Below are 144,179 nucleotides of genomic sequence, written 5' to 3' on the forward strand. Positions count from 1 at the left end.
TGAAATTCATATTTTCTGCCTTCCTAGTTTTTACAGATATGTGATTTGACTAAATATATCAAAAAATTGAGACAAACTAGACTATTTTCTTCATTGATCTGTCTCTAGAACTTCCAGTAGTATTTATGTGAGAATGAAGGCCTTACTGTTTTAAAAAGTAAACAAAATACCTTTATGCCCCATCGTCCTTTTACTCCTTGTTTTTGTGTGGTGTAGGCTTGTTAGCTCAGTAATTTTTTTCATTTCCCTTTCTTAGATGTTTATATGTTCTCAGAGTTTAATCTTTTTATGTAGCCAAAGGTAAGTATCCTGAAGATCTTCATGGATATTGACGAGCATTTTCTATTTATGGTTATGGATTTAAACAAAACTTTAAAGAAATCTTATTCTACAGTAATGCTAACAATATGAGTAATTTTGTTTCATGAGGAATCTGCTTCTCTACAGCTGTGTTGTCCTACACATTGGTCAAGATATGGAGTCTTTAGGAATCCAGATCTGGAGTTCCAGGAGTTCCAGACAGGAACAAAACAACACAAGGTTTTTATAACAAGCTGATGGTGTCCTGGGGTGACTTTATGATGCCTGTATACCCAATTGTCTGCTCTATTTATGCTGGATATTGAGTTCTGCACCTTTCAGACTGGTTCTGAGAGCAAAGTGGGGAGAGAAGTGTGCAGTTTGTTTTCAGAAGCTGCACTCACTGCACCGCAAGCTGCTCCTGGACTGTGCTGTCTGAAGCATGGACAGACAGCAGGACAGAGCTCTCCTCTGCTTTTAGTTAGTTTTTAGCTAGCTGAGGCAGAGAAATTCCCTGGACTGTGGTTTTTCTTTTTCTTGGATCTGTTCAAACCTGCTCTGGACTGAAAACCCAGACAAACACGAGGAGCTCAAACCTGGGGTCCACCGTGGCCAGGACACAGCATTTTCCAGTGCTGGAGGGACTGGAATCCCAGTCAAGAGACTGGGAGCCAATCAAAACCAATCAAGAGATTGAGCGAGCCGAGCTACACCACATGAAAAGGAATTTCTGGATTTGCCATCTCTTTAGAACTGCAAGAGGTTTTATTGTTCAATATTATTTTTATACTATTTTTCTATGTTTGTGAATACTTTGCTTGCTAAATAAACAGGTTTTTCCACTTTTCTCCAAGGAAATATTTTCCCGAACCTGCTGGGGGAGAGGCCACTTGAATTTTCTTTCAGGAGGGACCCCATTTGGAGGTTTCTTCCCAAACTTGTCCTAAACCATGAAAATATGATATGGAATAAGATCAGTATATGAGCTGCTGTGTTGGTAGACAAGGTAAGAGTTACAGAGTTTTATAATAGGACCTTGTGGTTGTTTGTGGGCTGGTGTCATAAACAGGGAAATATTGACTCACTGGGTCTTCAAGGTAATGCTTCTAAGCATCTCATTGAGGAAGAGTTTAAGTCTATACGTGAAAAAAAAGGTCTGTAAAACTGGAAAAAAACTGCTAGACTATATGTGAGCACTTTAAATAGCAAGAAAACTTCTTTCTGAGATTTGTGAAATTCATGATGAAAAGTGGTGGCATGGAGTGGAAAGGTGGAAAGTGGAAGAAAGGTGGAAATAATTATATGTAAATAGAAGTACGTCCTTAAAGTAATCAGTTAAACCAGATGACACAGCCAGGGCATGGAAAACCATTTTTTGTCACATATGCCCTATGAAACAGCAAAATTAAGGTGAAGAAAAATTTAAGTTAGCCTGTTATTCAGCTAGACAGTGTCAGGGTTAGGAAGTGTATGGCACAGAAGGAAAGTTGAACAAAGAGGAAAGTGACTTGCAATCAGCTGTAGCTTGAGGAACTGTCACCTCCAGATGGCTGCACCTTATGGCCAATATAAGTCCTCTCAGGCAAGTGTCCAACACCAAGGGATGGCCAAAGCCCTTCAGGAACGCACAAGAACAGTTTTTAAGACCTTAACTCATGGCTGCAGTGCCATCTCACACAAGTTGAATGTCATAACATCCAAAGATAAATTATCATCAGAGGGGTTAAAAACTGTTATGAATTATCAGTATGCTGAAGGAAAAATCCAGAAATTCAGTGTTCTCTATGAGAAGAATTAACTGGAAACCACGTAACTATTCTTTTCTCCAGGTGACTGTCAGTTTCCAATTAGAGAGGAAGAAGTTTTCATGCAAAAATATTTTGTTATCTCCCTAACTAGAAAAAATTAACTTTACATAGTCTACAACTACTGTTGTAAGTAGTGTGAAATGCTAATTTACTGAGAACTTCTAATAGAAAGAGATAATCTCCCCTGAGACTTCTGGAACAGAGATTAAAAAGAGCAACTGAAGCACACAATCTCAAAGCTGAAAATAGATGAAATAAAAAGAGCACCACTGCTTAACTCTGGTGCAAAAGAAAAGATTGAAAAGTCTAGGATATCATCAGGGAGCTAACATTCTTTTAAGAGCCAGGAGCAAGTGTTGAAGGTGTTAAGAAGGTTGGCAGGACTATGCCTTCATCAGCCCATGTACAGACACATCACATCCCGAAAAAGAGAATGGCATAGGGCTGGGCAGGGATCTGTGGCCACCACAGCTGCACCACTGAAGAGGATGGTCCAGGCACATCCAGGAAGCCAAGTCAGCAGGTCAAAGTGGCCAGGGTCTGCTGGGCTGTCATGCAGCTTTCACCATGGCAGAGATGACCTTGAAAGCAGGCTTCTAAACACTTGTGGCAGAGGGGGACAGCATTTGAGACATTGATTTTAATAGTTCCAGGCCATGAAGATGTGGTTACCCTCAGTATAAATAACAGTCTTCTGTTAACTAATGTTTAAGGAGAAGGCTCAAGAAAAAAGAACTGGTACAGTTACAAAATGGAAAACCATTGGCATTTAATGAAGATGGTAGAGTTATTTATCTCTCAATAACTTTGCATGTGCTACACATGGAACTTAATTTACTTGTAAGATTTGTTGTCTGATAAACCTCTCTTCCATTTTCAATTGTTGCTCCCACAATCAGAAAACAGGATGGGCACGGTACCAACTCAAGTCACTCATGAATGAAAATCTGAATTGGGCATGGCATGGGACCACGATTCTGTAGAACCTGTCAAATGATGTGGCAAAGAAAATAGAACAGGCTAAACTTTGTCTTTCATTTATTAGCCAGGATAAAACTAACCCAAAACCTGCTTATGCAAAACTGACATTTTTGTGGGATTGTGATCTATCCACAATGGTTTATACCACATCAGGACAGTGCACTTCATGGCTTCAACTTCTTCTGGTCCAGCACTGGGACTTCAAGAGCTAAAGGCACTGTGTTCCAAGGATTGTAGTGTAAATACCTTTGTTATACGTGGATTCAATGTCACCAGAATCTCATCTAGATCATCTCACTCCAACCTAATGTTCACAGACTAATTTTATCCCACCTTCAAAGAGAAAATGTATTGACTCTTGTGCAAATGGGAAACGTATTTGGAAAATAGGTGGAATTTTGGTTTCATGCAGTTATAAAGTAGATGGCCACTAGTTCACTAGTATGAATTTGTTTTTAAAGAATGCATTGCTTTCATTCTTTATTTTTATTTTAAAATGTTCTCTGAATTATATAAGATTACAAAGCTCTTTGGAACCCTTAATCTAGAAGGATTATGCAGGATGATTTCCTGTGACCCATAAACCAAATATAACCTTACAATGATGACTGAATCTCAGTGTGAAAAATACCTTGTATTTGAGCTACTTTTACACATTTTATACAAGCTGCAAAAAATGTAACATGACACCTTTCAGATGGGAGTGGAAAGCTGTGCTCATAATCTAAGTAGTCTTCAAGCACAGCAGAGGCTCAGGCCCAGAAAAGACCTGTTAATTTTCATATGCCTGAAGGTAGTGAGCAGGAAATATCCTGCAGTACTAAGTTCATCTGTGCTGGCATTTGTATCTCTGTGGTGGTTCATTGTCCCCTCACTTTCCAAGCAATGTGATCTGAGAAACTCTTTTTAGGCCTTGGCCTTGAAAACAGCGCCTGGGCTCAGCTCTTTCTTTCCAAGCTTATCAAAAACACTGTCTATTCCCAGGAATTGCTAACAAGCTCCTATTTCCTTATGATGAGCCTTGGAAAATATTCCTCTGGCCTGAATGGTATTACATTCCTGTTCTTACACTTTCAAAGAAAGTGCCAATTGAAACTATTGCTGCAATGAAATGTGACTAAAGCCCACTCTCGTGTGGCCCTATAAACAGTGGCCCAGAATGGAGCCCTTTGAGCTCCTGGATCACAGTGAGCCTCAGCCAGCCATCTCCCTGGGGGTGGGACACCTCTTAGAGCCAGAAAACCCTCAGGTTTGCTGCACCTGGAGGATCACTGAAACTTGACATGTCCTGGGCCTCACTCCTCGAGGCTGGATCCCTCTGTTGAGAGATGGAAAAGTATCCGAAGTGAGAATTTCACTGATCTCTGAGGGGAATTTTTCGCAGGTTATCATGCTTGCACTGCCTAATGCTGTCTGCACACATGCCCTTGTGCATATGCTACAGCAAATATGAGAGAAATACTGCTTTCTTAGATGCTAAAGTACCTTGGATATTGAAGTAAGTTAGACCTATAATTAAAGTTAAGTTGTAGTTATAACCTTACTTAAAAGCTGCAACATGTTGTTCTTTTTCTAAATTGTTAAACATAAGTTATAAGCTAAAGTGTTGCTAAATGTCCTCCTGTTAAGTTGCTACGTTCGACACTGAAGTATAACTTAGGTTAAATGCTGTTAAGTGTTATTCCTCTGTTAGGTTGTTAAGGTTAAGCTATAAATTAAGTTCAAGTTATAAACTGTGTATCAGTTAAGCATTTTTCCTATGTTAAATTGCAAGGCTTAAGATATAAGTTAAGTTAAAGTACTGTTAAGTTGGAACGTTATTAAGCTTTTAAGCCTTTTTATCCTTACTTGCCCTGTTTTTTGACACACCCACACCCACTGACCCATCCCCTTAGATATTTCTCATTTCATTTCTGTTTGATTGCCTGGATATTGTTGGTTTTGTTGTTACTTTCCCTTGTGCCTTAGCTGTCCTGTAAGTAGTACAGTGAATCTTGCCAACGATCTTGTCATGCTTTGCCACTTAAATATAACATCTGACTTTTGCTCATACCCTTACTGATGATTTTTTAAGCTATCTCAAACACTCCCGTTTATAACAACATCTAAGCCTAACTTTGCATGTATGCAGTCTAGTATGGGAAAAGACAAATGTTTGGATATCAAGTCACCTCAGTTTTAACATCTGGGAGGCCTATAAGCAATTCTAAGCAATTTTTCAGCACAGACTAGAAACTGAACTGGGAAAAGATCAGCGCCAGTCTCTGCAAAGAGTGAATCTGTACCAGACAGTGCAGATCAGGAAACTGTTTATATAGAGGTGTATGATAAGGACCTAAGCATGGGCTTGTTTCCTGTTAAATTGATGAAACTCAGCGTAGGGCTTGCTTTTACCTGTCTCCTAGGGGATTTGGTTCTTAAAAGGAAATAGTAGTTTCTGATAGAAATAGCAATAGTAAATTATAATCACAAAGGAAAAGAGTAGCAAGTATGCAAAAAAAAAAACCCAGAAACTATATATGTAAGTATGGAAAAAAGTGCATCTGAGTTGTTTTATTTTTTGTTTTATTTTTTCCTTTGTTATTTTTTCTGTTTTGTTTTTGGTTGTTTTTTGTTTGTTTTTTTTTTTTTTTTTTCTGCTGGGGAAGGTGATTGATTGTGGCAGATTTCAAAGTTAAAGGGTATATGTTCAAAGAAAAATATATATCTTTATCTTATTTGCATGTAGAAATCCTTTCCCTACAAGCTTACAGGTGTCTAACTCTTTTTGGTGTGTATTTCCACAGGTATTCTATGTCTGACCAGAAAAACAGGCTCTCAGTGGTCCTGAGACTCTACATAATCCATGAAATCTGTAGAAAGTTATTGAAAAATGCCCCAGTAATTTGCTCTCTGCAACCACATTCTACATGCAGCACTTGAAGAAAAAACAAAACCAAAACCAAACAAAAATACACAAACAACATCAAAACAACAATAAAAGAAATCCCTGGCTCTTATCTGTCTCCTTTTTTTAAAAGCATAGGTTGAGGGAGGAAAAAGTCTTTCTTAAATGCTTGTTTTCTTCTGGCTTTTCATGCTATATTCAACTTTACTTTATCTGCATGTTGAACAAACTTTATCAGTAGTTTTAATTCTAGATGTTATTTGTCTTGCCTTTTTTTGGGACTAATTAAAGCGAGGAAAGGTAATGCTTTGATGCAGTAGAGGGATAATATTTGATTTAGTTCTGTAGCCACTCAATTAGCCTTAGATTGCAATAAAGATTCTCAGAATGAGTTTGAGTAGACTAACAAATGTGCTCAGCAATATTAAAAATCATGATAATTTTCTAGTTGCTGTCTTGGCCTTTTGGGGGATTTGTTTTATGAATCTTATCTTGTATTTCAGAATTTCTATGAGGTTGAAATATCAAAAAATCCCCATGACTACTTGGAAACACATTTGAGAAGCTAATTTTTTAACTATGATGGCTTGTGCTAGGAGCAATGCCAAAGTCACTTGCTCTGTAATCACTGTGATGCTTTAAAAACACCTGCAGAGTAACTCTTGCTTATCAAAGAACAATTAATAACTAGAAGGCAGTCATGGTCAGTACAGCATTTGGAAGAGCTGATGAAAAATTGGAGGAAAGGTAGATTCAGTTCATTTTTGCAGTACTGTGGTGGGGCTTTCTAGAGCAATTTGCCGAGAAGGCAGGTCAGTTGGGGCAGAGTATGAAGGTAGATGAGATGGTTTCGTTAAAGGAAAATGGATATGGTGGTATGGGAAGGGATACAGAAACTATCAAACTAAGGACAGCTTTTAATAGCAGTGGATAAAGTGCAGTAGTGACAGACCTCAGACTCCAGTGCTGCTGACAGCTGGATTCCTGTCTATATACATCAGATTTTGAAAACAGAATCTTGTCCAAAAGGTGAAAAATTCAAAATATATGACAGAATCAGATTGCAACATGTGCACTATTAAACTAGTATAACCCTAACCACTGTTTTTTTTCTGGAATGCAAGTGTGAGTGGCATGTAGACAACTCACTGTTTATACATAAAGACCTGCATTGTTTGAAAATTTAGCATTGCATGGCAAGAATTTCTGTTTCTGATGGAAATTAGAGTAAAATAGAAGGTTTAATTTGAAAGATGAGATAGCTCAGAGTAGCTGCATTTATATGCCAGTAACTTGCAGGAAAATTGTGTATTATAAAATACAGTGCCACATTTTTAATAAGCAAGAAACCGAAATGTTTCCTATGGAAAGTTTTTTGCTACATAGTTTACATGCTAAAATGATACATGGCAACTTTCTTAAGAAACTCCCACAAGTTGGTGATGTGATCTTATGAATTTGTAAAGATTTTTTAGAGATTGTTTAAACAAATAATTCCCAGTATCTTAATGCAGCTGTTGGGTGAAAGAAGAGAAATGAGGGTTTTCTATTCCTCCTATTCAGCAAAAAATTATTTCTTCATATCACAACTAACGGGCAAAGGATCTGTGTCCCAGAAAATATTTGATTTTTTTCTTTTGCTATATGAAAGTGAACAGCAAAGCAGAAAATGTCTGATCTAAATCAACAGCACTTGGAAAGTGCTCCAGATTAGCCTAACCCTCCTTCCTAGACAAACTTCAGAAGCTGAAGAAATGAAAGTCCCCAAACTGGAACTTAATTCACTTGAACTATTGCAAGCATTTCTCTGAGAGTGTTTTCAGAGATTTCTGACATGTTCTGAAAACAGAACAGAAATTCCAATAATTTGATGCCTAGGGGCTGCAGTGCAGCAGAGCTAAACAAATATGTAAGGAGTACCCCTTCCTTGAAGCAGATATAATTTATTAATTATCCTCCAATATGTCCTGGTTTCTACTTTTTTAACACCCCTGGGATCCCACGCAGACTTCACGGGATGATTGGCATGCAGTTTTACAGGGTGAGTGAGAAGATATATATGCTCTTCATGGATTTCCCCACCTGCCACTCCCACTCAAACATGAACAAATTCTGAAGGAATCCATCAGGCTTTCCTGATTTCTGCCCCTGGTACACTGTCTTAGCCTTGTGAAAGAAAATAGGCAAGGAAGGCAGGAGAGCAGCTGCTCAGGACACCCTGGGTAGGGCATCCCTGAAATAAAGCAGAAAAACAATTGCAGAAGGGGTAGATTTATACATCCTCCAGATAAGTTTGTGATACTAATCACCTCTGATGCACCTCTGGTTCAAAAGTTGTTTCATTTTTAAGACAATCTTTGTCACTGACCAGTCACTGACAAAGGCAGTCAGAGGGAACTGTGTATCTGCAGGATGGCTCAAGCAGTGAGCAGGGAGCAACACCCTGAGCTTTAATGGATCTCCTGAGCCAAGGGGTAAGTGGTGCTCCAGGAGTCATCACACAGCTCTTTCTCACAACAAAAGTGTTAACACAGGGAACTTCACCCCAGCATGCACTGTGGCAGAGCCAGCCAGAGACACAGGCAATTAAGAAGCAGTGGAAGATTGCAGTGCTCCCCCCCCCACAGGGCCCTGGCATACTACAGCATTTAAAAAAACCCTTGGTCTCAGTTAATTTTTAAATTTATATAGCTACAGGCTCATAGTTTCATGGGTTCTCTTTTATAATCATCTTTCCACTAACTGGATTATGGATTATGGACCAGGAAAACATATTGCAAATAGCAATGTATCAACCAGACTATCAAAGTTGAATTCTTTCAAAAGTTCAGTTACAAGTAAGCAGAACAAACATGTGCTATGAAATCACATTGTCAACAGAACATACAACTGCAGAAAGTATTAGAAATGGAAAATTCTTAACCTTGTCTTGGCTGACTGCCTTGATCCCAGTATAATATGCCACCAGTGGAGATCTGGGATACCCTGTCCCCATTCCTCTTGAGTCTGTTCTCTAGTTCCAAAAATGAATGTGGCAGCCACACAGTCTTCCTCTGAAACCTTCCCTTTCATACCTCCTTCTGGCACTACTTATTCTAGCAAACCAAACAACAGAAAGGGATGAAACAGAGCAGCTGCAGTGATGGGGGTGGAGGCTTTATGGGTGTATGTGAAAGAGGCAACACTTTCCCTTGGCCCTAGTGCTGTATATCATATTAACTCAGTTTGGTACCATGTGAGTTTGAGACATCCACATTGGCAGAAAAGTGCAATATTGTGAGAACTGAGTGTGAAATGCTGTGAATTGTTGGGGTGAGACATCTTGTAAATGGAGAAAACACCTCTTAAATTATACTCAAAGGATCTTGACAGTTCCAAAGGGTGAACTCCCATCTTTCCATTTCCTCTCTCCTCCCCTCTCTTTTCAACCTTGTGTAGTACCAAAATGACCAAGAAAGTAGAAAGCTCAGAGTTTAGAAGCATACTACACTCAATCCTCTGAGTTTGTAGGGATGAACTCAGATTTGACTTGAACTAGCAAAAAAAAAAAAAAAATCCCTCTTTTCCTTTACAAATGTGCTACCTATATTATTTGATTGTGATTTTTTTTTAGCTTTGGGTTCTGTGGTGAAACAAGTCTGGATTCTGACAGACCTGTCTAAGTGACATCTTCCCATAAATCCACCCAGGAGCAGATGCAGCTCTCATGTTGGTGACCCTGCCCTTGTCCTGTCATGTCTTGTGACAAATGACAGGTGCAAGGCTGCCAGCATGGGCGCAGACAGCAGGCCAACCTCTGAGGAGTTCTGCAGGTCTAGTTGGTTGCTCTCCTTCTGGATGGAGGGACAAAGAGGCTGGGGAGCTTTTGAGAGATGCAGAAAGAGAGCTATGCAACCTCAAAGTGTTACAGTGCCATCCACTGCAATCACGAGCTGCAGTTTTAGTTATAAGCTGGAAAAGTGTAAAGGATTAGTGCTAGAGTCATGGAGGCTGTGCAGGCCTACAGCAGTTTGTTCATATTCCTTTAAATGCTATCCTCTTGAATACACCAAATTGCCAATTTACCCTACCCAAACACAGCTAAACCCACTTTTACAGATTTGTAAACCCACCATTTTACAGATTTTTACATAAAATTTGTGCAGCCCTTTTATGCTCACATGATATTTTTTTTGCTGTGCAAAAATTTGTTGTTTGGGCTACAGATGGCTTTATTTTTCTGTATATATATTTTTTTTTTTTAAATAGGTTATGCAGCTACACTTGCTCTAGATGCGCCAGTAGTTACAGAAGAGAGAAGTTGTGTCAGATATGCTAGCCACTGTTCAGAATGCAACAGCTGCTCTTGGGTGGCTCTTCCTGAGAGCTGGGGGAATCGTATCTCGGAAGATGTCTTATTAAGGAGTTCTGACTTCCTTTTCTCATTTCTCCAGTTTAGATTTTCAACACTCTTTTATAGAAACGAACTTCTTGCCAGTACTACAAAGCCAATATTATGGTCTGTGAGTAAAATTATTAATCACATATCTGAAAACTTCTGAAAAGTAATGTGTGCTGTGATTCTGTGTGAATCTTTTGTGACAGCAACCAGAAAAAAAAAAAAAAAAAAAAAAAAAGAAAAGCTCAGAATCTGGCAATCCTTTTGCCATGTTAATAGTTGCCTGTTTTCAACTCATTGAGGAAAAGCAACATTTGGGGAATTTCTTGACTTTGTTCCCTGTAGCAGAGAGAATGGAATACAAGGTGGTTTAACTTTCATTGTAAGCAATACTAGATTTTTAAAAATAGATCAAGTGTTGTCTCCCTGATAGTTACTGAGTTAGCTGTTTCAGTCCCTTACCAGTGAGAGGGATGCTATCAGTGCTTGAAAGTCTGGTGGGTTAGCAAGAAATCAAGAGATAAATGAGGTCTCTGACCCAGAAAGTTTTAAAAATTCCTCTGACCATTGTATCAAGAGAATCTGCTCTTGAGCTTGGAAAAAGCTCTCTGTGAGGAGCTGGCAGTTTAAAGACACTGAAGCTGAACTCCTCAGGCACAGCTGCTCATTACAGGCTATTTTGTTTCACTGTCTTGCCTCCAACACAGTTCAAGTTTCATGGTGATTTCAACAAGCCCTTACAAACAGCTGCTGCATTTTAACAGAAGACTCCTGCTTTCTTATACTGCTGAGCTTTCCCTCAGAGCAACTGACAGAATGGCTAATTAAAAAAAACCAACACAACATGGTGTTTCATCGTTTCATTTTCAGAACATGAATTTGGGACCAGTCTAAGATAATTGAACTTCCTCTTATGACACTGGGATTGACAGTATTTATAGAAATCTAATTTAAGTTTTCCCTTCCCCAAATGGATATGCTGTTAATGCTATGTTTAAAGAAGTACTTGAATCTCCCACCAGGCTTAGTTTTCTAGTCCAGAAGACTGTTGTAAGCGGTTTACAGGAAGCTATTGGAAGACAACCTTGTGCTCTCAATAATAAGTTTGCTCATGTTCAACTGCTCATGGAATTTCAGTCTATTGGCAGAAATTAATGTGTGCTGCAGGACTGTGGATTTGTGAAGCTAAAAGTTATTTTTAGGTGCTTCTTGAGGCTATGCTCTGAGTAGCAGGGAAAGTTCTTGAACTTTATGATTATGAACATCCCCTCACTATTCATGTCCACCTCCACCCTCCCCAAATTTCATTAAAAAAGAGTTAGGCTTCCTGGGTATAGGTGTTTTCTGATTCTATGTTTGTGTTCTCAATCCTTTCATTGTGCACAACACAAACCCTGCCTGTAGGTAAAAGAAAAGATAAAACAATACTTGATCAACAGGATTTCCTATCATAGATTGAAGACAGTTCAGAATATGGTCACATTATCTGCATTTTGTTAATGAGCCTCTTCATCTCCCTTCTCTTTTCAACAGCTCTCTTCCTTCCAGCTGTGACCATACTTTCAGAAAAATAAGTCATGTTGACATTTGATGACCTCAGTCATAAAACAGGAGATTTTCATGGACTCATCACAAACCTATAAAAGACCTTCTAGATGGTAAAACAAAATAATTCCAGATTGTTCAGCATTTTGTGTGCAAAAAGACATAATTTTATTTAAGAAATTAAATCTTTTCCACTCCACACTTTTCTGACCGAAAGTAGCAGTCATGCTGTTTTATTCAATTTTCTTGAGTGCTTCCACATTTACAAAGGAGAGTGAAATGGCTGCTATCAATGGTTTAATGATAGCCAGCAAAATCTCAATACTGTAGAAAATTTCCACTAACTGTCCAGCCAGATGGTCCTTAATTGTACTTATGTGGCTTTTGAGGGAAAGGATGCTGAGAGCTGAAGCCAAAACAAAACTTACAGGTTTTGTCTAAGCTTCATGATGTGGCCAAAGGTAAAGGATCAAGATATATTACTCACTCCTGTGGTCTGCTATTTAGTTGGTTTCTTTGTTGTTGGTGTGAAGGCTTCAGCTTAGATCAGTAGTTCAGGCAGTTCTCCCGTGTGGAAGCCATTATGTTCACTACTTAGTAATAATAGTTATATAATAGTAGTACTGTTATGTACTACTAGTGTTCATTAGGTAATCCCAGCACCAGAATCACTAACAGGGGTGTCTACTGAAATCCCACATCTATAGAGAACTGCTGCATCTACCTGTGAAGATGCAGATCATTCCAGAAACACTGCTATCATCCCAGACAACAAAATCCAGATACATACTTCATTTGTCCCTCCCACACACCCAGTTATTGCTGGGCACGTGTTTGTAAGGGGCACACAGTATTCCTGCAGGCTGCTGAACACTGTCTTTATGACAACAATAAGTCTAAACCAAAGCCCTTACTTGCATCAGCCTCCGATCAGATCTTTAAAGCAACAAGATAAAATTGCATGGGGCTGAGACTGTATTTCTGCTTTGTGCTAAGGAAGAATAGACTCAGTATGTGTTTCCTACTCCAGCTGCCTGCTGCAAAGCTGTGAAAGGCTTATCACTTCACAAGGATCCTCCACTATTTAGTGGTACTGGGAAAAAAAAAGGTCTAGTTTATGCCAGAAGACAGTTCCCAAGGAACTCCCTGCCAGTGCAGCCAGAAATGAGTTTTTATTCCAGTACCATCATGGCAAGAAATATAATAGCTCAAAAAGTTTAGACTGACTTATTTGTTTAGGAAGATAGAATAGCATTCAGTTATAAGTATATATTTTAAAATATGTAATCTTTGCTCCTGCATAAGAAATACAATATTTCTGACCCATAGTTTTTGAAGTGCAATTTCAGAATTGTAGTGCTATGATGAATCTCCTTTGGTTTCACTCTCCTCCTTTTCCCTACCTCCTCCTTCTCCAGAGCCTCATGTCTGAAAGCACTCAGTTACCTTTTTCTTCATAATCTCATGTAGGACTCACAGAGAAAAAGGAAGATCTCCTTAAAAATTGTGGTCTATATCTCTTCTGAGGCAAAGAGTTTAGGAACTGAAAACACAATGTTGTTAATTTTAAATAGGATTCAGTTAAATTTAAAAGAAGTTTTTGGTTGAATTCACACAATTTTGAAAGAAATAAGTCTGGGATACCATATTCTATACTGGTGTCAGGCGCTGAAAACTCAGCACAAGCTGAGTGTTTCCAAAGCTTTGTGATACTGGCTAAAGCTGCCTGTGGCACCAATATACCAGGGGCTAGGAGGCCACAAGAGAAACAAGCACAGTTGTTCCATGTTTTGTTTGCCATCACTGGATCTTTACACTAATTCTTGGTTGTAGTCAGCCTTGCATCTTGCTCTCCAGCTGCCCAAGTTATGCTTCATATGAGAAGTAGAGGACTGCTATTTACAAGGGAAACTGCAGTTGATATTTATTTTGCAGCATGATACTTGAATTTTCTTTGCAACAGGATACTTGACATTCTTACTTAGTATGTCCTTAATATGGACTACATATTTTCCTTTTAGCATTAACACATTTCAAAAACAGAACAATTCTGCAACACAAATGGATTTGATTATACCATCTTGACTTTGAATCACATTTGAGAGAAACTCCATTTCACTATCAGAGAATGCAATCATTATAGGAGAACTATTTATTTTCATGTCTAATTTTACCTTATCACTAAGGTCTGATTTTTTCCTTTTATTTTCTCTTACTCCTCAGTCAAGTGTTTATCTTCAAGATTCATTGAAATGACTAAAAGGATTGCTGATCTTTCCTCTTCTTGCAACTAATCTTGGGAGCAGACAGAAGAAAACTGCCATTTCAGGAGATCATGCAAAAGGATGTCTGTGTTTCTTATCAGTTTTAGTACTAAGCAACCCTGCCTCTTGCAGCGCTGGATGTTCTGGATTTGTTTTGGAGAAAAAAATAACAACAAGCCACTATCCACCCTATCTCTTCTAATTTTCTTTACTACATCTCTATGAAATGAGATGCATACAGTGCCGCAAGTAAAATGCCACATATTTAAGAGATTGGAGACTCAGGATCTGCAAAAACAGTAGCAGATTATGCAATTACAGTCCAGTTTTAGTTTTTTGGAGGGTGCAGCCAACTATGTTGAAGTTGAAGCTGATCAAATTGGACAACGGTATTTTTGTTTGCACTACTGGCAGCAATTTCACCTGTTCACAAAATGCAGATAATAATTAGTTTAAACAGACAGTATGTTCGGAATTCAGGAAGGTGTGCTGTTGTTTAGATATGAAAAGCAGTTTACAAATACTACAATATGCAAAGTATCAGGAAATTTGATAAAAGCTAATGCCTTCTCCAAGCTGTAAAACTAAGCTGGTTATTTCTGTACTATATCTGGAGTCTTTTAAGGCAAACATAAGGAACTCAGTACTTCTCAAACTTACACCAAGAAATGTGTGACCACAGAACTGTGTACAAAGACTAACACTAAGTCCTGCTAACAGCATTAAAACTTTAAAATTGATTTACTAGGTTTAGGAAAATCAGGGTGTTCTATATATTTACCAATAATTTGATTTATGTATTGGCATCTCTCTACAATTATTTTTCATACAGCATCATGCAGTCAAATTTATATTTTTTTCAATCCATGCCAAATAAAATATGGACTGGTGTTCAGGTTTAATGAACTGTACTGTTTAGTAAAAGCTCTCGTGGAAAGAAAGTCCTAAAGAGGAAATTTGATAACTGATGTTTAACTAATAAACTAAATATTTAAGATATTTAATAAACTTAAATATTTAATAAACTTAATATTTAAGTTAAACTAATATTTAAGAGTTTTATTTCCAGTGAAGAAATAATGCTAACTGCTTTTTGGGAGAAAAACTTTGGTCTGTTTTAGTTCTTGCACATATGAATGTAATGTACATCCTATGGAATGGAGTACATTTTGTGACTAAAAACTGTGAACTTTGCAAAATAGTAAGTCATGGGCATGACTGACAAGATATGCACAAAAGGTTGAGAATTATTAGTAATATCTGTACACTTTATTTTTTAGTTATGTGTATGTAATAAAATATCTGAATACATTGTTATTGAAGACATGTTGATTGAATATAAGTATCTAGGACTGAATTACTATGGTGTGGGCTTTCTTCTCCTATGAAAGCACAAATTTGGGGTATCTGGTAGAGCGGACAATAGGAGGAAGGACTTAAAATCTTTGACTTCATTGTTGTCAGGCTAAAGACAGCGGCATTATTTATATCCCTTTCATTACTAGCCTTCATGTCTTCTGTGATTCTGTGATCTCTAGGCAGGGTGGGTTGAGGTGTCATACCATACCAGTGAACATATACACACTGAAAAACAGAATGGATAGATAATATCACATTATACGGAGAAGAAATCAAAGCATCGTGGTAAATGTGGGCTGAGAGGAAAAAGCATGATTCTTTATGCGTACATAAACAAATGTTGGTTTGCTTCTGTATTTATGTGTCTAGCTAAAAATTGTACTAATAAAATTAATATACTGACATAGCAATTTTTTTAACTGAAAAAACCCAATCCCCTCAAAAAAACCCCAAAACGAAACAACTCAAAAAACCCAACCTCCCGCTCCCCAAAAAACTAAACCCAAAACCAATCCAAAATGCTCCCCCAAAACCCAAAGCAAACAAACAAAAAATAACAAGAAAGAAAGGCAGGAACTGTCATGACAAAAGCTTTGGTTATGTGAGAGTTGTGCACTTCCTTGTTTATCCTGTATGACCCTGAATGCCAAGGTTATGTGTCAAGGATTTGCAGGCAATGTGTCTGAAAGGTTATGTCTTTTTGAAATATGATATGCAGATTCCACATGTTTAGCAGAGAGCTGCCAAGAGATTGCTGGGAGAAATACTGGTAGAGCAGCAGGTGGCCTATGGGCTTAAGGGTCCATTCTAGATTGAAACCTTGAAATTCCATGATAGTTTCATGTGGCAAACTTGGTGGACAAGTTTCCCCCATGCTTTTAAACTTGTATAGACTGAAATGCATTTGAGTGAGAGTAGGAATTGTCTCACTGTGTTCAGTGACACCCTAAACACAGGACAACCCAAATCTTTTCGAAGACGAATAAACTTTTTTTGCCTTTTTGTCGTTACAGATCATCCACAATACTAGTAATAAAGAAAAGAAAACAGAGAAGAGTGTATTCCACCTACTGATTTCAAGAGCCTGTTGCTTTATTATGCTGCTTTCTGTTTAATTCTCTGGTAGATGTCACATAGCTTGTGGCAGAGTGATCGAGGGTAGCTGCAAAGATGAACATAGTTGTGTAAGCAAATGTGATTTTGTACACCTCTAACAAAATCCAGAGAAGTACTCTTCTGCTACTGAAATGAAGGAAAAGAACTAATAATGTATAAATACCTTACTTTAAGTAAAGCAAAAATACTTTAAGGGGAAAAAAGTAAGTTGTACTTAAATATCAGAAAGCAAAAGCACAGAACTTGATAGGGCATCTGGTGAAATTGCCCATCTTTAATTCTGGCTCCTTATGGGGTTAATCTCCAAAGTGCAGACTGATCCCATTATTTCTGGAATTTTTTTTGTTGTTGTTCATTATTTCTGTTATAGAAGAACTTTTAAAGTAATTATATTTTTGCTTCCTCTTTTAAAAATGCTGTAGGTTTTTTTTTTTAACACCTCACCTTTTCTTTCCCACAAAACCACACTGGGGACAGGAAGAAACCAGGACTAACCTCACGTGAAGGAGGTATTTAACAATGACATTAACTCTCAAACTGTCTAGCACCTGCATCATGGACCTGCTCTCTGTTGAGCTGACTTTCAAAACCCACCAAAAACAGCTTCATGTTTTTTTGGTAATGTTACCAAAGTGTGCCCAGTGTTGCCTGACTGCCAAAGATCCGACTGAATCACAGAGGAAGAAGCGAAGCAACAAACTGCCCAGGGTTCTTCCCAGACAATAAAACAAGAAAGAGGCTGTAGGAAAGAATGTACTTACTACTTTCTACAGGGATCTGAGCCCAGTTTTCCTGCTTTCTCAGGGAGAGCATCCTGTCTCTGAAATAATGAAGTTGATGAATGGGTAGCTATTACAGCATGTACCTGGAAAGGATCATGAGAAGAAATCTACTTGCTGGTGGTTGCTCTAAGTATCTTTATATTTCAATCCTCTGAGGACACAGAGAAAATTAGGCAGCTAAACCTTCCAGAAATGAAAAGTATTTTTTTCCTACGAATGTCATTGCTACCCTGCTTTGGGGTTAATTCAAATGTTCCTCCCCCCTCACCTGCCTGAAAAGGAAATGTCTATTTACAGGTGTGGGTAATGTACATCCATCCCTGATGGGTTAAAAATCAAATATTGGTGAAAAGAGTTGGATTTCCTATAAATTACTTTGGATAAATAACTTCATTGTTGTCAGAGACTTCCATATGAGAGTTATCTAGCAGAAATACCAGGGCTTACAACATAAACAATTTATTTCTATCAAGATTTTCTGACAGTCATCTTTGAAGTAATTTGGAACAAAAATACACATGCAGGGAAAATTCTGGCTCTGTATAAGTGAATTCAACAGAGTCAAGGGAAAATGTTTCTTCATTCACAAAAATCAAATCACCACACTCTTGGCTGGGCTCACTTGTGCAGCTGCTTTGTATCCAGCAGTGTTGCTCAGCCTTTTGCATTTGTCTTGCACTTAGCTGAACTGAGCCAGAACTGTTCAAAAAACTGTGAAACTTGAGAAGTATGAGGTGTGCTACTCTGTAGCTCCTTGCAGGGCAAATTGCATGAGGCACAGGGGGTAGAACTTCATATCCTGAATTCTACATTCACATACCACCAATGAGTTTCTGGCTGTTTCATATACACATAAAAAATATCTCCAAGTATCTTTTTGTTTTGTTTTGTTTTTGGTTTGTTTGTTTGCTTGCTTGCTTGCTGTTGCTTTTGGTGTAGTTATTTTTGAATATTGTATACTACAGCTGCAGATCTTTGAGAAGAAAGCTGATGGGGAAGTAGAGGTTCACATGACTGAAATGCAGGCAACTAAGAGATGCCCTCATACTGCTACCAGACACCAGGCTCTGGTGCACTGTCTGCAGATATGGTCTGTTTCCTCTCCATGGCCAATGTGGGCACAGCCTTCAAGGAAGAACTCAGATGTATCCATAGCTCACTAACAGAGAGGCTGAAGATCAAACCCTCTCTGTCCTATTTTTCCCCTCTCTGAAATCCATTGCAAAAATTTTTGAAAAGCCTACTTGCTTTTTGCCCATCTCTCTTCTGTTTCCCTTCAACTGAAAAGAGTATCTGCAATTCTGGAAATGCATATATTCATGCTGTTGTATTACAGTAATTGCTTCAAATTGAAAATAAGTACAGCTGAATTACTAAATGCATTTTAAAGGCTGGATAAAACAGGGTAGAAAGGCAGGAAATATAACCCTGAATATATAAGTTCTGTAAAAGCAATCTATTTCTTACGTTCAATTTTTGTATTCATTTTTATGCACCCGATAACTAAAGAAACACGACCTAAATTCCTACCACTGTGCTTTCAACAACTGAATAGCTTCTTCTGTGTGTAGATTGCAACTAAAAAGTCTGAAAGGAAGGAAGCTCTTCCATCTGTTCTTCCATTATTTTCCAAAGAAGCTTGGGAAATCATGAATAAGCTTTTTCTCTGCAGACCTGAGTGGGGGTGATGTCCTGAGCTCAGTGGAAGGTGTTGCAGTACGGCTGACCAGGTGAATTCAATGGGCACAGATGTTTTCTGTCATGTCTGTGGAACTGGCTGGGCAGCAGTCACAGCCACAAGTCAGTGCAAGGGTGCTGAGCTCTGCAGCAAAACATGCTTTCAAACATGTTGAAACCACCAGAATTGTGATGTGTTTGATTCACCATAACTAGCCACACTGGCTGAAAGCTCTGTTTCAAAGAAAGCCAGTGAAACTAGGTGGTTTGCTAACACATTTGAGCCTTGGGACTGTTTTCTGAACTTGTGTGGTTAGGAGTCAACCTACAAGTCTTTTTTCTCATAATCATGCAGCACAGGTGAGACTGAACTCCAGCCAACACAGACTGAGCTAACTGACACCTCTTCTTGTGACATTTTTTTCTTCTCTATTTTTAATTTTTTTAAAAATTAGATTTAATGTTTAACTACTGAGAAGCCAGGATTCCAAATCTCATTGCCATACCAGAACACTTTTCTAAGGTTTACTCCCCTTGAATCCTGATAACTGATGCTGGTGGAGTATTGTTGGTTTCTAGGATGAAAACAGGTCATCATTTGAAAGAGTCATGCTGAGTGGCACAGCATCGTCCTTGCCCACAGTGCAGAAGCAGACCCTGTGCTTTCTTCACAGAGGTAGCATAGCCCGTCACAGCAAGTGACATCACGTTTCACATGTGATAAGAAGAACATTTTTCTATTAGACCACTTAAGAAACAGAAGAATGTAGTGAAACAGTGTGGGAGGAAGAATAGATGTTACAGGCTGCTGCCCTATTGAGGGGCCATGGCCACCCTCAGGTGGGGTGTTGCTCTCTCCTCTCTCCAGTAACAGGCACTGGGCCAGTGGCCTCTCAAGTGCCCCAGGGCCACCTCCTTTCAGATCAGTCTGGGCAGTTTCATGCCACGGATGCTGACAGAGGCAACCACATTTCCCAGTGCTCAGCAGCTGCTGTAGGAATAGGCACAGAGCAGAGGGTTATTAGGGCGCCACACTGTTTGAAACTGTCAGTTACGTTAAAGAGTGGTCCCAAGATAGATTTCATGTTCTCCTACATGCATGTCATGTTCATGTAATTAACATTCTAAGTCCTCCATCAGGAAAACTGATCTGCCATATATAATTTTGCGCAGATTTGTGGTACTGAGCACAAACACAGTGATATTTTGTAAATTCCAAACTATTCCTGAGATATATTTTTTTGTTTGATTTTTGCTTGAAACCACTTGAAACCTCATCTCTTGCAATTTATGTAAGCCTATGGAGGCTAGGGGCCTGTCTTTCCAAGGAATAGTCTAGCACAATCTAGAATAATCTTTCAGATAGCAAAGTCTTTCAGATCTTCTCTACATTTCTGTTAGAGTTTGAAGTTCTTTGTTAAAAAAAATCCTGCTTTATTTCTGTGTGATGATCAGCCTTCATATTACTCCCATTTTGAGAACTTCTCCATATAAGGCGATAAGCTGGTATTAAACACATACAGTGTGTCCCTATAATTCACTGTCAGGAGATATAATTGCACAGTCTCTTACATTTCACTGATCCCCATGAACTTCATATCTGGAGTGAGGCTTCAGTTAAACATGTTCTAAGCTCTGAAGCCTTTAGCTGGTCAATTTGTCTACTCGAATGTTTAACTCCGTTATTATTCCTGGTAATGATGATGGTTGGTCATTTATCTGGACTGGAGAAGCTTTTTTGTTCAGAGACCTACTTTGCTGTAATCCACATAGGAGAATATGCATGTCCTCTTTAGACTCAAGATACTTTGAAATTCAGGTTAAAAAGGGAACAGTAGGTCAGAATAGGCATAGTCTTAAAGCAGAAGCTTTTAATCTAACTAAAAGCTTGTAGCTCGCTTCATGTATAATTGAAAACAGTATAGATTCTCCTAAATATTTGAAGATACTAATGGGTTTAAGTGAATCTGAATGAAAGGGCAGTCAGCACAAAGCTTCAGTTCTCCATCTGATTTTGTTGCTGTGTTAGTTTGCAACAGGTTGAAGATTGTGGCTTATGCTTTTCTTTCACTGACACTGTGTTGTATATCCTTCCATGTGCAGAAAAGCTTTGCAATCCTCTGCAGGGGAATCTTCATATAAAAGCCTGAGAATTATGTATCTAATAGATCTTCAGCAATATCACTGTAACAAAGTCTAATATATGGCAGTATGGTGATGCTAATTCTGGTAACTGGGTCCATTTTAGCATGTCTACATACCCTAGCCCAGACCATGCTGCACCTGCTCCAACCATGTGCTGTACTGTCCAGCTGCAAGCAATTCTTGGCAGGGAATCGAGTGTCTACATTGGGCCTGATGCTGTGCTAAGCCATATGTCTTGAGCAGAGTTGCAAAAATTAACACAATCCTCCTCTCCTACTTATTGTGATCATCTTGCACACTGGGCTTCTCTTGAGAGACGGGACTTACTTGGTCAGTGCTGTGCTAACTCCCTCTATAGTGAGAGAAACCTGTTCTTTCTGGAGTGAACAAAATCCTGTGGTTTCTGGACCAAAGCTGATGTGCAGTGAGGCACTTAGGCAAGTCAGAGCAATCCTATGCACACCTGACTGCATCTTCTAAGTGTCTCTTTTTCTTTATTCTCTCAGTCATGGAGAGAGATAAGATTTTACTGATACCCCTTAAAAGGTTCAGAATATAAAGGCTAATATACATTATAGCTTAGTTTTCTTTGAATTTGTGCCAACAGATATAGGACCACATTTGTAAGCCCTAATTGACAGATGGAGGTTAATTTTACTATGCACATACAAGGTTCTGTGTACACCAATTTCCACACACATAAATGGTTGGCTTTGAGTGCATGTAAGCTCCACCTCATAACTGTTCAGATATGGCAGTGCTCTTCCCAGGCTAGGGCTGGCTCAGACCTGGGTAGCTAAGAGCGCCGGCTAAAATTTGTGTCCCTTTCTACCTGAGTGTTTAGATATACTGATGCAGAGGTGGAATTCTGAAAATGACACACAGAAGTGTTTGTTCCTTCATACCTTCCCCTCTATTTCATTGCTTGTCACCCCTTAATAATTATTTTGTCACCCCTTAATATTTATTAATAAAAGAGCAAAAAGACTTTAAGGACTTTGATTTAAAAAAAGAATGGATGTGAACAAGAAATTTGGCAGATGGAGAGAACACACTTATTAAGGTACACAAAAACCTTCTGTGTTAACCTGTCGATAAATGAGTAAGAATTCTTCATAACTAATAGTTACGGAAAAAAAATTCAAACAATTTTAATTTTTAGTATTTGTAAGGGTTACACATTTTATTCTGAATTTTAGACACATTGAACACCTTTTATTCTTTTATGCTTAGATATGCTCTTAATGTGCATATCAATTTGAATGTTTACATATGATATGACATGGAAAGAGTCTTACAATTTGTAAAACAGTATGCTTATCACTTATCTTTGCTCTAATGATGACAGTGATTCCAACTCAGTCTGGGGAGCCGTAGTTTTGAAATAGCTCACAAGGCATGGACCTCCAGAAGGCATTTAGAGCTCCTAAGCTGGATGCCAAACTTTCAGATAGTAAATTGTTCCATATTAGATACATCTTTATGGAGCAGCAGGAGGTAAAGAAAAGCTGAGTTGCACAAGTCTGTCTGGAAAGATGTGCAGGCTTAAAATACATAATGATTTACAGAATCAAGAATTGCAGAGCATTTGCAAGCATAAAACATATGAATGTATTACTCTGATTCTGCAAAAAACCTAAATGTAAGTAAAAAGTACTATTTAAATCAATGCATTTAATTTTAAGCATAGTAAACAGGCCTATTTGTGATCTTACATTTCCGTCCTTCCAAGCAAGTTACCTTTGCTCAGTGTCTTTGAAAAAGCAGACTGGCAACTAGACTCCCAAGAAACACAAATGGAATCAGTGTCTGGAATGTAGCGAAAAGGTTTAATAGCAACTGAAAGCAGAATTTTCCTACTGGTGAAACTAAGGCAAGAGGTGCATGAAGATTTACAATTGTAATATGGTAAATATGGTAAAGACTCCTTGTCATTTGTAAACAATGATTCCAAGAGAAGTCTACATTTAAATATACAGTTTCCACAATCTGTCATAACGATATGTTTTCCTTTTAGTGATCATATATGTTGACAATGATAGAGCTAAAGTTTTGGAACTAAAATGTCATTAGTGGAATTTGTGGTACTACAAAAGTCAGACAAGGGAAGACTAAAAGGAGTTTAGTGTCTGGAGTAAGAAAATCAAACCAAGAGTGCTTTGTGCTCCCCTGAATAAAAGTTTATATCTGTCCTTTTATGTAATATATCCCCATGCAGCACCTTAGTGCTGAAATCAGATAGTACAAGAAAAAATCATATGTGCTGAAAATGCAGATAAAGAATCTGTAGTGAGCTTGAAGGTCAATTAAGATGTAGAACTGGAGTATTACATGGTGACATAATTTTTTTTTTTTTTGCTTTAAAAAGAAAGAAAGGAATCCAAAATAATTTGGCAGGTTGTTACAGAATGATACTGATGGAAATAATCCTGATGCATCTCACCATTGCATAAAGCTGTGGCAATAATATTAAGTTCAGGCTTCTGAGTCCTAGTGAGTAAAAGAAATGGAGAGGTCAAAGACTGACAGCTGCTCTTTCATATCAGAAATAGCCAGCTCAATACTTATAGCTGGATCTTAATTAAAATTGACATATTGACAAGAATTTTCAAAGTGGAGCTACAGTTCTTTAAAAACCCAGTTGTGCAAAAAATGGGTGTTATACGTATATTAAAAAGATGTAAACAATGAAAGAGCTAGTTCAAGCTGACAGGAGAAAAAGGAATGTATTCAAGCTACAGAAAGTGTATTTCACATTCAATGTCAAGAGAAGTATTCTAAACTAAATGCAAAAAAGGAGAAAAAAAGAATTCTTAAACTTGACTATTAAATTCCAATATTATTAATCACTACTGGCCTTATGACCACCCACAATCTCATCTAGTTAAGGACTGCACTAGAAAAGTATTAGGACTTTATAATACCCATCTTTTCCTTTGGAAATGAACTCCATAAAAACAAAAGCAGAACTGCAAATACATTGCATACTGCTTGTTATTTCCAGTCACAAAATACCACAGACTGTAAATAAGGCACGCCAAAGGCATGCAACTGTCCTGCTCCAGGGGGAAAAATACTGCAAAGTCACCATCTTTCTCAAGGATATATAAAGTTGGAGAAATTCTTGACCTTCTAATACGCATGCAATACCTCTGGATGTCACTTATACATTCATCATTTATACATTCGTAACACCAGAAAAGGAAGATCCTTTAATTTGAATAGGCCTAAAGTGTCTGCTGTTTTTCAGATTATGTATTTGGTTTGGGGAATTCTGGTTGCTGGAAAGAACAGTTCTGTCTTGCCCAGAAGGGCTCTGCCCTGACTTCTTGCATTACTCTTTCCTGCCTGTCCTTGCTGACCAGAAGTCACAGTGTTTCATGGAGCAATGTGCATTTCCTTCAACGAGCAAGTTGGTTACCTCTAGGCAGACATAGCATTAGAAACAGTCAGCCATGTCTACTTGTTTAGCTACAGATGTCACCCTTATCTGTAAACTGGGGGAGAGGCAGACTGGACTGGCATATTTCGTAAATAGCAAGTACTAAAAAATGTCTCATAAAGTCAAATAATTTCCTGTTTATAACTAGGAATTGTGAATGCAAGTTGCATGTACTGAACATTTAAACTTACCTAGTTTTGCTACTCCGGAGCATAAACCAGGAGAAATGTCAGCCAAAACCTTTTCACCAGTGCCTACTGGTGACTATGCTTTGTGATTTGTTTGTGGTTTTGGTTTTTTTTTAATTTTCTTTTTTTTTTCTTTTTTTTTTTTTTTTTTCTTTAATAAAGTAGGAGACCTTATTTTTATGCATGAAAATAAAGTACTATAGATACCCTACTGTTGTAACTCCAGTCTACAGCTGGCTTTTTACAGAAGATTTTGGAAATATTGCTAGTGTTTTGCTAAGCTTGACTGCATAGCAGGAACCATGGGGACTGCCCAAACATAACGTATACAGAACATTGTGCTGCCATCATATAACTGTGTATACTGCAAGTCTGTGTGTCAGTCAATCACTCCAGAAACACAAAGAAAGGAGTGGAGAAAGTAGCAACCTAAAACTTTCGAAACCCAAACAGCATTATTAGGAGACTTCTGGGTGAAAGTGGTGCTTTTGATCTGGACAAACTTACCTGGCATTCTTATGAGACTCTGAATAAGTAAACAGGACTTTGCCTGTGCTTTTTGCATGCCAGTAGCTTTACGAATAGTCAGTTTAAAAGATCATTGCCATGGGCATTTCATAAATAATTCTATATACATAAATACATATGTATATATATATCATCTGTGTGTGTTTGTGTGTGTACCAATGCACGTTAAATAAAAGCCCTAACAATATTTTAAAAACCCACAGCTTACTTGAGATTTATTTTCTAGGACATATTTTGAATTAATCACTTCAGAAATCAAAGCTGTCAGTGACCTTTTAAAATGACTATGCATATACAGCACACTGTTAGATTAATATTGGTTTTTTTCCCCCTCCACTGCAAGCAAAGTTTAGACAGCTTTCATACTGAGAAATAATTATTAAGCTTCAATTTAGTTTCTTAAAAGTTCGTAATTAGTTCTTTTGATTGTGATTTTTTTTTGGTTGTTAGGTCAAAATAATCAGGTAACTATGTGCAGAAATTAACGTATTTGTTATATTAGATTATGTATTGTAGTAGTAAAGCTTGTTTGAAGTGCATGAATAAAAAGTGAAATTACAGGAAGAACAATCTAATATAGCAATACTAGGTGCATTCACTGTGCATCTGAGAGGAGGAGGGGGGAAAAAAGAAGAGTTTTCACTCATTTTGGCCTAAAATGTGTTCAGGTTTCCAGGATTCTGATATCAGAACCCAGATAACGCTGGCTAGAACCATAGGGCTTTACAATAAAAGCTAAAATATTGACCATATGATGGCAAAAAGTCTTTATTTTGCGGTTAACTTATTCTCTTCTAGCTACTCTCTGATGAAGTTGGTGGTGCTGTGGAGGATGATCTCCTTCTTCTTGACAAAGATCGTGATCGTTCAGCACTGTAGGCAACATGCTTATCGTAATTTTGTATCTGAGCCTCGAGGAATTCCCTCTGTTGCTGGCTGATTGTCTGGCTAATCAGCCCAGGAAGAGCTTGAATGCTACCAATTAAAGTTTCCAGTTTAGTTTCCAGAGTAACAATTCTCTTCTCAAAATCTTCACTTCGTTCATTTAAGTCAGAAATCATGTCATACATGATGTTTTGAGTCTGAAAGTAGAAGGATTTAAGTAAAGGTTTAGAGAGACCTTACAGGTATTGTAACAAGTACATTACAATTACAGTAGACTAAAATTTCTATTAGATTTCTTGAGCAGAAATGTAATGCCTTTTAGTACCACTTTACACATCAAACTCACAATCAATTAAAGACCAGACTTTATTTGGAAATTTGGGTGCTTTGGAGTGCTCCAGGCTAAGCTTTTTGAACAGTCAGTGTAAGCTACCAGGGAACTGAAGCCTGTACTTATGTAGTCCATCCTTAACTGTTCTTGATTCTGGTTTTAAATATCTTCTTTCTTCTAAGAAAAGCACAAACGTTGTTCTCTAGCTTGCTGCTTAAACTGAGTGGATTTTCTTGAATTGGCAGTAAGAGGAGTTGAGTGGATTGTTTTTCTAAAGCAGTGCAAGGAGTAAAAACTCAACTGCATGCTTTTCTACTTTTGCACTCTCCAATCTATCTGGCCTCTACAAAACACTGTTTAACTACAGCAAATATATAGAATATACTTTAAAATGACACAATGCTCAGTAAAAATGTAATCTGAAATGTGTAATTTCATGGAGACTTGGAATTGGTTAAAAATAATGGCTGAATGTCTGCCTCTTATAAACTGAGGCTTCAGGTTATTTAAACTAGAGTTAAAACTGGATGTAATTCAGTACAAAAACTGCCTGAAATTTATGAACCATCCAAAGGAAAGGAAAATTATTTGAATGACTGCCTGAACTGTAAACCACTTCAGTATCAGGTGTGTTATAAACCATTGCTCTGCCTTCTGTTTCACGATGCTAGCATAAGCCTTGAAAGTGAAGTAGTCTATGCAAAATAGTATATTAAAAGTCCTTATTAGTTGCAGAAGCATTAGACTGAATTGCATTTTCACCTGAAGTTATCAGGTGGTTCTGTGAAGCAAGAGGGGAATGAACAGTGTAGAGTTTAATGTTTGCTTTGATGCACTTGAAATTGAGGAGGATTTTGAGTTAAATGAAGAGGTGTACAAGAAACCCTTAGGAAGAGCCCATTAATGCTTCTACTGTAGCCTCAAATTAAGCTCACAGTACCTGTTAAGTATTATGATCTAATGAGAAATCCAAAATGCTATCAGTCAGATCTCTAGCTTTCTAGTTATTATATATTTATGAAAAATTCTGGCAACAATAAGCAAGCAGCTCATAACTGAATAGCCTCTTTTACCTCAACTCAAATTGTGTAAAGAAGATTTTAAAAGCCTTATGATATACTGGTAAAGTAGGCAGCTATTATTCATTATAAAACTTAAATAAATGCAGCTCTAAATTGACTTGTCCAAAGTTACTGCTGCATAAGACAACAGGACCAGGAAAGCAGAACATCTAACTTCAGTCTAGACGCTATTTACTATGGTCCATCATGGCACAATCACTATCACCACATGGCAAATCTTCTTACTACACAGCACTACACCACTACAGCCCACTCACAGTTCAGCATTTACCATGACCACCGCAGTCACCTCAGGAGCTCTCAGGATCAGCCTCTCAATTGTGAAGTCTTTTTCAAATGTACAGAAAAATAAATAAATATGGCACACTCAAACTTTCATCAGGATGTTTCTTTCAGTAGTTGCTACCACAAAACACAAACGTATTTTCATTTGCTACAAATAACAACCTTGTTAACAATATTTGCACATATAATGCATAACATTCTCACTTAAAAACTCTTGAAACAACAGTAAACGCCTACTAACCTTTGCCAGGTCCACCAAAGTGTTGGCTTGATCATTCAGTTTCCTTTGTTCCATTTTTACACTTCTTAATCTACAAAGTGGAATTTTAAGTCAGATTTTTTTTTTTTTGTATGACATCATACTAGGATTTCTAGAGAGCATGCACAAAACTTACGAGAGCAAATAACTGCATGGACAATGCCTTGACTACTTTGTGTAGAGTCAGAATCAGTCATGTGCCTGCTACAATGAGAAGCATGCTTCTTCAACACCGCAAAAAAGGAAAGAGCAGGGAAATGTGATGTCCTTGAGAATACCATTTGCCATGGTCGAAGTTGAATTCAAAAAGGAAGATAACAATTTATCCAGACTACATGAAAGAAAGCCAAAACATTCCCCAAAGCCTCAGTATCGTGACAAGTAGATATAGGAAGAAACATAGAACAACTGTTTTTTGCCATTATTGTTGTAGTAATCAAGAATCTTCCCATGCCTACATGACTAGATACAGGTATTAGCCCTGTTCTGTCGGAAATGGATTGGGTTAGCAGGTGTTGGAACCTGATGAACATACAGTGATAAGTGAGTTTCTCCTTACTTTAAACAGAACTTCCATCTGTTCAGCAGCTAAATAACCAACATGCTTGCCAATACATTTGGTTTTCTTAGATAATTTGTGTATCTAAATATGATTACATTTTAAATTTACATCATTCTTTTTCAAAGCACTATTTAAACTACAGCATTGAAAAACTATGATAGGAACAGCAAGGGTACATGTTTTTCTTTGACAAATACCCATCTGCATTATTGTTGGTTACGCACATTTTTTGCAAGATATATGACCCTTCTTACATATTCCCTGAGACAAACCCCATGTTTTCCAGATTAACTGCTAGAGGAGTGGTTTGTAGATTTGACTTTCACGAACAGACAATTTCTTCCTGAAGTATGATTAATTTGCTCAAAATCTCGTAACAGATGCATGCTTGGATTTTCAATTACTTTTCTGGCTGTTCTAGAGCAGAAAATGGGGTTTTGATACCAAGGTGTGTGATAAGATACTACTTCAGTCTACCAGTGTGCCAAGGGCCAACCAAAATAACAATTTGGTTAGATAGAATAGAATAGAATATGTCAAATAGAATTAAGTTTGGCAGCATTTTGTGATAGGTGGGCTGCTAGTGCCCATTTCTCAGTGATGGTATTAGAAAGCCAGTTTAAAGAAAACCTTAATGAAGGTATTCCCAAACTAGAAAGTTTCTTTCATCTCTTTAGTTCACAAGCATTTCCTTTCATATCTAGGCTAACAGGTATGAGAAAGAAAGTTGTAGAGAGTGAAATGTCATTTAAAAATATCTTGAAAATTTAAGTGGAAATAACTCTGTTATTTCTGTTATCAGAAATGAACTGATCATATAAAACTGGCATTCCAGGAGCTTGTTACTGAAATGTCATATGGTCTTCTTTCCCTGGAAGCCTCTTTCAGAACACAACATAAACGCAGACGGTAGAAGTAGTGTTTTCAGAGGCTACAAGGCAGAGTTTTTTTAAAGCAAAGAATATGAAGGAGTCTCCGAGGTACAGAATTATATCATCACAGTGTCAGAACAGAATAATTATTCAAAGGAAATTATTTCACTCGAGAATGACAGCCCCAGTGTTTTGGTGACCATTCTCTCAAATAATTTGCAGAACTATGTGCTTTCTGTTTTTTTTTAAGATTCATTGACTCATCTGTTTGACAATCAGTATTTTAAATTTAAAATTCCAGGAAGTTCATTATTATTGTAGCAGTGCAAGTACCATTTGACACCAACATGATAAGCCTTCATGGTAACCAACCCAACACCTACCACAGGCTGTAAGTATGTACAGATATGGCAAGTCTTTAGCTGCAGCAGCCGGATTTAAAGGAAACCAACAGACTTTCATAGTATAATTCATTAAGATAAAATTTGGATTTTATGAACTTCACTTATCACAGAAAAAGATCATGATTCTGGATCACGTTTCCATGGCAGCAATCAGACCACTGAAGTTCACAAATAAAAACTCTATTTTCTGCATGCAGACAGTGGTAAATTCTGCAAGTTTAGAAAGGAACAGCTTATACAACTTACTTCCGAGCTCTATTTTCATTTTGTTGAAAAAAAGACAAAACAAAAGAAAACAAAGTGTAAAATATACTAAAACAACCAAATGGGCACAGTGGGCTCGATTCAGCAGGTAGAAACTCCTAGGGAGTTGCAACTTTTGATCAGTAGCTGCCTCAGAAGGAGTCTAACTCACTTGCATTCATGATAAAGGAATGTGCAATATCTTCAAGCCTTACCATTCATTATTCGCTGTAGATTCTCTTATTTATACAATACACAACATGCTTTATACAATTTCACCTTCATCTTCTCTAGTGTGCATGAGAAACAGAACACCCAGACCAGCTGAACACATTTTAGAGCTGTGGCCATGACTGTTATCATGATCTAGTCTGGTTTATTTTATAAAACTGGCCCTGAAATGCCACTCCTTTTATTTTTGTCTCCAGTGAAATGGTTTGAAGGTGAAGGAGGGGGACCGAACAAAACTAAGACTATGGAAAGGTATCCGTAAGTCACTTGAGAAAAAGGGCAAAGATGCAAAGGGATGAAAAATTAATTTGCATCCATCAATTCAGCTACAGGAAGAAAGAAAAGTCGTAGTGCAATGTTTTCATCCATGGTGCATTCTTCAGTATATTGAAAAAATTATCTTTTGTTTGTTTTCCTGAATACAAATGTTTTTGGACCTGTAGTGCAAAGTGGTAAAAGATAAATGATTAAGATAGCTGTGCAATCTAGCTGACACATATAGAAAAAAATTACTGATGCCACCTTCTTCACCCCACCTGATTAATTAATTTTTAAGGGAGGGGCAGAACACACTTTATATCCTGCGAAGTTCTTCTGAGCTCAAGTGATATAAAAAGCTGGAGATCGAGCCTGCTGTGCTTTTTAGATTCTTTTCTGAACATATGTGCTCATACACACACAGACACACAAACACACACACACACAAAATAAATAGTAAAGTTAAAATGTTAATGTTAACCTTTACAATCAAGGATTCAAGTCCAGCAAGGATGCACATGACATGCCATCCTCTCCCCAGACCCCCTGCCACTCCCCTCCACCTCCCAGTTCTTTAAGCTAAGCAGGACGGCCAAACTGCTATATAAAAATACACCTTTTATATACACATAAAAGCACCTTAACTTCTGTTGTCTTTTTACTCCTCAAAGTGTTTCCACAATGACACAGTAACATTTTATCTTGAAAGTTTGCTAAGTGTAATGCAGTAATCAAGGCTTACACAATATTTCTTACCTTAAGCTTAGCTACCTACTGCTTTAAAACATTGCTATGAGAGAGAGAATGATTGTTAGTCTAAATTTACTAATAGGAAATGAATAAACCCAGCCTTTCCTTCCTGTCTCTCCTGCAAGACACTGCATAGATGCTCTTTTCATCATGGATGCTTCCCTCACATCTCTTCAGTAGTTGTCTCAGGTATGGACCTAAGCCACCAGTTTGAAATTAAACTTAATTTATCTACTTTTTCCCCTGTAACTCATGGGAAGTATCTTCATCGGCTGTACAAATGGCTCCCTCAGGATGGCTGGGGATAACAAATAGAACAGACAAGAAGATCCTGACTGTTCCTCAAAAGAATTCTGGTTTCTGAGGACAAAACTCTGGGGTTTTTCCTCCCATGGCATTCAAGGAATAGTAACCATTGTGCAATTCTGCTCATTTGGATGTGCTTTATGACAAATACATACTGTAAATTTTAGATGAACACTTGCAGTTTGGTAATACCATGGCACAGCCTAATCCTACTACCAGTTTTAGGTCTCAGGCTTGTTTTCAAACCCTCAAGTAAAGGGGAAGAACTCACTTGAATAATGCCAGAGGTGTTCAATGGACTCAACTATTGGCACACACTCCCATTTTCTAGAACAGATGGCAGGGGTCATAGATGACATACCAACATTTGATCTTGTGCACTGAGAATATACAGTGGAAAGAGGCAACTAAATGCTGGTGGGTCATGAAATGATACTTGATGAATATTCTTTTCATTAAACACTACATACATATTGTCTTCTGTCACATCATTCTGATTTTAAAATATTAAAGCATCTAATACAAAGAATTTTTTTTTTTAATTTCCTTCTTCTATTGTAGCTTGCATCTTTCTACCTGGCAGCAAATGCATAAAAACAAAAGACAGTGGCAAAAAACAAAAAAAGTCATAGACAATTCAAGAAGCGTGAGACACTTCTGAAAAATATTGACCAGTTTATATGGCATAAACTGTTAGTGTACCTTTTTATTTTATTGTATACATGTAATACAGTAAAACCTTTGTCTTACTCTGAAAGAAAATCAACCTCCAGATTTTATCTTCTATGAAGGGAAGGGTGGGGGGAGACGAGGGAGGGGGCAGGATGGGACTAAGAGTGACTGAGAGAGAAGGAAACTAACAGAGAAAACACCTTGAGAGGAAAAACAAAGCAAAATAGTACTTACTGATGAATAGCTTGCAAGAATTTGCGTTGATGTTTCCTTACTTTTGCATGGTCAATTTTTTTAACCAGCTTTGTGTTTTTATAAATTAACCATGTTTCCCTGAGTACATTGGCCGCTGCATTTTTCACCTGTTTAATAAAAGAAAAACACCAGGCTGACAAAAGTAGTATTATGTTATGTTTTCACTTTTCTCTTATTAACTATTCCTAAAGTTTTTGAAATGCTGTCTTAACTGTGGGAAGTGGGTACCTCATGAAGCTGCAGCACTGAGGGAAGATATCAACAACTGGATTAAGGGGACTGCAGAGCAGTTTCCTTTTAATATAGAGGTGATGTTTGGATCAAATCTTTCTGCATCCAGAATAATTTTTCCTCTTCAAAAAGTTGGAACTCTTTTGTGTTTATGGCAAAATAAATTACCGTGAAAAAATACTAATGCATTATCTGTATGTTAATTAGGGGAATTCAATAGGACCATAACATTTCTTTCTTTCTTTCTTGTTCTATGGTTAGCACTACTAAGTTCTCTAAGCAATTTAAGTCTTTTAAACTTCCAGAGCTGTTTGAGCACTTTTTCCCTTTAATTTTTCTTTTTTTTTTTTAATAACATTCTCCAAGAAGATGAAAAAAATATGTTGTCAATTAATGTGGGCAGAGTGCTATTTAAAAAACTTTTTTTGAATGAGGCTTTCCATAAAATGTGAAGTTAAGAGTACCTACAGTTCTCTTACTAAACCCTACAAAATTTTCAAGAACGCTTAAAACATACAAATAATTTGAATGCAATGTTGATTAATGGCTGAATGACTAGGTTACTTGGAAAGAAAAATTGTCATAATTATTCATCTTTATTTTCTCTCCCTCCAACTTACATCACGCCAGTAACTGCAGGGTCAGAGCTAAGTAAACGGCTAAGATCGTTGGAGATTGGATTGGCTAAGTGTTGGAGAACCTTGTCCTGTTTTCATTGAAAGCATAACCATGGTTTAGTGACCTCCTCACAATCCCTAAGTAGCATTTCCACAAGGTATGGCTATCTTCAGGCTGTGAGGAAAGCTCCCCAGCATCTGCAGGATTTGTGATTTGATTTGCATCTAGCATTTGTTTGCCTGATTCACTTTTCACGTGCTTTGAGTTTCAGGAGTTTGAAGCTATGAAAGCACCACTTAGATAAAATATTAGGCTAACATTGAGATTTATATGAAGAATGGATGAACAAAATAAACTTCAAGAGGCATAAATAAAGACCAGACTCAAAATCTGGCCAATCTCTGAGGCACATTTTGGGCTCAGCTGTCAGATACCACTAGAAAATTACCTGCGTTAGGAAGGGACAAATTGTTTTCTGTGGTCTAGTATCAACAAGACCTTAACTGGCTACAATAGGAATGTAAATCAACAAGCTCAGAAAGATACCTTGTCAGACACCCTTTGTACCTATATAAGAACTGTCTTCCCACTCATCCTTAGTCTTTCCTCATTGTGACTCCTTAGAGGAGATACAGGCTGTTAGTGGTGAGCAGCACAGAAATGAGAGCCAGCATAGCCAGGGCAGTGTTCTGAGAAACACAGCACATGGGGGGTATGACAGGGCTCTCTGCAGCACAGGACCTGTGGCAGTGCAGTGCTGCATGGAGCTGTGCCAGGGCAGCCAGCCTCCACCTGACCTGGAGCAGAACTACTGTCTCCATCTCGGGCACTGACATCCCTCTGCACCCTCAAGTAAGGAGAAACTCTGCTGAGTTCCCATTGTGATTACAAGGACCTTTGTCTACACATTGGTTCTTTCCAGTAACAAAGACTAAACAAGTTGAGTGGACTGTACAGCTACTACTCATTTTCTTGTTCCCTCAACACTGACCTGTTTGTTTCAGCAAAGGATTTCTATTGCCTTGGTTGCTGCATTTTCTTTTCGTTTAAAATATTTCTACAAATACCAATGATTTCTATTTTGTAAAAAAAATAGTCTCTTCTAAAAATAATATATACAAACATCTTTCAGGGTCCTTCAGTACTGTGTGCCGTTAAATAAACCATTGTGTATGACAAGCAGTTGGAAAGACTGCCTCACTCACAAATCCTGAATATGTTGTTTACTTAAGAATATCTCTCACAGCTTGAAATTTTTTTTTTATCTATCATTTCACCTACTTTAGCTACAAAAAAAAAGTTTTCATAAGCCACACAAGAGCTTTTGGTTTAATACAATAGCCTAGTTTCACAGCACTTAACTGCTGTGAAACTAGACTGTTAACTAATTAACACCAAATACCTTCCAGTTACTAGGACCCTCTATACAATATTCAAATCCTTAAAGTTTGCTGACAACTTGCAGCTGCCCTCAATTTAGAGAAAAACTCAAGGCATTCAATTTCTAATCTTGCAAAATAACACCCATGATAAAGTTCAACAAGGGTACCAAGCAGGACACTACTTAAAAGCAAATGCAGAAATAAATTAATATACAGTATTCCTTTTCAGATGCGAATATAAAGTGTGACTTACTCTTTTAGTTAGCTGGGTGTCCATCATGAAATTATGCACATGTTTTTCAGCTTTGGTAAGTTCTAACTTCCTTGCCACCACAGCTACCACCAGTGCAGTGCACCCAGCACCCTGAAAACAATAAAAGAAACCCCCTAGATGTTACTACTGCATTTTGCTGAGATTTTAGAGAAAGTTTCTCCTTTCCTGTAGAAGTATGGCAGGCATGGGGTGGTTCATCCCAGGTACACAGTGAACATGCTACAGCTATTTCATTTCAGAGTATTATGAAAAGTCATCATTTACAGGCTGGCAAACTGTCAAGGCACAAAAATAATTAGTTAACGGCATCATTTAAATGTTATGCTTATTTTTTTCCTTCAGGGGTTGAAAATTTGAACACATACCATTTATAATGCATAAACAAAGGGGTCTATAAAAACAACTTTTTAAGCCAAGAATGTTAGTTACAGAGTACCCTGTTCGTAAAAATTTTCTCAAGGTTATAGCAACTGCCAAAGAAGAAATAAGTTTGATTAGTATTTAGCACACACACACACACACAAAAAAAAGTTTCTTAGGATTTTCTGTAGGGCCTAAAAATAATAGTAACATTAATATTTATTCACTTTAGTATATTTCCCTATTGTTCTGAGTCTGCCAGTGATTTTTCCTATATTATTTCTGCTTATCTTATTACCATATAAAATAGAACACATACACAGGACCATGCCTTCAAATCTTGGAGGGAGAAAATACCAATTTTCTAATTTGTGCTGTAGATACGTGTGCACATGCATGTATATACATGAACATGCATGTGCACAACAGGCTAATTCCAGAAGGTGCCTGCCTCTTGGGAATGACAGTGCCTTTATCAGCATCACAAATTTACATGTTTCTATAAGGGGCAGGTGAAGCAGTAAGGAGGCTAAAATGAGACAGATAATAAGCAGTGTCAATTATACACATCTAGAGATATAATTTCCTTTAAATAATTTATAAATTCTGCTACCTTAGTATTTTGTTTTGATAAACAAATTTTTACAGTTCCTTTACAAAAAAGTATAAATATCTCATTAAATACATGAGGCTATGTTTAATTTGCAGGTTCATTCCAATCTAGTTCTTGTGGCACTTGCGTCAGTTCCTCTCAAAAATAAAATCTTCTCTCATTGTTTCTCATTGAAGCTTAATACATTTTCTTTCAGAGAGCTTTCTTCTATTAATTCCGTATTTCTTCCATAAATTTATTCTCTATGCCCCGTATCTGTAACTGCCTTACCCTCTCCAGAAAATTCAGTAAAAATTTCAAAATACAAAATCCATCAAATAAACACATAGAGACTGCAAAATAAATTGACTCACTGGAAGCCCCTTTTCCATATTTCCTTAAAAATCTGGATCTTGTCTCTCTGTGTACTTACTGAAGCACACAATGAATTCTGTGAAAGCCTTCAATTAATAATTTCTCCATTTCCCTGGTAGATTGTTCCAAGAAACCCATCCAATTCCTCTCAAGCACCTCATTTTCCGCAATTAGTTCTCATCTTCCATCCTCAACAGCTCTCAGCATTCTTTCAAATGAGTCCCTCATAATTTTGCTGCATTTCCTGCTTCTTTCCTGTCCTCAATACTAAGCTTTTCCTATTCTCTATTCTTCTGTTGTCTAGTCTTGTGATGATGGAAGTCCATGGGAATTTACTTGAAGTTTTGCTCTCTCCATGAATCAAAACAGTGCTAAAAATTCTTTTACTTTTCCAGACCCCATTAACAGTTAAAAAAGAAGAATACAGCCCACACAGCTTAAGGCTAAGCACTTCAGAAGCCCACGGGCCTTCTGAAAAGAGGACAAGGCAGAAGGTGCTCTAACATGTCCTATCTCCCCAGAAAACAGAAAAAGTCCTCTTTAGGTCTTCTTCCTTTCAAGGGAAATGCAAATATGCAGAAGACTTCTCTGTAGGCAAATAAATTACCCCATATAATAGCAAGGAAATGAAGATAAAAGTAGACATTTTTGGTTCAGTATGTCAGGAAAACCAGGGCCAGATGTTGATTTAATGACATAACCGGAGTTCTGCCTGCTCTCAGCAAGAAATCTAAGATGGAAATGAGCTTATTAATACAGACCCCACTGGCACAAAACACCTGTTTAAGCCAATTTACTGGGGGAGAGAAATACTAGAAGCTCTTTCCCAATACCCCTCAAAAAGGCTAGAGGAATGGTGGTAGACAAAAGAGTTTGGTTTGAGGCAAAATCATTCCAGCGTTTGTAATTAAGTCCCATGCTTTTTCAATGTGGCACAGCACCTGTAAGGGCCAAATGCTGTCGTAAGAGGGAGTTTAATGTCTCATATAAAATATACTGCCTGCAGCATTGCAATACTGTCAGTGGCAAGCTGTGACAACCACCTCTATGGTGCGTATGCACAGCTATCTTCCTCATCTCCAGAACAGCTTATTGTGATGGCAAGGTTCTCTAGATCCAGTTTAAACCTCTCGGTTTTGTGGTATATGATGGGATCTCAGGACATGAACATGAGCTCTTTTAGTATTTCTACAGAAGTAGGAAGTATTATACTACCTGCATGTTTACATTTCACAGTACTATGAAGGGAAAAAAAAATCACTCATAGCAGCTTAAGACAGACTAAAATTCCTAATATTAATATTTATGTAATTAATATTTTATGTTACAGCAACCTGTAGTATTACATGGCTCCCCTAGAGAGCTCAACATCCTTAAAAGTACTAATAAACTGAGATTGATTCAAAGTTACAGAAATTAAATGGAAGCAACATGGTTACTTTAAAAAATAGTAGTGGTTGTGTGTATGATGCTTGCCATGTTTTTTGAATATGCTGATTCATAGAAAAATCAGTAGGTCATCTTATATGCCCAGTTTGTTATATCAATACTACATAATGCATCAGCTACTTGCTTATTAAAATTACCCAAACTAAGTAAATATACTAATGATTATTTCAACTGCAGGAGGCATTTTCTAGAGAAAAAATTCTACCAAGTCATAAGTTTGATTACTGCATTTTATAACCTTCAACATCATTATTTTAATCTAGTTTTGAAGTAAATAATAAATTATTGCTTCAAGCTCTTGTTCAGGAGAATTATATGTAAGATGAAGAAAATGAAATAGCAGGAATTTTCAGGTATCAAAGCACATATCAATTCTATCTGGAATTCACACTCCTTAATCAGCTGCCTGGCCATCTCCTGCATTACAGAGCTCTTGCAGTGTGTTTTGGCTTGGTAAGCAGCCTGATTTTAAGGGCACTTAGGACAGAAATTATTACAACACATGCAGTGTAAGCAAATTGATAAGCCAAGACTAAGGTCTGACTACATTGTTCATTTGCTCCACTTAGTGGAAACAGGTAATAACAGAATTAATCATCCATTAATTTGATGGTGTTCAAGTACACTATGATCAAGCATTTGCCAGCAACCACCCATTTTAAAAGCTGATGTACCTGAATTCTTCTATTTTCCTGAAAGAATGTACAAGCTGAATGAATGAAATTATCTAGTAAAGCATGAGAAGCCCCTAAAGATCACAGATTTAAGAACAGGCAAGATTAGGTGATGAGCTGAGCAACGCCTATTTCCTGTTTGCAAGGAAGAGAAGATGAACTTCATCCTGAATGCACAGTATTTCTTGCTTGATATGAAGTGTAGCACATTAGTCTACAGTAAAAGTAAGAAGTCTGAAAATAAATATATCCAGTCTTTCAGCTGAGCAAATCAAAAAACTCTGGACTTCACAGTGGCATCAGATCTCTGATGCTGATGTAGAATTTGCATTTATGAGCAGTTCAACCTTTAGCATTAGGCTCACCACCATTTACACAGGACAGAACTCACTTTGATTGACAATCTATTTAGCTGTTGTCCCTTATGAAAACAATTTGATGTGACTGCAAACAACTTAAGGACACTCTTTGTATCTTTAATTCTAAATATGCTATTCCTGTTAAGGACAAAGAATGACACCTAAAGTTCAAATGCTCGGGCAGGCATGCAACAGTCTGTGAAAGCCATTTTCCTCTCTAGTCCTCTTTGATGCCTAGAAAGTGAGTTTCTTTGATAGAAATGTAAGTGGAAGTGTATGTTGGCATTTTACTCATATATAGTTAGGCAGTTGTTAAACACTAGTAGGATTATAATTTTCTCTGTTACATAAATGATGATTGATACTCCGTAAAAAATTGAATGGAAGGATGGATTAAATTGAGGGGGGAAAAATTATGTCACCAGGCATTGATGTCAAGCCTGTGCTCTTTGAAAAGGGAAAGAGAAGAAAGATGAAATTAAGTGTATTTTAAATTATACTTTAAATTTAGCAACTGAACAAAATTTTTAAACATGACCCTCAGAAAAAAGAATGACTATTACTTTGTGATGTCTTTCACTTTACTTTCAGGCCATCAAAAATTGCAACTTTCCCTATCTTCTGCAAAGTTCCTCCTCTTGGCACTTAGTTCTGAATTACTGCAAGCCTCCTTTCAACTGCTTTAACAAAGTAAACTATGTCTTAGACGCCTTAGAGACTGCTTCAAAGGTTATTTTCTTTGCCTGTCATTCTTAGAATGTTATTCTGCTCTGTGTTGATGTAGTCCCTTCTCTACAGCATCATATACAGAACATTTGCCCTCAGTCGCAATATTTTGTGACTCCTCATGGATTTCAGCTCTAATAAGCTCTTTCAGACAAGATCCTTTGCATCATCTATTTACTTAGTAAAAGCTCCCTAGAAACATATAAATCTAATATATAGTTTTCTTTTAAAACCTTCTCCTTCTTTGTTTAGGCTTTTACTTACTATGAAGCCTAGCAAAACCAGTGAAGGTACAACAGACTCTGGCATGCCAAGATCACTTGTTCTGATCCTACATAATTCCTCCTTGTTTTCCATTCTAATTGCTCTATGGGAATGGATAACTCTTCAGTAATTTAGACTATATATTTCTATTTTCTTTATACAGTACTCGTATTGACAGGATCAGGAGTCCTGAAGGGCTACAGGAATATAAATCAGAATTAATAAAGGTGGTAGGTCTGTATTACCCAGTTTTAGTGTGCATATCATACCAGACCTGACTTTGCCTTTTTCTTCCTAGTCAAAGTTATTCATCAATATACTCACAACATACGAGCTGAGATGCCTTTTACAGTCCAATCACAATCCTCTGTCCTCTTCACTTATGCAACACACACTGAGCTTTCTGCTGGTATCAGCAGAATCACCATAGCAAAGCTGACTAACCAAAAGTTACTACAGAGAGTTTTACACTACAGTAAAATACAGCTGACACAGCCATGGCAGCTGCAGGGAAAAAACTGGTGTTTCCCACAGCACACAATGAAAACGTGGCTATGGAATCTGGATCATGACCATGCCTTTACTACTGCTCACAAGTGCTAAGGCTGAAGGTTCACAGTGCTGCAAACAGTGATTGCAAAACTCAGTCTGAAGGGCTCAGACTTTAAGTGCAGTCCAGCATGCACATCTAACGTTCTCGTCCAAGACCCAGTTTTACTGATAGCCAGAGAAGTGCTTTCAACTCCTCAACGAAGGGTTTATCTAAAGCAACTAAAGCTTGGCTCTGGCTGCTTTTTTTTCAGTTAGAACTGAAAGCAGCATTTGGTCAGTAGAGAAACCCTGTAGTCCTCTAAGTAGATGCCTCTGGCATTGTCACTTGGTTCTTTTTTTTTGATAAGGTTTTCAAATACCTTTACAAGACAACAGTGAATCGAGCTGCTCCTGCAACCACCCGGAGGGTGTTATTGGTGAGAAGAGAAGCAACACTATGTATCAATGTCTCTATTGAAAGTCACCTGGCATCTTTGGTTTACTGGACTGGAAGTGAAGTGCAATCTTTAGTGGTGTAGATGTCACAAAAATGTCCTGCTATACTTGCCTGTAGCTGAAAGAAGGCAGTTGCCACATTTCTTGCTCACTTCCCTTGGGATCCACTGAGGGAGAGAGAAGGTGCGCTTTGCAGACATATGGTTCTGGTGGGAAATTTAGCTCTGCACCAGAAAAGGCACAACATTCCTCCTGCTGCTCTGCATAAAATGAAAATCCTGTAAGAATTTAAACAGGCATTTTGTTCATTTGGCTGTCTCAAAGGTGGACATACATGACCACCAGGGAAAGGGGAAAAAAATTTAAAAAAAAATGTTGCTTGAAGTGAAAAAAAACCAAACCTCTCCAAAACAAGACAGAAAGAGGCTAGGGAAATGATGCTGTATAAATGTGGGTTTGCATTTGTCACTGTTTACAGGGAGAGATGCATAACCTTGAAAGACTGAAATTAAATAAGATGGATAATAGGACAACAACTGTGCTGTCTCAGCCAAAAGGGTGACCTAAAATAGCTTTGTATTATTTATACTTTCACGTATTCAATATTTTCCTGTCTACTACTGTCTTCATTGGAGTTTGTCTGCATCACATCTAGAATTTTACTGCAACATTTAAACTTCTGATATATATAAGAGAAGATGACCAGGTTTGTTTGCTTCTAATTAGTCCAAAATGTTTTTAGCAATGTTCCAAAAAAAATTATGAAGACCATTACATGTTATATATAAATGTGAAATTGATTAAATACTGTTACACGTAAGAATGGCTTGTCATAAGTGAGGGTGAGGTAAACTTCTTGAGAAATGAAAGCTGGGTACTAGGAGAGACATCTGGGAAAGCACAGGACATAATGATTTATTACATGAAGACAATGTCTCTCCTACAGGGAAACCTATAAAAGACTTATATATATATATGTGTTAACTGATAAAAGCCTGACAATTGAATATGCCCTGGTGACTGGGTTTCTGGTAAACCTTCAGTAGTTATAACAGCTAAAACAACCCTGGACAGTTTATTCCAAAATGCATAAAGGACTTATTTTTGGACAAGGGTTGAAGTGCAATTTCATTAAATGAGCAGGCTTAACAGCCTATAAAGCTGATGGGAAATATCACTTTAACAATTCAGGATGAAAGCTACCAGTGATGTTCTTGTTCTTCACCTGTGCTGTAAATACAAACGTTTCATGAGAATATGTGTAAAAGTATGTGAAAACTGCTGTATCAGCAGTATTCTGTAAGGTTATTGAAATTACAAATGAAATTACATTTTCTCAGAACAAAGAAGTTTTGCTGCAACAGTCATCATCTCCCGTCACACCTATGGAAACAACGACAGCATGAGACAACTGCTTTGAATTTACTGAAATGCATCCATAATTAGACGTAAGTGGGAAACAGTTCCTGTGTCCTCTGACACTTCAAACACTTCCCTGCTCTACTAGTACAAACTAAAGACCTTCTGAACAAGCTTTTTCTCTTAATTTTTCTAGTTTTGAAAATGGAGTTACTCACATGGAGTAGAACATCTGCCATTCTCATACCTTTCAGACTGGTGTCCTCTGAAGCATTACTTAAGGGATCATGTTTTGAAGCTTCTCAACTTGTTTTTGATAATTTATGACTCTTTACTTCAGCTACAAATTTTGTTCCAACAAGCCACAGACATAAAATAATCCCAAACTACCTTTATTCCCTACAAAAGTTTCCCTTTTTGCAATTTGTTGTGTTGTAACAACAATAGTAGAGGAGCTGGAAAATTTCACAGCAGCCCAACTTTTAAAAGCTTTATCCTTAAGAATGCAGGCATCATTAACTGTCTTCTCCATATGAAATTTCTGCTCAATACATTGTCTACTTAGGTTGTATTATGCTAGAAGGAACAAACATGATATTTTCTAAATCCTGATGTCACTTATGTTTATTACTGAATTATAAGAATCAACTGAATTATATTCTAACACATATCTGAGACATGGACACAAGATTATATCAATTCACACTAAAAACTTTTCATATTTTCTGTACTCCCAGAGAAGTAAAAACTGAGTAGTGTTCTAGATGTTTGAAATATACTCTTATCCACAGAACTATTGACCACAGTGCTCTAACTAGACTTGATTGTATCTTTTCAGATTTTAGAGTGTAATTCAAAGTACATTTCTGTATTTTATAAATGGTCATGTTTCTCCAACACACTACACAATTAAACAAAAGTTTTTATAAAATCACACAATGTTTTAGACATTATTATGCACAATAATTTATGAGCTTTTCCTACATTATCCATAAAGATCTATAAAATAATTTTCATATTTGATCAAATCTGATGTTTACCTTATTTTTCTCTTTTTCAGGATTCATCCCTGGAGACATGCAGACAATGTTAATTATGCAGTTAGAATCTACTTGTTCTTCACCTCTTTTTCTTACAATCTAGCAACCATTAAATTTCAAAAATAATACAGTTAGGATTTTGCTACCAACAAAAAATAAGACAGTTAGAAACTGCCACTCTAAGTGCCATGTTCCTCTTTTAGTTAGTTCTCTGTATTTGTTGGTTAAGACCAGGCTGCCTACAATTATCACTTCCACAAACATCACAATTAAGCCTTAGATGAAGAGTCCTTTGTTCTTACAACAGAAATACCTCATCCTCGTCACTTTGTTAGTGACTCATAGGAAAGAAACTGTGATTGTTTAGAAAAAAATGCAGACATCCAAAGGACATTAAAACCTTCGGCATGAGAAGATTTAAAAGGAGATCTTATTAATTTTTGATTCACCATTGGAACTAATAAAAACTATTGTCCCTAAAGCCAGATTGTACACAATGACTGCACTGCAACTACTCTAATAAGAATACTTCACCTCCATGAGCAGTCTTCAAATACAGTAGCTAAAAGATGCCACTTAAAATTTTTGCAAGGAAGAACTCTAATCTTGTCCACAGCTATTGTATACATTTAAGAAACTTACCATATTTATTTGGTTTTTTTCAAAGGCCTAACAATCTTTTTGAGGTTCATTTCAACAAGAGAAGCAATTATAATGTAATTTCCACATCAGCAAGGCAGACACTTTGAAATAACATCTATTTCATTTAAAGCAAACTTAATCAAGCTATACCCAACAAACTGCATCCTGTTACAGGACAATTGCAATTCATCCATTTTATTTGTAGCAATGTAGGTTTGGCCAACATGTCTGCTTCTCATTGTTGGTGGGTGGCTTTGCAGGAAGATTCTGCATCATAAATTTTGCATCATACAACAAATGTACCACCTCACTACATAACACTGGATTTAAAAGGAAAAATGTCCTTAAAACTTGTAACAGGTCCTTGAATTTGCAGTCAGAAGAATCGATGGAAATTTTTTATCTTGTGTAACTGCAAAAGCATTCAAAGGTTTGCAAAAACAGTCCAAAGTTATGCACCTTTCCCCACCTTCTCATACTGCTCCTTATCAATTTCTACTCACCTTTAAATTTTTGCTAACTCCAGTATTCTCCTCACAAAGCAAGGACAATTTTTCAAACCACTCCAAGGCCCTAGCTACAAAAAGTCATTAAGAAAGAGGAAGCACCACCTACACGAGCAGGTCTGCTTAGAAACCATAGAAGGAAAGGGTTCCACCTGTAGCAGAGATCACCTTGCTGATGAGCATCTGAGAGATCTGCTTGAGTAGGCGTCCTCAGTAGGCAGAAAACACATGCAAATACAGTACACCAACAAGCTGCACGGCACGGTGAAGCTGCCATAGATCTCCCTATTTCCCCTCCATCCTGTTCTGAGAATGGCAGCTGTATGTGTATCCCTCCATCACACTCTTGCAGACCTACCTAAGGTATACAGGGGGCATAGGATGTGTTTGCTATTGATTTACAGTTCACCTGGACCACAGTCAGGTTGGTTCAGGTTCACTTGCTTGACTTTAAAACATCTCTGCACTGATCCCTCTTTTAGCACGCTGTATTTTTATGAAAGTTTCACATGTTTAAGTGATCAAAGATCACTTAAGATCACAAGATCAAAATGTAAATTGTTCAAATTTTTCATTGTTTGCCTTTTTTGTTCAGGGGTTTTTTTGGGGATTTTTTTTGGCTTTTTAGTTTCTTTTTCTCAATTCTCTGACACATTAATCAAACATCTTTGCCATCTCACTCCCAACAATTCTCAAGGCATTTTTCTTTTTGTTATTACCTGAATACGTGTAAAGATTTTCCTATTTCCCAGCAGTGTGCATTTGTAGAGTTTAAAAGATGTCACTTGACACCAGTGACCAAGGCAGCATTTGTTACAATTTCAATCACCAACACAACTCGGTGCCACCCTCAGACTGCACGAAAACCACTCCCCAGGCTGGAGTACAAGGCAGAGTTCAGCCTGAGCACTCCCATTTCCACTGCAGTTCCTGAGGCAGAAGTGGGAGAATAGACATGCACCAGGACTCTTCCTTCATAGGGATCAAGACACAAAAGGAGGTTACCTTGGGCCACCATTTCCACAAAGCCAATATTAACTCTTCAGTGGTCTATGTAACTACTCTTGTATTCACAGCAGTTTCTATTTATTCCCCCTTCCATCCTTTTTAATATGGACCCTACCCAAAAGTGAATACTCAGTGGTATTTGGCATTGATCACTCTAATCCAATGCATTTGCTGCTTCAGATGACAGAGAATTACACTTTACCTGTTAAAATCAAATAATACACTTTTACTTTACTACATCCATTCAACAATTACCCTTGTGTGTCTTTTAATTAGATCATCAATTGCTCCCATTGAAATAAAAACCACTCGGTCTGTTCTTTTAGGATTTTATACTTTCCACAACAAACATTAATCAGTTACTGTACAAGTTTCAGAAGAGTAACTGGTTTTAAAGAATGATATTCAAGACCTGCAAGCTTTTCGGTATTGCAGGTTAGGCTAGAAGAGAGTTCATTATTATATTTACTGTGCCACACTTCGTATTTCTCAGGTCCTTTATAAAAACAAAACAAAACAAAACACAAGCCCCAAAAAACCCAGATTAATTCCAACATCTGACTTTTTCTCATTACTCCATGTTTTTTTTTCTCAAAGACTACTTTGATGCAATTAATGGTGAGGCTTTCACTACTGTTTTACCTATCATAACACAGCAACTATCTGGCTCGTTTTTTTGTTAAGAATGCTTTCTGTCTCTGAAGATGTTTACCCCAAATTCATTATCATGACATCCTGATTGGAGCCTTTGTTCTTCCAGAGCAGCTGGAGAACTTATAATCACTAAAAAAAAACCCAATCAGAGACATGAAGGTGTCATCCATATATTTTACAAGTCTACTAGTTGTAAAAAAGAGATGCCAACGTATGAAAATGGTAAGCATAAATCCACACTTGAGTTTTTCACAGAAGCAGTGGAAGTCGCTTTATATGAGGGCTCTGTCCTCATTCTGCAATCCTTGCACTTCAAGGTGACAATAAACACTGCTTGTCCATCCCTTTCCTTAGGGAATTTATGGACCACATTTCATTCTCTCTGGCATCACTATCCAACACAGAAAAAAGTAAAGACAGACACCCCAGAAGATGGCAGATTTGAGCTCAGCCAACAGCCTTTAAAAAAGCCCTCTGAGCCATTCCTCTGCTTTTAGCCTGTACCTTTCAACTCCACTGCAAACCCTGTATTTGAGATATGCATTTCCCACATTTGCAAAATATACTGGAAGTCTTTATCAATCTTTATCAATAAAGGTCAATAAACTGAAACCTATCAGGTTTCTTTAGAATTATTTTTTTTTAAGCACTTAAAAAAAATCCTTAAACATTAAAAAAAAACCCGTCAACCTTTTTTACTCCCTGGACATAAAATATACACTTAGTATAAATATTCTATCAACCTGTCTGCTCAAAAGGGGCAATGTTTTGATACCATTTGCCTTCAGTTGTAATCTCAATATAGCTGTTTTAACAGAGACAGATATTGGAACTGCATTACTTATAATCAATGGTATAAACTCAGAAGCAAGTATGTATTGTATTGTTGTATACAGTACATATATGACAATCATTCAGCCTTTCTCATTCACAGGGACATTTACACAGACGTTGATACAAATAAGAGAGGCAGAGTCCAGAACTTGTTTACATCTAACTTACTGTAGATATGTGTAAATTTTCCCAGCATTACATTGCCTTACTCCCTGTCCAACTTTGGCCAAATAGCGCAGTACAAAAAATTAAAACTAGACATTAAATACACTTAATAAATATATATTAAGCATGCATGACCTAACAATTCCTGCATGGTACCAATGGTAGCAAAAGCTCTTACTATGCAAATTGCACAACGTAATTCCACTTAAGGCAATGGACTGCTATGAATAATATGTTATTAGACTTGTAAGAAATAGAGTAGAAAATCATGATCAAACAAAAGCCTTTTAAGAGTTTAGCCACCATTATGTCTCATTGTGATTAATTTTAAGAAACAAAAGTCAGAAGTGAAGATCCATTATTAGCACTGGTCCAATTACACATGCCCAAATATGATCAAGATGATATGATATCTTAATATGTAATGAAAGACTTCAATGAGATTTCTGAAGCTATGAATTACATCAGGGTGCAATTTGTTTCTCTGTATTTTATTACACTGCTACTAAATTTTTGCCTAAAGAAGAAAAGTCCATTTCATTACCAGGAATGAATGACTATGGGAATGGTCCGATTAAGTATACACTCTACAAGACAGCAGATAAATATTTCTTTATGACTACCAAAAGTTTTGGGCTTAATTTCAAATTAATTAACGGCAAATGTAATCTCATATCCAATTAAAAAATTCACTCACCATGATTCCAGTAAGTAAACAGACCCCTTTTCCACAGTATGTATTTGGTACCATATCCCCATATCCAATGGATAGAAAAGTTATAGAAATCAACCACATTGCTCCAAGGAAGTTGCTAGTAACATCCTGTTGGTCATGGTATCTGAAAAGAAGAAGAAAATTTCTTTATCATGAAAACATTTGTTAAACTATGTGCTCTCAGAAAAAAATGCATTAACTGGTCATACAACCATTTTTGTATATAATCTCATTTTAAAAGCACCTGTAAGGAATGAAATATACAATTACATCAACAGCAATGAATCAGAAGGTATAAAAATAGCACCACTAGTAGAAATTGTTCATAAGTCAGTACTTGGTCATGTATAGTAAAGTAGCAGAAATAATTTTGTTTTTAGAAGAATCTCTTCACCAGGGGTACAAGTCCTGGTAATACTCTGCAGTAGCAGGACACCAGTCTACCATAGTTGCTGCAGTTTGAGGCAAATATGAGAATCAAAAAAGGTTATGTGCACAACTAGACAGAACACTACACCTTCATCTCCCTGTCCTAAATGTAAGTCTATGATCAGAAATCCAATCCTGACCTAACACATAAATGCTGACTTAGACAACCTATGGTCTTCTCTCTCCTACAAGTTCAAGTTAAATAAAAAGGTATGCCATTGTATTTCTCACCATCAAAAGATGTTTACCTTAAATATAGCAAAAACTCACTTTAGTGTTAAGTCAACTATTATGTGAAATTTCATGATGTGCTACTTGTTGACTTAATTTCAATATTATAGTAGAATATGTTAATTTTTTCCTTCCAAAAACTCCCAAATTCAGATTAATAATGTTGTCTTCATATGACGTATATACCTAATAGATGGTGAAAATGCATTTTAGGTTTTAAAACCTGTTGCCACCACTCACTCTGTGGTGGGAAAAAAAGATGTTTAATAGCTTAAAGTAGGTGGAATTTTGCTCCCTGGACAGAGCAGCTCTGCCATAGAGATTATCTGCAGCAGCCACTGCGGACTCAAGGTTGCAATCACCCCTGCAGCGGCTGTGAAGCCTCAGGTTAACTAAACACTGTTAGATTCCCCAAGGGTATTATTTTAGCCAGTCCCTAAATCCGTGTCTCACAAGGGGTCACAGAGGGCCACTTATTTAATTAGTTCACAGATCCGTAAACAACCTGCTTCCCACAACTGAAATAACTGCTTCTGTTTCCTTCCTTTCCGGACCTCATCTCCGTGACGGACCGAGAATGCAGAGCAAGCCCACAGGCACTCAGGAAATTCCCTATTCTCACACTTGTGAGATATTCACCATAAATGTCTGCAAAACACTATTTTCAAAGTTCCACCTATGTTCTTGATGATTACAGCAACATGAAAGCTCTTTGACTTCCAGAGACCACAGCAATCACTCCAATCAAGTCTGTTTCACACTTTGCCTGTATTTTCCTCTCTCCTGGTGTCAGTGGTGTCTCTCACATACTTTATGCAAGTTTCTGCATTTTGCCTAGAACAAAACCTAGAACAATGTAGTAAAAACCCACATTTGGAGTTCCTAAGGACATGAAAAATGATAAGCACAACGGCAAAAAGAGTTAAAAAAAAGAACAGCAGACTAACTCATGACCACAGAGATAAACAGATATATGTGCATATAGCAAAACACAGTCTGACATTGGTCTTTTTTCTGGACAGTGCTAAACGTTATGGATTTTAGTCTCCACTTAACAAACATAACAAGTAACAGCTGTGAAATATATGGATGCAGTTGTCCCATGCAGGAGGCAAGAACAAAACCTGTGTACCTATCATGCTAATCCCTCCAGAGTATCAAGTAAGAGATATGGTCCATAGGGTCTGGATCAGCTTCACAGAACAGTACTAAAGCCACAAAGGTACTAAAGGTACTAAGTATTTTTGTAAAGGTAGTAAGGTATTAAGGCCTTCTAAGGTTAGCAAATCAGGTAAATATGAATAAATGTTCACATAAATATTTATAATATATTTCTTTAATGCCTGTCTTTGGATTTTGAACCTGATCATTTCCACGCTTCATATGTCTGAAAACAGAAGATTCAAAGACAACTCACTAAGTTCCAGAAATAAATAACCCATAAGGAATGTCAAAACTACTTTCTTAAGCCTTGAATGACAAAGGGAAAAAGATAATGGGACCCTCTATGTGCTTATTGTCCTTTACCCATGTCAGAAAACATACAAGCCAACCTACTCATAGATTCTTTAAAAAATGTGACATAAATATTAAAAAGCACACCAGAAGTTTTTCAAGTTTCATTGGAGACATGGAGACAATTAAGTTTCCATGGTGAACTATTCATTAAAGCCATCTACATTAATATTTGTTAGTACAATTCAAGGACCTATTTAAATGTTTCCATCTTGTTACCTCAGGCCTCCTGAATTTCCTCCTTGGAGTATTTCACCTAGTTATGATTTTAAGGCTATAGCTCAGCAATAAAATGTTGCATGCTTAATATAAAAATAATCACCAGTACTTATAAATGAATTCAATGTGACTAAGAAACAAAGGCTATTTCATGTCCTCCTTATTGCTGCAACTGCTCAAGCACAGTAAAGCATACAAATTACCTGATTTACCTAATTTAATATTAAAAAAAAAAAAAAACAGAAAAACTTTCTCTTTTGCAACTGTACATGGAAAGCTGAAGGGCTGCCTTCTCAAGCTAAAAATCTGTAAGTAAAATTATGACAATATAAGAGGGTATCACACTCATGATAATACTATCATTTCTTTGCCATATTTTTAAGAAGCTGGTTTAATCTTGTCTCATATTTCTCTTGAATCCTCACTTAAGATTTTTGAATCTCTGTGATTAGCAGTTCTGGTAGGTGTCTACACATTTTGGATATTTGTAAGATTACAGTTGTGTCAGCATTGATTTTCAAGTATTTTACTAAGTCACTAGGCACCACTTTCACCTGGGACTCAATCCTGAGCCAGCAAAGCCGGGACAGTCTTCTGCTTCCCTGTGTCCACAGTTGGGTAAATAATATAACATCTGTATCAAAGCAGGAAAAGCAGTACCTTAAGAAAGTAGTACCGCAGAATCTTACTTATACAGTCAGGGAAATGGCTCAGAATAAATACTACAGGAATTTTAATTGCTTTGTTTTAAGAAGAGGGAAAGAAATCAACCCACTGCCCTTAGACTTGCTTTCAAAGTTATCCCAGCATCAGACTCAACTTCTCCATTTATGCAGGGAATAGTAAAATGGAAACAGTGTTAAACTTTATCATGTTTTTCTATAAATTCAACTCTAATGTGTGGCACCAGAAGTCACCAGAAGACCTCATAAAAACCATTCCTACAACTGTATCTCTCAGTTCTCTATTGAGCTGGAGAGCCTTTGGATTCCAGTGGACATTACAGAGAGAAGAAAAGCCAACCACACCAGCACTGGAGCAGAGCTGTCTCACTCTCTGTCAGTCATCATAAGCCGCTATAAACATCTCCTCATTCCAGCTGGACTGTGAAAGACATCTTGGATGTAACACATTCCAGTATTCAACTATAGTTTTCCTAAGGTATCTATTCACTCTATATTTGAGACTTCTGAAATCTAACAGGAAAACACTTTACTGTGAAAAGCTAGGAAACCTGAAAGCTCAGAATTAAAGAAAAGGAAATGAAGATTTCCTTTCAGTGATCAGTTTCTCACAAAGCAAAATCTTGACATTACCAACCAAATTTCAAAGTGGAAGATTTTTTGTCATTGATTTTTATTTATATAAAGACTTTTAATTTTATACATATTTTTATTTTTTTGAAATTAGTCACAAAAAATATATTCATGTAAATATTGAAAGCCCATTATTCTTAATAAAAATTTGCATAAGAAAGATAGTGAATCACTTGAATATAAGAACTAGTATTTAACTGTATTAAAACCGCATTTATATACAGTTTGATTTTTGTGATTACACCCAGGCTCACACTGCCACAGAATAAGGGGTCATTTAGAAAAGCTACATATTCCTGCAGTGTACAAAAATCATTGGCTGAAGTCACATAGGCGTAAGAATTATTTATCACACTTCTTTCCTAATAAGGGATATGTCAGCAGGCAGACAGTGCTGCAGCTGGAACACACTATTCACCAGGCAATCATCATCCTGTGAAAGACCACTATGCAGTTCTCACCAATCAGCATATATAAGTCTTGACACCACTCACCACTCTACTTTAAACCAAAAATAGCTAAATGATTATATTTGTGAAAAAATAGCATGGCTCAATTCCTTCTCAAGCCAAACTGAGTGAGAGTTTTACAACTCATCTCAGATAAATATAAATATATTCCTCAGGCAACAATACTGCAGTGCCTTTGTTTGTCAAAGAAATATTTTAAATTCTTTATCAAACAGTAGTCTCTTTCTTCTGCTTTCACTGCTTTCATGTTGGTACCATGATTTTCAGTACTGCTTCTCTTCCCTGTTTGTATGCAATGAAGTTCCATTAAATTGGTAGAACATCTGCTTTTTAGCTGCACAAAATTATCACACATTCATATCTGTACATCTAAGACACACCCATCATAAAAACAGATTAGTAAGAAGTAATCTAGTATAACATTAAGCTTGACCACTGGTGCATTAATTCACACTCAGCAGTTTCAGTTCAGTTACTCTTGCCTCCATGAACAACCTCTGGTAACTCTGCTATCTTTGATTTTGCCTTCTTGAGCAAATCAAGGAAAGAACTAAAAATGATTGAAGAGGTGACCATTTCTGAAGGGAAGAAAATGGCCTCCTTTTACCACAATCATGAAGAAAGTTCTGGCAATGGAATTCAGGCTGTTTTTTCTTGTCAAACCTTAAAATCTTTTAGACTTAACATTAACAGCTGGAAACAGGCTTATCCCATTAAATCAGAAACTTGTCAAGGCTCTGTTGAGAAACTGATTGATCTAACCACCTATTAGAGCTCCCCCACAGTATCAGACCATTCTGTTACTAACTGCCTTTTTAGTCTTAGTTAGATGGTTAGTACTGGCAGCATTTTATCTGTGAAAATAACAGAGGTGTCTTTGTATTCCTTCTCCCTTCCCTCCTGTTTAAAAGAAAGGAAAAAAGAAATCCATAATGGCTGATGGAAAGAACAATGGGGCTGACTCCAAATATGATGAAGTCAATGGAAGAAATTTCACCTGCCTTGATGGGCTTAGGATCAGAAGGGCAGCTTGGAAAAATGTACACTGCTCCTTATTTTTTTTTCCTAACACATCTGTTGATGTCTCCCAAATATTTACAAAGAGGAGCGAAAATGTTCTGGTCACAATAACTGCTTAATGAAAGTATAAAATGCCACAACAAATGTTCTCATTTCAAAGACTGACTCACAACAGTAGCAGTTGTGAACTCAATCAAAAGTAATGGGCAAGAGTCAGCTGACTGGATTGCTTCTACCACAGCCAAAAATGTTCATTATTTTTCTGGTAAGAGCATTTTCAGGGTATTTACAGGAAGCTAATAAAACCAAGAATTGTGAAGTATTCTATGTAATTGACATAAATTATTATGCTAGCTAAAATGAATGAAAAATATAATCTAAAAGAAAACAAAAGGACATAGCAGAGAAAAATGAACACAAAATCAAATGGGTGAGATAGTATGTTTTAAGAAAGTTTATCATTACTTTTTAACATAAATGATGGTTTAAATATAAGGGTGAAGACACAAAATTACCTCTAGCTGCTCTCAGATACCCACCCATCAATGCTTGAGCAACAGATAACCCACAAGTAGAGAAATACGGATTAATTGCCATTTTCACTAAGGGTGCTGAGCTTTTATTTGTCCTTCACTGGTGGAGGCCTTGTCTTCAATGGTGCTGTAGAGAGATGATTCTGTGCTAAATCAGTATACCTGCCTGTAGCTGTAGTAGATAGGAAGGTGTTCCATCTTTCCAAGAAAAGCCATTCTGTTACAAGCAAAAAGGCTGCTGAAGCTCCTTAAAAGTACCTTTTTTTTTCTTTTCTTTTTTTTTAACATGCTTTTAATAATGGTGTTAAGAGTGTTAAGGAGAATCTGCTGAATCAATACTGTAAGTATTATGAAATTGGGAAAGCTTTAAATTTGTGACAGATAGCAATCCACTTGAAAGAAGATAGGAGAGCTCAGTGTATCAATGTATCAAAAAGTAATCCTGCAAGTAAAGTGGTAACTACTGCTCCAGAAGGTCTTGATTATGTGAAAATAATAGTCTCTTATCAAAGTTTTCAGAGTTTAAGGAAAATTTTTTCTTGCCTCAATTAAGAAACACACCCACCTCTCCTCAAGCCCCAGTTTTGGTACTTATCCTCCAGTACAGGCATATTCGTACTCCCACTGTGTTCTTTTCAGCAGTTTCAAGCTATTTTGTTCCTGCAGTGGCATAACTGAAGTTGTGACTTGTTGTGACTCAGCAGAATAATGAATATTCTTAAAGCTCTTGGAAAGCTGTACAAAAAGTCCTAAACAAACTCTTAACTCCTAGAGACCTGAATAAGCTTTGCCTACGGTTGTGTTTTTTAAACATATAATCTGTTTTGAAAAACAATCAGGTTCACTGTGCCTAAACATGGCTCATTTTAATAAAGTTAAATGTGCACAACAGAACACAGAGTAAAGCATGTAAGAATACCTTTGTGTCTCTCAGAGGGGAAAGCTGGGATTAACAGTAGCAGCTGTCACAAAGGTTCCATGACCGATTCTTCTCATTTCAAAAAACTTACATTAATTATTCTTTGTACAAAATTCTGCTCAATCTTAAGTATTTGGATTTTATTATTATTAATAAAATAATATTTTATTATATTCAGATCATCTTCCTTCAAAAAGATCTATCTTCATCATGTTGTAGAGCAGGCTCAGGAATTCAGCTTTTAGCAGCTTAGTTTCTTAACATTTGCTAATATTCTGTCACCAATAAAAAGAGTTTGCCGAAGGAGTGCCTTGAGATTTTAAAAACTCAAATCTGTAGCCTTTCCAGTTCCTATACACACACCCAGACTCTGCAGAGTATGCTTCATATGAATTAGCATATGAAGCATATGCAGAAGCATGCCTCGTATAGCTCAAGCTTTAAGAGGCAAAATCAGGCTCTAATGGTTGGTATTAATTGCTGGATCAGGAGTAGCAATCAGCACCAAAACAGTATGGTATGAACAAGTATCCTTATTTATGGACTTTGGCACATGTACTACAATGTGTTCCACAATTCCACGAGTATGTCACTTTTTGGTCCTCACAAAAAACACACTAGTATTTTTCCCAGTGCAGAGCACAACTGGTCACAGCATAAAATACCTTATTGGCATAGCATTTTTTGCCTCTTCTTTTTGAAAGTGAAATATCATGTTTTAATTTTTCATAGCTCTCTGACAAGCTCTTTGGATGAAGTCTTTTTGTTACAGCTGATGATTATTTTGGTGGCTTTCACCTTCTGAGCTCTCAGCTCCCAACTTCACAGTTTGATTAGCCAGTATGCCCAAAGTTCTGGCTAGAGCCCAAAGAACTTAAGGTCCTCTATAATGACATGAATGTTTAAAAATAATTCTCTTAAATTAGACATAACAAAATTGCATTAAGACCAAAATTCTTCATTTTGTCAAAAACAGTGGCATATCCCAAAGAAGCAAAATAGCCTCTTAAATGCATCAATATCCAAACATGAAGCAACATGGAAAAAATTCTTAGTGAACAAGCAATACATCAGGCTTTCTACAAAGCACAGGAAAAATGAGTAGTTGATACCCTTTTGTTACTTTAGCAGCTTAATAAGGAGAGCACTGCCCATGGGGAGTGAACTTGTTGTCAGGCTCTTCTTAAGCACAAAGCTGATTTACATCAGCATCTTCATCTCACTGTTCTACCTGTTAGGGTACAGGCTGTCAAAGTATCTAACGATATGTTTTTGAAGATACTTAAATTTAAAATTAAATTAAAAAGTGAGTCGTTAATCCAGTGGAGAGATATACTGTCTGAAAAGCTTAAGACAGAGGATGAAAAAAGGAATATGTCTGTTAAAATCCTTGATAAGTCACACTTTGAGTAAACATTAACTCCGCTTTGAAAGCAAAATTCAGCAAGTAATTCAGAAAGGACAGTGACCGCAAACACACTGAATATTAGAAATAAATCAGAAATAGCCAAGAGCTGCTCCTTCTGTACCTCTGTGTATTATCTTTATCAGAAGTTGGTCTGTAAAATAAGCTACTGTAAATACGCAGTTAATCTGATATTAAAGTATATTAAAATGAAACTGAAGTGACTTAAGCAAGCTTGAGCAAAAACTCCCATTTTTCAGTACCTTTTAATCCTATTTTTAAATATACGCATGCATATTTCCTTACAGCCATAATTTTTACACAATCCAATCATTAATTAGTCAAAATTTTTCAAGACAATAAGAATGAATTTTATTTTTAAAGCTTGCTTTTTAAAGTTTTTGAGGTCCACAAAAACACTGGCTAAAGTTGTGTTATTATAGAAATAGGAATCATTCAAAATCAAAGAGTTTCTTAATGAGCTCTACTGTGAATCATTCATTATATTCACTGGCAACTAATTCTAATCCTTCTAAAATTTACCCTTATCTTGCATTTTGCATTTCCTCTGGAGATACCCTGTTACTATTTTATACCTAAAGCCCTCTCAGAAGAAGGAGAGAATTTTTTTTTAATTGAGATTATCAGAATCAACTGATATCTAAAGATTCTGAATTAGTTTGATGAAGAAAAACTTTAGAAATAGAAGTTTTAGAAAGTAGAAATCGAATTAATCACTCCAGACTTTAAATGAAACATACCTTATTTTTTTTTTTATTTTTTTTTTTTTAAACATAAAACAGCAGAAGTAGATAAAAGCATTTTATGGGGGGAGAAAACAGCAGAAGGTGAAATTGTGTATCAAAGATTATGTTGAATTCTTCAAAAAGACTTTCTGACAATGGAGTACTCTGAAGGCATTATTCGCTAATGGAACTAATTTATCATCACAAAATTTACTAGTTCTGTAGCTGATGTATTGCCTTCTTTAAGAAGGAATGAAGTATAAGCTCATGATCATAAGGCCTGCTGGTTTGGGATTTTTTTGTCGAAATTTCATCAGTATATCAACAATTTTACCAACACATGCAAGTTCTCTAACATAATGGACTTTGGGAACAGATGACTGAAATTAAATGAAAATGAAAATAAAAATAAAATGAAAATGAAAATAAAATGAAAATAAATATAAAAAGAAAAGAAAATAAAAAGAAAATAAAAAGAAAATAAAATAAAAAGAAATTAAAATAAAAAGAAATTAAAATAAAAAATAAAAATAAAAAAATAAAAATAAAATTAAAAATTAAAAAAATAAAAAATAAAATAAAACAAAATAAAACAAAATAAAACAAAATAAAACAAAATAAAACAAAATAAATAAAACAAAATAAAACAAAATAAAACAAAATAAAACAAAATAAAACAAAATAAGACAAAATAAGACAAAATAAGACAAAATAAGACAAAATGCCCATGCCAATTCCCCTTCCTTTAGAATAGAAAAAGAGAATACTGTATTCATCAAAATGTATGTTCTGGATAATCTGGAGAATAAAATTGGTTCAAATAAGACAGCACCTTACAAGTAAACATTTTTAAAAATAGACAGAATTTACTTAGTTTGGATCAGAGCAGAAGCCTGCAGTCAGGGCAAATTTAATTGAGTTGCTCAAAATTGGGGATACTGTACCAGGAACACTGCTGCAGCTGTTTGTTTAACTTAAATCAGCCAAATTGAACTCATTGTTGATTATATTTTAATTTCTTTTACAAAAAGGACTGACTGTATTTACAGTTTAGCTTCTGTAAGTCATTGCTTGAAACTAAACAGATTTTAATGAATATTTCTACAGACAATTCCAAACCCAAAGTCTGTGTACCTTTGAGATTCACCTGAAGGTTGTACCAGATCTCACTAATAGTTCATTAGTGAAGTACTGGGGACTACAATTAATGTTCTGAAACATAAAGTATAAAAACATAACTATGGATTACTGTGTGGGAAAAGAAACAAAGAAAGCACTTGTAACAAATATTTTCCACTTACTTTTTGTGTATGAAACTTCAGCATGAGATTGTCAATATTTAAGAAAAAAACCCCCTTGGCTCTCCCTTTTGAAATGTTCTCTTTGTCAAACCAATCAGAAGGCTAGGAAAATACTTTGGAGTAAATTTTTGTGATTAACATAGAGATGTTAATTTACAGGGATTGAGAGAGGTTGTCTACACAGAAGACATTCTTGTGCCTCCGTTACTGTATGCCTCACAGCAGAGTGAGTTTACACGGCCCAGCCACGGAAAGGACTTCTGCCACAAGGTCCTCAAGGCAAAATGCAAGTTGAGAGAATACCATAATTTCAGACAGGCTAGGAAAAATGAAATAGAGCTACACGTAGTACTTTACTCTGGCGATGGTAATAAAGGAACATCATCCTCATTTGCTTATACAGACCTCTGCAGTGTCACATTTGACGACAGATGTGTTGCCCACCTAAATGCAACCAAAAAGAAAAGGCTTCACCATAATATGTCAAATAGGCTAGATGCAATTACGGTTTCTTTACTTTATTTTAGGCCATGACATGTTACCACCAAATTCTGTCATACTATCAGAGTATAGAGATTATATGAAGTCTGAACCTTGTACTTTTTTCACACCTTTTGTCATTAAAAAGAGCAAAATCCGACCTTTTTCTTGTCAGGCAAAAAAGCTTGTATTTTCAGTTTGTTTGCCATTTGCTTTCAGGACAGAATAACTTTTGTAGGGATCATTCTCATTTTAATGACAAACATTTACCAAAAACAAAGGATCTTGTATTATTTTCTCTATAGACTATGAACATGACAGAATATTTTCTACGGATATGTTGTTGTTTTTTTTAACAAAACTATTGTGTTGCCTGATATCTTGGCCTTCATTCAAGACTCTCTGACTGCATTTTAACTGCTTTCAATGAAGTACTGAAGGAAGCACTTTCAATGAAGTACTGAAGCAATACTGTGCTCTGAAGGAACTTGAGCAGATGACATTTTCAGAAAAAAAAATCACATATTTTTGCTCTGTTTTTAATGGAGGGGAGTACTCTAGACACTGTGGCAACAGAACTTACCTTCTGCACTATCTACACTTGAAGCATGTGTCTTAAAGTCTGTATGTAGAAGATGTTGGAAGAGTCCTTTAATAAACCAGGAGTTATTTAATGCCTATTGTTTACATCATTTACACCATTTTATGGGAATCATACAGTAAATATGTGAGTTATCTGTGTGACTTTCATGCTTCAACTCAGTTCATTGGTCAAGATTTAGACAGGCAAGCACATAATCAGGAGTCATGCTTAAGTGAGAATGTACACAATGGGAACATTCAACTTTGGCACTGCTGGCTGTAACTGTACTGGCTTGCTAGGAAAACTAGATTTAATTTTAACTGTTACTAATTATTCATCTTTCAGAGTGTTGAATGCTTCATGAAGGCTGTCAACATAACTAGCATTAAATTGTAATAACAAGCTGGCAGATGAAATGTTAAACAAACTTGAAATCTAATTTACAGTGCTCTCTTAGCCCTAGAGATGAGTTTGCTGAGGGGACAAATACAGAGGAAGTGTAATTTGCACAAGCAAGTCTAGTTCTAGTAAGAATAGTGCCCTTAGGGAGCTATTAAGCCTCCTCCATTCATTTGTTTGACTTGCAAGACTTTACAAATACAAGAAAAACTAAATTCAGTTGAAAAAAAAAAAATCACAAACATTTTTAAAATCTCCAAATGTGATGGGAGAGCTATAACTTTTCTGGTATTTTAACTGTTTCAGCTGTCCTGCTTCATAAAAAGTATCTGAAATTATAATTTGAGCAAAACAAAAAGAAGCAAAAGGAGACTATTTATTTGGAAGTTTTTTCCCCCCTTATTTTAAATGAGTAATGAAAACTTTCTTGCAGGTCAAAGACATTATAATCCATTAGGAAAAAGTCCATGACATTAAAGAATAAACAGGTCTGAGATCTCAGCATATTTGGTTTGGAAAAGAAAAACTACACACTGAACTGTAGATGTTTGTCTCATTTGAGTAGACTATGGGCCATGTTATACCTAAACTGTATCTCTGAAGTTACAATACTTTCATTTTAAAAAATTACAAACAAGCATATGAGATAGATAGATAGATAGATAGATAGATAGATAGATAGATAGATAGATGACAGTCAGACAGATAGATAGGCAGATGTACACATAGAAAAATTTTCCTGTAAGAATTAAACTACATTTAAGTGTTACCTTTCAGAGGACTCAAAAAAGCATATGATTAAAAGAAAAATCATCTTTCATGCTTAAAAGAAAAACCCCTTGATTTTCTCTAGATTGCATCCTTTGAGTTCCAAAAATTCAACTGTGTCTCCCTTAAAGCGGGAGAGGAAACATAATTCCAACTATATGGATTAAAGATCACTAGAAAATACATGAGATGTAGAGTTTTTCTTTTCCATGATGTACACCTTTAGTCAATTTTTTCTCAAGATTCTGGAGACCTGACTGGAGAAGTACATGTGGAGCTGTGGTACACCCAAACAGACTTCAGCAAGGAATGGTTTTGTATCCCGAATATCTTTCCCAAAAGCATGAGAAATAAAAATGTAAGCAGACAGAATCAACACCATTTCCTCTATTTTCATACCTCTCACCTGGTTTCTCAGAATGAGTATATCTAGATTGCATCTCTACCTGTACAATAATTTGAAGCAATGTAAAACATCAGCACTGCAATCACACTTTAGTAGAATCCTTTTCCCGCCAAGTTCAAATAAATTTTGTTACTCAAAATAGGGACATCACATCAAGCAATAACAGTAAACATAATTCTATGCATGACATAGACACAAAGAGCTTAAATGACTTTAGTCAAGGTCACAACAGAATTGTAGGTTGAATTCTCTAGCTCATGCTATTTTTAATAAACAGAACACCTTCTTTGTAAGTAAATAATGCAGTTTACCACAAAAAAAAAAAAAAAAAAGTACTGCTTATTTCTTTTGTGACTTCACAATTTAATTGTGAATATTTAGCATACTTCTGTTGGTATACTAAAACCTTCACTCCAGTGCTCTGTACTACCAAAAATGCTACTGCTGCTTACCTCAGTGAAGAGTGCTAGGGCTGATCCTACTAAAACCATGCTAACATTATTGTAGTCTAAATTTTTATTTTCCTTTGAAAAAAAAATGAAAATAAACAGATAGAATGTGTAATTCCTGGTACAGATTGTTGTGTCTCCTGCAGATACTAGATCAGGACACAGCATCTGCTTCTTGGCCTATTAGCTGTGCTAGAAGTGATTTTCTAAAAATCAAGAGAAATCATACTCCACAGCATCAGGAACACAATCACTGAAGGACAACAGTATCCTGCTGAGGCACACAGACTGCGTCAGCAGGTCTTCTGCCTCCCAGCACACAAGGAACAAGGAAGGCAACTGATGTGATCTACTTGTAACGAGAAAATACCACTCTAAAGCAGTATTATTAAGAGTCATCATGTACCTTTTTTTTTTTTTTTTTTTAAATCCTTGTAGGCTTGGGAAAGGAAGAAAATTAGTGCAGAAGGTATTACTGAGAGCTGACAAATATCAAGGTGTTCAATTAACTAAATGTAAAATATAATTTGCCTTTGAACACCTTGGAAAGAATCTACTGCAAAAGACTGCAATCTAACATCAAAGTTTAAACAGTCACGGTTACAATTTTAGAAGCTCATTAGTCTGAAGGTGTATCATGATTTTCTGAAGAGATGAATGATTAAAAACAGAGTTAAAAATGAAAAGACATTTGGGCATGAATACTTGATCTGAAATCTCTGTTCAGTTTTAGGGAATGCTGTATCTCTGATTTCAAACTGTGAGAAGCTTCGCCAATTACATCTACTGCATTCTTTTTAGTAAAAAATAATAAGAGATCACCTTTAACTCAAGGAATCAGAACATCAAGTATCTCCTTTATGAAATGCAGTGAAAAGATACACTGTTTTTTTAAAAGGCTATTACCTAATGAAAATATTCTGCAAAGTTGTTTTCCACATATGCTATTGCTTGCCCAAAAAATGCAGAGTCTCGCTCCTGAAATGACACTAAGGTCATATATATATTCTGGACAATTCTCAGGTTAAGCCAATTAAACTAGACTGTCTACAAACTGTTAAATTCAGGTAATTCAATAACAACAAAGAATGCAGTGACCGAAGAACAAGGAATAAAGATTAATGTCATCCTTCTGTAGCAAGCCTGGAGCTTGATGGCTGCACTTCCAGACAGCACCTGCTCCAGAGGACACTCCACATTCTCCAACCCCACTGCAAGCCCAGCAGTTGGTGAGGCATGTGTTACAAACCCATGGCCAAGTTTCTCCCTCTGGTGTACTGTAGACAATGGCTGAATTCAAAACAAAGCAACTGACCCTGCTGGCACAACTGATTATGACCAAAATACCTTCCATGCTCTGCTGTACTTTTTGCCAGAGCTGACCACAGGAACAACTTCTCTCCTTTAGAACTCATGTCCTACATCCACCCTGGATGTACCAGAGAGGTGACAGCCAAAAAAAAGGAAAACATGCCCAGCCAAAATCCCCTTCTCCCCTCCAGCTGTTTTAAGTCACATTGGGACTAAAATATTGTTTCTTCCTTCTACATAAAATTCTTCAATTTAACTTTTATACAGCAGCTGAAGAAACAATGTATCTTCACTCTCTGATGCTTTGTTTCATTAAGAGAAAAATATCCAGACCATATGGGACAGCTAGAACACAGACTGGCTCATGGTTCGTTCTGTAAACTAAGACAAGGTACTCCTGCTAGGTATCTCTTGTGTCTATTAGAAAGATAATAGATTTTACAGATAATAATCAGGCATTGGTTAACATCTTATTAAAAAAAAGTGACACTTTCATATCACAAAACTGTTAACTTCTAAATAATTTATCAGGAGTTATTCAATCAGCATCCCTTCCTGAACATGAATTTTTCATGGCAGAAGTTAACAGCTTAGGAGATCACCAGGTTACAGGTTAAGCCATATAGGTTTTGACACCTGAGTACCAAACTTTTAAAGTTTTTTAGTCACATTTCTGTTTAACTGTGCAATTACCAGAAGCTCATTACTTTAAAACCATGTCCTTTGTATCTTTTCTAGTCTGCTGCTGAGTGTTTCCTATGAAAGAAACACCCAACCAAAGATAAAAGGACTTAAAGATAAAAGAAATAAAATCAAAGTTCAGCTGCTGTGTTCAAGCAGCAAGTCATAAGTGTTTCATCATATTCTAAAATGGATATGCATGTGGTAGCAATGACTAGGGTAATAATCACTAATTTTTTGCTTTAACTAAAAGGAACTATATCCCCTCTTCTTGAGAGGTATGGTCTATAGCTCAAGGATTCAAGGTCATTCCCAATGTGGAAAGGTTAAGTCCTAAAGAAAAAAAAATAAAAAATAAAATAGAGGGCCAGTCAAGCTTGTTGGCCTCACTGGAGGCTGGGAGGATCATCCATCCATGTCTGGAGAAATCATATCTGGATAAACACCATAGGAGCATGGCAAGAGGAGCGAATACAGCATCACAAAGGGAGCTGTGGAGAACAGACCTTTACTGCCCAGCTCACTCCTGCATGGCCAGCAAAAGCTCTTTTGGTGTCTTACTGCGCTAGTCAGTGTCCTAATGTTTAGTCTACTAGTCCACTAAATTCCAGCTAAAGATTTAGGATATTTTACTTACTGTTTTTAATTTTAATATTTTACTTATTACTGTTACTTTTACTAGTAAGTAAAAATTGTAGTGCCTCCTTGCAGCTGTTGAAGAAGCTCGAATAACCTGCTGCAAAAGAGGGATCACAGCACTACAGGCAAGGAAACTGAAGAACAGGTCCAGTAAATGAAAACCCTTGGATTGCAGTGCTGCTTGTGGAAAAGCAAAGTTTTAGCACTTCTGCCTTATAGAAAATCCTGATCTTTGAAAAATTAAGTTCAATTTATCAAAAATTTATCCAGTCCTACACAGAATTTTCAAGTCCCATGTTTTTAAATCTTTCTATCTCACACTCCAAAACTGCCTACAAGTCAAGATATTTTTAATGCAGCCAGTCTAATGAGACAAAACCAATGCTATGGACCTACATTTGTATCTACTCAAGTTTATAAGTATTAAGATGTCTTTAAAATGAGCAATGGCCTAATTTACAATGTCAGCAAACAAAATAAACACTGGTGAACAATGTTTCATTGCACTCCCAAGCCTGGGACACATAATCTTGAAGTCTGGCATACCCCCAATATGAATCCCATTCACTTCATGTTGAGTGAATACTTTTCCTACACTTTCATCTGACCATGTTTGTCATAGAAGACTACATTAACACTAATATTAATAAAAATCTTCTATTCAGCAGTTAAAGATTTAATAATTCTTGTTTATGTATTAGAATAGGTTTTATTGTTTTAAAGACAGCATACACTGGTTTTTACTGATATTTTAATATTTTAAGTAGTCTTTTGCAAGACAAAGTTATTTGTAAATATTTAATTAATTCATGGAATAAATAAAATTTTCAAAAACAATAACCCACTAACAAAAAATAACCCACTAACAAAAATCCAAAACATTGCAAAACTGATTTTTAGGCCTTTATACAATTCCTGATACTTAAGATTGTACCCAAGGCTCATGCCAACAACTTGACATGACTTGCATGATTACACAGGCAGATGCAGTCATTTTAGCCCCATCATCAAAGGTCTTTAAGCTAATGCAAGCCCACTGTCTTCCACAGACTCTGCACCAGGTTTCAAACCAGGTTGTAGTCCCACAGCACTGACACCCTCTATTTCTGTGTGTTCTTATCCTACTTAGGTACCTGCTAATCTTGAACATCTGGAGCACTTTTTACCTTCATTGCACCTTCCCAGTGGTTAGGGACTGGTCTCTTTTGCTGTCAAGCTGGCAACAGAAGATACACTTAAGCCCTGTGTCACAAGCAGTGTACGCGAAGTACAGTACAGAGATCATGTTCAGTGCCAGGCTGCTCCAACGCAGCCTGATGTAAGACTGCAGCACAGTGCTGAGCAAGGGGCCCGCACACACCTGGCAGGAGCACAGCTTCACTGACCCTACCAGATCTGCAGGTCCCAACACCAAACAGACACAAACATGTATTCCCCTCTGCAAGGGAGACCATAGAAGCTCTTGACTCAGCCTTCTCCACTTGAGGCAGGGAGTACACAGGGAAAACCAGTTAGCAGGGAGTAATTCCTGCCTGGGCAGTGTTCTTAGCACAAGCTGTCAGCACAGTCAGCATTCCTCAAAACTGAACAGTTTGGCTTAAACTGCTCTATCAACACATGAAGGCATCATCTTCATCTGAACACCACTAGCCTTCAGAAGGGTTTAGCTCCCTTTTTTCCTCACTAGAAATTACTACATTTATTAGTACTGCAGTATTATATGTGTAAGTGTTATTCTTGGACACCACTGTGCTGAGCAGTGTGCAAACACAGTTCAAAGACAACTCCTGACCCAGAAGTTTGCAACCTAAACAATCCAAGATACTTGTCCAACTCACATTGCATTGATGCCTTCAATACTCAATTAATATACTTCAATTCAGTGAACCACTCTTGTGGAAAGCCACAGGAATTTTGTCAGTGGATTTCATTTATCACAGAACAAGGCTTAAAAAGAAATACTGGATATCAATCTGGTTTAGAGAAAAAATAAGTGCAAGTAGACTCACGTTCTATTTCCTCAATCAGAAATGTTCTAGATTGATCAGCCTGAGTTCTGAACTAGCATAATATCACTATTTTGGGGAACACAAGTCTAAATGATGACCAATACCTACTACTTCTAAGTGATGTTGCAAATCACTGTCTCCAGAACAGCTGTAGTAAAAGCCATAGCTGATTTTGAAGTTTTTAAGGAAAAAAAAACAAACTATCCAAGTAAGAAAAATCTGCTATTGAGACAACAAATTAAAAGGGTAAAATCACAGAAAAAGAAAATAAAGAACATAAAAATTACTGAAAAAGAACCTCCTCATGTGTCCTGCCATAAAACCACTAATTCCCTTGAACTGCACAATTCCACAACACTATTTATATTCTCATATTGACCTCATAAATCTGAATTTTTATGACTGAACTGTAAATTTCCTATAGAAGCCACTCTTCAATATCTAAGGCTAGAGTTCAATCATTATATTGGAAGCTTATTCAAAGTGAAGCTATAACCATACTCTATACTTCTCACTTTGTCCAAGAAGCAAAAGAAAACAAGTAGAAAAGCTTAAATTCACACTTCAGAGTGCACTTTTCGAAGATATTAATCTATTGGAGCAACAAATTCTATTTTGAAGTGACAAGAGATTGATTTTTGCTTCAGTATGGTCCTATTTTATAAGGATTGCTTTTGGTGTACTATGGCAAATAGTTTTTTACTCATTTTGAAGCAAAATATTCTGAATAGTTTAAAATGCTGGCCAAAAGAGGGAGGAAAAATTCAATTATCACATCCAAAAATAAGAGGATCAGAATCTGTAACTTCAGATCCAGTAATGAAATAATGATAAAAAAAAGAATCCATAAATTGCTTTCTTATTTGAAAGAATTTGGAGAGCATACAACCATTCTTGCTGGTCAGAGACTCTTGTCTTAATTATGTTTTATAGATCCAAGATTAATTAAAAAAACACCTTTTTGTCCTTGAAAGCAGGTAAGTACTGCCCTGTATTTTCATTCTTTTCACACTTTTCTGTTTAGAGTAATAGTTTTCACTTTGCTCACCATTTTTTAACTATACATGAGCTTTTCCACTTCATTCTATTATGCAACTGATATACATACAAGTCCTTTGAAAATTAAAGGGAATTTAACCTAAGAAAAGTTTTCTTGTTCTAGTTAATCTGAAAGACAGGTACTTTTTCCTTTTATCAAGCAAGTAGATTTCTTTTCTTTTTTTTAAACATTTTGTCTTTTGCTCTCCCTTCCTCAATGTGGGGTCTGCTATTTTTGGACTACAGAAGTACTGATCTCCTTTGGCTTGATACATTTTTGTGAAGGAATGACTATATCCAGTGACATTTCATCAGTTATTGCTACTTTCTGTATTTATCAGGATAATTCTAATAACCTGATGTCATGAGGTTAGTTTACCTTTAAGGAAGTTAAAGTTGCTGGGGGCTCTTGGGAGTCTTTTCTCTTGACCAATTATCGGTCATTGCTGAGAATTGACAGCAGTTTTAGCCATTGAAAAGTAGAATCAACTTGTGAACCCCACCTTAAAGTGTACACCTAGAAGTCTGTGGTGGTTCTTTGTTTCTTGACTGTGAAAGGTGGCGGAGCTCCGGCTGGCCTCCGGTTCCCTGCCCAGGCCATGCGGCCGGGCGGGGGCCGGGCCGGGCCCGCTGCGTCTCTCGTCTCCCGGCCGGGAGATGAGGCTTGCCCCGAGCCAGGTCGGGCTGGGCCGGGCTCGGCCTGATCTCTGGTTCAGCTGGAGGTTTTGCTGTAACTACATTCACTAGAAAACTGCCGAGTAAAGAAAGAGAAGAGCTCTAAGCCTGCTGCAAGCAGAGACGGAGACCACGCTCTTCAAAAGCAGCTATGAGGAACTTTTCATCGTAAACGGCTCCAGCTCCTGTTCAGCAGAGATCACCGAACCATCTACAAAAGCTTGGGCAAGATTTTAACTCTTTCTTATCCAGATGAGACTTGCGGATTAATCTTTTCATCCAGAAAGAGAAAAGGAGAGTGATCAACATGAAAAGAGACTTTATAAACTACTAGTGGCAAGAAAGAAAAGAAACTTCAAGAAAGGTAGAGAATTAAGAAGATGCTTTAATTAAGCTGAAATATCTTTCTGTTAAAACTATGGGGATGGACAATGAAGTCCTGAAAAGAACTCCTTTAATTCATGATAGAGTATGGGGAGGAATAGAGTGTTCAAAGTGTAAATTTGAGAAAAAGTAGAGTAATTATGGTATAGTGAAGTGCTGAGAGATTTGAAGCCTTGAGAGGCAATGAGAAAACTGTTTTCTAGTGAAACTCACAAAAACAGATAAAGAATACTTTTTGCCTTTGAATAACTTATCCTTAAAATGCTATCCCCAAACTAATGACCTATAACATTTCAGAGTGATGTGGAATAGGAGGGGTGGGCTCTGATAATAACAGCTCTGAGCAGCTGATATCAGAGGAACGAGAAACTATAACAAAATAGTTTTCTTGTGAAAAACTTCATAAATTAACAGAAAGAAACTTCTGTTTCTCTACAGAAACTGAGAAAAAGACTATAGAAAAAATTAGAACTGTTTAAACCATCAAGATTATATATTATATAATATATAATATATTATATTATATATTATATATAATATATATAATTATATATTATATATATATTATTTGTCTCTGTTGTCATGTGAACAAAAGAATAGTAAGCAGTAAGAAATGAAAAGGTTTTTCTAGAAGTTTATTCTGGTGTTCTTATTATTGTAGTTTGTCAATAAACTTCTCTTTATTCCTTTTAAGTTTTATGCCTGGTTTGCTCTTATTTTAATCCATATCTCACAGCAAAAAAATAATAATTCTTTTTTCCCCCTTGTTTGTTAATTACTGGTTCAAAACCACAACACCTGAACAAACTGAAGAATATTCTTACTTAATTCCCAAAGTTCTTTTGCTGAGAATATGCAAACAGCATTTTCAAAGGGAAGGAAAATATGAATTTAAAAGAACAGCAAACTCTACATGCATTAGAACAGGTGCATCTGCTTCCCCCTTTAAATATACATAACTGTTTTGTTTTCAAGCAACAAAAGAACATATTATTTAGCTATTAATCCTTTTGGATGCACTTAGAAAAGGAGTATTTCATTTAGATCAATGTCTCTTTTTTTGATCTGGGTTATGCATGTCAGACATTCACCAATGTACTTCTGTGAATAGATTCCCTTGTTGCCTTCATTGTATGGTAAAATAATGGATCTGATGGTCTGTTTATAAATTTTGCAACAAAAATGCAATTGTTTACATGTGGTTTTAGTTATTAATTGCTTTGAGATGTAAATATTATAAAACAGTAACCTAACATTTAAAGTTAAGCTACACTCAGTGTGCAAAACCAGGAATTAAGACTACTAGGCAGAGAACCATTCATTCACAGTACAGGTGCAAGTCAGGACGATGACAGGTCATCATTGCTTATTGTTGTTTTGAATATTTAACATTTAACATTTGCCACCACTGAAGAAACATGACTACCAGGAGCACATTCTAGTTCCAGCGAGATGTGAGCCAAGGGAAGGTAAAGAACCATGATAAACAGCAAGCACTGTCCATACACAAACACTATTTGATCTGTTGACAGTCATGAGACTGAAAAAAAAAAAAATCATATGTCATTGCTTCTGACCTTCTGAGCCTAAAAATAGTCTTAAAATTAAGTATCCAGGCTTGGTTTGTTGTTGGTGGATTTGTTTCCTCGTTTGTTGGGGGTTTTGTGGGGCTTTTTGGTTGCTTTTTTTTAAAACTAAGAACAAGACTATTCACACTGGCACTGCAGAGAATGCAAAAAGCAATTTCCATTAAAAGGTGGCCTTGTAAATATGCATGCAATGTACAACGTCGGATAAGGTCCTCAAGACAAGCAAAGAACTGAAATACATACTGAGAGGAAATTAGATAGCTAAGAAACATTTTTTCCTTCATGAATTACAACTGAAAGTGTCAGTGTATCCACTAGCTTGCATCAAATGAATCCTTAACATTTGCCTCCCAGTTGTCATGTGTGAGCTGCTTACTGGAAACTTTGTAATGGTATCATATTTCTAAGAAATAAGACAGACATTTATTTGTAGAAAACAAGAATGAGAAGAAAGCAGAAAAAGATTTCACCATCACACACAGATGGGATTTTGCATATGTGTGTGTTTTTTGTTTGAGTTTGTTTCTGCTAAAGCAAGGAGAGAATACAGAGCAGAAACTGAGAAAAGGAAGAAATGCTGACTAAAACAAGCTGCTCAAACTGAACTGAATTCATTGCCAGAAGTTAAAGAGATGAACAAATAGAACAACAAAGAGCGCCAAAAGTGTGCTCTCTGTGGAAGAAGAAAATCCAGTTCTGTTCTCAGTTCTCCTCTGCAAATCCATAGGAATGCCAGGCACATGATGTGATCTGGACATACAACAGCGCAATGTGGGCATTTGTAGTTCATACTGCTTGGTACATGGGCACATTATATCCATGTGTGTATTCAGAAGACAACATTGTTTCTTCATTTCCCAAAAACAAAACAAACCAAACCAGATCATAAAGAGTGACTACCTTCCTCGCAACCTAGAAAAGCAGCCCATTTCTCACAGAAGAGGCACTCATTCTACAGAAGAGTAGAAGCAAACTTGCCAGATTCTTCAATGACTTACTGTTAAACATAGTCACTTTCTTTTTCCTGAGAAATCAAACTATTTTAACTGATATAAACAACTGATATCCATGCACAAATCTATTCTCAGTAACAACATATGTATGGGAAACGGCAAAAATTAATCTGCTTGTAGGGTTCATAATTCAAACATGAAAGTAACATACTCATAAGTGTTCTAGATCATGTGCCTCATAGATGTTAAAAACACAAAAATCTTTTCAGACCTAATAAAAAATTTAGATTTTTATTATGAAGCCTACAGATGACAAACAGCAATATACTGCTACTGGCAATGAGAAAGCAGATGTTGAAACCTATGCAGTGCAGTCTTCCCCTCAAAACAGACATTATGTATATAGCAACACTTCATGCTTTCCCCACCTCACCTCCCAGATTCCCTCGTCTAGATTACTCTGCAGCCCCAGAAGTCCATTTATACTCAGCTGGCTGTCCACAACCATTTTCTGTACCACGTTTTGTCCTCATACATGACCTTAAACTGCAATCATGGAAAATACCTTTCTCACCAACCCAAAGTGTCACTTGCTAAAATTAGTAACTGGGAGCTAACTATACAGTCATTAAGGCAGTGAGAAAGACACATGTCCTGCCTTAGTTCAGTGTGTATCAAGTGATCAGTCAGATGACCATTAATGCAGTGAAGTCTTTATTCAGACAGTCAACTTGCCCGGCTCAACCCATGACCTGTCTCCACAGGTTATCTTTCAAGAGATGGATAAAGATGCTCTTTCATGTTACCTTCCTCACTATGAACTGTGGGGTTTCCAATCTCCCTTCCTATTCCCAGGATCATCTGCAACATGAAAAACCTAACTTTGAACAGAAAAACAATCTGAACATCAGGCTGTCATTCAGCAGCAACAACTCTTGCTGAGCACACATAATTACACAATAAAGGACACAGCCTCCTGTGACTTCTCACTGAGAACATGGAACAGAATGAGAATCTTTCCTACCCATTCCAAAATCTTAATATTTTAATTTATTATATCTTACCACCATCATCTTGGTTCCAATCTGGATGATCATTTAAATGATTTAAAACACCAAAGAAATACTGCTAATGCTAACTTTTATGTAATGCTACTATGTAACAGAATCAGAGCAGGGTGCTAGAGTGCTGCAAAGAAACAGTTAACACCATAAAATTTTTAAAAATATAAATCACCCCATAACAAACCAAAGCTACGAGGCTGCTACCTAATTCCTAATTTCTGTTTGATGTATCAAAATTCATCATGTTTTCATCTATAGTGTCAAGTGGAATAGAAAAAACTCCTACTGACAGAATTTATTTTCAGGATCATTTTATGTACATAAAAAAAAAAAAAAAAAAAAAAAAAAGATTCCCCTGAGTTAAAACTAAGAAAAAAATCAAAAGCAGTTGGGAAAAAATGTACCTTATTTGTGTAAACTAAACTTTCAACATCTAAGCAATACAAAGCCATAAAGACCTTGGGAGACATCTTTTGATGACTATGATTTTTACACAGAACAGAAATTATTTGGTGGCCACATTTGTCCTTTCTCATGATAAATGGCTATTGTATCTGCCTTCAACTATGCAAAAGAGGGATGTTTAACTTCAGAAGGCAGAATATTAAGAACACTCTAATGTGTGGGGTATTGAGGTTTTCTTCTGAGAACTTTTTCTTAGCACATACTTCTATATGGGCAATGGATCTAAATGGTTTTGATGGGCTGACTAGTAACTGGAATCAGCATCATTTGTTTGGCAAAATACTGACATATTCCTACAAGGGAAAACTGGGGGCAAAAACCACAAAACTGGCTGTGCAACTAGCATGAATGACAAAAGTATCTAATTCCAAAATCCAAAAGGTATTCCTTTTCATGTTTCTGAAACATAAAATTAACTTTTTTCCTTTTTTGAAATATGAATCTTGGACTAAGATCCAGAGGCAGAAGACAATTATGCTAGAGATCCATCAGCCTAGCACTCCTATTTTAACTTGCTCTTAGTTGCATTGTGCTGTGTTTCAGTTTTAGAGGACTCTGTGGCTATTCAGCCTACTGCCCACACTATTACAGTCAATTCATGGACGGGAACTGCAAATTCAAATGTGGAAAATCCATTACTAACTTAGCAGAGAGTTGAAGAAAATTCAGCTTATGGGAACCCTGACTTCAGTGTACCTAACCAAATAATCTTCCCAGGACAACAATGATGAAGAAGTGTGTCACTTTCTACATATAAATAAGCAAAGTAAGAAAATTAAAACTTTGTGAGAGTGTGGTCTTCACTCCCCCTGACTGGAAAATGGGTGAGGTGGTCTTTGTTTCTTTTATTTTTAGTATTACTTATACATTATACATGCTTATCCAGCAATCTGTATAACAAATGAATATGTTTTAAAGACATGTATCAGACAGTAGCAAATATTTTGCAGTACTCTCCACTGAGTAGTACTAGCTTATTTTGAATGCACATGCATAAAAAAATTAATAAAAAAATATTATTTCACCACTATCATCATCACCATTGTCATGACCATCATCAACCAGTTACATGTAATGATGATAGCAATGGATGCTGAAGTTATTCAGAACCACTTCACAACCAACAGTTTGGGATATGCCTGAGTAGACACTCAAAAATTCCTCAGCAGCAATTGTATTGAATTGTATTGAAATGGTATTGAAAAACTGGTGGGAAGAGAAGAATATGAGATCAAGAGGAGAAAGTTTGCAGAAGTCAGTTACATCTGAAATAAGAACATGCTAATGAAAATACAGCTACTATAAACTGAGTAAAAATCTAGGGTACTCCTCCACTGCCATTATGGGGAATATTCTGAAACTGTAATATGTCATTCTTAGCATAGTATTTTCAGAATATTCTTAAACTATTAGTCCAGCTGTAATATACGTAAACAATATTGATACAAAGCAATTTTAACAATAAAACTATAAAAACATGATTTCTACAGTAATTTTATAGGATTGGATATTTTTCCTTATAACAAGTTGAAAAGGAATGCAAGGAGAAATTATGCTTTAAAAAGCATAATGGTGTTTGATTTAACTGCTGACTTGAATCATCTAGCTGTCACAAGTAACTCCCCTAAATTCATTCTAAAATGGACAGACATGGAAAGGAATAGGAAAAACAAAATGGTCAACAAACAGTGGGAGAAACGCCTTAAAGATGTTGATGATGTTCCAGCTTAAGGAAGGAGAAATCACTTCCAGAATCTAAGAGCTGTCCAAGGCATTAAATCTTTTACAGAGAATCATTCTAATTGTCTTCTTAGAGTTAACCTATCTCATATTCCTAAGTAATCCTATCCAATTAGAAGCCCATTTATTTTTTTTGTTAAAGCTGTATTTGAGAAATTAAATTTCAAGTTGTCAGCATGGATAGCCATTTATTCTGCACCTACACTGAAGTCTGTGGTAGAGAGAGGCTGGAAAACCGGCTGAAATTAAAAGTCTGACTCTCAAATGCACTTCTGATTTTCACTGGAAGAAAGAAAGAGTTATATGACTGTAAGTGTTCTTTCTGCTCCCTTTTACTGACCTTGCCAACTCCTTGACTGCATTTTGCATTCTATATATTTTTTTTCCAGCACAATAAAACTCAAATTACACATCTCTCAATCATTTTCACTGATTATTTTTTCTACCTTATCCTCACTACATTTATCTTACAAAGAAAATAAATGAAAATTGGTGTCAATGCAGGATATTAACAACTGTTCTTAAAGGCATTTCGTAGTATTTGTCCACTGTGTTAAATATATCTACACACTGAAATCAAACTGTAGTGCTACAGTAAACAGTAGGGCACAGATCTCTTTGCAGAAGTCCTTCAGATTAAGAGGCCAATCACCTGACAAGGTCTGTCACAGAATACAGACCAAGCAGCACTCAAATTATCAAGGACTAGGGAGCTCCATTCTAACAAAAGTCTAAGAGACAAAACAGGAGTGAAAAATAGAAAGACAAATAGAAAGAACTGAACAAAAAAAACCCTTACCTTTCACAAGCTCGGACAGTCCATGCAGCAATTATCCATAATGAGATACTAAATACCAACAGTACAGTTCCTGGACATATTGTCATTAGAGTCTTCATAACAAAACGGGTATTGAAGTTTATCTTATTTAATGCTCCAATGCTTCTAGATGAGGCATCAGTGAAAAGTTTGCTATGCAAAAGCATAACTCTGGCAATAAGATATAGTCTTAAGAACATTGGTATAGATAAAATAATATCCACATCAGCTGTTGTTGTGGATGGAGCGTAAGAAAAGGCGAGCCGGGCTGTCCATGTGAATGTATAATTCCCAGGTATGGGATGTATAGCACACACCAGTATTTCCAAGCAGATAAAGAAAATACGCTCATAAGTCATGGCTATTCTCCAGTCATCTGCTCCGTTGTCCACCATGAACAACTGAAATAATAAAATATAAGGTTAACTTTAGTACATCATTAAAAAAACTGTTATAATTCTATTTTAAATTACCATCGTTTTCTACGCTGCCAAGGACCACTAAGTAACAACAACAAAACAAAAAAAGCCATCTCAGAAAACAACATTATTACATCACCATGGAAGGAAACATAACTCTGGCCAAGACAAAAAGAATTTTTTATTACACTATTTTAAAAACTGAACATGAAACTGATTTTTCATTCATTATTAACCAAGAATTCCTCATTTTTTTTTAATTGTAATCTTTTATTTAAAAAAAAAGTTTGGACCCATTAAGCCTTGTCCCTTGAAAATCAATCTCTAAGTTTATAAAATTGAGAAGTATTTAACTTCTTTCTGAATAGAGAAGTAAATTAAAAATTAAAAGTATTTCTTAAGATTACTGTTAAGCTTCAGCCAAGGTGTTATTATAGCTTCTGTAGAAGTAGCCAAGCTTTCTTCAAGGCATCAATACCGATCAATGTAAGATACAAAAATACATGAGAAAGTGCACAAAGACTCAAGATGATATCTCACAGTGAAAATGAGAAAAATAATAGCCACCAAATATCAGAGTAGCCCAGGCAGCCAGCTGATGTCCACTAGTAGCTGAAAATTAAATGCACGTGTTGGCTGCTGTACAATCAAGGCCTTCAGCTTGTCACCCAGGAACAAAGGTATTAAAACATTTCAAACTGTTTAGCATATTATGCCTGATGATTTAATAAATAGCTAATCAAGCAGTACTTGTCACTAGTTGAGAGCAGAGATATGCAAGACCTTGCAAACAGGCTTTTTTAGAGAGGAACAAAACCCATATGTACAAAGAAGATACAATTTCAGACAGAAAACCTCCCCATCACTTCAACTATAGTTTGAATCTAAACAAGGCTGTTCAGTAAGCAGGTAAGAGGAAAAAAATAAACTTTTATAGAATTTTTAAAATTAGATTATTCAAAAATAATGGGTGAGACGGCAAAGTACATCATGCATTCCCTAATGTAAGAAAGTATTTTCAGCATACTAAACACTATATACACACCAAAAACCCATTCATCTGCACTGCTCTTTGCCCCCTTCCTTCTTTTATGTTTATATATACAAGCTTGATTTCCCTGTATGTGTTTTTTAGTGATCAAAAAACCACTCTACATCCTCCTCACAATATCTTCAGTTTGTCTTTTATAAAACAGCTCTTCTGAAACTGTTTAGAGAAGTGATAATCACAAATTAACTTCACTGTAGTTGAACTGATATTAAAAGAATAAAGTTAAGCACAGTAAGGAACACAACAAACCAAAATAAGTTTCTTTCTCTGTGGATCTGCTTTTTATCCCTTATGTTCTTTTTCTCCATCTTATTACACTGGGTGCTGGTGACAAAGTTTAGGCTCTAGCGATGGCTGCAGGGACGGTGTCAGCAAGAAATGGTCAGGGTTGCTTTGCAATGTACCCACTGCAGACACGGCTGAGTTCACCAGTAAAGCAGGTGGTGCTTCTGTAAAAGCACAGTTAAGACAGGGCAAATCATGGCCCAGGCAGTGAGGGATAAAAAAAAAAAAAAAAGTGTGAAAGAACATTGGAAATTTTAAGGTCAGAGAAGGAGGAAGAGGGAGGAGGTGCTCCAGGCACAGAACAGAGAGAAACCCATGGAGAGGAAGGACCATAATAAAGGAGGCAACTCCCTGAAGCCCATGGAGATGACCACTCCAGGGCAAGCTGGATATTTGTTGAAGAAATGCTCGCTTGTGGAGAGCTAGCACAGCAGCAGATTCTCATTAGAAGAATTAATGCCCACCTAAGTCCCATGCTGGAGCAGATTTATCCTGAAGGGCTGCAGACCATGGAGAGGACCCACATGGCAGCACAGAAAGTGTGAGGAGAAAGGAGTAGCTAGGAGGAATGTTGTAGGCAGACTGCCATTCCCCATGCCTCCTGCAGCACTCATGCAGGAGAAGATACAGGAGTTGGGAATGAAGAAGTTGAGCCTGAGGACAGGGGGGTGGGGCAGTATATTGACTGCCATCCTATTATTTTAAATGTCAATAAAGTAGATTAATTTTCTTCAAGTTGTGCCTGTTTTGCCAGTGCCAGTAACTGGCAAGGGATCTCCCCCATCTTTATTTCAACTCACAAACGTTTTCATCTTATTTTCTCTCCTTGTGCTGTTGAAGAGGGAGAGCAAAAGCATGGCTGGGTGGGGGTCTGACAGCCGGTCAAGATCAATTCACCATGTTTACATATAGTTCTTATCTCTACTGCAATGTTATTGAAGACAGAGTCATACAAAGTCATTGAATGAAGTGAAATAAACACTTGTGAATTCAACGTATGCACCATGAGCACATACAGTTTCTTTTACCTATGGGTCCCTCTGCAACCTACAGATACTAGATATAGGAATTGATACTGGAAGGCCAATTTATGTCTGTCTGTATGTCTGTCTTACCAAAACAGTGCAGATTTGCACTTAGCAAATGCACTATTTGGTATGAAGGGCCAAACTTTCAAAGTACTGTAAAGCTTCAGTGCATTTGATTCTTATGATTAGCCAGTAAATGGTGTCAGATCATAGAAGTGTTACATCAGTTATGAAGAAATCTAGATATTTAGAACACTTAGAATATGGATTAATAGTAACCAGCATGACTGAAAAAAAGTACAGATAATATCAGATCTCTTGAATGCTGTGTGGGTTTACAAAGAAAGGAATAAATTTACAATAGTTTTAATATTTCAATTGTAAGATACATATCAAATACATGTCAAAGTGGCAATGCTACAAAGTTTCAACATCTGCTGAGAAAAGCAATGGTCTTTTCTCCTCCCTTTTTACATATGCTTTTCATAGATTTCAAAAAGAATTCTATATTCTATATTATAATTATTCTATAATTGAAAGTCAATTCAAGAAAAATTATACCTTCAATACTGATTCAATTTAAAAGATGAGAACAGAAGAATGATGAGTTAAACACGGGCATTAAAATTTGATCTTGTCATTTTCATAACAGATAATGTTATTTTATGACTGAATATTTTAAACACATTGAGACATCATTATGGAACACATATTTGATGACATAGTCGATGTCAGTATAAGAAATCCTAAAAAACAACATAAGAAATCCTAACACACATCACAGAGCAAAATTTCTCTGCAGTTCTCAGTGGAATGGGTTATGCTTATGGATACAGAAGATCCTTCTCAACCTCCCATATTAACCTTAGCTATTTCTTCTAAGAAAACTAATATTTTAAAGCAATAATATCTTAAGCTGTCACATAATGATACTTAGGAGGTAAAAAAATGAAAGGCAGAAATTACCAGAAGTTACAAAGACACAGATCTAGTAAAAACATTTCTATTTCATAACAATATTAACATTTAGAAATCACATTTATGACAATGACCTCATTGCAGTTCTTTGCCTAGGTTCAAACCTGTATATCATACCATATCTATACATGGATATGTATATCACCATATCCATGATGGATATCAAATGCTCCAGAACACAAGCAGGCCTCAACCACATGCTGTGAATAATAAAATAATGACACAGAAATTAGTAGAGGATTTCATGTACATTTTATATACTTGCAATTATGCAATCTACTAAATGCAAGCTTCACTTCTAATTTGGAAGATACAGAAGTATTGGTGCATGCCTGTGTGCTTGGCATTTCCACTCCAGAAAGTAATGAACATAAATGAAGGGAGAAGAGAAAGGACAGATGAACAGCACAATTCAAAATGCACACTCTTGGCTGATTTCAGTCAATCTGGCTGTAACAACCATGTATTAATTTTGAGATACTACTCCTCATCTGAATGGAGAATTACATTACCAATAAAAAGAGAATGTAATAAAAGAGTGAAAACACCTTCCTGTAATTTGACTCCTGCACTTCACAGAGGACAAACTTCAGTCAAGGTCATATATGTTATGCCTATTCATAATTTTCAAATTTTTTGTAATTATTCAGAGTTAAAATTTAATGCAAGAACTTAATCAGTGTACTGCACGTTTATACAAGCACAGAATTCTCATATACTTTTACTATGTCTCCATTTTGTGTGTAAAATTTTGAAATTATTTTCACCTGGAATTAAATAATGTATTTCTAGCATGTTGTATGTGAATGTAAGACACGGAATCAATCTTTAACTTCAAATAAACTTGATATTTGTAATTCCTCACTTTAAAAGTATAAAAATAAATATTATGGATATGTATATAGATAGGTGTGTGTATATTTACATAACACTTGTGTGTTACAGAGTTACATTCATATAACACCAGAAGAAAAAAACAGAAAGTCATTCTAAATAGACAGATTGCACACAATGGGAAATTGGATCAGAGACTCCCTGAAGGAGAGAAACAAAAGGAGAAAAGTTAATTTTCTAAATGTAGGTGAATGCAAAGAAAAAATAAACTAGTCATGTTTTAAAAATACCTTTACTGGCAAAATAACAATTCTGAGAACTGTATCACTATTCTGCTGAACTGTGGGGATACATTAATACAAGAGTAAAAGGGAAGCAATAAACAGTGATAAAGTGGCATTAGCTGTAGTGCTAGAAGCATTCCTTGGAGAAAAGAAATCAACTTTACTTACAAGCAAATTGTTTCAATTGTTTAATTTATGAACCCAAATTAAATACTGGAGTCACTTAAATCTTACAAAAGAACTGACAGGACAATGATTTAGAGTAGCAAAATATAGGCTCTGGGATTGACGACTTAGATTTTTTTTATTTTACCAATGTCTTTCTGTAGTGTGTAATATACAAAATATAATTCACACAATCAAAAAAAGAAAAACATTATGGTAGATGAAGCAGATACTCTTTTTGTCTGACTACTCCAAAAAGCCAAATTACTGTCCCACAGCACCTCATTAAGTAAAAATTATTGAAAATAATTTTCAGGTTGTGATGGGAGATTGCTATCTTAAGCCTTTAGCACAGTTGCCTCTAACCAGAGATGGAAATTGCTTTCTTACATCATTGGAAGGCATGTAATCAAATGGTGTGTAAGTTACCCAAATGCCTATTGACCTTGAAGAGCCTACAGGAGTTCCTGGAAGCTGCTGTACTCTTCATCCTAAGCACAATGCCCCTGATCAGATATGTTAGTGGGTTTAACACATACATGAGGCATCAAACTCCTTCTGCATATACAAAGCACTGAAGGCAAATAACATGTTTTTCCACAAAATGACATGAGAGATTGGCTATCTTATATTTGCCAGAATGTTTCCCACATCCAGAATTAAAACCAAACTACCTAGTAGGTCACTAGAAATTGATCCACAAGGTCTAGCTATCTACCAAATAAAACATGCTTAGTTCATTCAAATGAGGAAGCCAGACTGCTCTGTTACTTATACATGTACACGTGCATAAACACACATATCCCCCTCCCAACTACAAACATCCCAATTTAAACAGAAGACTTTAAAAGTCTGGTACTTAGTTTCAGCACAAGTATTATTATTTGCATAGCATTTTTAAATTTGAGGTCTCTGTGCAAAATTAGTTTTCTATAATGATTAATATTTTGCTATTAATAAAGCATGTATGTAAAGCAAACTTCATGTTCGTGTGTCCTGGTGGCTAAACAGGCCCAAAATACTTCTCTCAAATACTGCATAATGTTATCATCTTTGGAAGGGATGTGGAAAAGAAGCTCAGGACATTTATAGTCTTTGTGACTTTTCTTTTCTGAAATGCAGTACCAAAAATTTTACATAAAAATACCTCTGTACAGTACATCTTGGTTACTCTGACAGGTCACAAGTAACCACAGCCGTTTCAAAAAACAAATGTGCATTAAACAATGTTTTTACCAGGTTTGTGTCTTTTGTTTAATACCTATTCCTCAGATCATTACTCAAATTGGAGATTTTTTGGAAAGAAAGGAACTTAGAAACAATGAATAACATAGGGTTAAATTCTGCATCAGCACACAAAGCTAAATTCCACCTACCCATATTTCCCTTCTGGTTTAACCCACATGCTGACTATTCTTTTTTAGCTTTCTCTCTCTAAAGATATTCAGAAGCATTCCTCAATATTCTTAAATGGTACTGTACAGATTTTCAGCTGTACTCTTCATCCCAAACTATGAAATAGCTCAACACCCCCTCCTCCCCCTCAACAGCCTACAATACCAAAGGACCATTATAGCTCTAGCAATTGCTGGGATGTACAAAATTTCTTTTCATATGGGTCACTCCACATATATATATATGATTTAGGCACCCAAAGAAGACACTCCTGATAATGCCATTATTTTCTATGCAGGTAATAGTATTAAGAATAGAAATCCAAGCATTATAAAATAATAAAAAAAGTAAAAAACACATTCCAAGATATCAGGATTCTTTCCCAATGATAAAGAGAAGAACCCCTGAGAAAAGCACAATGATGGATGGAGCTAAGAAGTCATCAAGAGCTTATAAATAAATTTTAAAAAATCAAAGTAATTAGATAATGAGCTTACTATTAATAATAGATTGTAAATAAAATTAATAGAAAACCATTTTTTAAACTTTCATTATTAAACAGATATTTCACAAGAAAATTTCTGACTATAATTCTGTTTGAAATCTTGCTTGAACAATCACAGCTGAGTTTCCTCAGATCTGTAATCAACAGAGAGATATTTAGTTAAATTAATTTTTATGAACCTTTGAACAAATCATGGCTCCATAAATAAAAGTCCACCACTCAGGGTGACTATATTCATTTGAGCTATTCAGCAGAATAAGCCACTATGTGACTCAATTGAATTGACTGAAACAGAAGTTTCTACTTGTCAATGTCTATGAAAGGTATTCCTTCATTTTAACAATATTCTTAATTTAATAGCTATTTCATTATGTCAGCGTTTCAGATCCTACCTACCCCTTGTGCTGCTTAAAACTATCAAAATAAGCTCCTTAAGTTACCACATGTAGAAGGCTTCCATCCAGCATCAGAAGTTTCCAAAAACTCTTGTGCCTGGCTTTGACAATCAGTAATGTCCTCCAGGCAGATACAGAAGCATAACAAAGCTCTAAGCATCACCGAAGTGCGAGAATAATAACAGAGAAGGAACAAAACTGAGGGAGTGGCTGATACACCTGAAGGCTGTGCTGCCATTCAGTCAGACCCTGATAGGCTGGAGAGCTGGCCAGAGAAAGTTAATGAGGCAAGTGTAGGGTGTTGCACCTGGGGAGGAATGACCCCAGTTACCAGCACAGGTCGAGGGCTGACCTACTGGAGAGCAGCTCCGTGGAGAAGGATTTGGGAGTCTCAGTGGATGACAAGTTGACTGTGAGCTGGCAGTGCCCTTGTGGCCAGGAGGGTCAGCAGTGTTGTGGGGTGCATAGAGTGGCCAGCAAGTTGACAGGGAGGTGATCCTGCCCCTCTAAGCAGTCCTAGGGAGGCCACATCTGGAGTGCTGCATTCAGTTCTAGGCTCCTCAGTACAACAGAGACAAGCAGTTACTGGAGAAGGTCCAGAGGAGGACAAAAAGTGCTGAGGGGTCTGGAGCATCTCTAAGGACTGAGCAATGTTATTCGGACATAGCCAAGCCCTTAAAGACACCTACCAGTAACCTAACCTAGCCACATCACATCTTGTTCTGAGCTTCCATCAGCTGCCAACCTGCACTGCCCTGTGATTTTGCTGGCATGCTCTGGTGCACTCTCCCTGCTAAAAGAGTGCACAAAAACTGTGCCAGCTTTATTACATCTGAAAGGGAAAGTTGCAAAGTAAATGGATTGCTTAGGTCTACTTTCACATATTTAAAAAAATGACCACACTGAACAAATAACCATGCTAATAAAATAATCTCTAACAACAAAAAAACTCTTCAAAAATTTCTTCTCGTCTTTTAGGACTGTTTCAACTACTACACTGAACTTGGTAGTAAAAGGATGGAAACAGTAATAATCGAAGTATGGGTAGATTATAGCTTTGCACTGGAGCAGCAGTTCTAAAACTTTGTATATGAAGAACACAGCGTGTCTTCCTACAAAGTAACTGCTATTTTGCAGAACTAAGTTGTAGAATGTATATATCAAGAAACAGTTTCTGTGCTAGTCTGTGCTATGTTTTTTCTCCATTTTGAGTATCTGAGAAATAAAGTAATTCTAATTCTACATTCTTGCAGATGCAAAAGTCACTGGGAAGAAATCTACATGTCAACATATTTATGTAATTAATTTTAAATAATTATTTTACAATTCTTCATTTAGGATTTTTTTTTTCTTAATTCATTATGAAAAATAATTTGTTCTGTGGATCACTGCACGAAGAAAATACCATCTCCCAAATCCTCTGCCATCTGCCACTGTAAGAGAAGTCTCACTCTCTTCAGGGATGACCAGCTTCATTACTACTAGCAAAACTGAAACCAATGGAAAAAAAGGATGTATTTCCTGAAGAAACTGGCAGTATTTTTGCAGGGGAGACAGAAGTTAAAGGAAGAAAACACTGAATCTGAGGCTAAATAAGATGACCTAACTCTTTCACTCTGCCAAAGGAGCACGACAGTGACTTAAAACAGGAAATTGTTTTTAGGAAATAATGGGTACCAACACATCATAAACACAAGAATCTGTCTTCTCATTTCCTCCTCTAGTGTTTACTTAGTACATAAATACTTCAGGTATGTGAGAAAGTTTGAATGCTGGGGGTTTTTAAAGTGATTACATTTTTATTTAAATGACAATGGGTGAGTATCACAGCAATCATGAAGTCCCTGTAAGTGTTTTTACTATCCTGGAAACACAGCTTAACCCACAACTTCATTCAAGTGTGTGTTGGAAACAACTACAAATATAGAAATATAAAACTCAAGTATTGTCCTAAAGCATGACTACTAAAATAAGGGAAAGTATATTGTGTAAAATGAAAAGCAGAATGGCATTAAAAGTACTTGTGTATTTAAAATTCCTAATAAACATAGTTACACACTAACTCCAAGTGTTTAGAGGCATTTGGTCTTATGCAAATGTCTATGTAATTCATCTTGGCAAGTAAAATTTTGAGAGGGAGCAATAAGAAAGGTAGGTACTTAGTATCTTTTCCTCTTGAAAGCCTGAAGTAGGCTTCTGGCTAAACCATATAGCAGCTGAAGTCTTCAAACTGCTTCAAAGATCAACTTAAAATACCTTTAAGTAGGGCGGTTTTCAACATCAGATTAAATAAACATAGGCACAAGTTTCTTTACAGGCATTTACTTGTATTTCTTAATAGGTAAAATACTGTTTTACTTGATTGCTATTAATTGAGTGCACCTGCTTCCTGAGAGAAAAAAAAACTGCCTTAGCCTAGATCTTAGTACACAAAGTTTTTTTTGCTGCCCAATAATTATTTGAATGTTACAGCTTCATCAAATCTGTCTGGTTCATAGAAGCTCTCAGGTAAAAGATGCTCTGTTCTCAAAACAACTTGTTTTTTTAATATCTCTGAAAACCAAATACATCAAATATGTTTGCATGTTATTAACTGATTGCAGTTATTGTCCACAATTTAAACATAAAATTGCTGTTCAAAATGTTTCAGAAAGCTTTATTTTCACAACCCTTATGCTCAATGGGACATACCCGAGCAGCAAAAATTATGTCCAGCAGTTAGCACAGCAGCCACAACAAAAGACACAGGTGAAATGCAAGGACTATTAATTTTGGATTAGCTGACATCTCTAATCACAAGCTGTATATAACAACAAAACTCTGTCCCCCCTTTTCCTTCCCACTGCCAAATGACAGGGGAGAAGAATGGCCTGCCAGCTGACAGCCAGTCTGTTAAAATTCACATCTGACTCCATTGTATCCCATTCTGTTGCTGGGAGATAGAAAAATGTCTATTCATATATGGCTGCTGATAAAGAGAACCAAACGTTTTCCTATCTGACAACTGAATTTGAAAATCAGACTGGCCATGGGCAGTCTTATATCAATATCTTTTTGAAACATTGTGAAATTAAACTGTCTTAAAACTACACTGAAACTGAACTGGCAATACAGGTCTAGCACTTGTCTATCATACCACATAAAGTTTTAATTATTCTAAACTATCATATTGCAAAAATTACAACAGAATGCAAATTATTTGCTTTATCATGAAGACTAATCTTGAATAAAGGCAAAAGAATGGGGTAGTCTTACTGTGCACCCACTTTACCCATGACACCATTCAGATAAGGATCGTGTTCTGTAGCAGCTGCCATAGGGTACCTTTCACTTATACTTGAATTTGGATGGATGGGAATCTCTGCTGTATCAGCCCAAGTCTTATGCAGAGCCCAAGAAAAATTCATGGGTAGTACACTACAAGGGAATTTACAAAAAAAAAAAAGAACCCACTACAATCTAGCTATAGTAGCTGCTGAATTTTATTGCTACTGCAGAGAAATGGCCAAGGGGAAGTGGGTTAAGAGAACATTAGCTTATTCATAAATTAGTGTCTGTTCAAAAGTTTTCAAATCCTCCTGAAAAAATATTTTAATGATAACAAAGGTATTGAGGATCAAATCATTAACACATAACAAGGATGCTCTAAACTGAAATGCTTTAAAGATCATACTGATTTACATACTCCCAAATACAGATCCTCTTCTGAAGTCAACTGTGCATGACTGCTATAAAATGGTAACTAATACTGTATCAGAAACACAGTGGGAATAATTTTGATGAAAATGTCATTAAACTTAGATGCCATCAATGAATGCTCAGGTTCATTGTTTTCTAGTAATTTTTATTATTTCTTAAGGTAGGAGCTAATTTATTTTGTACTGTCAAGCCACATCTGGACATTCAGTGTTCTGCATGTTCCCAGACTGAATTCAGATTTCTCATGTACGTGGATTTTATTTGTATTTATTTATTTACTTATTTACATTGTGGATGCAATGGTGCAGACTGAATCAAAGTTATGGTGCCATTTTTAATTAAATTAAATTAAATTAAATTAAATTTATTCTCTGGCTGCAACAGATTATATTCTTAAAAGTGTAGCAAATGTCACAAAACAAGAAATACCATTCACCAACTAGAATGAATCTTTGTTTTGTTAAGTGATTGAAAATGAAGCATTGCTTCAAAATGTATTACTCTAGTGAAAGACACTACCATAAGAGGTCAGATATAGGGCAGGTGTGAATGTGTATACTTGTAGTAATACTATAGGACTTGCAGAGCTATGAAAGATGGAATAAAAACTTTTAATGGAATAAAATGCTTCATAAATAATAGTATCTCATTAGAACATATTGTGGACCACTGCATTAATTTTATATTGCAGTTTTTGGGACTGCAAAAAGCCTGCTCAAGTAGGCATATAATTCTTGAAAATTATAGGCATAGATGGATGGCAAATTACAATGTCTTATTTACATGACAAATGACTGATCTGAGCACAAGACTACAAGATAGGCAAGCCTGAGCTTCAAGTCTAGCTTTGAAGCCATTCCCAGATTACTTCCACAGCACTTGAACTCTTAGTCTCAGTGCTTCCTTTCATCAAAAAAACATCCCTTATTGCAAAAAAAAAAAAAAAAAAAGAAAAAAGAAAAAAGTGTCCAGGTAATTGTCTTTTGCAATTATATAATTTTACAATATCAATAGTTGTTCTAAAAGCTTTTCCTTTTTTTCGGACTATCTTACGCCTACTCATCAAACCACAGAACTGATGTATAACTGTTTATAGAAGACACATAGTTATATTATTTTTTGCAGAATACAGATAAGAAAGATCACGAAGCTCTTTAGCCACAGGTAAAAAAAAAAATCTATAGATATGAGCCCATGTATATTTATTTATCAATTATTTTTTATTTCAAATATACCTTTTTAAAAGCATGGGTTTTGAAGACGAACTAGAGTTACACCTATACAGACTCTTAACTCTCTGTTATTGTCCTTCATGGCTCCTGCAGCTCTCAGTAACTTTGTGATTGTGTTCAATTAGAAGTCCATAAACAGTTCTGTTGGTCAGACATATAACAGAAAACCCCGTTCTCCCCTATACATCAAGATAACTCTATAGTATCAGTATAGATAAAAGTTTAGAATCTGCCACTTTGACACAAGGTTTTGTTTAAAATATTTCTGTAGGGAAAATAAAAACAAACCCAGAGCACACTCTTAACAGGATGAAGAGCATGACTTTATATTTTAAAGTTATTTGAGGCTTACCCTTTTGCTTTACTTTATATGGAACACATAAGAGTCTTTTCATCCATCATGAAAAAGTTTAGAATTTCCTCAAAAGGAATTTAATTCCAAAAGATCAATCTGTCTCCAACAAAAAACAAGATAAGGAAGCACCTTAGAAGATACCTACATTGCTCTTCAGAACCCATTCCTCTGACTCCTTCATGGAATGTATAATAATCACACCCTTTTATAAACTGTCAATATAAAACTATCCTTAGTAACTATTGTTTTCACACAAATGAAGGGCACAATTGCAGGGACCATTCAAGCAGGAAGAAGTGAATGAATCAGTAAGTTACAAATGTGTGATACTCTGCAACTAAGAAAATATTTAGGCATGATATTTACTGAACACTTTTGCTGGCAAAAGCCTGGGTTCAGGCACACCAGTTTAAAATATAAAATGTTCGTATTTGATTGCAGCCTTTATAAAATGATTATTTCTAAGCTGTAAAGTGTTTTCTCATGACAGTTGCATTTGATCTTCTGACAGATGCATGAAGACATTTCTTAATGTGGCTTTCATTAAAATAATGGGACAAGGTCAATTTACACAATTAAATCAAAAATGCATTGTGATATTTCTCTATGAAAAATAATCACACTAAGGGATCTCTATTTGTGAATATCTAAATTAACTGGATCTTTAAAGCATTTCAATTTAGAGCACTCATTATGTGTTAAGGATTCGATCCTCAACTATTTCACTATGTATTTCTCATATCACATCTACTGAACAGAAGTTTTTCCATTCATGTTTTTCAATGTAATATCATTCAAGTTATCAAAAAAAAAGGCATGACAAAAATTAAATTCTATTTGTGTGTGTGCATGTTATCGTGATATGCAACTTTTTTCTTTTCCATAGAACAAAGATTGCGAAAACTTCCCCACAAAATTCCTGAACACTTCATAGTTTATTCTCAGTTCATAAAATTAACTTTTTTACAGTGATCAATATTTCCAGCTTACCTGAAGGCTAGTTACAAGACCAATTACAGCCTCTTCTCTTAGTGGTAATTTACATCTTAAAGGAGCTTCATAGGCTCAGAGCAGTATTTTGTCCTTTGCTAAGGGAAGGTGACAACTTTCAACGGTGAAAACAGCTGATTGAAAGAGAACCTTTTAATTCTCCGAAGTTTTAAACAGCAGCCATTCCTGTTCTGATCTTCACTCAAATCAGATGTCAAATACATCTCAATACAAACTCAAAAGCCCAAGATACTACATTTAGTAGATCACATACAAACCAGAACCAAAACAAAAAAAAGCATTAATGTACACTCGTCAGTTCTTACACACTTTCACTTATAATCAGGTGAAAAAGAGCTGCAGTCAAGTACCTAATGGAATTTCCTAATATGAAGGTACCACAGTTGAAAGATCTGACATGTACAATAGTTTCACATTAAGATGAACATGCAGAATGCCTCTAACACTGCAGACAAGAGTATGTGTTCATTTCAGCTAAGCTACAAAATTTACACAAATCTAGAATCTGATCACTGATTACAAATGTCTCTATGATCTCTCTCCTCCACCAGGGGCAATGACATACCTTCTCACACCTTACAATGCATTGCTATGTCTTGAAAATCTTGTAACAGCCTCATTAAAAAGTGGTCAGAAAACCACCAGATATAAACAGATAACTCAGATATGGCCAGACTAATCACTCAGTGTTACTGACCACCAGTTACCACCTCCTTCTACGATCTAATGAAGCCTGATGGAAATAGAGGCATAATATATGTTTAATTTTATTGCCCCTTCCAAGGTTGATCACCATTAAAGGATTTTTGAGTCTACCTTCCATGCAATATGCATTGCACTGCTGCATTTCAGAGACAATGGGCACCTGCAGTGTTTGCTACATCAACAGGATCTGCACAGTCAAAATGTACTGAACAGAACTGAAACTGTTTTCATAAAAATACTCTAATGTTAACTTGACAGATATCCTGTTAATTTGTCAAATACAGTGTCCTTGGATTCCTGTGTGATTTTCTCCTGTTCATTACAGAAGTGAAATGTGTATTAAGTTTAATTGGTAGAGGGGAATTTTTGATCTGCACATGAAGTTACCATATCCTTGATCAACTGCCACACAATGAGTTTTGCTGTTGCTTGACTCAAAATCTGTTAGAATAATTAGAAAAAAAATCACTAACTCTCAAGAGATTTTAGGTCAGCCTAAGTAACACTCTGAGTTTATTCCTTGATTTTCAACAGTTTTTCATCAGACTTGCTCTCTGTGCTCTTAGTCTAATTCATTCATTTCTTAAGCTGAAGATTTAGTCTCTGTGAGCAATTCCTGATGCTTCAATACACTGAAGCAAAGACAATTTGAACTCCACACAAAGTGAAAAGATTACCAGCAAGCCAATAAAATGCACATGTACCACGCCAGTGAAGGCAAAATGATGACATGGATGGAAACAAATAAATAACAGATAAATAAAAAATAAGTAAGCTGGTCTGTAGAATAAGTATTACTTCTTATGATAAGAAACTGTAAGGGAGCTTAACCATTCACAAGCGCACAATTTTTATCACAAAACTTTCCACTAATGCCAGTAAAATAATGAAACTCCCATAAACTGTGTTTATTACCATCAAGCATTATGGGATGTATTTGCACAATAAACAGGTATTATATATTTACCACCACTCTTTCCTGTTACCTAATAATGCTTGTTATATTTTTTCAAGTTTTCAGGCACAGGGAAAAGAAGATTCTTGATTCTTCAGCAAGATATTTGGGCTCTTGGCTGTGGTAATTTTATAGAAAGGTAATGAAGACTGAAAATGTTTCACTCTAAATTTATGAGGAGCACGTTATTTTGCCACATGTTATTTTCCCACCACTTCAGAACCATTGGGACTGATGGTACTTTTTCCCTGCAGCAGTGTGAGGCTCTGCTATGCATGGAACAGCTTAACCTTAACCTTAACCTTGGAGTTTGCAAGCCTTTCCATGGGTGTTCTATCAAAATATGAACTAGCAATACATTTTAAAAGTAGTTAAAAACCTCAGCTGATACACACTCTCTCTCTCACACATACACACACACAAGATTTCTATTTGCTTTAACAATTACCAACAACTTTCATGTTTCTGCAGGAATGACAGCATCTGTATCAGGGAGAAGGAAAGGAGGCTCAGATGCTGTCCAAGACTGCCCAGGTTATCAATACTCAGGTTACTACTATTCAGTACAGGCAGTATGTTTATTTACAGAAAGGATACATTAAGCAGTCCAGCATTAAAGAAGCCTTCCAGTGGATATATTTTTCCACTGACCACCATCTCTCACAAAATACTAGACTGTGGTGGAATGCCCACCAAAGGACATTAAAGACCTCTGAATGGCAGTCTCACAGAATCTTTTTGCTCTTAGCACTACAAGAAAGCATCAGCAGCAGTTCAGGGTGCAGGTAAAAAGTATTTCTACCTCTAAACATACAGGAGATAGGCAGACACGTCCATTTTTAAACATAGGTAGAAAAACTATAGCTTTACTATGTAAACCGCCACTTAAAACTTAAATTCCATTTTACTTACGGATTGAATTACACTGGAAAAATGTGGAATAGAACAGTAAGTTCTAAAGAATACAATGTTAATTATGTTACATATTGCCTCTACTTTAATTATGCAAAATAGTATTAAGTAACAAACTGTTTATGAATTAAGTAAATAATTAATACATCAAAAATTATTATGATAATTGGGTAATGCTGTCTTCTTAGCTCTTCCCTCCTTCACCTCTTTAAACTCTCAACTGGAGTAACAGTCAGAGAAATACCTGTTCTTGACTGGGATAATGATGAATTACATTTTTCCCATTGATCTTTCAAACACAAAGGACTTGTTCTGAAGAACTGAATCAAAAACCACACAGGCCTGGAGAGAGAGCAACGTGTATTTCATTATCTCCCAAGCGTAATGTTTTTAGTAGCATTACAGGCATGACAAACACGGAATAAAAAGTGAACGCACATTTTAGGCTTATCACTAGCCTCAACTCCAACTCTGTTACTGTTGTTCATTAGTATTTTTTTCGAGAAGAGGGAAGGATTGAAGAAAACTTGCTTGCAATTTTTATCCTCTTTTCTGGAAATGATAAAGTAAGCTATGAATAAACATTTGAACCCAACTGTTTTCAACTGAATTTAATTGTATTCTTAACAGTAACTCACATTTATTAAAATTCATAATAGCTCACATTTTTACTCCTAGAATTATACAGAATAAATAATACAGTGCCATTACTGAAAACATATTTGTGGAAAATATTTGAACAGTTCCAGTATTTCACAAAGACTACCCAGCATCCCTACAGCTAGCCTTGTCTAAACACTGCAGCTACCCCTCTTCTGGAGGCTTTGGTCTGCCAGATGCAGAGCTGTGCGTAAGCTCTTGGGGAGCCCCGGACAAAGCCGCGCAGGTAGCAGGTTTCGGTGGCCCGGCGGGACGCGCCGCCCGAGCCGGGCGCTCCGCGCGGAGCTGTCCGCGGTGCTGAACCACCCTGCCCCAGGTGCCGCAGCTCCCCGCCGCACACCCACCGCGGTCCGGCCGCGGGAAAGACCAAAAGAAAACTCGTTTGCCTTACGCTGCTGCATCACTTCTCGACTTGGGAAGAATCTTGGCAAACCTTTATAAACTTCCCTTCCAAATCCCTTAAAAAAAACAGCAAATGTGGGACAGGCAAACTCTAGAGACTGGTTTAACTGGCTGACTGTTTTCAAAATAAAACATACAAGCAATGTCACTTCAATAGAAGACTAAAGCCACCTGCTATATAGCATGCTAAGCACTGTTCCATGGACATCCTTGCAGCATGGCTGTTTGATCTTCTTACCAATAAATCAAGGTCAAAGACTACTAAAAAGAATGAAAAAGCTGATTTCTACTCGCCAGCATTTTAGGTCATCGGGAGTTTCTCAGTCAGTATTCATCCTGCCATCAGTAATAATTACTAAACTGTCAGCTCCTTATTTCCCAACATTTTTTGCCTCATGCTTTGTTGAAAAATCTACTTATGCTTAGGTTGGTTTGCTCCCACCAGAGTGTGAAAAGCACCACAGATGCAAGCTGAATACAGACACCTTCTTCTGCTCTATGGAACAAATTTCCCTCTGTCAGTGAATTCCTGCTTATTTAAACTATAACAAACATTTAAATATGTTTCAGATAATAATCAGAAAAGAATGTTCCAACAGGAAAAGGACTGACAAATAGCTGGTGCAAAAAGTCCTGCAGGACACAACCAGACATCTGTGGGCTCTGTTCTACAGACCTTATTCATTCTTCTAAACAGAGCAGAACGTTTGTTTGAATTAATGGCACGTCTGCCTTCAGAAAACAGTCTGTTTTAACGGTTATTTAAAAAACATTACATTATCAGGGTTACACAGTATCTTCTTTTGCCTGGAGAACATTATGCACATTATGTACTTAGCCAAGGGATTTTAAAGAAACTTTTTTTCCCAGGTGTCTAGTGCAACAAAAATTTTATTACCATAGAATTGACATAGCATTTGCCCTGCACTTTCATTATCTTATTTTTTAGAAGTCAAGTGTGTACATAAAAACATACTATGCTTAAATTCGAAAGTCAGCAGACGTTATCTGATAGCTATGGAGGGTACAACATCCTTTCCTTCTAACAAACTCCTTGAAGCAGAGAACTTTTCATTTTTGATGTGAATGACAGAACCCCTTGAAGCTGCAGCTCCTCCAGGCACTGTCATGACTACTGCAGTTTCTGGTGTTTCTCATTCTAAAACACGGGGTATTGCTGTTTTACAGGCAGCTATACTTTTGCTCTGTCAGGCACCACTGAAAACTACATTAACTGTGATTAAGTCATATGATTGCACAACTCCTTCCATGTAGTTGTGTATATGAGGAAGTTCTTTAAAACAGTCAATTAAAAAAACATCCAAAATTCTTTTTTCCTGATCCATAAGGGATCTGATTCCTAAGACAATAAAAATCTAAATCTTTACCTGAAAAAAACCAACAAACAATTGAATCTTAGAGTAACTCAGTATAAGCTGGGGAACCTGTATGGACCCACAGCTATTTCATTATCTTCCATAAAATTTTCCATTAAAAGGTTCTGAAAAATGCATACAATATTTCAAACATTTAGACAGGACCTGTTCTCAGCTTTGCTATTCATGCCTGAAGAAACATTTGTGGGAAGATACACCAGAGAAGGCTCCCACACTGCAGTACTGATACGTATTTATTTTTATACTGATAAAGAAACCTGTTCATCAGTACTCCTGTAGTTTATAAATTTGCTCTCTCTCCAGAACACCTTGTATTTATTCAATACAATAGCATTAAACAATATCTCTGACATTAATTCAGAAAAACTGGGTTCTGAGCCAGGAAAAGAAGTTTGCACGTGCAAAGACTGTACAACAGGACTCAATTTGGCAAAAAGTCTTCAGAGACATAATACTTTTCAATACTTTCAATAGTTTCTTCTACTCTAAGTAGGAGACTGTGTACAATTTCATGTTGAAACTACAGCATTCTTTTGTGCAGAAGAATTGTACTATACATTTTTTTTTTTTATTATTTAACTGACTGGTACCAGTGGAAAAGTCTTCATTGCCCTTGAAACCTGACATTTCAGTCTTCCGCTCAACGAGTCTCTAATCTGAAAAAACAAAAGCACTGTATCTATGACCAAGGTATTTTTCCCTTCGAAACTTTGAATTCTGTCTGTTGTACAGTTCAGTTAAGCTGAAATGCCACACTTAATTTCTTGGTCAAAAAACATTACAACTGAAATTAGGACTAAGTCACCTGGACAGAACTTGTGACAGTATCTGTGAGATTTATTATATAGCTTTGACCATTATGCTCCTCTTACCTTTAGCCCTATCCTTCCTGACACTTTTCTCTGGTCACATTCATAGACACTGCAGCATTAAATAAAACAAATCAAACATCAATCTCCCGCCTCCTTTTAAATACTCTCCTCAAGTATACTCGTATCTCAGACAGCTCACTGAAGATTACATACCTTGCACAATGAAGACCATTAACCTTGCCGTCAAGAGAAAACGCACAGCATGAAATTTAGTCAATGGGAAATTAAAGTCTATTGCCGTACATCTGCTACAGGGGACGACAGATGCATCACCTAGAAAGCATGTTATAACCTGAGGGCTAAGCGATCCTATAGCATAACCGTAGGCAACAGCCCCTAGCAGGCAGAACTTCCCGGCTCCTCTCTGCCCGTCGTTTGGTGCCCGTCTCCACGGCTGAGGTCCACTCACCAACTTCGGCAGGCTTGCAGAGACCACGTTTGCTTTCTGAAGCGGCAGGACGTGTCCAGTACTTACCACCAAGGCTCCCCCTGGAAAAACCGCCTCGCACCCCCGCACCTAAGCCAGGAATGCTCCCCGACCCACAGAAGGAAACGTTACCTGGATTTCTCTTGCGTGGTACACGATGATGAGCCCGAGCAGGATAATCGTGGAGAGGCTAATAAGGCATTTCAGAGCGAGGGAATACAGAGACTCCTGCAAGAGAAAGACACCGCCGTTCCTCAGAGACCCGTGCGCGGGGGCCGCTCCGCCCCACCGCCACCCCGGCACCGCGCCACCGGACAGCGGGGACACCGCGGGACGGGGACGGGGCGGGGGCCGCGGGCGCCGGGACCGGCTGCCGCCCGAGCTGGTACCTTGGTGTAGGCGCCCCAGGAGAGTTCGGTCTCGATGACCATGACGACGATGCCGAACATGCCGAAGATGAGCGCGTAGTCGCTGAGGCGCTTACGCTTCTCGAAGAGAGCCCGGCGGTGTCCCAGCTTGTAGCCGATGTTCTGGTTCTTCTTCTTGCTGGACTTGCCCCCGCCGTTGTTGGTGCTGCCCGTGCCGGGGCCGGGGCCGGCGGAGCTGTACAGCGCCAGGTTGTTGGAGTTGTTGTGCTCGGGCTTGGAGACCACGATCTCCGGGGCGGCGGGGCTGGCGGCGGCGGGGGCAGAGCCGGCGCCGGCGGCGGCAGCGGGGCTGGCGAGCGGCGCCTGGAGCGGCTGCGACTCGGAGTCCAGGTCGTGCAGGTTCCTGCGGGACGAGCTCAGGTTGCTGAGCGGCCGCATGACGCCGCCGTTGTACCTGCAGCTGCTCATGGCTATTTCGGTGAAGGGGTTGCTCTCCCGGCGCTGCTGCTGCTGGTGGTGGTGATGGTGATGGTGATGATGATGGTGATGGTGAGTGCTGCTGCTGCTGACACTGCTGCTGGGACTGGCTGCCTGCTGCTGCTGCAGGCTATGGCACTGGTGGTACTGGGAATATTGGTGAGGCTGTCTGGACGCGCCAGCATGGCTGGACGGGGTGAACTCGCTGACGTTCAGCTGGCTGCCGTGCCGAGAGGAGGCGGCGGAAGACAGCGGCGAGGAGTGCGTCCGAAAGGCGCCCGAAAGCGGCGAGGAGGCGCGGAGCAGCAGGGGCAGGTTATCCCCCGCGGCTGCCGCAGCAGCCCCGTAGTAGGCGCAGTTGTTGCACTGGAGGCACGGGCTCTGCTGCTGCTGCTGCTGGAGAAGGCTCTGCTTGTCCTGGCCGTGCTGCTGGCAGTGCGGCGGCGCCGGCGGGCGCTGCTGCTGCTGTTGTTGCTGCAGCTGCTGTTGCTGTTGCTGCTGCTGCTGCTGCTGCTGCTGCTCGGGGCCGAAGCCCGCCGGGAAGTGGCGCGGCGGGTCCATGCCGGGGCCGTTAAAGCCGCAGGAGGACCGGGCGGTGGTGCACCCTGCGCAATGCGTGACGGTCGGCAGGGGAGCGTCCTGCTGCCGCCACGACGGGCCCATCCCGGCTCCCGTAGAATCCAGCCGCCGCGTCCGATTGGTCGGGCGCACCAAAACAACGGGCATCACGTCACCTGGCGGGGGCGGAGCGGCCGGGCCGTCAGCGGGAGGCGCGGGGCCCCCGCCCGCGGGGATCCCGCCTCCCGTCCCCCGCAGGTGAGGGCTGCCCTCGCCCCCCGCCCGCGCCGCGGAAACCCGGGGCTTCCCGGGGGCGGGGAGCGCTCTCGCTCCCGGGATCGCCCTCGCCTGTCGGCGAAGGGGCTCCGCCGCGGCTCTCCCCGGCGGCTCTCCCCGGCTCCCCACTCACATCTGCGCCGTCTCCGGAACATGGGCGCCGCGTCGCGCTCCGGAGCTGTCCAGCAGCGCCGCCGCCGCCCTGCAAAACACAGCGTCGGGCTCGCTCGCCGCCCGCCGCCCCGGGCCGCAGGGAGCTGGAAGGGGCCGCGACGCGGGGAGCCCTCCCCGGCACATCCCGGGCCTGTCACCAAGGGTGGGTTGGGGGGACGGACGGCGTCTGCCGGCTGCTCCTGCTTCCCTCAGCCGGAGGAGGGAAAGGCGCAGCCGGGGCGTGAGGCCAGCGGCAGCAGGGGTTGTTTCGGGGGCTGGAGACCTGCTCCGCCGGGTCGGCAGGAGCTGTACGGTGAAACGGGACCGGTGTCACTGGGTAGCTCCCCTACGACTCTGGCTCCCTGCCGTGTGCTGCCGGCACAGTCCTGAAGCTGGTTGTCTGCTGCCATTTTGCCTTTTCCCCTTTCTTTGCCTCCCAAGCCCCCACTGAGTAATCCGCTCTGGTAGCTCCATTAGGCAGAGCAATGTCTGCACCAGGTAAATTCTCCTTTCTGCATTTGTTTAAGGAAAGAATTATGAAAAAGGGAAGTAATTTACCTTGTTACAGATGTGTCATTCCTGTCAACTAGGGAAGACTATAAAGAGGGGGTTTCTTCTTATACATATATATTTTTTTTTAAATTTTTTTTTTCTCTAGGCAATATTTTTTAAATATGCTCTGTTGTAAAATTTTTAATTGTTAATTGTTAATGTAACAATTGTTTGTTGTTAATTTAAAATTGTTAATTTTAAAGCAAGCACATGTATCACCCACACAATGAAACAACCCTCACTAATGTAGTAAATATAATGGTTTACAATATATATAAATTATATAGATAAATTATTTAGAGACAGACCAAAATTTAATTATATTTACATAGCTTGGTATTTTGAAAAAGCACTCATAAGTGGGAATATATATGAAACACAAAATTATAATGTCTTGTGATAAATAAAAAATTGTCTTAAAACCAAGTTTTGAATAAACATCCATACATACTTCATTGTATAAATGATAAAATCCTTTAGTTTTTAAGTTACACAAAAGTGTATCAGGATGTTCAATATTGCACTAATTTCCCTGAGTACCAATGGCCAAGATAAAAGGTGCTTTTATTTTTAAGAATGAACAGGCTGTTTAGCACAGCTTCATATATTCCATTTTCTTTGAAAAAACACGGTGCTATAATTCTGTTTTACTGGTCCTATTTTGACTGTGTTTTGAAACACACGTGAATTTCAGGAATCTTTGAAAATTAAAACCCCAGGGAACCTGGGCTTCTACTATTCTACAAATAAAAGTCTTTCTGCAGCATGCTTTAAAAATACATGTTTTGTTAACTAGTTAAAGATTAGATTAGGCAAGGTTTCATCTTTTCAGTTCATGCTGTGTCCTTAATTTTGCTTAAAGGTACTTTCTTCTAAGCTTTCATTTTACCAGGAGATAAATTCTCATGACCTAGTTAACCTTGAAAAGCCTTTTAAAAAATTTGTTTCTTAGAAACAAATTTCTTAAAGAAAATCTCCATGTTTTATTTAGAAGTCACCAAAATTCTGTCCTGTAACTTCATCTACTCTGATCATGGAAGCTTGTATTAGAATTGTGAAGAAGAAAAAATATATATTTTTAAAGTCCTGTTATACTAAAATATCTGATATCTTTGTTCTGTGTTGGGAAATTATTGCATTTATTTTTCTAATTCATATATAGATGTTGCAAATCTCAAATGTTATACCTCTACTCCTGCTATCTTGTTTATTTGTTGAAATACCAGGACAGTGGTAGATATTTTGTCTACTTGCTTGGTTGTTTCATTGTGTGAATAAAAAAATGAATATTCCCATGTCTAACACAAGAGGTCATACTCATCACACAGCTTGTTAGAAAACTGATTAAACAGGGTTTCACTTCAATTTCATTGTGCAGTCTGGGATATCTTATCACAATTTCAGGGTATAAACTAAGAATTTTGGAAAGCTTGCATTTAAAGAGCTAAATAAGGTAAACTTTCCTCTCTGTAGAATGATTAATAAGAAAGAACAGAAATTAGGTATTTTTTCTATCTTCCATTGTTAAATAATTTTGAAGTTCATTTTCAAGAATGAGTGAATTTGTTTTCAGAAAAAAGAAATATATTCTTCATGCAAACTGAATTGTTACATTGTTTTGTGTCACCCACTAATTAGTGTGGCAGCTCAGAACTGCTAAATCATGCTAACATGGTGGCAGTGAATGCTAATGAAAGAAATATTATCTGTTTGGAATAAAGCTTTGGGGTTTTTCCTACTTTTTCATTTTATACTGGGTGAAACTGCTCTTACTGATTGTCATAGGGCCTGTTTCTGCTGTGCCAAAAAGGTTGATGTTACAGGAGTGTGTCTACACACATGTGCATGCACACCTTAATATAAAGAGAGAAACAGTTACTGCAGATCTCACTTGATAATTATGATTAATGGAGATATTAAAAAAACAGATTTTTTTTTTTTTCCTAACCTCTCTAATTGCAAGAACAAGATAAATAGTGCTGAGCAGTATTGAGCAAAACTGTATTAACAACAGGACAGGAAACACAACAGACACAAGAAAAATTAGATCTTTGAGAGGCTAAAAGCCACTATGAAGTATTTGAAGTGACATGTATTGGCTGGTCATTTGAAAAGTTCACATAGCAACATGCAACAGAGATTCGACACCTACAGACTACAATAAAAGATACTAGAAAGCTACTTTGGCTGTTACCCTATTGCCCCTACTAATGCCAAACTCCTGTTAAAATAACTGAGAATTCTGCATTCATAATAAGGTCAAAAATATAGAAAGACAGTAAATAAAAGGAGACAAAATAGAAAAAAAAAACCCTATGAAATTCTATTCTCAGAGCATATTCTTCACAGCACTTAGGGGTTTTTAGAAAGCAGTTAAGGAAAAAGCCTTGTCTAATTAAAAAAAAGAAACAACCAACAAGCATTGCAGAGCTCAGTATTACACTGTAAGGTGCCATTCAGTGAAAGCAGAATCACATTAATAAAAATTAATAAAAACAGAGGTCATGCCAGCAGCAACAGGGTAATTAATATAGGATCATTCAAAGGTATCCGTATAGCAGTAAAAATGCTTCTGAGACCATACCAAATGACTGCAGTATAGCTGCTGAGATGATGGGCATGGGAACTAACTATGAACCACCTTTCATGGTGTAAATTACCTTTTCCATCTGTCGGGGCTTTTACCCACCAGGCAGCTCTAACATTCACCCCAGCAATATCTGGTGTCATGTAGTTATATACCGTAACTGGAATACCACCTCTGCTGTACCTATGCTTAATTCAAAGACGTTTTGATAATGTTCCACATTAATGGGACAAGGAAAATACTATGACTCCATACAGATAATACAATTATGTATTAGGAGGGTGCATGCTTTGCTGTTTCTACTTTCGATTTTATACAATTTGAATAATCTGCATTTTCTTCAGCTTCTCCAGCAACACCACCAATAAAAATGCATGTTCACTCTAGTTTAAAACCTTAATTTGTAATCTGGGATATGTAGGATATGGCGCATAAGGACATTGGATTAACAACAGGTCTAAAACAGTAACAAAAGTTTTCAAGCGATGGGATGTCTTCATTCATAGGGATGTAGCTTAAGAAATATCTAGAATTGCTAAATGGCTATGTGCCCTTCCTCCAGTTAAGGGGCATTAAGGGATGGGGGAATTTTATTTTTTTTTTTTTTTTTTACTAAAAACACTTCTTATTTTTATTGTAAATATTGAAAATATTGAATGTGCTCAAAAAAATACCTGGTAAAAGTATTTCCTCACTTAATTCACTTTCCCATTTTTCTGGGTATTTTTATAGTACTTGAAGGTCACAAAAACCTAATGACTTCCTTTTTTGCCTCTGCTTTTTTGTCATTATCAAGGGATACTGCCACCTTTAAAGAACTTCTTAGCTAGCTAAATGCATCAACATTAATACTGTTTTAGCCAGCTGATACAGGTCCTTAGCAGGTGACTCTTAAATTATGTTTAATCAGACTGCCTTTTATTATTCTCACAAATTGGTGCAGTTTTATAATAGAACTCAGATAACTCAGTACAATTACTGAAATGCTAACTTTATGTAGTTTTTTCTATTTCAGCCTATGCAAGAGCACAGAGTGACTTTTAGTGTGCATGGGATTATCAAGTGTAAGAATTTACTTTTCACTGTGCAGAATGTAGTTTTTGTAGCATTTTGACCTGTCAAATATAGTGAGACAGCAGTTACATCTAAATATAAGGCTATACCTTGCAGAGGTGGATGTTAGCCATGCTTTTTCTCTCAATAAAATATGTCATTTGTGGTTCATGTAGCCATTGGTTCTAAATAATTAAATTTGTCCATGTTTTAAAAATAAGGTTTGGGGTGTTTTTTCCATAGGTAGTTTATCATCAGTGCTCCGTTTAGCTTTAAAAACAGAATTGCTATAGATTTGCACTGTCTTTGTTCTATTTGGAAGGTTCCTTCAAGGTTATTTAATAACAGATTCCCTTATTAGGCTGTAAAATGTGCAAGATGGACATTGCTTTTATCAGGTGTGCAATACTGCTTTCAAATCTTTAATGGTAGGTTCTTCAAGTCAGTAGCCCTCCCAGTTCAAAACACATATAAAATATAAAGTTTCTTCTTTGTGTTTACTGGGGGATTTTTTTTAATTTGTTTCCTCAATCCTGATACCCTGAAAGACTGCAATTTCCGCAGCATATTCAAATCTCTTGTCACAGAAGTCTGTGTCTTTATTGCTGTCATCAGCACACCTAAGGTTTTTTGGATGTGATCATAGTACACAAAAGTATCAATGTACACTGTGGTCCTGCTCACAGAAATAATTTCTTTAACAGGTCTGGAAAGTTTATGCACTTTCTGAACTAATGGAAGCAGAGAAAAGATGAAAGCAACTGTTCAATTTCACATTACCTGCAGTTACCCTTCCTACTCAATATACACTTGATTATGTGCTTGTTTTTTCTAATTTATGAGATGGCTGGTTTGAGAAGTGAGCTTGGGAATAGGAGCAGGGCATTTGCCAAGGAAGAGCACCTCCTTCCTAGCTATCTGTGTCTGCAGCACTTTCTTTTCTTCCCTATTCTACTTTTCACATTACCCCTCCTTCTCACCCTTCCCTGCTGCAGAGGAAACAGGACACTTACGTTACTTGAGAGCACTTCTGGGGGAGGTGGTAGAAGGCAGGGAAGCATTTATCAAATTAGGGAGTTACTCAAACAGCCTCTGCTTCAAGCTGGTTCTGGCTGGATAAGCTCTACAACTAAAACAACTATTTGAAATGATACTCCAGAACTTGATGGGAAGTTTTATCAAATTTGCATTCCCTGAAGGAATGCAATTCTTTATCCTTTATTTCAATATTAATCAACCAAAAGTTTGCTATGTTTTTGAAGAAAAGACTAGACAGTTTTAGTTAAATGAACAAATTTTACAGTGAAAAGGCTAAGACTTTCGTGCTGGTTTCAGCTGGGGAAGGGTTAATTTTCTTCATAGTGTCTGTGTTTTGGACCTTGTGCTGAACACAGGGTTGATAACACAGAGATATTTTTGTTATTGCTGAGCAGGGCTTACACAGAGCCAAGGCCTTCTCTGCTGTTTGTACTTCCATGCTGGGGAGGAAGTTGGTGGTGCCTGAGAGGCTGGGAGGAGACACAGCTGGGACAGGGGACCCCAAGGGATCAACGGATATTCCAGACCATGTGACATCATGCTTAATACATAAAGGTGGGGAGAAGAAAGAGAAAGGGAGGAACATTTGAATTGATGGCATTTTTCTTCCCAAGCAAGTGTTACACGTGATAGGGCCCTGCTTTTCTGGAGATGGTTGAACACCTGCCTGCCCATGGGGAGCAGTGAAATAATTCCCTGTCTTGCTTCACTTGAGTGCATGGATTTTTTTTCCCTACTAAACTGTCTATATCTCAACCCAGGAGTTTCCTAGCTTCTACCCTTCCCATTCTCTTCCTGATTTCTCTGCTGGGGTACTGAGCACGCAGCTGCCTGGGACTTGTTGGCTGGCTGGGCTTAAACCATAGCAACTTTTCAGATGAAATCCTACCCTATTCAGAAAATAGAATTTCTATAGAATTAAAATTAATTCCTTCCAGATGGGTAAAAGATATCTCTGCAATGCAATATATGAGATTAGTATATCCTGTGTTAGCAAAGTGACATTTAAAAATATGTCAAGCAAGTAGACTGCTTAAAAAAGTTTGGATAACCAGATGATTTCTCAACAGAAAAAATACTTTTTAAAAAATGTTTTTTTATACATCTTCATACATTCAAAATATATTCTGCATTAGAGTAGTCTGATGCAAACATGTGAAATATATAGACAGTGTGGTTTCTTCACCCTGACCAGTATGTTAGATTCTTTATCATTTCAGAAGATCAAAATCAAGTTCAAAGTGGAAAAGATCTGTTTTAATTGTGAAATCTCTGCCGTTACTGTTACAAAGTATGACCTGAAAGTTATTTCTCAGAAAATTTTACTAATATTGAAAATTTATCAATGTTCAAGCTGGTCTGAATAAAACTAGCTTTTGTGTTCACCTCTTAAATATAAGGTATATCTGGGTGTTCTTTGCTTAAACACAGTAGGGAAGAAAAAGTTATTTTCTTTTATGCTGTATTGTGAAGGAAGAAACAACCAATCTCCTCCCATGGCAATTGTCTACTCATGAAATTCGATATGATTCATTGGGTCACTGTACACAAGACACGTCTAGACAAAAATCAGTCACTCTCATCAGAACAGGAACAGGAACAACATCCCCCCTCCAGCACCAGGCAGTGCAGTAAGGCCCTTTTACAGGCACCTCTCGAAAAGCAGTGTGCATATACTCACCAAACCACAGCAACATCTAGTGCTGTCCACTTTGGAGGGGCCACAGAAGCCAATTGGCCATTTTCAGACTTTCTCATGATCAAGCTTCTTTGTCTGCCTCGGTGCAGTATCAGCATTTGAATACTCAGGGAAGCACACAACACTTTTAACCCTAGATCCTAAAAGTACTTTCAGAATTGCCATGAAATTCTGGGGCTTGAGGCTTATTTGCTATCAATTACTGACAATATCTGGGAGTTTAATCTGACATTCAAGGATTGCTTATACTTTAAAACATGCCAACTTGTAGTCACTGTTTTTCTCGCCTATTAAATTCAGCATTCCATCTCTCCTTTTAGGTATGTGGGAAAAGGAGCATTCACTACAAGCTGATGCCATCAAATTCATTTGTCATTCAGCTAATATACATATGTCAGTTTGGATGAGTTTTTGCCCTGCTGCCCTTCTCATGCACATGCTACATAACTGACAGGACAATTTTTCCAAGAAGTGGATCTTCTAGTTTAAAATAATTTTAAGTCTCTTTTACACATGCTTTACTTACTCTGAAGAGCCACTTCAACTTTGGCAATTTCTTTTTCAACTTCACCAGGATTTTTATGAATTGTGCTTTATGAGCATGTTTTGCATAACAGAAAAAGGAAGAAATACTTTATATTTGACTCAAATATCCTCAAATTTTATTTGTGATGTGAATTTATTTTAATGTGAAATGTGACATTAATGAAAAAAATGCACATGATAAAAAGTTTGTCTATGTTTATTCACAAAAAAAAAAAAAAAAAAAAATAAAGCCCATCTCTGCTTTCTCAAACAATCAGCTGTTAAGCAGTGCTTCCATGTCATGCCCTTTTCATGTCTCCTTCTGTGAATGAGGGGATTAGAACAGAAGGTTTTGCATATCCCCTTATGAGGCTGTTAAATTTAATGTTAAACAGGAAAAATCACAGAATGCATTCAGGCCTTTGAGGTCTGGCAGGTAAGACTTGCAGGTGAATCCTGTGCTTTCTGCTCCTGCAGGGATGAATACCTATCTATCCAATGTGCAAAAATACCAAAAGAGTGGCACAGGAATGTCTCTGCTCAGACCACTTTGTGCTGCCCTGTGGGTCTGGATGTCCCAAACAAATGCAGAAGTTTGCAAGGTCATGGGTGGCTTAGTCTAGCAGTAGGATTACTGAATAAAGAGAATAATGGCACCTACTTTGAAATTATGTGTTTATCTATTTTCTTTTATTTGCAACCACAAAACCTCTTGCAGTTTCTGGTTTCATCAGGGATTAAAAAGAATTCCTAAACCTCTTTTGATGCGAACCTAAATTACCTAATTGCTCTGTGAAAAATAAGCTATTCAGTTTTACTCCTTCAGTCTAATTCAACTGTTTTGAGTGTAATGCTTTCATATCTACAAGCAAGAATTTGCACAGATCAAATGTATATGCCGGCTAACATTTGCTCATGTCTTCCTACAGAAGTGTTTCTTTGCACAAGTAAACATATATTTTGTATACATAGTCCAAAGACTTGTTTTTTAAAACTGTCCTAAAAGACAGTGGCAAATGTAGTTGCAGATTCTAGGTGAGGATGATCTACAGCAAATGAAATACAGGAGGCATTAATAAAAAGACATACAATTATAGGTGTCATTTTCTAATGAAATTTAGTGATTTACATTTGCAGAAGGGTGGCTGCTTTTGGTAGGCACAAACTCTGCCAATATGTTTGTACCTATATGTGTACTTATGTAATAATAGTAATAACTTCCCAGGCAGGCTGGGAAGTTGGGTGCTAGCACTGGAAGTGATTGCACAGTCACACACTGGAAGGAAGAATGTAATTTCTATTTATTATGATGCAAAGTGTGAACTTGCATGAAAATGCCCCCTAGTATGCTCACAAACAATTTCTTTTTAAGCAAGTAAAGCCATTCAAGTAGAGCAGTATTGCTTACTGGTCTCTGATTTGTAGTATAAAAGTGACTTATGGTAGCAAAGCTGGAAATGAAAACAAGACAGCAGTCACTGTGAAGGAATAGTGGAACTATAGAGATGAACTATGTGAGGTGGAAAAATGGTAATGAGGGATAAAAAAATCTACAATTCCTAAATAGATGTGACAGCAGATGTTTAAAAAAAATATCTGAGGCACAGGGTTTGAAAAGTGTGGTTAAAAGGAGAGGTGATGTTTTGGCCAGAAACACAATATGTATACAAATTGTCTCGATTTGAGTCTCATCATATCTGAATTTTTTAAAATGCAAGAATATCGTTAATTAAATGCCAGTGTTAAATTCTGGGAATACATTTTACCTAAGTAGAATACAAATACCATTTTAGCTTAACTCCTGAGCAGTGAAAAGTGGCTTACTGGTGCAAAGTACGTGCTCTTTTAAGAGTAGTCCTACTAGCGAAAATATCTTGTCATTTTTACAGGCTTGATCTAGGTCCTCAGCAAATCCTGGTGATGTCCTTCCTCTCAGCTACAGAAAGCAGATAAGGCCTGTGAACACCAGGACTGCCCCTGTTTGTAATCTGTGAGGAGAAGGCAGAGCCCAGAGCCCAGAACCCAAGTTTAGGGGAGTATCCTATCCCTGATGGGAGCTAATCAGATATTTGGTATATGGATAGTGCTTAGGACTTGGAAGTAGATAAGGGGACAATCCACTCCCCTTGCTAGGGGATGTGTTCAGCCTGACCTTAAATGTTGTGGGTGACAGAAGCCTGGTGGCTGATGTGGCTGGATCAGTCAATGTAGAGCAAGAAAGCAGCTCTGGTTCTGGTAGGAGCCCATTTCCAGTGCATCTCCAGTATGCAGCAGGCTGACAGGGTGCACAGACCTGTCTGGTCTCAGATGTGCCCTGTAGCAGTTTTGGAAGTGATTTATATGAGATAATAGGTTGGATCCCTCTTCCAAGGTCTCTTATTTGAAGCACTAGTTATAAATTTAAATTGATGCCCCATCCACTTTCTAATCTCTCTGACTTTAGAGATCAAACTCACCAAGATAGTAATTTGTAAAGATTCACATTATAAATTTTGAATAATCTTGTTTCTAATATTTCATTTACTTGCTGCTAACTTTTCTGATAAGAGAAAGAAGGCACAGGTCTTAGTCCATTTGTTCTTGTTGCATTTTATTTTTTAGGCCTTTTTATTTAATAAAAAAACACCTACTCTTATAACATTGTGTTTTACAAGAGAAGGCCACTCAAAAAAGTTAAAAACTGAGAAGTCCATGTAATTTTTTGTTCAAAAATGTTTTCTATACCTGGCCAATGGAAATTATCCATTTCTTAGCCCCTTTAGAACTGAAACGCCCCGCTTGAGAAGGAATGTCCAGAACAGCATTTCAGAACAGAACACTGCTGCAGTGTCTTCAAAGTTATTAAACTATTCTTGTTATTCTTCATCTTATTATTTTTATATACATCTTTATCAGTGACAGCATACTGAAGCTGTTTACTGAGCTACCCACTGTGATGTCTAATATTCCTACCTCAAGTGACTTTGTAAAAGAATATTAAAAAATTCTCATTTATTGCTACATTAAATCAGTAGTTTCCTAAGGTTCCTAGCTTTATGTCTTTGGTTGCAACCAAGCTTATCTCCAAAGTTCAAGCATAGAGCACAGGATTAGTAATGATGAGCTCACTCTTAACATCCTCTATCCTGTTAAGGCATGAGCAAAGATTAACCCAGTTTACTTTTCAGGAGGCTTGTGAATGTTCACGTTTTTCTAAAAGTACTTGTCACAGAGCACTGCAGTCAAGGGGACAGATTTGGTTCTGTTATATCTGTGAAGAATATGACTCAGGTACTCTGAAACCTATGTCAAACTCTTGGAGATGGTGTGACAGCTATTTTGGAACTTCTTTATTGATGTATTCTGCCAAATCAACAATTATATCAAGTGCTTAGGAATTCTGAAACCTAAGCCAATTACTGTTGTGCTAGCAGATTTGGTTTTCTTTCTTATTTCTAGTACAATACTTTATTTTTCAATGCAAGGCAGAAGTATTCCAGGCCTGAAGAAAACGGTGTCACAGTGCCAATAAAAGTTCAGGTGATTCCCCTGTGTAAAAAACTTTTTCTAAAATAATATCAATAAGATACAAAGTAGATTACTGGAATTAGACTAATTCAGAAAGAAATAAAATATATGAGAACCGGCATTTAATAATGAAATCAGATGCCCTGGAAAACTGGAGAGTTCTTTCTCAGTAACAGTATCACAGTGGATACAAATAAGCCATGCTAGATGAGAAGAACTTTCAAGGAGAAATTTGAAGAACTCTGCACAATATTACTGCGTTTGTCCAGCTGTAGTACCCTTGTATTTCTGTGTAAAAAGATTGCATGAATGTATTTATTTTGTGAACATTTTAATGAATGAAATGGACAAGGAGATTCAAAGCATAAGACTATGTCTACTTCTTACAGGAAACCAATCCTTGGTTTTGGTTTGTATACATGCCTGACACAATAGAGCTTTCTAGGAATCTCCAGGAATAGAATTACCCTATAACAATTTTGTGTTCTAGAAATGTTCTAGAAATGTCTTATGCTAAAGTCATATCTTTAAATCTATTTTGCTAAAGAAAATCCTACTAATTTTGACAAACTGAAAGAATATGAAAAAATGAGACCACTGATGAATCTCAGAATATGAAGGAATGAGATCACAAGATGAAAAACAAGAATAGGCATTTAACTCTAAATAAGCAGTTAACAAATAAACATGAATAAACTGTTTGCATTTTTTCCTCACAGCTCCTGCATGTAGGAATAATATTTATTGCAGTAGTGTTTCCTGTTGATCTTGGAGGTAAAGATCCACATTTTACAATTATATAAGTAAAATTATTCTTGTTTGGCAAGGAGAATATCAGCATTTTTATAACTTGATTCTTTTGCATTGTATTAATTTTGTCTGAATCCCTGTGTGCTTGGATTATCTCAAGAGTGATGTGTTTAAGGGGTGATTTTCAGCCACTAAATTGCCTGTGTCCTCTTAGTCTTTTTCAGTGAGCCAAAGGTGCACTAATGTATGACCAAATTGGGGTAAAGATGTAATAATAATCCAGGTACTTGAGAAATGATAAAAGATCAGTGAAGCACACAAGACCACTGGCAAAAGAAGGAACTATTATAAAAGAATTCAAACTAGGATTAGTTTGCCATCTTATATTTGTACTGTATTTTCTTAATTTTAGAATTTAATTTGAAAAGATGCTTATTTAAGATAGGCAGGTATTACATATCCTAGAACACATTTGTCATTTTGAATAACTACTCATTAGCTTGCATACTGTAAGTTTCTGCTTCCAGAAAATTTCCTAGTAGATGGATTTCTTAATCATGGTTTACACTATCTCTCACCTATCATATTGTATGTCTTGACAATAATTTCATAAAATTATGAACTATATTATTCTAGGATATAAATGATACATACTTAAAATTGTTAATCAGTGAAACTCCTCACTTGTGAATACAGACCTTCCTCTACAGAGCATCACTTGACCTCTGCAACCTGAGAGGTTCAAAAGCTGTGCACCATATCACCAGTAGCTGTAAATGCTGTATTTCTCAACATTATAACTGTTCTTGAGTGTCTAGCTGCTAATATAATAGGGACTCTTTACCCGCTGATTACAACTTGAAACTTTACAGAATGTACTTGGAGAGTTAATCACCTAACTGTACAACAGAGAAGCAACACCTGAACCTAAGATAGCCAGAAGGCAACTGCTCTGTGAGGGATGCTGGCACTTCAGGGAAATGAGATGCTACCACATAGTACCCAAGTTAGATGCCACATCCAAATTTTTCCTGGGGCAAAGAATTCACCACCACTCTCTGCAAAAATGGAGAGGAGATGAAGAAAGGACCAACAGGATGCAGGAGTGCCTGTGGAATGTTTCACCTGCTCAGCACATGCCCAAGTTTCAGAAAAAATAGGGTCAATATCTCCTTCTGCTTGATAAGTTTTAATGTGCATGTCCTAGCTCTATGCTTTAGCCACTAACTTAAAGGGTTTTCTGAAATAAAACACTTAATAGAATGAACTTTAAACACTCATTAGTACAGGGATTGGAATAAAGGTTTCCAAGTCCCAAATGACTTCCTCAGCCATTAGTCTGAAGAGCTTTGCAGTGGCTATTTAATTATTCTGTTCAACAGTAAGAGTAATTGAAAAAACCTTACCCTATATTCTGGCAATTAGCAATCCTGCTCAGCGGGATTTAAAATTTTATCACACGGAAGAGATCTATGCATGGTCTCTCACATTCTGGGGACACTTCTGTCTCCTAAGATAATTAAATAAGTGAATTTGTGGAAACAGGTAGTAACACCTCTGTTCTGAAGAGAGCGGTGAGGGAAGGAGAGAAATTAGATAGCAAGTTGTAAAGATGTCCAGTGGAGTTGGCCATGATGGTGAGAAAGAGGTAGAAAAAGTACTTAAAATCAGTTCTAGGCTGATACAGACATGAGCTGGGTGCTTAGCTGATCATTATATGTAAGATTTTAGTCCTGGGCATTCCCAAAAACAGGTGACATGAGAATTTGGCTACTAGAAGGGACAACATCTGTATAAACAAGTAGTAGATATGATCAATACCTCAGAGCCTTGAGTCCTGATTTTTCACCAAGTACCCCATAAAGAATAAAAATATGGACAATTTGAATACATGTCCTATATTGTTTTTGCAGTAAAAGAGGATATAGTAAAGACAAATAAAAGAAGAAATATCAGCCAGTATTTATAAATGCATTTAAGGATAAAGCAGCTGAATTGCTAACTGCAGAATATATGACCTCTTGCTATAGACTACATCAACACCAGATATCTGGCAAAAGGCTAATACAGTGTAAAGGTTCCTGGGAAGATAAGTGACACTACAGACCAGTAAACCTGACGTTAGAACTGCAAAAATGAGTAAGAACTATATTAAAATACAGTAGTAACATATACATAATTGATACAAGTTTGGGAAAATATAAAATATTTTTTCTTCCCCTTCAGCAGATGTCCTATCTAAAAATTCAATGGATTTCCTTGATGAAGTCAACACAATGGTGTTAACAGAGGACAACCATTTAATACAGTTGGATTTTCAAAATCTGTAGAGGACTCTGAAATAAAGTTGTCTTTTCAGTAAATAATCACTACCATTTCTACCCAATCATAAAATTCTATTTAAATGTTAAAATAGACTAATTTTGTTGCAAGAGCACAAAACTAAAATTCACATAATCATTTAGTGAAGCAAAATACCAAGTAATATCATCAAAGCATTTCAAACTCATTGATTTCAACAGTTGGGGTTTTTTCTATGTAAAAACATGTTCAGAATTTATCTGTAGGTACTAAAAGGATGCATAGCACCCCTGACAATCTTACTGTTGTTCTTTCAAAGCTCTACTGTAAATAAATAAAACAAAGGGAAATGGCAGCTGAATATGAAAAAAATACACAAAAATATAGCATATTTTTCTTTTTCCTGTTTTGAGTCATGTGTCAGGAATACTGCTGCTAAAGTGGCTAGTTCATTAGTCAGTGGGCAGAGAGACTCCTCCAGCAAACCATCCAGGTAAATAAATACTGAAAAAGTTTTTTTTGCTTGGGTTTTATAGGAAGACTTTCCACATGACTGAATTAGCTGGATAATTCTGTTTTAAAGTGAAACAGATATAGATTTTTATCAAAATGATAGATTCTTCAAGGGTGAGACACAAAGATTTCTCCTCCTCTTTGTATAGCTTTACTCAAGCTATAAGAGTAGCATGAGTTCTGTACCTAACTATATGCAATTGCAGACTGATTTAATTAAAAAAACCCCAAAGCAATGGAGGTCAGAGGGACTAGGGTCCTTGAATCACGTTTTAACTGACAGCTGGTCAATAATTTTTATGCAACATTTTTCTTCACCTTTCCAAAAGGAATCTTATGCTTAATATTTTTTTGTCATAGGGAGAAAAAAAAAATTTAGGATTTAATTACTATTCCACTGCCTTCTATCACTCCTCTTCATTGAACAGAATTTAGGAAGCAGCTTTAGCTGACAATATTGATTTCAGTTATATGAAGGGGAACAATACAGTAGGATTATTGAAAGAGAAAGAACAGCATTGAGAAATGCTGATGTTACAAAAAGAGAAGCACCTCAGTAGAGAAGATACTCAGTTAATGGAAGAAGTCAAATATTTTTTGTATATTAATTTATCCTTTGAATACTCTGTCTTTCATCTAACAGGAGCAGCATTAGCAATCTACATAAAAATAATGTTGCTTATCTCATAGCCGTTTTAGAAAAGTAAAAGGACTTTAGAAACTGAACTTCAACATTTGCAGCTGGACTATATATAGCCAGTCTATAAATATATAGGACACTGTTTTGTACTCACTTTGTTTTTTTGTACTTCCTAACATGGCTAAGCCAAAGAGAAAAAAATATTTTAGATATAGTTACAGCTTTTGCAGCATACAGTATTGTGGAAAAGGTGAATTTTTACTTCAAAATTGCTTCCCACAATATTTGTACTTTGCAGATGAGTTACAAAGGATTTGATTTTAACTTAGGGGAAAGTGCTTGAAAAATACTGAGGCACCAAAGAACTGAATAATTCTTCTAGCTCTCTTCATCCTAAATTAAATTGGGATCTGGATAACACAACATGGTGAGTGGTGGTTTATCCCATTAAATCTATATGAATATCTCATGTTAATTTGCTTAATTCAACAGTGTGCTTCCTCATAAGTTCTTTGCTGAAGAATGTAATTTTTCTATATCTCTTGAAAGAATTAATTTCTTTCTTTCAGAAATGAGTTTAAAAGTTGGTTCTATTAGTTCTTGGCAGATATACTTGACACTTCAAACAGTGTCTTGGTCTTCAGAAGTTGCTGAAAATCCAAGTATCACACCTTGAAAATATTTGAAATCACCAAAAGCAGTGTTTCCAAAGTCATTGCAGGCCTGTGAAATTCTTGGACTTTTACCTGCTCTATGTAACTACTGCTGATGCAAGGAGAAATACCAGTCCCTGTATAAAATCCCTATCATAACTATGTTTGAGACTTCCTTTTAGTTCTCTGTTTTCTGAAGTATGTAAGACAAATTCCTCACCTGAAAATGAAATACTCAGTAGGATCAAATGCCTATAAGAGTAAGTAAAAGGATATTAATTTCAACAGATGCTGAATCAACCCTCTCTTAGAGTGGTATCAGTGTGTTCTACTCTCTGTCGCATTTAGTATGTGATGTCATGAAGCCACTCTGGTGTCACAGTTCTGAGCATTGCAAAAACTTTGCTTTGAGGTAGGGGAATTAGCCTTGAGCACCTAGGCTTTCTTGTGCAGATACTGTTTCCCGAAGAGGACCTATAAGAGCTAGCTAATAGATAAACACAAGTGTAAAAAATATACAATACATGTGTCTTGTTCCCCAGGTTACTCAGCAGAGACAAATATCTCTCTCCATTTAAGAACCCAAAACCTCTCCTGAACATGTCAATGTAGAAGACAGCCAGAAACAGAATCAGCATCTTACCTTCTGCATCATAGCCTTGGAATGAGAAATTCATCTCCTATCTTTTGGAAACCCTCCCAGAATAATATTTTACTGTCTGTATGTATCTCCTGACAAATCATTGAATAAAGTATTTGGGAAAGAAAAAGGTAAGAAGCATACAGCCTATAGTATTTAGTGGGACAGGAATTCCTGTTGTCTAAAACTTTGGTATTTGTCCTATACTAGTCCAGAGCATCACCTCCATTACCACTTCCAGCTGTGGTTGGAAGACAGCAATGTCTGTGGTTATTACATTTCACGAAAACTGCAGTCCTCTAGATTTTGTGCAATGTGTGCACTATGAAAGCCTACCAGATCACTGCCTCAAAGGGGCTGATGTAGTAACAACTGATTTCTGTTCTGAAGTGAGGTTATGTGTTAGCTGTACAACAAAAATATGGCAGTGTTTTCTGGTGCAGGAAACTTTTAGAGGAGGAAGCTAAAGTAATTGTGGATTAGGTCCTGTATGTTAGAGTTGAACAAACCCTAGAAGGCCTCCCAGATGAATGTTTGTGAATACTTATCATACTTTCATTATTGCTTTCAGGGGGACAATGAGAGGAGGGGATATAAAAATCTCCCTCATCTTGTGTGCCTATGTATCCTGTGTATCAACACAGCAACAAAGCACAGCTGCAATCTTGAGCTCCCCTGTGTTACCACTCTTGGGCATGCCCACATTGTTCTAGTGATTCAGAGTCTGCCTACATTTCCCTTGTGACTGATCTCTAATAAGAAAGAAAACACAAAGTATCTATGGTTCACTTGAGGTATCTTATCTGTAATTCATTAACAAAAGCTTTAGGGTTTTGTAAAATGTGTTTATTGGACTCAGGTGAGATGGCTAACAGCAAAATTGATTCTGTCTTTTTTATGTAATATTCTCTAGGCTGAATTTTGATTATTTGTATGTGTTTGATTATATTCAGCCTTTTTTTTTTTTTTTTTCTCACTGGAGTTGTGTGTCTGCTAATTTGATAGATAAAAATTGAGAAAGTGAAATTGTTGAGAGCATATTACTTTGACCTAGGAAGAACAATTTTTTTATCCAGTCAGCTCGGGAATGTCCCATGGTCTGGTTTCTTGTACTTATGATCTCAAGGTGAGTGGCAGAAAAAAACAAGCCCAAGGCTTTCTTACCCTATTAGTGCTAAAAAGCCCAGAGTCTCAATGCTCTCCAAGGCTTCTGTCTGAGTCAAGCATTGTCTTCAGTCATGATAATTAAAGAAAACAAAATTCGCTGGACCCACAATAAGCTGGGAATCTGGGGAGGGAAGGGGGGTGTTGGTATTGGTTTTTTTTCTTTTTTTGAATAGACAATTACAGCAAACCCATTTTAAATTTTCAGTAAATAAGTAATATTAGCTTGAATACATATGTTAGCAATTATTGAGATTGACTATATACATACACTATGTTATCAGCTCTAGAAATTACTTTTCATTTTGGTAAAATTATTGAACCTTATTATCATCACCAAATTGATAAAGAATGTTTCCTGTTTTCTTTTCTATAAAGGTTTGGTGTCTTCTGATGTTTAGCCACAGGTATGCCACTGCTACAGGCAGATGTGAATAACTAAAAATATGTGAAAGTCAAAGAAATTTTACTTTACTTTAAGTTTACTTAATGAAACTTTATGAAGAGAGAGAAATATGTAAAAAGTAAGGACATCATTCATCTGAATAATTTATTTGTGTGGTGCTTTGGATGAAACAAGACTCAGCACAGGTTAATAGACCTGCATAACAAAGGCTATAAATGTAGACACTTTCAATGCATGGAAATGGTTGTTACAGCAGAGACTTGCACAACATTGAAGTTATTCAGCTAGAGAAATTTGGTAAATTTTGGGACAGACACTGATGAGGTGAATTTACATTTCTTTATCCTGTGATATTTCAGTCCTCCTCAATGTGACAAGCCTCTTAGAGAAACTTGTCTCAGCACACAGCCAGAACACAAGATGTGTGCTGGATGTGCCCTAACCACTGACCCTCACCTGGTATTTCACACAGAAATACACTTTTCTTCTCAGCCACGTTCCCCTTCAATTCATGCAAATACAGGTGTTTTTACATCATCTACAAAGATGTAATTCCCATTTTTCCTTTAACTGCAGTAGCACAGCCAGACATTTTTCTGCCTGTGAGCCAGTCCCATCTCACCTTCCTGTAACATTTTTGTTTACAGTCTGTATACTGCAAAAGCAGTGCAGTTATATTGTTCTTGTCTCAAGACCTGGGCAGCTTGTCCCTAGTGCCACATACAATCTTTGCACATGAGCAAACAGAGCTTGGCTACGCCACTGTGTGAACGGCCCATTCTGTCTTCTTACCTTCTCTAAGATCACTAGAACAACAAACTGGCTGGAGGTCAGGAAGACACTGTTCAACCTGAAAAGATCCTGGAATTTTCTTTTTTTATTCATTACCATTAGTGCATATTTTGCTACATTAGCAAAGATGTTACAATTCAAATTCTGCCTGATTAATCACATAATGAGATAAGCCTTGAGATGGGCTGACACTTGAAAGTATGATTCATTGCATCTTGTTAAAATCAGTGTTTGTAGTATTCATTGATTTAGATGATAGAGTTCAGTACCTTTCATGAATAAAGCTGGATTTGACCCAAGATATTTGTGCCTAAAAATAAAGTCAAATGTAAACAGATTAAACTAAGTATCATCCAAGCTGTAGAGCCCAAGATAGATAAATATTTAAAGGTATGAATTGCAATTTTGTTCAACCATTCCCCCAAACCATTACAATGTGATAAAAATTAAACATTTTTGTCCCCCAGTTAATTCTTCCAAAGTGAAAATAAACTAAAAGAGTTTGGAATTTATTTTGATAACATAATGTAAATAATAAATATTTGTATACACAAAACACAGGGCCTCAACCACCATCATTCCAACATAATCAGACTGCTTTTGATCAGAAGCAAAATGTCAGATTTTGCTTCTAATTAGCAAAATCTAATTTTTCCAATTTTGCTAAGAACTTCCTTACTTAGCAAGCTCCCTTCTGCAAGCAGATAGACTCATACAAAGCTTTCATACCACCCCTGACTTGCTGGGTGCATTTTTTACAATTAAACACTTCATTTTTTTAGCCATAGCATTCTGATTTCTCAGATGCCTCTTGCTTTTGCATTTATATTACATAGGTCTCTGATTTCATTATTTATTATGCTACAATCATTAGTCTTCTGTTCAGGTATATATAAAGCATTAAATGCAAGTACACATGAAGGAAGTTGTGACAAACTTAGAATCTAAGAAAGTCTTTGTATTATCTGTTGATACATAAATGAGATAAGTACTTACCCTGGAATGGAACTATGAACATACTCAACAGCCTTCTTATATGACTGTATGGTAGCAATTCTAGGATGGAGGATTCAAATCATCATACATGTACTGCACTTTAATGATATTTTGAGAATTTTTTCAAGTAGGTGCACCTTTAAGAAGTATAGTAGGTAATGAAAGAAAAGAAGAAGAAGAAAGAAAGAAAGAAAGAAAGAAAGAAAGAAAGAAAGAAAGAAAGAAAGAAAGAAAGAAAGAAGAAAGAAAGAAAGAAAGAAAGAAAGAAAGAAAGAAAGAAAGAAAGAAAGAAAGAAAGAAGAGAAAGAAAGAAGAAAGAAAGAAAGAAAGAAAGAAAGAAAGAAAGAAAGAAAGAAAGAAAGAAAGAGAAAGAAAGAAAGAAAGAGAAAGAAAGAAAGAAAGAAAGAAAGAAAGAAAGAAGAAAGAAAGAAAGAAAGAAAGAAAGAAAGAAAGAAAGAAAGAAAGAAAAGAAAGAAAGAAAGGAAAGAAAGAAAGAAAGAAAAGAAAGAAAGAAAGATAAGAAGAAGAAAGAAAGAAAGAAAGAAAGAAAGAAAGAAAGAAAGAGACAAAAAACCACACAAACAAACAAAAAATAAATTAAGAAGTCCCCCAAAACACAGCTATTATATATCAAGTTTGTCATAGTGCATCATATTGGAGACCCCTCATCCAGACAGGACAACCTCAACACATTTGTTACTGTAGGATTCTAGAGGAATAGTACCATCTCCCACCTCATGACTACAGAAGTGGGATTGGAGTTTTCATTTAATATTGATCCAGACTGAATATTTATGTCCACCCCTCCCCCCCCCACCCCCCTTACTGTCCCGCTCCTTTTTAACAAAGATAATTCCAGTTGGCACTATGATTGAGAAGGCTTAACACATGAAACTCCTTCTGATATTCCTTAACATTATTTTCCTAGAATAGATCTGATGTAGTCCTAGATTGATTTCAAATTCACAAAACTGTAAACTAAAGAGTCTACTATGATGTACTTAGTCAAACCTTTCTGCATCTTCTATGAAATTGCTTACTTTGTGCAAGTTAAATGATAGAAGAATGTTCTTATTTCACATATGATTCCTGAAAGTGATAATGCAGTTTTAAGAATTTCACAGTAACTGACAAAGGTTTTAGAAACCAAGTGAAGCTCCTGGGACATTTTGTCCACAGTTACAGATGTAGTTTTATGCAGATAGTGGCAGTCTTTCCAGGGATGATAACTCACAACAGATCCTAGCTTTCACAATGACTTGACACAGTGAACAAAATGTATGAGGCATTCTCTAATATCCTGAGCAAAGACTGGAAAAAAAATCCATGTCTCTAGCTCAAGTCTGGAACACAGTGGAAATATTTCAGTGAGCTAGAGTTTCAGTTAGCTGGATGTAAGCATTTCATATTATATTATAATTTGATTAAGTGCCATAAATGAGAATAGATTCAGGCCTAGGTATAACCCTTAATAGTTTTATAGGCCTGGGTATAAACCTTCATATTTTTAATTTGTTAGGCTTCTCTTGAAAGTTACATTCTTTTGGTAGCAGGTCAAACTAGGAGCATAGCAGCCTACATCTCAATAGTAGCAAGAAAAGCATTACTCACTTTTGGGGTAAACTGCCCCTACATCAGCAGCCAAACAAACCTAGGTAGCTCCTGAGTAAATTACTCTGCACAAGAGGGGTGAAAAAACTCAGTACATTTACTGAAAAATCAATAATAAGATCATGTTATCCCTTACATCATAAACAAACATTTTCATTTAGTTACAAAAATATTTAGGAAGAGTGAGTTTGCTCACTGTTTTCTTGAGAAGACAGAAAAAGGAGAAAAGGGCAGAAATATGCAATTTTTTATAAAAAATCAGTATAAGGTTATCCACAAAGAGTTCACTTATTTGCTAGTACTTGTGCTGATAATCCCAAGTATTCAAATGCTCATATCTCTAGTCCAAATATTTTAAGTACATATGTTCACATATGCAGAAGTAGGGATGAGAGCTTAAAAATTTTTTTACAGATCAAATCTCCACCTATTTCAATATAACAGACAGCCTTTCTGTTAAGACCAGTCATTGAGGTAATTAGACAAAATTAATGGACCATTTGGACCATGAAGAAACATTGGAAACAACAGGAAAAAAAACAGCTTCTTAAGAGAGTTCCAGAATACCCACTAAGTCAAAATGGCTTAATATGTCATTTGTTAGTTACAGCAGGAAAATAGCATATTCTACAATTCCCATTTACTGAGACATAAGAATTGCCATTTTGTCCCCAGAAGAAACAGACAAATTATATTTCTTACCGAAAGAGAAAACCAGTGTTGAAAAGTACATGGTTTAGAAAATACTCAGCTTTCACAAGTGACATACCCTGCCCTACGGTTTCTTCCTCTGCCTATCTTCTGTGCGATCCAGTCTTTCTGCCTAAGTCTCCTGGGAGTATTAAGGTAACTGTCATGTAGTTTCTATGTGCATTTGTTTAATGTGTTTGTGTAGTGGAAAACATGGAAACAAGGTGTCAAACTTCACTACCTGTACAATGCAAGAGCTGGATTAAAACAAAAAATGCATTGTTATATAACTACTACTTGATCAAAATATGAATTTTGGTAAAGACAAAAGTCCAGGTTCTAAACTGTGCACATCAAATAGTATTAAGCTCTTGAGTTGCTAGGGTAGTAACAACAACAACAGCAACAACAAGGCTAGGAAGGTACAAAACATTATTTGAGCTGTAAAAAACACTGACATAAGCAAAAAGTAATCATATGCAGTTAAAATGGAAAACGAAACAATTTTATCCTCTCTGTACTCCTTATTCTGACAATCACAAATAAAAGCAGTTGCTCTGTCTCTTTTCAATGCATTTTGAAACATTTCTCTTTAAAGTATGGTTCACAATTCTCCCTTTCCACCCATTGTCCATTCTGAAATGGTGCAGAGTTATGTCACAGCACTGCTCTGCAAAGAGACAGGTGGACACAAGCTTGGGTCTGAGATTAGGATATGCCAATGGTTCCTGCAACTCGATGGACTCTGCTTTAAGCTGTGCTGGCTTCAAAACTTCAGAATCAGAGTGCTTGAAACTTGTTGGTGGCTTTGCAAGTAGGAAATGACAGCAGAGCAGAGAGGAGTCCAGTGCAAACTGGCAAGCTGTTTTTCTTGTGAAGCACAAAGTATACAACTACCAAGAAGATACATAAGCAGAGACTCCACTACGATTTTACTGTGGGCTCAATCCTTTATTAAGGATGAGATGTATACTCAAATAATGTGTCTCCACTTCCCAAAATATATTTTTCCCTAACAACCCAGTATGTCTTTGTTCCAGCTCTTTCTTGGAGCACATATAATTGAGTTTTATGTGATAAGTCTCTGGAGGTTGTATTCATCAGGCTTACATAAAGCTAGTAGAGTGCCAAAGAAAAATCTAGCCAGCAATGTCTTTCTATAACGGAAAATTGGGATGAAATAGACCTCAAGATATCATATACTCAATTCTCTTAGGCAATTCCCTTCTGTCATTCCTGACACTGGTTTCTCTAACCTAAAAGCTACAAGTAGAGGGAAAATTCATTGCCCTCTAAGACAATCTCCTCAAGGGCAAAAAAAGTCTTTGAAAGCTTTGTAGATGGGCAAAAGAGAGTAGATGCAATACCTCTTACTCTAGGGAGGGTTTTGTCTGCCTCTCATGACCTTTCCATAATTTTACTGCAGAAATACTGTTCAATTGGGAGCTATCATGAACCAAATATAGAATTGATTAAAAAATAATAGTTGTGGTAGTCCTTATTGCTTTACCATCAAACTGTAAAAAATTATCAACTGAGTTTTTACATTAATGGTTCTGAACCCTTGAGTAGACTGTGCACTTAATATGTTTGTGTGTGTGTGTGTGAAGTGGAAAAGATTGCATCCACTTTGGCAGAAAGAAGTAATGTAAAATTATCTTGATAAGTCAAGGAGATAATCTGTGCACAGTGCTATGTTTCTGTGGGAATAGTGAACTGCACAAGTTCAACTGGAAGAACATCTGTGAAGCAGCTTTGTAGGAAAGGAGCTGGGGATAGAATGACTCACAGACCAAAGAGGCTTTAACAACTCATAATTTTCCAATATGGCATCACCTGAGTTATTAACAGGACTATCAGCAGTCAAACTGACTAAGGACTAACACAAGTGAAAACCTTACTAGGGGAAACACTTTACTCTGAGCACCACAGTTAAGGAACTATTATATTAAGGGAAAGCTTTCAGAGGAGAGCAACAACAACTGTAACAAAAGTTCAGGGTGTTGGGGGAATCAGGAATGATGAAGATATTTATTTAGCTGAGACACTACATTTCAGTGAGAGAATTAATAAGGTATTTCAATGAGAAAATTAATAAATAAGTATTTCCCTATGTCTCCTGGTTGCAGGACAAGAGCAATACTCCCAAATTGCATATAAATAAGATGTATATGATAGTATGGATGGCTGACAGAGAGAACGTATTATGCAAGAAAGAATCTTCTAGCAGAAAATTTTTTTGCCAGGAAAATTTCAGGAAGAGTTCCTGAGGTTGGGAATGAACTAGATACTCTTAAAAGATCCCTTCTAGCTGTATTTTTTGTTGCTGGTCTAGGAGAGCTCAGTATTAATCTCCCATGCTGAACTAGTTTTAGAAAAGTTCACGACATATTCTTGGCCCAATGTGTATAGTGGCTCACAAGTTTAGGTCATTAATTTTCTGCTGTGGACCTAATTGACACAATGAATGTCATTCTCACCACATTCAGTACTACTGTCTCTCACTTGCCTCTCCAGCACAGCACCGACTTTTTAGAAAAACCTATGTTTCCTGACCTACTTTCTGCTTTGCTCCCTGACACATTACTGGAGGGAAGACTCCTTTTCCAAACTCATTGTTGTTTCACTTTTAATTAAATTTATTTAAAAAAAAAAAAAATCCAGCACTGTTCCCGCCTTACTCTTTTTTATGAGCTGCTCTGTGGGGGTGACATAACTGAAAGTTCCATTTAATGGCACATGTGACACAATTTTAAATTCCATTTACAAGTGCACAAGGACAGATAGTTCTCCACAGTCAGTGTTTCAGGACTATGGCATTTTACCAATGGCAAATGATGCAAAGTGAACAACATTGTGTTTGCATGCGTATTGGAGCACAACGTGCAGTGCAGCACAATGTGTCAGCTTTTGTCTGCTGATGGTAATGACCCCTTGAGCCAAATTCATCAATGCCTCAGAACAATAGATTTCTTTCTTTTTGATGGTTCTAATTTAGAGTAACAAATGGTTTTATTTATTCCAACTATAGTTAGTTCTGGTAATAGACTTGGATTGATACCCACAGTAAACAAAGCTGTGTGTTCACCCTTTCTCCTCTACTCCTGAAGAAAAGCTCTAAGTTGAGAATACTTTAATAAGTGGTATAGGTAATCTCTCTGATTAGAACCCACTAGAATTCTCCTCCCTCCCAGCTATCATCACAAAATTATCTTTGTTAACATTTTTTTCCCACTCCTCTGTTGGAAATTGCATAACATTGTTGGAAACAATAACATTTACAGGAATGATCCATAGTTTAGCTGAGGAAATTACACTACTCACTACTGGCAAACTTCTTTCAAATTTCAGTCTTGTCATTCTCTCTGACTTTCATAGCAATACTCACTAACAGAAGTTTCTCTAGTTACTGCTGAATCTAAAATCTTACGTCCTCAGAAAAGCATTAAAAAATTAAAGGAAACTAAGTTGAGATATATTAAATCAGTCTTCAACATGGAGAGGCCAGGCAAGTCTGAAATAATAGATATCAGAGGATAGATTGCATAAAAAAAACTTAGTAGACCATGATCTTATATGCACCTCAAATTGTCTTAATTACCAAAAATGAATGAACAGACCACTTATCAAGACAATGCCCCTTTATTTCCAGCTCACTAGACATTGCAACTACCCAAAGAGCAACTGTCTGAGTCTGACTAATGATCTAGCTACATACAGGACTGTTGTTAATTTTTGTATGTGAATGGTTATAATATGTATTGAAGTGAATACACATTATGATATAAAAATGTAGAAATAGTTTAGTCATACAATGTGACATGTCAAAACCCTTTTCAGCATGTTCTTGTGAAGCCCTAGTTTGTTTTCTCTAGAGGTTTTCATGCTCCAGAGGCATATCCATCTCTAGGAGTCCTCTAAGACTGATGAACTGTTTGCACACTTGGTGGATTAACACAATGCCTATTCTTCAAAAACCACCTGCCCATGGAACCACACAATACTTATTCTGTAGAATCAGGTTAAACATTAACCAAGAAGAAGAATGGGAGAGAAATCAGCCCACTTATACCAGCTTTTTCCTAACCTTGAAGAAGTAGTTCATCAAGCTATCAGGTATGGCTTTGGGGTCACAGACCACCAGGGACCACCAAAGAGATCCCCAGGACAGAAGAACATGTGCACAAAGGGGAATGAACATATTTTAAAGATTTTTGAAGAAATTATTATCATTTACATATTAATTCCAGGAAAACCAATGTAAATGTATGTGAAATACAGTATATAAATGGGAGCCTTTTCTGTACTCAGCATGTACAGAGTTTCACAGTATATATCCTCTTGTGTATCTGGCTGAATAAGGAATGTCTGCTTCTTAAATGCTACATTGATGTAAAGAGTTTTACTCCACCAATTTTTGGTAACAAGACCACTGCATTCTTCTGGAGTGAGTCAAAGCCCACAAGTGAAGCAAGTGAGAAGCAAAGAGAAAAGTACTTCTCTTTGAGGCCCTCATGGGTTGCATTTCTAGAAGATGTCATTTCATTCTTGTCACCCTGCAGAATTTTCCCCATCGAATGCCTCTTGACCATAACCACATAAGGGGAAAAGAAACAGGCATCTTCTATGCACTCTCTCCCTCAGGCAGGTTGTTCTGTACAAACATGGAAGAAAACATTAACCTTTTGTGCAATCCATCAGACATACTTGATGTGTAAATCCAATTTGCTAGGGTATTGCCTAGGTGAGAATTGTTTGAAAGTTTCTAATGCAGATTAGCACTCTGGGCCACCATGTATTCGGTAATTCAAAACCAAATCCTGAACATATACAATTGTTCCAGACCCATTGTTACTCTCTTGCAAGATGCATAATCTATGAATACATTGGCATGCAAAAGTGTGTGCTAATTAATAGATGCTTATCACAACGTGATACACATCATCCAGTTTTTTCATTGTCTTTGATCCAACAGTCACTGGCAGTATTACAATGCAGAGTAACTATTCTATCATATTATTATCCTCCTATGCATGTTAAAAATTTGCATAGCTGCGAAGCATTACTTTTGTTCACAGTTGGGGTTTCTGTACACTGATGTCTCATTTGGCAGTTTAAAGCAAGAATTTAAATCTTCTTGCCAAAACTTTTCTTCATTAATTTTCTACACTCTTGTGTGACATTTTAGCTGCTTTGAAAATAACTCCTTTTTGTAATGAGCAGGAGACACTGATTCTTTTGGATCATAATTTCTTTTTTTTTTTTTTTTTTTCCCAAACCAGCCTTCCAATACCTGAAGGGAGCTGGCAAGAAAGTTATTTACAAGAGCATGTAGTGACAGGAAAAAGGGGAATGGTTTCAAACTGAGAGTAGTTTAGGCTAGATACTAGGAAGAAATTATTTACTATGAGGTGGTGAGGCACTGGAGCAGGTAGCTCGGATGAGTTGCAGATGGCCCATCTTAGGAAGTGCTCAAGGCCAGGTTTGTTGGAGCTTGAGAAAGTGTCTAGTGAAAGGTCTCCCTGTGCAGAACAGAAGGATTAGAACTAGATGTTCTTTGATGTCTCTTCCAACCCAAACCTTTCTATGATTCTGTCATTCCAGCAAATTAAATATTTTGATTAATAATATGCCTGCATCAACCTGTATAGAAGTAGAATTAAAATGCTAATGTATCTTCATATCTTATGAAAGGAATTCCATATCAAAACAACTAGCATTTGCCAGATTTTCTGTATGAGAGCTAGGTGCTTGATCTTTTCCTACTGTTGTGGAAAAAACACATCCATCCACAAGCCCTCTAGATAGCAAAAATTAGGGGCGATGCCCAAGAAAACTGTGATCGTTTTGCACATCACAGAGAGTATCTGTTTTGCTCTTGCCTTAGAAGTACATATTCTTTTAAGGAGACTAAAGTAGACAGGGTTCCCTGGAGGTGAGAAAAAAGAGGGCTTTGTTCTTCTGCCTGAACTTTCTCAACCTCGTGTCATCTCAGGAGTAAGGTGTGCCAACAACAGCAGCATTTGGCTGACAAGACAGAGGTGGACTGCAGGTCTTATATAGAGATGTTTTACTTTCTGTTCTGCCCGAATTGTTGGTTGGTTCTTTCTTTATTTCAAAAGAATGACCTTCCTGGTGCTTTCAATGAAAAATGGATTATAAAAATCTTTTGGTCTTTGAATGGAGTCACTGTAAGGAGAATATCCAAGCAAATCCATGTCAGAGTTTGCACCAGCTTAGCCTTCTATCCGGTCTATGAAGCAATAGCTCTTCAGAACTGGCAACAGTCATATGATACTTCCCCATCATCTTGCAATTTAATATAAAACATGAACCTCAAACAATGTTGTGGTCACAATGTAATCTGAGCATGATGTATTGCAGGTGCTCAAAAGAGAGATAGTGCAAACTGAAGACAATAACAGCAATAAAGAAATGATGCATTAAAAAACTAAATGAGAGAAGGAATAAAGTCAAGGGACAGGCATTTATTTCTAGGAGCTTATAGAAAAAGAATTTATTTAGGCACTCTCTATTTTGTTTATTTCTTTTGGCAGTTTTTAAAGGAGGACTTTTTTTTTATTGCATCAAACCAAAACAGCAATATCTGAATCTTATGAGGAAGAATCTACTTATATATCACACATATTTTTGTTTCAAATCTGGCCTGCATCTGCAATTGCATCTAATTCAAAGAAGTCAAAAGAATGGAGAGAAAACATCAGGGGAAAGTTTAGTTATTAGGAAAAATTTCTTTACTGTAAAGGTAGTGAGGCAGTGGAACAGGTTGCTGAGAGAAGCTGTGGATACCCTATCCCTGAATGTGTCCAAGGCCAGCTGATGAACTTTGAGCAACCTGGTCTAGGGAAAGACGTCCCTGCCCTTGGCAGGTGTTTTGGAGCTAGATGATCTTTAATGTCCTTTCCAGCCCAAACCATTCTATGATTTCATAATGAGTCTGCAATTAGCAGAAATAAGAAGAAATCAGCCTATCTTACACACATTTTCATATAATGTCTGTTCCAAGTCAGATCTCAAATGCTGATGTGAGTTCTCTCTAAAATTTCACTGATAAAATACAGAAATTTTGCAAATTCTCAAAGATTGCTAGCACAGCTCAAGTCCAAGCAAAATAAAATTAATTTTTTGTTTTATGTTTGCTCTTAATGCATTCAGAGAGAAAATTAGATTTTAAACCTTAAAACCATTTGCCAATTTATGAAAAGGATATCTTCATACAAGCTGAAAATGTCTTTCAGGTTTTTCTCATATTTCTATCAAAGCAGATGATAAATAGAGACAGATGCTTACTGAATCAATTGGTACAATGGTTAAAATCTTACTGCCCAAAGTGAGAGTTCAGTTCCTCATCCAGAATTATTGGGAATCAGCCTCCTTTGCAGAGTGACCTCTACAACAAGGTAATGTCAATATGGTTCTTATTATCCTGAGGGTAATAATGAACACTGCAAAGTTCCTCTCCATCCTTTGTTTAAAGTTCTGGCAAAGAGCTGTAGCAAACAATCTAAGGAAAATAGCTTTTAATCCACCACATTTCTGAAGTGAACATCTAAGTGAGACTTGATAAATTTTTAACTGTTTTGATTCTATTACCTTAATAATGAAAACACAACTTAGAGGAGTTTTAATACCATACTAGTGAGATGTTGCAGACTAATGCTTTTCCTTTTTTCCCATACACTGCTGTGAAACCATGCAAGTCCACCTGGGTTGGAGTTCCTTTTATCTTTGATAACCCATCCAAAGGTATACTTAGCACAAATGCTGAAAGACACTGCAGTAACAACAAATGAGATTTACTTGTCCAAACTTTGCAGCATACAAACTTCCTTTCTTTAGTGAACATGAAGCAGTGGGTTTGAGACAGCCACAGGTCTGGACTTGAGCATCAATTGAACAAGCAGCAGCAATCCATGCCAGCCTGAAGATAATAAACCATACAGTGGTTGTTGCACTCCTGCTCCTGAAGAGAAAGAAGACATGTGTCACATTGTCACAATGTGTCACATTGTCACATCACAATTCTGACACATGTCTCATTTAAGTGATGCCACTGAATGCCAGGTTTGTTTAACAGCTGCATCCTTGGAAACAGAGAAATGCTAGTGTTTCATTGAATAAAGATCATGAAAAAAATGCAGGAGGCTCTTAATGGTGAGAGAAATAAGTTACGCTTTTAAAACCTGGTGGTAAAAACTAGACTAGTCACACAAGTGAAAAGTAAAATGAAATCCTCAAGTTTAGTTTGCATTTTATTAACAGTCAGATCATTGAAAATAAATCCACATACAAAAAAAAAAAAATCTCAGGAATGTCTGTATGAAGTTACTGAAGCAAGACTGACAAGGAAATCAAATAGCTAATCAAGCAAAAAATTCCAAGTTATGCTGTCTTAGGAAAGAACCCTGCCCCTTCTTTTGAAAACCCAAGAAGGAGAAAACTATCAAAAGTTAGAGGGAAACAGCATGGCTCCTGAGCAATTTTAAATATGTATGCATTCTCCTGTAGTAGGTGATAAATACTTTATTTTTGGTATTTCAACTTTTTTTTTTTTTTTGTTATGGTTTTCATTCACAGAGGATCCTGAAATATAAACTCCTTTAACTGTGGTGTGATTTTAAAAAAAACCCTTCTTGTAATCACTAGACACTAAAAATAATGGTAATATGATTATTCAGTAGCTATGAAAAGTCTGATGTGTTTCTTCATTTTTTTCCTGAAAGCAGGTAAGAATCCAAGATGATGTGGCATGTGGCAACAAATAATACATGAGTATTATGCAAAAATTACTATTACTACTTATTACTAATTATTACTATGCAAAAAGGCCTGGTAGGTTTCCTGTTTGTTCATTTTTTACAAGCGTTTTTTTCATGTTTTACAGGTTTGTTTTACCTAGAGTTTTACTTCCAGGATGGTAAAGCTGTGGTGCAGCCCAAAGCCTGCCACAGTTTGCCAGACAGCATGTCATCAACCAAAGATGAATACAAAGATGCCTAAAGGCACCCTGTAGAAATAAGCCTTTTCCCAAGACAATTGAAGGACAAATGTCTCGATTTTTATTTATCCATTCAGAAGTCACCAGTTTAAGTAGTCAAACAGATGAGAGGAAAGAGATGAAGTTTACAAGTAATCCCTTGCAGCCACACAGTGGGAACAGGAAGACATTCTAAGAGAGCACAGGGAGTTATGACTGAAAGAGAGGGAAAAAACCTAGTTAGATAAATCCTCATACATTGTGCACATGCTAGCTAGAAGTCCTCCTATTGCTCATCATACTAATCTACCTTTCGGCTTTCCTTTCCTTTCCTTTCCTTTCCTTTCCTTCCTTTCCTTCCTTTCCTTTCCTTTCCTTTCCTTTCTTTCCTTTCCTTTCCTTCCTTTCCTTTCCTTTCCTTTCCTTTCCCTTTCCTTTCCTTTCTTTCCTTTCCTTTCCTTTCCTTTCCTTTCCTTCCTTTCCTTTCCTTTTCCTTTCCTTTCCTTTCCTTTCCTGTTCCTTTTCCTTTCCTTCCTTTCCTTTCCTTTCCTTTCCTTTCCTTTCCTTTCCTTTCCTTTCCTTTCCTTTTCCTTTCCTTTCTTCCTTTTCCCTATAATTGACACATCAAATCAGTTTCAGTACTTTTCTGAAGAAAGTTGTATGCACTTCTAAGTCCAGCAGCCTTAAACAGTAGCAGAGCAATTAAATTGTGATAGCCCCTAAAAAATTGCAAAAATTGCAGTGCTTAGACTGGTGCCTTACAAACCAACACATACAGAAAATTTACAATGGAAATTATTTCCTATAAAGAACAAAGTTTCTGTCTTCTTCTGACCAAGAACTCTCAGTTTCCTTTTCAAAACAGGTTAAATTAAATCCCTTCACAGATGGCATCAGACAACAGTCAAAACTCCTGTAGATCCAGGATTAATTTTACATCACATATATAGTCATCTGAATAAGTTCTTGCATTTGTCTGTAATGTTGGAAACTGTCCAGAACTCAGTGGCAGTTGGTAGAGACTGTACTTGTATCAGGGCTGTGCTTAGTTATTATGAGTTTCTTTCTCTCATGTTACCTACCCTGTTGAGCTATGCAGACAACTGTGGTGGAAGCCGGGGAGTGTGATGAATAGCCTTTGATTTCCTCCCTGTCCAAGCGCACTTCTATGTACAAATAATTTTTTTTTCTCCAAAGAGCTCAGAGGGTAATTTGTCCTGCATATTTTTGGGAGGAAAAAAGAAAGCCAGGACTCAAGCATGTTTTTATTGCCTTGATTTTTCCAATTCACTAAGAGATTGCAAAGAAGCCATTCCCCTTCACAAACATTTTCTCATCTCTCATAAAAGTAGCAAAACAAAATATATGTTAAATACATTTATGTGAGCGTTTCAGACTCCCTGTGTTGGAGTCTGAAATACAGACTGTGTGCCCTTGTTTTTAATGTTTAGTTCTGAGATCCAAGAAAACACTGAATTTCTTATAACATGAAACTCATGAGCATGTTTTCATGGTGATACATGAAAACAAATGATAAAGTTAGACAGAAAAAGCTAAAAGTGTAGGTGTGTAGATTAGAAAGTTTCTTAAATCACTGGGTGAAAAAGTAGTTTAGAGAACAAGAGACAAGATGGAGGATTTAGGGTGTTGTCTCTTGTCCTCCTTCTTTCTTCTTCATGTTCTTCTCCTAGAGGTTTTTGGGTAATAGTCAGTGATTGGATAGAAAATGCCGCAGTGCATCACAGAGGTGATGGGTCATTGGGTCATTAAGAAAAATAATATACGTGTCTATTGTTAATTGGATAAAAATAAGTATAAAGATAAAAGAACTGCGTAGTTCAGGGCCATTTTGTGTATCAGACACGAAGTGTGTCACAAGGCCTTGTTTATACCATCAGAAGAAAGAAATGTACCAAATTGCAAAGATTAACCTTGTAACCAGCCTAGAGAGACCTGTTAAGTTTTGTAAGGATCCTTCAATAAACACGAGAAACAAGATTCTAACGAGCTCGAGAGTTTTCTTCAAATAATAAAGACTGAGATAAGTGGAACTCCCCACGAGGGAGGATCCCAGAAGAATTCAGCCCAGAGGAGGCTGGGAAACTAGAGAAAAGCTGTATCTACAGAGAATTCAGCCCAGAGAAGGCTGGGAGACTAGAGAAAAGTTGTATTCATAGAGAGTTGAGCCCAAAGGAGGCAAAGAAAAGAGAGACAGAGGTAACACCCTGCAAGAAAACCAAGAAAAACTACTTGTTTTTGAAGTTTACACTTCACATACGTCCTAGATTTTAAGAATCATAGATAAAAAAAAATCACTCTACATAAATGACCTTTTATACTCCCCCTGAAAGTCTCAAATCATCATCTGAGGTATGCTGCAATAAAACATGATAGTAAAGCATGGGAATGTGGCCCTTGTGAGGTATGCAAGTGTAAGAAAATATGTATTTGTTTTAACTGCATGCTCTATGATGAATGATGAACAGTTGTAATAGAAAAATAAGACTCTTGTGCCTCTTTAGACCACATCAGAAACAACAAAATACAGGGTTCTTCATGGCATAGTAGCAGGTCATCCGCAGACTACACCTGCTAGCTGCTTGGAAAATGATAAGCACATGATCCCTTGAGACCTAGTTCAACAGTAAAACCTACCAAACAAGAAAAAAGCCCACAAGAGATTACTGAACGCCCAAATATTTGTTCATACACTGTTAAAGCAGGTGGGGCAGAATGTGAGCTGGTCCCTTGATGGTTATCAGCTGCAATATATAGTATAATCTGGCCTGAAGATTTAGGGCTTGACAAAGCTTAGGTAACACACTTTGGCTTTCAGGGCTGAAAGCCCTAACTCTTTAATATTTCTGGCTATTTCTGCTTCCCTGTTTTAAAATGCTGTCTACTGGAAATATAGTAGCTTTCAAGTATTTTGACTATTACAATCTTACATTTAGAAAAGCCTAGAAAATAAGCAAATGAGGTGAGTCTTCTTCCCACATAAGTGATTAAATACACTTAAAAGAGGGTAAGAGACACGTGTTGGAGATGAAGAACAGAATCACTTAATCTCAGAGGTACCTGTAGTGTCAGGAGGGAAACAGCAGGAGATCATACTTTTACTTTGGGTTCTAGTTTCTATTGTTTTTAACTCAGTGTAATAGATAAAAATAAGGTGTTTACTCCAGTGATATTTTAAAATATAAGACCAACACTATTGTTTTGCCCTTAGTGCCAATAACAACTTAGCAGGACTACAATTTTCCAATGTTCATGGTATAAAACTTCAAGACAAGATGGGGTTTGGGAGGAGGAATTGTATCTGCCACTAGGCTCACAGTTCAGAGAAAACAGATTAAATAAAATGGAGACTGTATGAAGTAGATTTTGGTATCCTCTTGATATGGCAGGTCTCAATAAAGAGAGTGATCATTTCACTGAAGTATGTGATGTGGAACTAGAGACTCGTATTTTGCATCCAAGTCCTGGGCCATTAGTATATTTGGGATGCCATAGTACCTCTTGTATTATCAAATCTCTTGCCATAGGGAAAAACAAGTAATATTTCTTTAGCAAAGGGTAGCACTGATTTTTTATGCAGTCTAAAGTCTACTTGCAGTGAAACTGCCAGAAGAAGCACATTATTCCTGTGGGGATAAATTTCCAAAGATGTGGCTCTTAGCAAATATTTTCATTGAACATATGACCACCTTTTCGAAGGTAGCAATTTTTCCATGTGTTTTGAGAAAACACTGCAAAATCACAAGTCACAGCAGTTTTGAGTTATGCTCCTTCAGAAAAGAAAGGAATTGCCATTGGTTCATAGAAAGTTTTCCAATACAGATGCTTTTCCTGGAGCTTTGGCAGCAGAGCTGTGCCTCTGAATTGTAAACATAACTGCTGCTTTGGCCATCAAAATTTGGTTCAGAAATAGAAATACTTTTGAATAAGATGGTATTTAATTGTAATGCAATGTGAATTATTGGAAAAGATGCAGATACAATTGGAGTCCATTCTTCCACTTATGCTCAGAAACCACAGCAACATTTTTTTCCCCCTCAAATGCTTTTAAACTCACTCCAGCCATTGTTTAGTGATTTGTAGTCCCTGCAGAAAATGCAGATGGTCTGCTTTGACTATTGCTTATTTTACCAGCCAATTTTATTTCACTGTTGATTTATATCCCTTCTCCTACTTGTTGCATCTGGTCATTTCCTGAGGTTATTCTGTAGTAATTTTCCAGGTAAGGGAAAATTTCTGTGTTGTGTGTGGATGATGCTGAACACTGGGTGTCTGCACCCCTAATGCAGGCTGAAGTAAGATACTAAACAATCAATTGGTGCCATGTGCTGTTTTCAGTCACTTGAGGTGCAGCTTCAAGTTTTTAACCACTGTAATTTTTTCCCACTTGAGAGACCCAGTAGACAGACTGCATTTCACTCAGTGGATTTCAGGAGAAGGTGCCTCAGGAGCAGCAGGAATAGACTGAAAGATGGACTGAAAGACATAGCCTTCCCCAGGGAAAGAAAAAGTGAAAGGACATAGGAAAAACAAGAAAGGATGTTGACCATCCTCTCAATGGTACAAGAAGAAGGAAGTGATACAGAGGGACCACATATATATGTGCTTCAGTATTTGGTTCTCTGTAAGCCAAGAGATAATAGAAGTCCTCTAGCCTCATTGTTCTCTAGACTCTCTATTGTTCTAGTGAAAATGCTGTGGCTTGCTCTGAAAATAGATTCAAATGAACAGAGAAACTCATCCCAGCTTCCCATCCTGGTGCAATTCAAGCCTTTGACTACAGAGACTGTTGTGATTTGAATTGGCCCACTCACAGAAAATAAAGGGAGATTAATAAGTAATAACACCACAGTTCAGCTTCCAAATTGTAGAAAGAAGTACACAATTTCTACTTTAAGCAGTTTTTCCTAAGCAATTTTTTTCCTGAGAAACCAAATAATGACTTTTTAAAATGTCCCTCTTTTACCATTCAGCTCTCTTTTCCTGCTGCTTTTCAATACTGTTTAAGAATTGGTACATAGACACAGAACAGCTGCTTCCTTTTGATTTGTCTTAATGCAACTCATTTACTTATAAGCAAACAAACAAATGAACCCCTTCAACAAATCAGCTTTGATCAGCATTTGCACTATACTCTCCCACTGGACACCTTAATCTGTAGGTCCTCATTTTCTGCTGTGTGGTCTGTGTTTCAACTACATCACAACATCATGATAAGCCGTCGTAGAAATCAGCTGCTCCATTTTTACATTCTAAATAAAGAAAAGGAACACTTCTGAGTTGTTATTTAAAATGTAAACTTTTTTGGAAAGTGTTGAATAAAATGAGCTGAATCTGCAGATGGACTCAGCCTTTGTCTGCTGAGGTACTTGCTGTGGCATTACTACTCCATGAATGGACTATAAAATAGTTCAGTTCCCTGGCACTGCAGCCTGGAGATTTTCATATCCACATATCTGACATGGCAGTATTTAGCTACATTGCCCCTTAATGAGGAGTGAGTTCAAGGAGAAATGTCCATCAGGTTTTGCAGCAGCCGCACAACAGTCTGGTGGGTGAGAAATGATAGAAGCAGCTAAAGCAGCAGCAGCTGCCCCATGAGGAACAAAGAGTCACAGCTGTAAGCCAGAGAATGTCACCACAGGTTTCCCACCCAGTCAGAGCCAAGATTAGTTGGTGCCACCTGACACAAGTGCACAAGCACCCACAGTGCTTCAGAGGATGAAAAATGGAGAGACAGGCCAAATGGCAAATCCAGCCAAAAGAAACCATAACAAAAGAAACCTGAGCAGTCAGCAACCAACACAAAAACTCTACTTGTGAGCTGTCTCTCCACACTTTTTTGAGGCATTTTATTTTGACTATTGCTCAGAGCTAGCATAGCAAAGACTCATCTTCAGTTTCTCACAGCCATGTCTGACAGCAACAAGAAGAGTGGCAAAGGACCTTCTTATTGCTAAGTAGCTCTGCTAAGTGAAAACTAGCAGAGGCTATAACAGAACAAGTTACTGATGAAGCTTCAGGCAAGGAAGGTTGTGATCTAAGCATAAGGCATATCAACTTGAGTACAAGCAGGAATACCAGCAATTAGCTGAAATTTGAACACATCCTTTGGAAGGATCTGAGACACCTGTCCAAGCCCAATGAGCCTGTGCTTGTGCGCTCACATACACAAAACTGCTGCCACTCCAAGATGCTCTAAAGCAAATCTGAGCATCTGCTCACTGTAGGCTGGGGATGGAGGAGAACAGCTTCATAGGAGTGAACCACAACGGTCCTGCCAGAGAGTACATTGTATCTTAGGAGTAAAAACAACATGGTACGAGGTGTGGGGTTAACTAATTTCATACGTAAATGAAAGACTATTCTGACAATCAGCTGCTTGATGAGAGAAGGTTACGAGTTTCCTTCATGATCGTTCTTGAAGAGACTGATGTAAGAAGCATCCAAAGGTGTTTATGCAAAGGAGGGGTACGTGCTGCTGAATGCTCTCTGCAAAGAAGTTCAGCAGGTGAAGAATGATAAAGGCTTTGGAACCTGCAGACTAAGATGAAACTGAGCAGACAACTTTTGAATATCTAATTTTGGCCTTAGAGACTTCTAAAGAAAGCTAAGCACATAAATCCTTTTTTAAATATAGCCCTCCTTGTGAAGAAAAGAGATCACTGTAAGATATAATCAGATTTTGTGAGGGTTTTTGAGTTTACTTCTGATATGGGGTACAAAATTTAAACCAGAGGAAACAACACAAAAAAGAGCAGAATGCACTGTTGTAAAAATAAATGAGCCTAAAATCTCTCCCACAAGCAGAAATATTTGTGGAGTTTGAATGTTCTTTGACACATTATGTAACCCATTGGAGCAAAACATCCAGTTGTTTCCAGGACTCTAAACGGTATGAAAAGAGAATTACTTTTTAAAAGGATGAAGAGATAATTTTTATTCATTTGTAGAGTAAATTTTTATCCATCTTACTACTTGTATGTGGAAGTGCCTTATTCAAAGTAGAACTGGGTCATTTTATCTTTAGTTTCAAAATAAATGTCCTTTAATTTTTTTCTGTGAAAGATATAAGAGTGGGATAAGAGGAAGATGAAAAATTAACACCAACTCTTTGAAATGTAAATTGTGAAATAAAAGATTATCAGTGGTAACTGTTGATTTGTAGTGTGTGATGGTGCATCATATAAATTATTTTTGAAATGCTGATGCACACAAAAATAGATTTTTATTTCTATAGCATGTCCAACAGATTTTGTCTTCACTTTTTGAAGATGTCAGTGATTGGCAATTTATTCAGTATGAAAAATTAATGACTTTGAAACAATATGTAGGTGATAGAGAGGCATGACATCCACAGTAAACAGTAAAAAAACCTAATGTTATTCTCTGGACTTTGATTTGTAAACATTTTAAGCAGTAAAAGAAGCTTTCTAAAGTTCCTCTAAATTTTTGGAGATTTCAGATTATGCTAAAACTGCAGAGCTTCAGATATAAATTAAAGTGCATTAGGTGGGAAAAGAGGGAAGAAATGGCTTGTAAGAAACTGTTGTTTTGTTTTCAGATGAATGCCAGAGTTTTAAATACCACAACTATTCATATTAAATGTTACCAGTATGACTGATTTTGTTATTAAAGTGTCTTTAAATGATAGCAAGAGATGAAATCCTAATAGCAAAAAGTCAGTATTGATTTCCAGTTCATCGAAAACATTAAATTTTATTTATATGCATTGCTTAGTTTTTGCCTATAATGTTTTTATGCATACCTCCAACTATCCCAGTGCAATTCTCTAATTGTGCTACAACAAAATCAGATCTGGGTGAGACTGAGCAGTAATATCACAATTCAGTGCAAACTGGAGGGTTGGTGGGAGGTCCCTGGGGGCCCCCCAGGACCATCCCACTGCCCCAGCCAGGGTGCTCAGGTGTCCTGCTGCACCACAAGCCTTCTGTGCAGCCAGTGCAGCCACTTGTCACAAACACCCTCTGGGCCTGACCATTACTGCCTAGGTGAGCCACAACCCACTCACGGTGATATCAGGACACAGGTGATGTCCTTCTCAGTCATCCACATCTGCCCTTGCAGTCTGCTTCAGAGGAGTTTTATCTCAGAAACATATACAAGCAGGAAGTGAGGAGCCTTTCAAGAACCTAAGGGGCAGATGTTAACTGAGTTGTCCTCCAACCATGCCTCTGGGATTAGACCCTTTATGTGCCTTCAGAATGGACAGCAAGTGGAGGTTAGCAGTACTGAGAGTCAGAATGCCTGGGCTTTTCAGAGGCACTGGAACTGACACTACTTTTCATATTTAACACCTTTGGAAAGTGGGAGAGAAGAGCCAACGTATGATAAACAGACCTCAGATAGTTCATTTTGTCAGGTCTGGTGGCTGTAATAGCAGAGAGAAATAGCTTGATTTGGGCACACTGTAACAGTGATGAAGTGAGAGAGGAGGTCCCAGCAGAATCAGCTACACAGCAGGCTCCCAGATCATGGTCCTGGCTCAGACACTGTCTGAGCTCTCAGAAGCTCTCTCAGAGCCAGATCCCTGCCTTACAGGGAGATCCTACGGTATGGGGACGGCAGCAGTTAGGGTGACATGGGGGCTGAGGAGGAAAAGGAAGTAGACAGAGAGGGAACTACCTGTTCGTGTGATAGTAGAGCTGATTTGGTCCATAGCAGACATGGGATTCTTAGTGACAGAAAATTACACAGAAATAATCTCTTCAGCAATTTCTATTGATCTGCTAAAACAACCACTCTAAAAACACATTATTGCAAAACTCTACAACTTGCAAATTTCTCAGTGGAATCTGCTTTGGTCCAGAAGCACAACAGATACGAGGGGCATGATGAACATTTACAGCAGTACCCTCCTAAAAAAATCATCATTTTCTTACCCAGACTACTGTATTGTGTATTTCTAGTGCTGAACTCTCTGGTTTGAATCAGTAGGAAACAGACAAAACAGATCAATTTTCATCCTAAAGTGAGGGAATTCTGGTTCACATTATGCATTCACCTCAAGGTTCCTTTGATCAAAAGGAATATGTAACCAAGTGTTTAACACGTAAGAGAGTCTTCTTTCTCCTGCTTAGAGGAAGGTGCTACTGCAAGTCAGTGGTTACAGAAAGCAAGATGGAAGTAAACAGTAAACAGAAACTCCCTGACCCCTCACATATCACCCACAATGAACAAAAAAGAAGGAAAAAAAGCAACAGTAACAAAAATTAGCACACAATGGGAAAAAAAAAACCAAAAACAAACAACCAAACCCCTATCAAAATTCAGACTTTTTGAATAGGTACTACATGTACTTGACACTTCAAAGTAACTCAAACACTTCAAGGAACTTTAAATGACTGGGCAAAGTGCTACAACTTAAACAGACATTTCTAAGACAACTTGTGACTAAATGTTGATTCTATATTTTTAAAAAAGAGTGATGATTGTCTTGCATTCACACTGAACTTCTGAGTCTGTGAAAGTTTCAAGATGAAGAGTTTAGTGTACATTAATTAAAGAGAGGAAGTATGTTTCCTATCTACATGCCACTACATCACTTCTTCAATCACCTAAACCTCTCTTTTCATATTCTTAAGACTGTCTTCCCATATGTTTGAATCATTTATGCACTATACCACAAAGGTTTTCTTAATTAGAAAGAAAAGTCAGGAATTTCTATTATTCCTATTTAATGAATTATAGAAGCTATTGTTTGACACAAAGAATGGATAAAACATTTTAGATAATAAAATTTTATCTTATTTTTTAACTTGCTTTCTTCTACTGTGAAATGACAAATGTTTCCACAGAATTTCTGTTACAGAAATTTGGTTTTATTTTCTACAAGTTCACCTAGTTTTGTTCTACTCACTTAGACATAATATTATTGTAACTGAAGGTTTTGGTCATCTCTTTTACACATGGAAAATCTTGCCTTACTCTTGATACCTAGAGGGCTTCCATTTAGGAGAGACAAGAAAGAGGTGTACCTGTTTGGGCAGGTCCAGAGGAGGTCCATGAAAATGATCAGAGGGCACTGAAACCCCTTGTGAGGCTGAGAATGTTGGAGCTGTTCATCCTAGACAAGACAAGGCTTTGGGGAGACCTTGTGCTGCTGCTTTCAGTATATGAAGAGGGCTTAAATGAAAGTAAAAATAAACCTTTTACCAAGGCCTGTAGAGACAGGACAACGAGCAATGATGTTCAGCTGAAAGAGGATAGATTGAGATTGGACAAATGGATATATTTTTTATGATGAGGATGCTTAAGCACTGAAACTGATTGCACAGAGAAAAATGTGTACATGTCCCAGATTGTTCAGGCCTTGTAGCAACCTAGTCTAGTGCTAGGTGTCCCTGCCCATTGCAGAATGTTTGGATGAGATGTCGTTTAAAGGTCTCTTCCAAGCCAAATTTTCCTGTGATTCTATAACTTCCTGATAAATGTACATCATATAGCAGGATATGATTCTCCTACACAGTCTACTCTGCATGAGGAATCAAAGGCAAAAGAGCCAGGTTTGTGTATCTCATTCCACATTCTTTTGCTCTGCAACCCATACCTCCTCTCCCCTGGTGCTTCCAGTTCTTTTGCATCACCTCCAAAAGACCTTTTATTCCAAGGTTGTCTCAGATGTTATTTTTTCTCTGCAGCCCTGTCCTTTTACTGATATTTCATTCCAGCCCTTGGTTCACTGCCTTTTCCTGGTAACCTTGACCATGTGCCGTACTTCTCCCTGATCCATTAAATCTCTGTCCCACAGGGTGCCCAATTCAGATATCCAGGTTGGGGCATGATAAATACTATGTGGTTCAGCCTCTCTGAATGTACACACTGCTTATACGCTCAAAGTGAAAGGCCTTGCTGGGTTTGGCAGCCACAGTCAGTCCCATGAGGATTTATACCCATCTTTCGAGGAAACTATAAACAGCTCAGAGGAGTTTCTTCACTTTTAGTAAACCTAATCTGAAACTCTGAGTTGGTGTTAAAATTACTTCATCAACCATTCTGCTTGGTACAGACTTGTAGCTAAGAACAATGCCTTGAACCAGCTGCCTGAGGAGGCTGGATATTACAGCTTGTCATCCTCACCAAAAGGCTTTCAAGTGCCTTGAAATCTGCAGCCCAACTTGGCAAATGAAGCCAAGACAAACTCTTTTCTCCTTTTTTTGCAAATATTCGAAAACCAGTAAGTCTTCATTAAACCTTCTCACTTCCCAGGTGATCCTTTTCCCTTGTTTTCAATAGTTTGGTTTTTCTCATTTATTTAAAACATGCCCAATAAACAACCTAAAGTAGGTATTAGACTGTGACTATGATTGTTAATCAGCAATACTAGTCGTGGTATGAAGAAAAGTTCATTACTTAAAAACCCTTTACTTTTCTGTTTCTGCAGCAAATTATGGCATCTTAGTTGATGGTTAAACAGCAGCAGTACTAGCTGTGGTATCAAAAAAAGTTCAGACCTTATAAGCCCTTTATTTTGCTGCTTCCATGGCAGATAATGGCATTTTAGTCCACTTCTAAATGATACATTAAAAAAGAAATTACATCTTTATTCAACATTTCTGCAATCAACTGATGAAGTTTCAAAAAGAAATGCAACCTTAATAGGTATGTAAGTGATCATTATAGTGAACCCAGCTTGTTAAGAATTTCCACCTAAAGGCATTTCTGACATCAGTTTTTCTCTATTAGCAAATGTTGACTTTTTAATGAGATCATTGCTGCACTCTCTGGTGGTGCTATTTTGGTTTGCCTCTAATTATAAACTCAGTAGGTCGCAACACAGCCTGAGGGGGATGTCCCCCCCACCCCCCACAAAAAAACCCAAACAAAAAACCAACCAAAATCAAAATGAATAAGGAAAAAAATCTACAGAGAACTAATTTTATCAATAGTCCCATTAAAAATATCAACTACAAACTCAAGGCTGAGGGAGAAGCCAGCATGCACAGTTTCACAGTACCATTTTATACCGAAAGAAATACTAATACGTACCTAGACTTATTATATTTAAACCTTGCATGCCTGGGTGTTTCAGAAATACAGCACCATCACCTCAAACCTGCAGCACAGGAGTTCCAGTCTTAGGAACATCTCTGTCAATCCTCTATAGTGAGGAGGACTGAGAAAAGATACATTAGCATTGTAGGCCAGATGGGGAGTGTGTTTTCGAAAGGAATTTACCAACTGCTTTCACATACCAAGGTTCATGCCAAGGAGCAGACTCAGACCAGAACAGCTATATTCCTTCTGGGTGACCCTGGGAATTCAAATGCTTTCCACAGACTGACCCAGTGCCTTCCAGCCACTAGCAGACATTCAGGTCAGAGGATGAGACTAGCACTTCTTTGAGACAACTTCACCACCGCCTCCAAAAATATCAGTGTGCCAACACCAGTACCTTGGCAACAACCTTGTCAGCTTCTAAGTCACACTGCTTAGAAGCACAGATTGAGCTGAACTATAACACAACTGCAAACAACTGCAACTCTGATAGCATACTGACAGCACTGAGAATGTTTTCCTTGACCTTAAGCAGTTTTTCTATTCCCCTGGGAAATACTCAGAACTTTTAAAAACCAATTCATTAACAGAGCTTCCTCACAGAAGGAATAGTTCTCCTTGCAGTTTCACAGTTAGCAATAACAGTGAAAGATGGAAAGATTACAGGAATTTATTGATGAACAACTTAAGAGCACTGTTTTGCCTAAAACACAAGGCAGGGGGAGAGGGAGAAAGAGCAGGATAAATACTGTGAATACATTTAGATTGTAAATAAGAAAAAGATATGGAACTCAAAGAGATGTCAGCAACTGCAAGCATCCCAGAAGTTGCTCTTATCACAATTTCTAGCCAGTTTAAATGTGGAGCTTGATCATGTTTTTAAAGGGATTACAGGAAGAACCGTCTGTGAATGCAGCAAATTGGAGTATGTGTTCCAGTAAGTCTCTTTAACTCTTTTTGTCTCCTAAGCTCCCCTGAGAGAGATACAGTGTTGGTTAATGTGAGTACCATGAAGAGAAAAGATTTGTTCCCACCTGGATCCTGTTATCACTGCCTCAGGTGAGGATCAGCACAGTTCCTTCTCGTCAAAGACTACTTTGAGGCCTGGAAAAGAATTGACAGGACAGTCAAAGCAAACTGATAAGTCCCCACTGTTTCTCATGTAGCTCTTTGCACCACCTGTCAATACAAGAGTAAATTCTTATGTTAAAAGCATCTCTAGTTTTTGTGGAAGATTGGCAACCAAAATCATGGTATTTTAGCATATATATACAGAAGATTACATGGTTATCAATCTTAACATAATAAGATACTAATTTTTACATAAAAACACTTCTAGTTAATGTGGTAAGCAACACTGCTATGCACACAGGCCGAAATATGTTTATCTGCTGATAGTGAAGTCTTACAAAGGTACATGTAGCTGTTTGAAATTCACAGTTTCCCGCTCTATTCAAAGGGCTAAAAAATTTTTCACAAAAGGGAAAGCCTACACTATTTCCTTATTTTCCTTATTTTCTTACACTATATGCTTAAGTAGAGAAAAGTGAGACAATCATGCTCCTTCACCCTTATTGCAGAATTAATTGTGTTCTACTCTGGAGATGGGAGTATGGTTTCCCTGAGGTACAGCAGGCCATGCCTGTCCTGTCCAAAGTCACAAAACAAACTGATAACGTCAGAAACCTCACTGTAATCCTCAAGCAGACAGCTTTCCACATACTTTACTTCCCTGCAGTTAATTATTTTTTTAGTTCACCTAAAACTCTCTGATTACTTACCACCAATATTTTATCACAGTTGTTTCTTTAGCAGTGCCAGGCATTCAGCTTGGCTAGTGCTCCATAGGAAACAGTTCAGTGTCATGTCAGGCAGGACAAGTGGTGCAGGTGGATCGTCCTTAAGTAACAGAAAACACTGCACACTTATCATCATTGGGAAAAGGTTTGACAAGGCAGGACAGAGGCTCCTGAACAAAATACATTTGAGATCATCTTGTACATTCTGTCATCTTTGTTCCATAAACTCTAATCATGAAAGTGACTTGTTCTTGGATTCATCCTGAGGTACAAGTTTTGTTTATTTTAAATGCCACAAGGAGATCTCTCTTTTCTGTTTTTCAAGAAGGGAAATATTCTTTAAAAAAATAAATTTAGAAACTCTTAGCAATATTTGAATGTGATGAGAAGTAAAAACATATTTGTAGAAATGCCTATCAGACTTCATATTTAGACACCAGGCACTTTAACAGAAAGTTCCTTATTGGCAAGCATACACAGTCATTGCAAATGGAAACAAAAAGAGAAATGGCTGAGAAGGAAGAAAAGATGCGTCTTCAGACTTTAGCAAATCCAACACTGACTTCTGCTAATGACACTATCCATTTAATTGAAGCCAGCTTACAGACTGGGAATGCACTCATCATTTGCACCTGGAAATAACCTGGGAAGATAAGATGCAAACCAGAAATCAATGGAAATTTTATCTTATCTCTTAGTACAAGTCCAGAAGAATACCAAGTGACTTTGGTTTTGGGATGCCCTCAGATTCTATTATGAGAAGCTCACACTGTTTAGAGTGGCCACAAAGGCAATCCTTTCTCTATCCAGAGAAGACCCCTCAAAACAAAACAAAAAAGTGTATAGATAAACACTTTATTTCACTTTTGACATCAGGTGTTTTAAGAACACAGTCTAAGGGAGAGAGAAAACTTTCTAGTTATATTCAGATTCATCACTATTAAGGAGACTATAAAAAATAATTTCAGACTTACCTTTAATTTTACCATTTGGAGTTACTGCTTAGATCTCCAATGGCATTCTCTCAAAGAAAACTTTCCAAGCTTAAGGACAGAGGGGGATATTCTGTCCTTCCTCCTTTTCTGCTAAAGAGACTTTTATGAAATAAGCTCAGTTATTATGACAAATACTATGCATAGAGCGCTGGAGTTATGGATCAACAGCCTGTTGATCTGATGAGTGTGTAAAACTGATACGAAAAATACTCTCTGTGGAGAGGCAGAGAGAAGTCAGAAAATTGCTGCTGATACTGCTTTGCAGTACTTTTTTTTTACTGAAAAGCACTTGTCAGCTGCACTTATGATTGCTTCATACAATGTCCATCAATGTGTGACAATACAAATTTTTATCTCAGTTTCTTTCAAATATGTCTGTATAAAATAATACAAATATTTTATCAGAGCTGAGGCTTTCTAGCGGTGACAGTGGTGCCCCCTATACATGCATAGACCTAAAGCCAAAAGATCTGCTAAGTGGCTCAATAAAATTTGTTGTTTTCTCCTACACTGTATTTGCACTACTACAGATTGTTTCCCTTCCAACTGCACCTCAGCTACACCTCAACTTTAAATGCTATTTTTCAACTTTTTTGCCAAAACTGATGCAACAATTCAGCCAACACAGTAGATAAAACAGCCCTCTGAGCCTACAGGACAGCTTTGTCAATGCTGAGCAAAATAAAACATTAGAGGAAAGCATGCTTAAAATAGCAGCAGAATTTTTTGACAAAAGGAGATGTCGAAAATTAGCTGATTGAGACAGGAAAAGAAGGACATATAAAAGGTTTGAATTTCAGGTGTCAGACATGAAAAGTGGGAAATAAGAAATTAACAGAATATGGTGATTACTCACTGGACAAGAAGCACAGGGAATAATTCCTCCAAAGAGAGATTTGTAGTAAATTCAGTAGGTTCCAACAAGGGCATTTGGGATTCCTTGATGTTAGTGAAAGTTTTGACACACAGATCAGAAGGATCTGAAATTTGATGCCTGGAGGGCTGGAGTTTCTCTCAAGAGTGCTTGTTTTTATAGTAATTAAATTACTTTGTTAGAGAAGAGAACAGAGTATTGCATTTTTCTGAGCCAGCATCAGCAGGAATATCTCTGGTGAAAGTGAAATACTACTTTAGTGTATATAATACTGTATATATAATATAAAGTATACTTAGGTGGCAGTTGTTTACTCTTTACTTGACCATAATTTGAATTTACATCAGCCATGGCACATGATGGTCATTCATATCCAGCAGTGAGACAACACATCATGTTTGGTGCCAGTAAGGACATTTTCAAGACTGCAAAGCGCTGTCAAGAATTGCAATAGGAGGAAGCTCATTATTTTCCAGCTCACCCCTTTCCTGCTGCAAAAAGTTCTTATCTCCCCACTGGGAGAAATATCCAAGTTGTTGCTGTAATAAATATTGGTTTGCAAATTCTGGATGAATTTAAGCAATTTTGAGTAAACTTATGGTATTTGTATCCTCCTATTGTCTCAGATTATTTTAGTTTTAAGGGTGCCTATCAAGATAAAAGACTATCCTATCCATGATTTAAATCCAAGCAGCAAAAGGATTCCATTGTGCCTAAGACTTCTTAGAGGTTGCAAGATTCAAAAAGGGGTTATATATTGATTAGGAGTTTGATACACTAGATGCCTGCATTAAGTACCTCTGTTTCAGACAACTCCAGTGTGTCTAGAGAATGACCCAGCAGTGTTGCACAGTTGCCATAGTGCTATATATGTCAATATTTTCCACACTAAGCTAGTTCTGCAGCTTGAGGCAGGCTTCAGTCTGCTCCCTGTTCAGTTCTCTCCTTTGGAGGCAACATGAGCTGATGCCCACAGATCTGCACTGCTCCCTGGTCAGA

At 37.1% G+C, this 144,179-nt stretch overlaps 1 protein-coding gene across 6 annotated transcripts; it reads right to left on the reverse strand.

Annotated features, from left to right (window-relative positions):
* Nucleotides 1-26,152: 26,152 nt before the first annotated feature.
* KCNN2 (potassium calcium-activated channel subfamily N member 2) lies at nt 26,153-96,429 on the reverse strand. Of its 6 annotated transcripts, none has more exons than XM_058826897.1 (9): nt 96,342-96,429; nt 94,919-96,108; nt 94,662-94,757; nt 74,546-74,964; nt 47,992-48,133; nt 35,280-35,390; nt 32,775-32,902; nt 28,225-28,294; nt 26,153-26,482 (listed from the first exon to the last, which is right to left on the reverse strand). In XM_058826897.1, the coding sequence occupies exons 1-9, from the start codon at nt 96,361-96,363 to the stop codon at nt 26,195-26,197; spliced, it is 2,466 nt and encodes an 821-aa protein (XP_058682880.1). In that variant the 5' UTR covers nt 96,364-96,429; the 3' UTR covers nt 26,153-26,194. The 6 variants fall into 6 exon arrangements, with proteins under 6 accessions (XP_058682880.1, XP_058682879.1, XP_058682882.1 ...); XM_058826896.1 differs by lacking the exon at nt 96,342-96,429 and adding an exon at nt 58,519-58,557 and having other exon boundaries at nt 94,919-96,115; XM_058826899.1 differs by lacking the exons at nt 74,546-74,964; nt 94,662-94,757; nt 94,919-96,108; nt 96,342-96,429 and adding an exon at nt 70,911-71,004.
* Nucleotides 96,430-144,179: the final 47,750 nt, after the last annotated feature.

This window comes from Poecile atricapillus, chromosome Z, assembly GCF_030490865.1.
Source record: "Poecile atricapillus isolate bPoeAtr1 chromosome Z, bPoeAtr1.hap1, whole genome shotgun sequence".
Classification (NCBI taxonomy): Eukaryota; Metazoa; Chordata; class Aves; order Passeriformes; family Paridae; genus Poecile; species Poecile atricapillus.

Bases quoted from the DNA above. Each gene is read 5' to 3' on its own strand.
- KCNN2 (XM_058826896.1), bottom strand. From the start codon at position 96,100: ATGCCCGTTGTTTTGGTGCGCCCGACCAATCGGACGCGGCGGCTGGAT. The intron at 94,758-94,918 runs GTACCAGCTCGG...TTTCTCTTGCAG, and splicing joins CCTGGGGCGCCTACACCAAG to GAGTCTCTGTATTCCCTCGC. The intron at 28,295-32,774 runs GTAAGTACTATT...TCCACTTTGTAG, and splicing joins TTCTTGCAAGCTATTCATCA to ATTAAGAAGTGTAAAAATGG.